Source organism: Puntigrus tetrazona, chromosome 4 (assembly GCF_018831695.1).
Source record: "Puntigrus tetrazona isolate hp1 chromosome 4, ASM1883169v1, whole genome shotgun sequence".
Lineage (NCBI taxonomy): Eukaryota > Metazoa > Chordata > Actinopteri > Cypriniformes > Cyprinidae > Puntigrus > Puntigrus tetrazona.
In genome coordinates, this window is record NC_056702.1 from 18,499,606 (window position 1) to 18,611,573 (window position 111,968).

At 40.0% G+C, this 111,968-nt stretch overlaps 8 protein-coding genes, 1 long non-coding RNA gene and 1 pseudogene across 15 annotated transcripts; 4 read left to right on the forward strand and 6 right to left on the reverse strand.

The window, feature by feature from the left end:
- Positions 1-26,400: 26,400 nt before the first annotated feature.
- ptprr (protein tyrosine phosphatase receptor type R) lies at positions 26,401-45,048 on the reverse strand. 2 transcript variants are annotated; one of them, XM_043237251.1, is made up of 13 exons: positions 44,822-45,048; positions 43,547-43,827; positions 40,221-40,364; positions 38,630-38,740; positions 35,101-35,450; positions 32,492-32,681; positions 32,238-32,322; positions 31,999-32,078; positions 31,651-31,788; positions 31,464-31,574; positions 30,688-30,845; positions 30,401-30,514; positions 26,401-28,532 (listed from the first exon to the last, which is right to left on the reverse strand). In XM_043237251.1, exons 1-13 carry the CDS (start codon positions 44,871-44,873, stop codon positions 28,439-28,441), a joined length of 1,908 nt encoding a protein of 635 aa, XP_043093186.1. In that variant the 5' UTR covers positions 44,874-45,048; the 3' UTR covers positions 26,401-28,438. The 2 variants fall into 2 exon arrangements, with proteins under 2 accessions (XP_043093186.1, XP_043093187.1); XM_043237252.1 differs by lacking the exons at positions 38,630-38,740; positions 40,221-40,364.
- Positions 45,049-47,925: 2,877 nt separating this feature from the next.
- On the forward strand, positions 47,926-54,784 carry rab21 (RAB21, member RAS oncogene family). The gene is made up of 7 exons (XM_043237471.1): positions 47,926-48,276; positions 49,559-49,618; positions 50,238-50,345; positions 50,909-50,972; positions 51,235-51,289; positions 52,642-52,730; positions 53,578-54,784. The coding sequence occupies exons 1-7, from the start codon at positions 48,145-48,147 to the stop codon at positions 53,718-53,720; spliced, it is 651 nt and encodes a 216-aa protein (XP_043093406.1). The 5' UTR covers positions 47,926-48,144; the 3' UTR covers positions 53,721-54,784.
- Positions 54,785-56,963: 2,179 nt separating this feature from the next.
- Positions 56,964-65,761, forward strand: trim24 (tripartite motif containing 24). Of its 3 annotated transcripts, none has more exons than XM_043237231.1 (18): positions 56,964-57,486; positions 58,552-58,670; positions 58,751-58,898; positions 59,029-59,161; positions 59,564-59,680; positions 60,091-60,205; positions 60,407-60,553; positions 60,649-60,763; positions 61,590-61,981; positions 62,319-62,450; positions 62,713-62,824; positions 62,976-63,021; positions 63,318-63,453; positions 63,547-63,767; positions 64,529-64,661; positions 64,787-64,861; positions 64,990-65,136; positions 65,227-65,761. In XM_043237231.1, exons 1-18 carry the CDS (start codon positions 57,225-57,227, stop codon positions 65,557-65,559), a joined length of 2,883 nt encoding a protein of 960 aa, XP_043093166.1. In that variant the 5' UTR covers positions 56,964-57,224; the 3' UTR covers positions 65,560-65,761. The 3 variants fall into 3 exon arrangements, with proteins under 3 accessions (XP_043093166.1, XP_043093168.1, XP_043093167.1); XM_043237233.1 differs by having other exon boundaries at positions 56,964-57,477; XM_043237232.1 differs by having other exon boundaries at positions 56,966-57,486; positions 61,590-61,975.
- Positions 65,762-68,557: 2,796 nt separating this feature from the next.
- LOC122343050 (gastrula zinc finger protein XlCGF57.1-like) lies at positions 68,558-72,070 on the reverse strand. Its single transcript, XM_043237356.1, has 3 exons — positions 72,006-72,070; positions 71,375-71,489; positions 68,558-70,873 (listed from the first exon to the last, which is right to left on the reverse strand). Exons 2-3 carry the CDS (start codon positions 71,457-71,459, stop codon positions 69,768-69,770), a joined length of 1,191 nt encoding a protein of 396 aa, XP_043093291.1. The 5' UTR covers positions 71,460-71,489; positions 72,006-72,070; the 3' UTR covers positions 68,558-69,767.
- Positions 72,071-72,099: 29 nt separating this feature from the next.
- Positions 72,100-79,398, reverse strand: LOC122342233 (oocyte zinc finger protein XlCOF6-like). The gene is made up of 6 exons (XM_043236043.1): positions 79,011-79,398; positions 77,569-78,927; positions 76,888-77,022; positions 74,899-76,333; positions 73,663-73,816; positions 72,100-73,255 (listed from the first exon to the last, which is right to left on the reverse strand). The coding sequence occupies exons 1-4, from the start codon at positions 79,093-79,095 to the stop codon at positions 75,432-75,434; spliced, it is 2,481 nt and encodes an 826-aa protein (XP_043091978.1). The 5' UTR covers positions 79,096-79,398; the 3' UTR covers positions 72,100-73,255; positions 73,663-73,816; positions 74,899-75,431.
- A 647-nt stretch (positions 79,399-80,045) lies between these two features.
- On the reverse strand, positions 80,046-83,837 carry LOC122343042 (gastrula zinc finger protein XlCGF8.2DB-like). 2 transcript variants are annotated; one of them, XM_043237345.1, is made up of 3 exons: positions 83,786-83,837; positions 83,211-83,358; positions 80,046-81,671 (listed from the first exon to the last, which is right to left on the reverse strand). In XM_043237345.1, the coding sequence occupies exons 2-3, from the start codon at positions 83,293-83,295 to the stop codon at positions 80,506-80,508; spliced, it is 1,251 nt and encodes a 416-aa protein (XP_043093280.1). In that variant the 5' UTR covers positions 83,296-83,358; positions 83,786-83,837; the 3' UTR covers positions 80,046-80,505. The 2 variants fall into 2 exon arrangements, with proteins under 2 accessions (XP_043093280.1, XP_043093281.1); XM_043237346.1 differs by lacking the exon at positions 83,786-83,837 and adding an exon at positions 81,739-81,846 and having other exon boundaries at positions 83,211-83,346.
- Positions 83,838-83,913: 76 nt separating this feature from the next.
- LOC122343070 lies at positions 83,914-86,058 on the forward strand (annotated as a pseudogene).
- Positions 86,059-88,057: 1,999 nt separating this feature from the next.
- On the reverse strand, positions 88,058-91,782 carry LOC122343043 (gastrula zinc finger protein XlCGF52.1). 2 transcript variants are annotated; one of them, XM_043237348.1, is made up of 3 exons: positions 90,895-91,591; positions 90,482-90,602; positions 88,058-89,644 (listed from the first exon to the last, which is right to left on the reverse strand). In XM_043237348.1, exons 2-3 carry the CDS (start codon positions 90,564-90,566, stop codon positions 88,491-88,493), a joined length of 1,239 nt encoding a protein of 412 aa, XP_043093283.1. In that variant the 5' UTR covers positions 90,567-90,602; positions 90,895-91,591; the 3' UTR covers positions 88,058-88,490. The 2 variants fall into 2 exon arrangements, with proteins under 2 accessions (XP_043093283.1, XP_043093282.1); XM_043237347.1 differs by lacking the exon at positions 90,895-91,591 and adding an exon at positions 91,600-91,782 and having other exon boundaries at positions 88,059-89,644.
- A 59-nt stretch (positions 91,783-91,841) lies between these two features.
- Positions 91,842-94,511, forward strand: LOC122343196. The gene is made up of 3 exons (XR_006250718.1): positions 91,842-91,884; positions 92,252-92,386; positions 92,536-94,511. It is a non-coding gene; the product is annotated as an uncharacterized LOC122343196 (long non-coding RNA).
- Positions 94,512-94,713: 202 nt separating this feature from the next.
- Positions 94,714-104,705, reverse strand: LOC122342949 (alpha-tectorin-like). Of its 2 annotated transcripts, XM_043237172.1 has the most exons (23): positions 104,259-104,705; positions 103,821-103,948; positions 103,445-103,711; positions 103,253-103,348; positions 103,004-103,133; positions 102,761-102,888; positions 101,971-102,237; positions 101,776-101,871; positions 101,533-101,662; positions 101,287-101,414; positions 100,822-101,088; positions 100,630-100,725; positions 100,062-100,191; positions 99,819-99,946; positions 99,468-99,734; positions 99,292-99,387; positions 99,011-99,140; positions 97,435-97,533; positions 96,928-97,112; positions 96,677-96,840; positions 96,113-96,355; positions 95,859-96,021; positions 94,714-95,395 (listed from the first exon to the last, which is right to left on the reverse strand). In XM_043237172.1, exons 1-23 carry the CDS (start codon positions 104,305-104,307, stop codon positions 95,315-95,317), a joined length of 3,468 nt encoding a protein of 1,155 aa, XP_043093107.1. In that variant the 5' UTR covers positions 104,308-104,705; the 3' UTR covers positions 94,714-95,314. The 2 variants fall into 2 exon arrangements, with proteins under 2 accessions (XP_043093107.1, XP_043093108.1); XM_043237173.1 differs by lacking the exons at positions 101,971-102,237; positions 102,761-102,888; positions 103,004-103,133; positions 103,253-103,348 and having other exon boundaries at positions 94,724-95,395.
- Positions 104,706-111,968: the final 7,263 nt, after the last annotated feature.

Consider the following 111,968-nt stretch of genomic DNA (forward strand, 5'->3'; position numbering starts at 1 on the left):
AGCAGTATCTACAGCCCTCGCATTCTTACTGTCCTCAATTAAAGTTTGATACGTGTCTCTAATTCTAAAACCTTCTCTGTCAGCCTAGCAATTTCCTGCATTTATCACACGTGAATCCCTGATCGCTAACAGAGAAGGATAAACTATACATGTGACAGACGGCGCAAGTGACGATGCAGGAGAAGCCATTTACTCACCGTAAGGAGTCACTTACCACTCTTGTTTTGTCGAGCTTGTGAAAGCGGAGCGAACAAGCGTGAGGAACAAATGAACAGGAGCGGAAAAAAGCCCACAATAGCGCGAAACGCGAGTGGGAGCGAAAGTGAATCGGCTAACGCAGTACTAACTCACCGCCGAGTTTTAGATTAAAGCGAACAAACTAACAGCAGTCTAATTAGTTAGATTTTTAATAGTATCAACGATATGTACACAGTTAAATTATATTTGATCGCTAGAGAAGAGGTGATAAATTGAAAAGCGAAGCGAAGCTACACGCAGCTACAAACAAACCAACCTCTCAGCAGACAGGACTAACCAGAAACAAACTAACCAGCCTCTGTCCACAAAGCAAGGTCTATGGTTTTAAACATTTTATCCAAAATGTAGTGAAAACATCTTGGGTGCTCACAGTTGTAGTCGCTGATGGTTCTTCTTTATCAGCAATGATCTGATGTTGGAAGTGATAATGTTAACGTGTTGGTCTCCCGGTCAGCTAGCTAAGTTAAGGTTAAAAATCTCTGCCTATCTTAGCCTATTCATACAGCTCCAGATCACATCTGTGTAAAATAGCTCGGATGGTCATATCGAGATCATTGTCCACAGCCTGGTGAATAGACTTGCTTGTGTTACCTGCTTTTAGTTTATCCATCTGTCTCTGTGAAACCAGGTACATTTTTTCAGCATGTTCCAAACCAGACATTATTTATTAGATGTAATTAAACTGCTTATAAAGGGCACTGCAACACTTAAACGAGGTAGGAGAAATCCTAATTTCTGATGAATTAACCGTCTCTTTCTTTTGACTGCGACTTTTTGTTAGCAAACAACTTTGAATTCAGTTTTCCTTCTTTTCAGTTTCAGATGTTGCTAATGTGTCAGTGGGATATTACCGTGGAGAACATTAAGAGCCAATTCACACAAGCATAAAACTTGTCTATGGCAGTCTTTGTTTGGGTGTTGCTTTAAATAACAGTTTTAAAAGACAACGGTTTTGTAAGGAGGGCACTGAGGCGGTGTTCGAATCCATATGCAGGGCTTTTATTCACAACCTAGAGACAAGAATCCAAAGAGCAGAGAGAGCAAACAGGCAGAGATCATACACAAAACAGCAACCAGAATAATCAGTGAGAATGCTCAGTATGGCAGGGAAAGCTAGCAATACTTCAAATCAATAAGTTTGTGAGCTCTGGCTTTATACTGGCCAAACAGGAAGGGGTTGCAGAGGAAGTGGAGCAGAGTCAGTACTCCAGTGATGGCTCCCTCTGCTGGCATGGCGTTACTTTATATGTATATATAAATTAAAAAATAAAAAACCTTCTGGAGGTATACAACAGAATGTTGTGAGAGTAAATCAGTTCTAAGACGATACTGTTTAGGGGTCACTGCTTTATAATCAATCAATCATAAGGTATCCATAAGGGGTACCGGTAGCATCTTCATAACGGTCCATAAAAATTGTTGAATTATTTGGAAACATCTATTTAGCTAAAACACCTGTTTGGGCTGCATCTCTAAAATTCTTGAAAAGAATAAGATAGCTTGTGTTCAAGCTGATTGTTCTGCTGGATTTACCTTGAAAAAATTTATTCTGTAAGATGTAGATAACATTTAAATGTTTATGGTGTACATAGACTGTCTTATTAACAGGAAAAAACATCATCATCCAGAGTTTGTGGAATTCCTTCAATGAATTTAATATCATTATTATACATCTTTAACAAATCATCATACAGTGGTTGCCATAAATAATAAATTAAAACAATATTATCAGTTCTTTCTCTCTCTCTGCGTAAGACAACTGAACAATTACAGCAGTGTCTGATACAAATGAGAAATATCTGATGTTAGGCTTAGTGCCAATAATGTATTGGGCAAACTCTTTTGGATTTGTGAGTATTTCTGTTGTGGGCAACTGTTCACAAAGGCAAAAGTGCCCCAAAGCGAATTCAAGATCATTTTCATGATAGACCTCTGTGCGGTGTTAGGTTCAATCTTATCCTCATTCAACTTAATCCCTTCTTTCTCAAAGTAATCTCTGATGTAAGCTTCTTTGTCCGCGTCAGTTACCTCATCTTTCGGGTTCCCAAACTCTACTGTTTGAATTGTAAAAATGTTTTAAACATTTAGAACAGTGTTTGTGATTGTTGGGGAAAATGCCAGACCTCATCCAATTTAACAACAGTGTAGCCTTTTTTCAATTGTTAACATCTCCACACTTACCCAGGTACACGCAATCGCTCTTTCTGCATCTGCATCTGTGTGCATACAAGTCTGACTCTGTTGTTCAGCATACAACCTGCATAGAGTGAATGTTAGTTAGAACTGGTAGAACTGGGAAAAGTAATTTTCGAGGCAGAAGCAAAGGGCCCTTGATAAGCCCAAAATAATTTTCAATATCAAAATATTTGGAAATTATTTGTGGGTGTCCAATCGGGTAATTGCAGCCTGGCAAAAAGGATATAGAGAGGTATAATCATTGTACCGTATAACCTCACCTTCCATAACTTTATGAAACAACTTGAAACTATTAACTCTTACAACAAACAAAGCATCTCTAGGCCTCAGTCTCTCTGGGTGTTTGTATGTGGACATAAATGCTATCACTTCGGCATCAGACTGTTTAGCACGGTTCCACCGACATTCCCAAAGACATTCCACGTATCCAAAATTTCAATCTTTTTATCAAATTGTCTTCTGAGAAGACCATAAGGCACTTTTAATAACGGATTTAAATCATTTGGGTTATAACAAAGCTCACAACTGTGAAAAAAGCTGCCTGCATATTCGAATGTTGTTTTAATAGGGCCGTCTATAAAAAAAACATCCACATAAAACCTACCAAACGACACCTCGCCATGATTCAGCGCATGCTGGACATCTACGCCATGTGACTTTGTGATCTATCAAAGTCATTTAATTGATGTGTTTGAGTATATTTTATTCTGTTTAATATATGCTTCATTGCATGTTAGAGCTATTGTGTCTTTTGGGAGGTAATGTGTTTTATAGATAGTCATACAGTGGTGTAATTAAATTGATCCAGACCTGTACACAGAATGAATTCTTCGCGGTACTTCATACAAACTTCCCTCAGCAAAACATAATTTTTTCTATAATTTGCTAGCTCTTTTTTTAAATTAAATAGTTTGTCTGAGACGGTACTGTACCACTCATCAAACTCAGCTCTATCTTTGTTTGTAAGATTCATTTTCAATGCGGTTGAATTGATGTGTGAGAATCTCTTCTCAGAATTGACCAGATTAAATGCAGCAAGATTAGACGCATGGGTATAAAACTGTAGCTGTCAATAAATCTGTTTGAAAGTGTGGTCCTACATTAAGATTAGTCAACAGCCTTGCATTAGAATTTTAGGGGCAATTCCCTTGTTTTGTAAGGTATTCCAAAATAATTAAATTGTCGAATCCTGCTGCATTATGCGCAAGTAAAATTATGTCTGAACTTCTTAATAAGGCGCTCCACACAATCAGAGCCTTCAGCAACAAATTCTTCACTGTCATAAGTGAGAGCACAAACAAAATTGGGTTTGTGCCTTCTATTTCCATAACAAGATAAAAATCAAATAAAAAAAACAAATATTTGTGACAAGGTTCCTCGACCTTATTTGGCGGAATAATACATTGATGTACGCCACTGGCAACCAAACCCTCACCACAGTGGACACACCGATCTGCAGGGCATTTGTGTGGTTTGGGGTTGGTACCGCTGAGATGGTAACACCTATTACATTTACACCAATATTTGGATACCTGGAGCTGTTTTTTTATTCATCTCAAAATAATAATCAGACCTGCAGTAACATAAACAATCAGCACAGTGTTTAGTTTTTTTCTCAAAATCATTACAAACATCACATGTGTATTGGCATTTGTGATCTCTCCGGCAGATTAGATCATGATTTTAAAAAATAAAAATAAAAAAAACCTTACAGAGTGACCCATTGTTTTTACTCTGGTTTACACACGCATGTGTGGTTCGTCCACGATTCCAAACCAGTTTCTATAAATAACAAGAAAAGAAACCTGTAACTGGAACCTGGAACTGTAAAACACTACAGATACACAACACTGTAATGTATGGTTTATAGAACCTTAAGAATGCTGACAGACACACAAAACTAACACCTAATACCTAAGGGAATTGATTCGCCACTGAATTCACTATAGAATTTAAAACGCTGGCCGCTCAAAGCACATGGAATGATTTTATGAACTATGAATTACAGAATGGACTGACCTGCAGAGGGGAGGCGCCTAGACCCAAGACACTCAAAGGCATGAATTTTAAACCTGGTCCACCAATGCCAAGTAATCAAGCTCCCGAAACCATGCAACTCGGCCTCTCTCGACTTTCCGTAGATGCTGATTTTACAACAAGCTATGTTTTTACTGCCGAAAAAGCAGGTAATCAAAGTCATGGATGCCCACTCAAATTACCAGCCCCAAGGGTCAATATGGAGCACTTTACATTGCTTTGTAATAAAAACCTCACATTACCTGTAACAATCAAGTTTAATTCACGCTCAATTGATCTCACAGCATTGACCCAGTCAGAAGCTGCCTTAACTGTTTCAAAGTTCAACATTCCTATTCAGTCCTGTCACCCCCCAATCCAGATAAAGGCTACCAACAAAGCACTGATATTGTGAATCAAACCCAAACCTCACTATGTAAGTCGGACTCCTCCATCAGGAATCCATCTCCCTCTACGTCATTGATTCACTGAAGCATGAGGTAATTCTCGGTTTCCCATGGCTATCTGCACACGATCCTAACATTTCATGGCACAATGGAGAATTACTTAACTGGTCCCCTTTTTGTCATGATCACTGCATTCCCAAGCAACCCGTGTTCTGTTACATCACCAGCATCGAAAGCCCAGATAGCCATCAGAAAATAACCATCCCCTCTTGCTATCATGAGCTTCAAGAAGTATTCAGCAAAACTCAAGCAGTCAAGCTACCACCTCACCAACCAGGTAACTTTCTATTGACTTCCTACCCAATGCCATGCCCCCAAAAAGTAAAGTATATCCGCTATCCAGAACAGAGAGTCAGGCTGTGAAAGAATACATTTCTGAAGCTCGTTTAAATTCTGCAAAGAATAAATGATGTGAAATAAAAGCTTGAGCTTCCTGTGAAGAAGTTTTTGTTAATCAAAATATAAAGTAAATCTTATATAATTTAGTTACCATTATAACTGCAGTCAGACATAAGCTAAGAACCCCACTATTTAGAACCCATCTGTTTTTGGCATTTTACATCTGTTGTCTTACACCTGTGATCCTCATTAACAAGGGTAATTCAGGAGGCCACCATTTATTACTGTGACGTGGTAGTGTGATGACCATATAAAAACCCTGAATAGTGGTAAGCGGGAGGGCTGTCTATAGAGTGGTTCTGTGTGGACCTTAGACAGTCTCGGCTTATATTGATCAATAAAAGTCTGAATTTTTGCTATCAAAACCTAATGCTCGAGTCTTCTTTAATCCGGGAATACACAACAATTGGCGTCACGAACAGGATAGAAAAGGACAACAGGGTGGACAACTGCGATGCGAGTTTTGGACGGACAACACAACAACTTGGCCAAAGGTAAGCAGTTTTTGCTTCATAGTTAGGTTGTGTTGTTCGCCAGAACCTACTCGTGGTGAGACACCTTATGTTCTTCTAAAAATAATCGAACCAAGTGAAGAAAAGATTCTGATAATTGAAAGAAAATTGGGTTTTGATTTCAAAAACACTAAATGCATGCAGTAATCTGTATTTTCTGTTGGTTTGGACTTGAGGAGAACAGGGAATGCAGATAGAATATATGTTAGTTTGTAGATAAAAGGTAAAATCCTGCAGGTGGATTAAAGCGCTGCTGTGGGTGAGTCCAAGAGAGGTGTCAAATTCCTGAATTCAGTGTAAATTCCTCCTTGGCAATTAAAATTCCCAATTTTTGTGGGTATTGGACCAATTAATTACATTTCAAACTCAAGTAAAACGCAGAAAGTAATACAAAAAAGACAATAGAAAAATTCAAAAAGGATAAAGGACCCGTAATTACATAAAGTGACAATAAAGTAAGGTATAACGAGCCGAAAAGAAGGTTAAAACTGTTTAAAGCTGGATCATGCCAATACCAGACATTAATTGAGGTGGAAAATTCCCACAGGGGTTTGTTATTTTGGGCTAGCTCTGTTTGTCTTATGTGTTTATTATTAATTCGAAAGATAGATTGTGGAAGGGGTATGTTGAAAAATTGAGATAGGAAGTGGAAGAAAAAGAATTGAGGTCTACGTGTGGGCTAGAATGAGTGTTAGTTGAATGACTGTCTGAAGGACCACGTGTGAAGTAGAAATTTGGGAAAAAGATTGTCTTCGCTTGGGTAGCGGAAGTGTAACAAGTGAGGCGGAGTACATGGTTGTTAGATAATTTCATTGGATTGAGGAGGAGTATTTATGAAATATTTGTTTTGTGTTTTAGTGTTCAGAAATTGTTCTATGTAAAGTAGGTACTATTTGTGTGAGCTCAACTGAATGTGTACGGTGTGACTGAAGCATGAATGTATGAACCTTTCGTAGTTTTGTCCTGTTTGGATGATATAAATGAGCCCTATATATAAAGGGACTTATGATAAGTGATTAAACGAATGAGCCCTGTACATAAAGCGACATAGCAGGTAAGTGTTAAAATAAATGAGCCCTATAGAATAAAGGGACACAGTTGGAATGAATGTATGAGCCCTGTAAATAAAGGGAGTGTGTGTTCATGAATGTATAAATGTATACTGCATAATTAAAGTTATTGACTAAAGTTAAATATCGCTTGAATAGATTCTGGTGACTATATAGTACGGTGATAAAACATATCTGGTATAGAAAGTTGTGAACTTATTGAGGATACTTACGATCTATTGCTGATAAAAGTGGTGAATATTGTTGTTTGGTTTACGGGTACAGTAGACGGTTATCGTAAAAATACTTAAGAGTCCTCACTTTAAGAGCTATTGAAGGAAAAACTATTCTTACAGGTTATACAGGTTGACTTATAGCGAAGTTATGACAACTCCTGCAGAAACATTGGGAGCAAAGCATCCTCTCCTTAAGGAACTGATACATAAGCTCTGCAGAAAGTGGCAAAAGAGAACAACAAATTTGAGTACTAAATGGCCTGAAGAGGAACATTTGAGGTGACATTGTGTGAGGAAATGGAAACATTGGTAAAAATTACAAAACTAAAGGCATATTCCTGAACCGGAAAAAGAGAGAAGGAAAAAACAAAAAGAGCAAGAAGTTTTAAAATTATTTAAAAAGAAGGCGAAGATTTACTAAAAACCCTAAAACAGGCTAGAAAAATTCTGAAAGAAGCAAACCAAGAAATAAAGAAAAAAGAAAAGAGGTTAGCAGATCCCCCTCCGTATGGAAACGCTGAAGGACAATTTCCATTACTCAAGGGAAAAGTTCAAGTGTTAGGCGAGCTTGGGATGGAAGGGGAAATTGATTTAGAACAAGAGAAGCCGACAGGACAGGATGTAAGACCCAAAACAAAACCAGTTAAAAAGCCACAAGAAAGCGATTATTTAGACTGTTACGGAGAAATACAGACAGCCTTAGACAAAATGAAAATACCATATGAACAAAAATCTCAGTCAGAAAGGGAAAATGAGGATCTCAGTGAGGGATGCGGGCTAGAAGAAGAAATAACACAAAAATTCAAAGATACAGAAATGAGGTTAAGAGAGTTTGCATCTGATGAGAACAGGGGGACACTCCATAAAGGACGATTAAGACCGCAGAACAAACAGCTTCCAATCTTAATTAAGGGTACAAGGGCACAATATATTCCATGGGCCACACAAGATGTAGAGTGTCTGATCACCCGGTTACCTGACATGCACGAGGGAGCTGGAAAATGGATTAGGTGTTTGAGGAAGAGACAGCAGGCAAACTTTTGGCCGTGGGGATGTCAAAGCACTCCTAGCAAAAACTATAGGAGGAATAAAGACGGAAGAAATCTTACAGGCAGCGGGCCTCGAGGAGCAGTGGACACTCATAACATGGACGGCATTGAGTTTAATGCACACCGTCCCGACATGTGGTAGGCACTATGAGCTGAGTACCCCACTAGGGTCGACCCGAAAGCATTGAGGGGAGACCAGTTGGGGGAAACTGAAAATCCCATCACCTATGTACAGAGACAGTTGAAAAGATGGAGACAAGAAACTGAAGGGAATCCAGAAGGTGACCCTCTTATGTCTACATTGTTCAGAAACTCTGTAATAGAGGCCATGCCACCAACTGTAAAAAGCAAGCTGGAGGATGTAGTCGGTTTGACCTCCAAATCACACAAAGAGTTTTGTGATCATGTGACTCATGCGGTTGAACTCTATAGGAAAAATGAGTTGAGGCTCAAAGAGCAAGAAAAAGACCTTCAACGAAAACTGACCCAGTTGCAACTTGAGGAACTAACAGCTAAAAACAAGAAGAAGACTCAAGCAGTGGTGAAAACTGAGGAGTCCAACCAAATGAGTTTAATGGCTCCCATTAACGTTTCACACCCAGCTGTGCCCACATTGACCCCTCCAAATACAACCCCGACACCTACACCCATTGTTAATGTCTATGCCCAGCCAGGACCCCCTGAGTGGAAAAGAAAACAACTGCAACCTCCAAAAGGAGGAAACAGAGCTGTTAATCTTCCTCCAGGACTGTGCTGGAAATGTGGACAGCCAGGACATATAAGAAGAGATTGTCCCAACCCATGGACAGCAGACCCCGAGTTTAGAAGGTGGGCAGGGAACCAGACACGCTATCAAAATTTTGCAGGCCCATGGAGAAATCCATATCCAAATTATTAGGGGTGCCCAGAGAATCTTATAGGGAGAGTCTACTTCCAGTTTTAACAACCAATGCAAATCAAGAACCCATATTGCAAATAGAAGTAGAAGGCAAAACAATTCCAATGATGATAGACACAGGAGCAGTCTATACATGTGTAAAATCAAATTATGCCTCACACCTCCCTATGTCTGGAAAATTTGTAAAGACAGTAGGATTCTCGGGACAAATACAGTTAATCCCTATGACAGCTCCAATTTGCCTACAAACAAAAGACAAAAGTGTAACCATGCCTATTCTGATATCAGATCAAACGCCTATTAACCTATTAGGAAGAGATGCATTGTGTAAGTTAGGATTGCAAATTTGGTGCTCTACTGATGGAGTGTATGTAGATATGCAGGGAGCTCAAATGATGATTTCCGAAGCTGAAGCAAATGTATATTGGATAGGGCAGATAGAAGAGGATGTAAAGCAGATCATTAACGAATGGGGTAAATTCATTGAAGCACAGACCCCGAGTTACGAATACCTAAAGACAGGATTTCATTGCATAATGAAATATGACCCAACAAGAAACAAAATTTTAGAAGAAAAATGGCAGGAAGAAACAAAAGAACAACAAATCGAAATGATCTCACAATACATAATAATAGGTGAACAAGGAGCAGCCTTAAAAATAACAGAAAACGAATTTATAAACAAATGGTTTGATGTGAATGATTCAGTACCGCATATACCTTTATATGTAGGGAAAAAATGGGAAACCAAGCATTTAGGACAGATGATGAAACAAGCCACGCAAAGTAAATGGGAACCGACAATAAATCCGTTAAATTTTCATTCCACTGACCAAAACTACATAAAAATTCTATGTGGGACTTCATTATTAGGCATTCCACAGGAGGTGATTATCAGACAAAAGCAATCCGAGCAAGTAATGGCAACACCAGACTCAGAAAGAACTACGGCTGAACTTTTGCAGGGAGCAATAAACCAGGTGCCGGCTGAGCTATGGTCCCAGCATGAGACAGACGTAGGGTTAGTAAGGTCAGCCAGTCCAGTACAAGTGAGGCTAAAACCAAATGCACGCCTTCCTCGGAAAAGACAATACCCATTGAGTCAAGAGGCGGAATTAGGCATAAAAACCACAATTGAGGGACTTGTTAAAGCAAAAGTGTTAGTAGAAACAAACAGTTACTGCAACACACCCATCTATCCGATACTCAAAGCAAACAAAGTCAAATGGCGTCTTGTACATGATCTGAGAGCAATCAATGCTATAACAGAAGATTGGCCAACAGATGTTCCCAACCCTCACACATTGCTAACAAACATCCCCATAAGCCAAGTACTTTACAGTAATTGACCTTTGCTCTGCCTTTTCAGTATTCCTGTAGCCGAGGAAAGTAGGTATCTGTTTGCATTTACGTATGCAGGTAAACAATACACCTATGCGAGACTCCCAATGGGATATAAATTGTCACCACACATATTTAATCAGGTTCTCAAGACCGACCTAGAAGACCTTATGCTAGAGAGCACCTGTTTACAGTACATGGATGATGTGATCATCTGCTCAACATCTCTAGAACAAAGTCATAGAGATTCCATCAAAGTACTGACGAAATTAGCTCAAGGAGGTCACAAAGTATCCAAAACCAAACTGCAATATTGCTTACCAAAAGTAGTATATCTAGGACGTTTGATTTCCTTTGGTACAAAAAAATTATTGCACCCACATCAGTTCTAAATATTCTTATCTTAGATGCACATGGTTTTGACCATGGTGCAAAGGGGGAAGTCATAAGGAAAATCATAAGAAAAATTGAAAATCATAAGGAAAATTAAAAGACTAGGCTGTGTTTACCATCCTCAGTCCCAGGGACAAGTTGAAAAAGTAAATGGTCTTCTCAAATCCAAAATTAACAAAATAGTCTTGCACTGATGAGTTACCGCATGCAAACTAATCAAAACACACATCTAACACCTCACCAAATGCTTACTGGACGCATGATGCCTGCACCATGTAACAGAGGTCCATACAAGGACCCCCACTAGAACAACTACAAATGGAGTTAAAATCATACATGAAAGAGCTAACGGCTATCCATAAAGCTATTTGTGCGCAGGAAAAAAGAAAGGAGCTGTCGGAGCAGACGGAAACCAGCTGTCCCATCACCCCAGGAGATCAGGTCTATCTGAGAGTATTCAGAAGGAAATGGAACGAGCCAAGAAGGGAAGGGCCGTATAACGTCACAGCAGCAACACCAACTGCTGTTCAAGTAGAGGGAAGCAGCACTTGGTACCATCTGAATCACTGCACAAGAGTTCCCAAAGAAAGACTAGCCACGATACGGAATAATGAAGAACATGCAACAGAGAGAGCTCAGCAAGACAATGGCGATAATATTGTTGACCAAATGCCTGATCAGCACATGTCTGTCACAAGTTCAAGCCACAGACAACATCACAACTCCAGCCCCCGCAAGTCAAGCACAGAACAACTCTCTGCCACACAACCTCACTTTCCTACCATCAACTTTTCAGCCCTCCACCAAAACCAGCAGCGACTCAGTTGAAGCAGGACAACATGGAAAGCGACGCAGGAACAGCGAGGACAAGGACAACATGTACGAGGATGACACCAAGCTAGATGTTTTGTGGGAACTTGCACAAAGCAATCAGTGGTATGAATGGGCCACCTTCACAACAGCAGAGTTAAATAAGGAAGACTGCCTAGTATGTACCAAAACACCTGGAAGCCAATTAATAGCCATTCCAAATCCATACAACTACGAACATTGTGGGAAAAAACTATTATGCATGTTTTATATTTTGGTTTATGATGTTTTTGTTTTATGATGTTTCTGATCAGCAGTTAGGAGGTACCCTTCTTACTTACATATTCATATTTGTTTGTTTACTCATGCTTTGTTTGATCTATTTTATCAACCTAGATGTGTTCCATAATTAGGATAACCATAGACATAATAAAACCAAGTATACAACCCCTGTACATTGACCATAAAGTAAAATCAAGGTGTTATGGTCTTTTACTTCCTTCTAGCCAAAGAGACCGAGGGAAGAGGTTTGGCCCTAACACCTTCTTGAGTGAAGTGGCATGATTTAGACTTGTTGTAATGTAATATAGGGACTATTTTTGGTTACTAGATAGCGTTAACAGAACAGACTGAATCATGAAACGTCACTCAAGAGTAAAATGAGACGTAAACGTCTCAAAGGGGGAAATATGAAGAAGTTTTTGTTAATCAAAATATAAAGTAAATCTTATATAATTTAGTTACCATTATAACTGCAGTCAGACATAAGCTAAGAACCCCACTATTTAGAACCCATCTGTTTTTGGCATTTTACATCTGTTGTCTTACACCTGTGATCCTCATTAACAAGGGTAATTCAGGAGGCCACCATTTATTACTGTGACATGGTAGTGTGATGACCATATAAAAACCCCTGAATAGTGGTAAGCGGGAGGGCTGTCTATAGAGTGGTTCTGTGTGGACCTTAGACAGTCTCGGCTTATATTGATCAATAAAAGTCTGAATTTTTGCTATCAAAACCTAATGCTCGGAGTCTTCTTTAATCCGGGGAATCCACAACAACTGCTAACTATAGAATCTCTCCGTTCTTCCATGTTTCCCTCCTGAAACCATTCCACCCGGATGCTGACCCCAGAACCACCACCTCCTCTTGACATAGATGGAGGTCCAGCCTATAAAGTTAAGGAACTTGTGTCTAATAAACTTCTGCACATGGATTCTACGTCTGCCTCTGCCTCCTCATTACAACCATACACAAACATGATTATGTAAGTCACTACACTCAGCATCTTTTAAGATAATTTAAGGATTTAACTAATTTAAACAATGCTACTGGGATGTTCATTAATGAATCAAGATGGCGCCGTTGAGTTTGGCTGCCGTCACGACCGCTCCTGCAAAACTTTTTGTTTTTCTGTTAATTGTTAGTATTTTGGATAGTCTGCGTGGTTTTCTTTATATAAGATGGCTATTACCACATACGACCGAGCCACTCTTATATCTATTGGTGTACAATGCACCCAACCTTCGCCGCTTTTAAACCCGGACCCATGTTGGCGAGCGAGATTCTGTCGAAGACAAAAGGACGCGACCCGCACCGGCGCCCACGAGGAAACGAGCCGGCGCCAGGAACAGGTTGAGGGCACGCTCACACAGCGCTCCCCTACCTAGTGTCCTGTTAGCCAATGTCCAGTCTCTGGAAAACAAGCTTGATGACCTCAGGGCAAGGATCAAGTTCCAAAGAGACATTCAGGACTGCAACCTCCTCTGCTTCACCGAGACATGGCTGAACCCAACGGTACTGGACCACGCCATACAACTGGCCGAGTTTTTTCTCCGTTTACCGCATGGACAAAACAATGGAGTCGGGAAGACAAGAGGAGGTGGAGTGTGTCTGATGGTGAACAACCGCTGGTGCGACAGCGCAAGCATTGTTCCTCTCTCACGCTCCTGCATACCAAACCTGGAACTTCTGACCATCAAATGTTGCCCTTTCTATCTTCCACGGGAATTCAGCTCGGTCATAGTCAGTGCCGTTTACATTCCACCTCAAGCGGACACAGACACTGCAATATGGGACTTACACGACCACCTCACAACACACCAGTTACAGCACCGGGATGCCGCACTCATTGTGCTCAAGCGCCGCACTGCCGAACTTTCACCAGCACATCACCTGCCCCACCAGGGGTGAAAGGACACTGGATCACTGCTACACACCCTTCAGAGAGAGCTACAAGGCAAAATCATGCCCACCGTTTGGGAAATCGGACCATGCCGCCATTTTCCTCGTACCTGTTTACAAACAGAGGCTGAAACAGGAAGCCCCGGTACAGAGGGAGGTGTCACGCTTGTCTGACCATTCGGTGGCCGCTCTGCAGGACGCATTGGATGACGCAGACTGGGCCATGTTCAGGTGTAGCTCCGAGGACGTCAACGTGTTCACGGAAGCGGTGGTGGGATTCATCGGGAAACTAGCGGATGACACGGTAGAGAAAAACGTCATCAGGACGTTTCCCAACCAGAAGCCGTGGGTAGACAAAACTATCCGCGACTCTCTGAGATCCCGCTCCGCAGCCTATAACACGGAGATTGTCACCGGGGATATGACCGAATACAAGGCTGCGTCGTACAGAGTGTGCAGAGCGGTAAAGGAGGCAAAGAGGCGCTTCGGGAGGAAACTAGAGTCACAGTTTCAACACAGTGACTCTAGGAGCCTTTGGCAGGGACTGAGAAACATCACGGACTATAAAACGCCAACCTCCAGAGTGGAGAGCGCGGATGCTTCTCTGGCAGACGAGCTAAATAACTTTTATGCTCGTTTCGAGGCTGCAGCTAATCACGCTAGTGCCGCTAGCGGTATGATGAACAGCATGCATGCCAAGAGAGCCGGAGAGGAAATCGCGTTCACCATTTCGGAGCACGACGTAAGGAGGGCATTCAGGAGAGTGAACACCAGGAAGGCAGCAGGACCTGAGTGGACAGTTTCCGGTACCTGGGTGTTCACATCACGCAGGACCTGTCTTGGTCCTGTCACATCAACACCCTGGTGAAGAAGGCCCGGCAGCGTCTATACCATCTGAGGCGCTTAAGGGACTTCAGACTCCCATCTCAGGTGCTCAGGAACTTTTACACCTGCACCATTGAGAGTGTTCTGACGGGAAACATCACCTCCTGGTTCGGGAACAGCACCATGCAGGACAGGCGAGCCCTTCAGAGGGTGGTGCGGTCAGCTGAGCACTCCATCCGCACTGAGCTCCCTGTGCTGCAGCACATCTACAACAAGCGGTGCTGTACCAGGGCCAGGAAGATCGTGGAAGACCTCAGCCATCCCAACAATGGACTCTTTTCTCTGCTGTGTTCAGGAAAGCGCTGTTCCCTAAAGGCAAACACAGAGAGAATGAGGAGGAGCTTCTTCCCGCAGGCCATTCGGAGTCTGAACCAGAGAACACCCAGTACCTAATCACCGGGATTCCCATGTTCACCCCTCTTTCCCCAGATACTCGCCACTTACATTTGGACAATTGCACTAGTCACTTTGCACTGGACATTCGTACAGCCACTTTACACTTATACTTCTTATACTTTATATTTTATATTCTATACTTTTTTTATACTTTGCACACTTCTTTTTATACATATTTTTTATATTTTATATTTATATATATATATTTAAATTTTTTTCTATTTTGATGCTGGACGGTTGTAAAGAACATTTCACTGCATGTCGTACCATGTATGTATGTGTTACTTAACAGCACCTCTGTGGCTCTCTCCGACCACCACCGGAGGGAGCCTCACCTGAGTACTGATCGCTCTAGGACTCTATTTCCCATAATCCCGTGCCTTGGACTGATTAGCGCTGCCAGGTGTTCCTCATTCCCTTCACCCTTTAAAAGATCTGCCCTACCATCACTCTGTGTGAAGTCTTGTTTGTTTGTACAACAATTCCGGCGCGCTTATCCCAGTATCTGTATACCTGTTGCCGACCTTGTTCCTGTTTGTTTCTACGATTGATATCTGCCTGCCTACCGACCTTCTGCCTGTCATTGTTTACGTCTCTTGGATTCCCTTGTACACTGTCGTTCGCTCCTGTTTAACTCTGCCTGTCTGACCACGATTAAAGTCTGTCGCAAATGGATCCTACTGTCTTCGACCAGTCATTACAGTATGTGTATGTGACAAATAAAATTTGAATTTGAATTTGAATTTGATTTCACAAGTTAGATTTCACAGTGGTTGCTAAACAAATGATTCTTAATCCTATCAGTAGTGTTGATGTGTAAGTTGATGAGTACATTGTGGCTTCTCCTAGTTGTCCTTGACCAAACTCAGTAGATACATAAGTGCAAGTTTTGCACTTTCATTCTTTGGTTTTACAACTAGTAATAGCACCAACTAGGGTAGGAATTGAGAAGAAAACTGGAGAAGCACATCCACAAATACTCTCTGCACTTTGACAATTACATACACCTGGTTTCATGTGACATTGTGTGCAGTTTCCTTGCTCCTTGTATGTGCTCACAACTAAGTAAAATTCAATTTATCTGATAGATTTGTGTCTTTATTGACACAGTGATCAATCAATCAATCAATCATTTTTATTTATATAGCGCTTTTAACAACACAGGTTGCATCAAAGCATTGTACAGTATAATGTAGAAGAGTACAAGGGATGTATAATGACGAGAGTGACCAATTTCTTATTAAATGCAGAGACGGTCTCTGTAGTCAATTCAACGTTAAATCACTAGAAGTTAAGTGTCCCCAACCAAGCAAGCCAGAGGTGAAAGCGGCAAGGAAACAAAACCCCTTGCATACAGAATGGAGAAAAAAAACCTTGGGAGAAACCAGACTCAGTTGGGGTCAGTTCTCCACTGACCGGACGCCCAGCTCTTAACTTCCAGTTCAATTTTAAACACAACTGTGTCAGATAGTGTAAATGACTTAGTGTGTGTGTGTATGTGTGTGTGCATCAGGATCTGGTGATCTGTCGACGGGCGCATCTAGGTTTTCTGGTCTCTGATGAACATAATCTCTGTGTGCTGATCCACCATCTAGTCTGGATACAAACTGTGAAAACAGATTGAGAAAGAGACAGGACTAATATTAGCGTAGATGCCATTCTTTTACGATGTCAAAAGTACATCGTATTTTAGGAGTAGTGTTCCCGGTTCCAGCAAATCTAAGTAACGCAAAAAAAATCCTTTAACGGATTTGAATAATAAAAAGTGTGTTGGTGTGTTTGTGTAGGCTAAGTTAAAAGATGTGTCTTTAATCTAGATTTAAACTGGCAGAGTGTGTCTGCTTCCCGAACAGAGTTAGGAGATTGTTCCAGAGTTTAGGTGCTAGATAGGAAAAGGATCTGCCGCCCGCAGTTGATTTTGATATTGTAGGTATTATCAAATGGCCAGAGTTTTGAGAACGCAGCGGACGTGCAGGACTATAATGTGATAAGAGCTCGCTCAAGTATTGAGGAGCTAAACCATTCAGGGCTTTATAGGTAATTAATAAGATTTTAAAATCTATCCGATGTTTGATAGGAGCCAGTGCAGTGTTGACAGAACCGGGCTAATGTGATCATACTTCCTAGTTCTAGTAAGGACTCTGGCTGCTGCGTTTTGGACTAGCTGAAGTTTTGTTTATTAAGCGTGCAGAACAACCACCCAATAAAGCATTACAATAATCTAACCTCGAGGTCATAAACGCATGAATTCATATTTCTGCATTAGAGGTTGAAAGCATAGGTCGTAATTTAGATATATTTTTAAGATGGAAAAACACAGTTTTACAGATGCTAGAAACATGATTTTCGAAGGAAAGATTGCTGTCAAACAGCACACCTAGGTTCCTAACTGATAATGAAGAATTAACAGAGCAGCCATAAAGTGATAGGCTGTGTTCTAGATTATTATATGTGGGGTTTTTAGGTCCAATTATTAGCACATCTGTTTTTTCAGAATTTAGCATTAGGAAGTTACTCATCATCCAGCTTTTTATATCGACTATGCATTCTGCTGCGCTGAAATATAGAGCTGAGTATCATCAGCATAGCAGTGAAAGCTAACACCATGACTCCTGAAAATATCTCCCAGAGGTAACATGTACAGGTTGAAAAGTAACGGTCCTAGCACTGAGCCTTGAGGAACTCCATATTTCACTTGTGATTGATATTATACCTCCTCATTTATTGCTACAAACTGATAGCGGTCAGATAGATATGATTTAAACCATGCTAAGGTGCTTCCTCTAATGCCAACATAGTTTTCTAGTCTATCCAAGAGAATGTTGTGATCGATTGAATCGAATGCTGCGCTAAGATCTAATAGCACTAATAACGAGATAAAACCACGATCCGATGATAAAAGCAGGTCATTCGTGACTCTAATGAGAGCAGTCTCAGTACTATAGTATGGTCTAAAACCTGATTGGAAATCCTCACAGACACCATTTTTTCTAAAAGGAATACAGTTGTGAGGATACTACCTTTGTAGTATCTTTGACAGAAAAGGGAGATTAGAGATTGGTCTGTAATTTACTAAGTCTTTGGGATCAAGATGTGGTTTCTTAATAAGAGGCTTAACTACAGCCAGTTTGAAGGTTTTGGGAACATATCCTAATGACAATGATGCAAATCTTTTAATAGTATAGATAGAATAGGGTCTAACATACATGTTGCTGGTTTAGATGATTTAACAAGTTTGTACAAGTCTTTTTCTCCTATTATAGAGAAAGAGTGTAATTTTTCAATCAGGGGACTAAATCTCACTATCTGATGTGAAACTGTAGTTGACGTTTTATTTTTGTTAATTTAGGTACTGTACTGAATAAATACCGGGGTTGTGTTTGTTTTCTTCTAAAAGGGATGAAAAATAATCAGATCTTGCAGTTTTTAATGCTTTTCTGTATGACAGGATACTCTCCGCCAGGCAATACGGAATACTTCTAATTTAGTTTTTCTCCACCTGCTATATATATATATACTAGATTAGATTAGATTCAACACAATGTACAAGTACAAGGTAACGAAATGCAGTTTAGGTCTAACCAGGAGTGCAATAAGCAGCAAGTGCAAATATAAATTATAAAGATAAATATGTGATAAATATGTACAAATTAAATTACAGATGAGAAGGGAAATTACAGTTAGTATGTGTAAACAAGATGGTTATGTACAAAAAAGCAGGATATACAGGATATGTGTAGACAAATTTACAAGAGTATGTACAATGGATATGTACATATATTTACAATATATATATATATATATATATATATATATATATATATATATATATATATATATATATATATATATATTAATGTACATGTACAGTGGAGTGCAATGAATGTTAAACAGTGCATTTTTGTATTTCTTTTATTTTTAATGGGATGGGGGTGGGTGAGGCAGAAATCAGTGGGGGTAGAATTCAGTAGTGAGACAGCTCTGGTAAAAAGCTGTTCCTCAGCCTACTTGTTCTAGTCCAGGGAATCTGAATTGCCTGTCGGATGGCAGGAGGGAAAACAGTTTGTGGGCAGGGTGAGAGGAGTCCTTAAGAATACTGCGTGCTCGACACAAACAGTGTTTCTTCTGTATGTCCTCAATGGATGGAAGTGGAGTTCCTGTGATGCGCTGGGCAGCTTTCACCACCCGCTGCAGTGCCTTACGCTCAGCAACAGAGCAGCTCCCATACCAGACTGTGACACAGTTTGTTAGGATGCTCTCTATTGTACAGCGATAGAAGTTCACCAGGATGGCTGAGGAAAGCTGATTCTTTCTAAGTTTCCTCAGGAAGAAAAGGCGCTGGTGAGCCTTCTTGACCAGACTGGAGGTGTTGGTGGTCCAGGACAGATCTTCCGAGATGTGGGTTCCCAGGAACTTGAGGCATGAGACTGGCTCCACAGCAATCCCATTAATGTGGATGGGATCATGTGTGTCTCTTCTCACCTTCCTGAAGTCCACAATGAGCTCCTTGGTTTTGGTGGTGTTAAGGAGCAGATTATTGTCTTTGCACCACGTGGCCAGATGCTGGACCTCCTCCCTGTAGGCAGTCTCATCATTGTTGCTGATGAGACCGATCACCGTAGTATCGTCTGCAAACTTGATGATGGAGTTAGATCCAAACTCAGGTCTGCAGTCGTGGGTGAAGAGGGAGTAGAGGCTCAGCCTTGTGGTACACCAGTGTTGAGGGTGACAGTAGTGGAACAGATGTGGCCTGACCTAACATGCTGAGGTCTGTTGGTCAGGAAGTCCATAACCCAGTTGCACAGTGAGGTGTTAATGTCAAGATCTCTGAGTTTGGTGATTAACTTAGAGGGTATGACCGTGTTGAATGCTGAGCTGAAGTCAACAAACAACATCCGTGCATAAGTATTTTTATTGTCCAAGTGTGTGAGTACGGAGTGCAGTGCGATGGAGACTGCATCCTCAGTGCTCCTATTGCCTTGATAGGCAAACTGGTGGGGGTCCAGTGTGGAAGGCAGAGAGTCCTTCAGATGTGACAAGACTAGTCGCTCAAAGCACTTCATAACGATGGGTAGTCGTTTAGGCACACTGGGCTTGAGATTTTTGGCACTGGCACAGTGGATTTAAGGCATGTTGGCACAGCTGCTTGGGCAAGGAACGTGTTGAAAATGTCCGAGAATACCCCAGTGAACTGCTCTGCACATGCCCGTTGTACACGTCCAGGGATACCGTCTGGTCCAGCAGCCTTGCGCGCGTTGATCCGGCTCAGTGCAGTGTAAACCTCTGAGGAGGTGAGTGTGATGGGTGGGTCGGTTGAGGGGGTGATCTTGGTGACCGTTTCATTATTATCCCTCTCAAAGCGAGCGTAAAAGTCATTAAGCTCGTTCAGAAAGAAGACATTAGGTGCTGTGGGGGTGGAGTGGTTTGGTTTGTAGTCACTGATGGCCTGGATGCCCTGCCACATGCGTCGAGGGTCAGAGTTGGAAAGTGCTCCTCTAGCTTCAGCTTGTAGCAGTACTTGGCCTTTTTGATGCCCCTCTTCAGATTTGCCCTGGAAGTGCTGTAGGCCTGTGCGTCACCTGATCTGAAGGCAGTGTTGCGTGCTTTCAACAGAAGCAGCTATATATATATATATATATATATATATATATATATATATATATATATATATATATATATAAAAAATTTCTTGCATTTGTGTTTTTATAATTGGTTCTATATGCTACCAAAGACGCAATTAGACCTTTATTTTTTTCTAAACTTTAATCGTATAAGTCTATTATTAAATATTATTAAAAAAGTGTACTATGTGTGTCACATGTGTGTCCTATTTGCTGTAGTTGTGTCTCCGTGCCTCTAGAGGTCCCCTGTGTTCCCTTTTGCCTTATTTCCTCCTTGTGTGACCTTGTTAAGCTTCACTCAGGCCACCTGTGCCTTGTTTCCCCTCAGTGTATTTAAGCGTTGCATTTTGCCTGGGTTCCTCACTTGGTTTTTGAGCCTTCACCCTGTGTTTCCTGCCTGCTCTCTAATTCTTCCCGAGCAACCTGAAGTAAGGTATCCTGAGTTCATCTCTCTGTTTGTTAGAATTCTTTGCTTTTGTTTTTTCCCCTCTTGGAGCTTTCATTTTCTCCTGTTTTTTCCTTTTGTTAAATGCCTCGATCTGAGAAGAACTTTTGTTAGTTGTTTTGTTTAATAAATCTACCTTTTTTGAGATTCTGCCTGAAGTGTTTCGTTTGGGTCCTACTCAATCTCTCCTGGGGCTCAGCGGTAGTGTTCCCTACTGCCGCACTAGAGACCCGAGTTCACGCCGCATTGTGACAGAAAAACCAAGTCAGCCATGGACCCAGAGACACTTGCCTCTAAGGACCTCCTTGCAGTGATTGTGCAACACGAGTCGTCTTTCCAATGTCATGAAGCTGTCCTCAGGAGGAGCTAATGGCTAAACACTCTCAACTTCTTGCTGATGTTGAGTTCAATTCACGAACTCTTTGACCGACTCCCAGCCATAGTATCTCCTGCTGCTTCGCCCCAAGTTGCAACGGGTCCACTTTAGCTGCAGAACCCAGATTGCCACCTCCCAAGCCCTTTGCTGGGGATCCTAGCTCATGCCAGGGTTTTCTCACTCAGTGCTCTCTGATCTTCGAGCTCCAACTAGAGACCTGCAATCCCGCGGGAGTACCGCGGGTCTCATGAGACCAGCGCAACCCAGTGCGGCGCGGGACAAAATTTGATATGTGAACGCGTGCGGGCGGTAATGTCCTCATGTGTGCGGGTTGCGGGAGAATAAAATTATTTGCGGGACTCCATAAAATGGAAATATCTTAAAATTAAACTGTTAAAAAGAAATAAAATATTATTTATCTGCTGCAGAAAAGCAACAAGAACAACTCAAAATAACGTAAATTCTCACATGGTTCTTGCGAGGAACAAAGACCATAGACCCACACCGAGGCAAAATGTCTGAAGAGAGCATGACACAGGTGGAGCGCTTAGTGCTACAGATATTAGTTCATTATTAAAGAAAGGACAGAACTACAAAGCCAAACAAAGGGAAATCTGATATTTGGAAATGTTTTTCTATAGTATGTGACGGTATGGAAAGCACCTTCCTTTGCGAGCTGCGACAAATGCAGCAAAATACTCGCATACAGCAGCCACAAGTCTGGAACTTCAGGTCTGAAGCATCATGTGTGCAGTTTTAATGTCTACATGCGGGCGGGTGCTGGACAAAACTTGAATATTGCGGGCGGGAGCGGAAAAAAATAATCTATATTGTTGCAGGAGGCGGGCGGGAGCGGGACAGAACCTTGCGGGAGCGGGACTGAAAAATCTGTCCCGCGCAGGTCTCTAGCTCCAACCCTCAAGTTTCCCAACAGATCGTGCCAAGATCGCTTATATAATTACCCTTCTCTCAGACAGGGCACTCTCCTGGGCCATTGCGGTGTGGCAATCACAGGATGCCTGTTGTGAATCCTACACAGCCTTCAAAGAAGAATTTAAGCGTTTGATCACCCAGTCAGTGGTCGAGAAGCTTCCAAGTGCCTGCTTACTCTTAATCAAGGTTCTCGCAGCACTGCGGATTTCGCCATTGAGTTTCGGACCATTGCAGCAGGGAGTGGGTGGAACGACGAGGCACTGATGGGCTGCTTTCTAGGAGGTTTGTCTGAGCCCCTTCAAGATGAGTTAGCCACCCGAGAACCTGCTACTGATCTCGAGTCCCTAATTGCGATGGCCATCCGTCTGGACAATCGGCTAAGAGAGCAAAAGATGGCCCGCCGCAAGGTGTCACACTCCCAAGTACCTGTGAACAGATCCTTTTCCCTAGGTTGTAATCCAGAGTCCAAGGCTTCCCCAGTCCCTGAAGTAGACCATAATTCCATTGAGGACATGCAGTTGGGACGTTCCAGACTCTCTCTCAATGAGCGGGAACGTCGCATGCGGGAGCGACATTGCCTGTACTGCGGTGTTTTCGGCCACTTCCGCTCCAGTTGTCCCGAGCTCTCGGAAACGGTGGTCCCGTCCAGCTTCAGGAGGGCTGTGATGGGGAAAATAAGAGATCCTCCTGCTAACACCGTGCTAGCGGTACCTGTCACTCTGTCCTGGGAGGGCCACCAACATCAGGTCCAGGCCATGATCGATTCTGGTGCGGCGGGTGACTTCCTGGATCTAACCTTGGCTAAGGAACTCGGGGGTCCTACTCAACTTCTTCCTCATCCCCAGGCAGTCACAGCATTGGATGGCAGACCATTGAAACTGGGCAAAGTAACAGAGGCCACTCAGTCCCTACGACTTGCCATCTATCAACACCAGCAGAAGGAGACCTTTTATCTTATTGACTCACCAGAGTTTCCTGTTATCCTGGGATACCCCTGGCTGCACAGACATAACACCCAAATAGACTGGTCCGCTGGCACCATTCTGAGCTGGGGCCCTACTTGCCTTCTCACCTGTCTACCTCAGAATCCCTCAGTCCATAGTTCTAAATTTCAAGAGTCTGTTGATCTGTCCAAAGTCCCAAGTTCTTATCATCAGTTTAAAGCAGTGTTTAGCAAGTCTCGAGCCACCTCTTTACCACCTCACCGCCCTATGACTGTGCCATTGAGCTCCTACCGGGCTCCTGTCCTCCCAGAGGTCGGATCTTCTCCTTGTCTTCCCCTGAGCGCAAAGCTATGGATACCTACATTAAGGAGTCCTTGGCAGCCGGCCTCATTCGTACTTCTACTTCCCCAGCTGGAGCGGGATTTTTTTGTAGGGAAGAAAGATGGGGTCTTAGGCCGCATTGATTACCGGGGACTCAACAAGATCACAGTCCGAATCGATATCCTCTTCCTCTCATGGCCACTGCCTTCGAGCTACTACAAGAGGCTTCCGTTTTTACTAAACTGGATCTTCGTAATGCTTACCATCTTGTGAGGATCCGGCAGGGGATGAATGGAAGACGGCCTTTAACACTCCCACAGGACATTATGAGTATCTGGTAATGCCCTTCGGCCTCACCAATGCACCAGCCATTTTCCAAGCACTGATAAATGATGTTGTTCGGGACATGCTTGATAAATTTGTCTTTGTATATCTTGATGATAGATTAATTTTTTTCTAGCTTGTTGGAAGAGCATGAGGGGCATGTCAGTATTGTTCTCCAGAGACTTCTTGATAACCATCTCTATGTAAGACCCGAAAAATGTTTCATGTCACCCAGGCTCAATTTCTCGGGTTCATCATCACCCCTAGCCATGTGGAAATGGACCCCAAGAGGGTTAAAGCTGTCCTCAACTGGCCTATTCCCACCACAGTCAAGGAGGTACAACGTTTTATTGGCTTTGCAAATTTTTATAGGAAGTTTATTAAAAACTTTAGTTCTGCAGTGGCCCCCCTGACGGCACTGACCAAGGGAGGAGGAGTCAAGTTTTACTGGGGTCCAGAGGCAGGAGAGGCTTTCAAGAATCTCAAGCACTGCTTTACTTTTGCTCCCATCCTCTCTATCCCTGATCCGGAGATATCTTTTGTGGTGGAGGTGGATGCATCTGAGGTGGGCGTAGGGGCCATTCTATCACAAAGGGGTAAGGATGGGAAGTTACACCCTGGTGCATTCATGTCCCATCGCTTGTCCGCTGCTGAGAGCAACTACCACGTGGGGGATAGAGAATTGCTCGCAGTTAAACTCACCCTGGAGGAATGGCGCCACTGGCTTGAGGGTACTCAGCATCCTTTTCAGGTTCTGTCTGACCACAAGAACCTGGAGTATCTCCAGCAGGCTAAGTGGCTGAACCCTCGGCAAGCCCGATGGTCTGTTTTTTAATCGTTTTCAGTTTTTTCTGTCTTACAGACCTGGCACCAAGAACATCAAGCCAGATGCCCTGTCCCGAGTCTACTCTCCCGAGACACAGGAGAAGCCTCTGACATCGATTATTCCGAGGTCTAGGATTGTTGCTCCCCTTCAGTGGGACCTGGTAAGAGTGGTGCGAGAGGCTCATGCCCAAGAACCAGATCCAGGAGGAGGTCCCGTGCGACGCCTGTATGTTCCTCATTCTGTCCGAGGCCGGGTCTTGCAGTGGGGTCATGAGTCTCCCTTAACATGCCATCCAGGGACAGCTCGCACTCTTGACTTCCTCCAACGGCGGTTTTGGTGGCCATCCATCAAGAGGGATGTAAGGATCTATGTAGAGGCCTGCCCTGTGTGCAGCCAGGGAAAGTCTATGCATCAACGACCTCAGGGGCTGCTCCATCCCTTACCCATTCCCCGTAGACCATGGTCACATCTTTCTCTGGATTTTGTCACAAGACTCCCTCCATCCCAGGGAAACACGGTCATCCTGGTGGTTGTGGACCGGTTCTCTAAGGCTGCACGGTTCATTCCCCTGCCCAAATTGCCATTGGCCAAAGAGATGGCCGAACTCCTCATGGTCCATGTCTTCCGAGTGTTTGGAATTCCCCTGGATGTTGTTTCAGATCGAGGGACCCAGTTCTCGTCCAGGTTTTGGGGAGCCTTCTGCAAGCTGATTGGGGCCACCATCAGTCTATCGTCTGGATTCCATCCAGAATCTAATGGCCAAACGAATAAATAAATAAATCAGGATCTGGAGATTTCCTGTGCTGTATGTCAGCCAATAACCCCACCTCTTGGGCCACCTACATCATATGGGCTGAGTATGCCTTTGAATGCCAGTTCGGTATACCCCTCCATTGTTCCCAGAGGAGGAATCTCAGGTCGGTGTTCCCTCGGCCCAGCGCTTTGTCCAACGCTGTCGGCAGACCTGGAGGAAAGTTAGGAATTCCCTTCTTCAGACCTCCCAGAGATACCAGCATCAAGCTAATCTCCACCGTAGGACAGCATCACATGTATTTCAAACGGTCTGTTGGCATTCACCTTTTGAGCTGGTCTTCTCAGAGACTGCCACACTGATCATTAACATTCATCTGCGCTTCTCTCTTTTGTGTGGACATGATGTCTGATGTATTGTATGTAGTACTGTATAATATCGCTGTCAAACTGACATTTATCAGATGTCCAGTTATCAATCTCTGACTATACAGATTGAGTCCATAAACTGTAAGAGCATCAGTCTGAACTTCAGCGATTCTGGACATGGAATATATTTATAACATAATGTTGTTACGTTCTACCTTCTTGCTCTAAACTTTTACTTAAGCCTAGGTTGTTCAGTCAACCTCACAAATTGTCTCGGCCAAACAAACTGTTCACAACTGCGATATCACACTTAATTTCACATACACACACACACACAACTGTACTATACGAAAAGTACATCAAAATAAAAGTGTTAGAACAGAAATAATTAAACTCAGACATGACAACTCATGTTGATTTATTGGCAGTAATGACCATAAAGTCAGAATCATAATTCCTGTACTTTGCTTTCCGACTAGGCAAAGTTACACTTTACAAAAACACATTTTCACACGACAGAGGTTAATAACAGAATAAGCATATTGGATGAACTTGCGGTGGCAAAAATGTAAACATGAGATATTATGGCTTTAGGTGATGGTTTAACATTGTTATAGGACCATACACACAATGTAAATACAAAGAACTGTATAGCATTAATCAATAACTTTTAAAGTTTTTATTGGGACCATGTTACGCATTTCTAATATACGTACTGTACCAATACACATAACTAATCGGTTCTACCACAACCAAAGTATCATATAAAAACAGCTCAGATCATCAGTTTGGGTTGCTTATGCTGCTACCCTCACTGTCTGAGGCATCCGTATGTGCAGTTGATAATATTACTATTGTGGATATGATAGATTGTTATTATTTACAGAATTCAACTCACATCACTCATCATTAAGCATAAATAGGAAAGTCACTGACTGCCTAACATTGAGCCCACACAGTGGAAAATATATAGCGTAACAGTGCACATTAACAATAACCATAGTATATAAAAGTATCATGTAATAATAACAATAGATTTTATAATAATAAATACGATAGAAAACAAATGCATTAGAAATATTCACTTTCATACAACATATTTAATTCCTAAAGCCATAAACAATTGGAGTATTAGCAGCAAAACCCTTGTGGTCCCAGAATACATGAACCTTCACACTAAAACTGTATTATTATTAATATTTTGGAATTATTTTATTTCTATACACTCTATAAAATTTTTGTTATTTTAAATAATTACATATTTCTTTCCCAAATATGTTGTGATGGTATTTCTTTAGGTTGGATATTTATACTCTGATCTGTTTAGTAATTCACGAACCATTGACCGATTTATTGAGTCTCTAGAACAATTCAAATGATCATAAATTCCATATGTATCAGTTGGAATCCACTCATAAAAGTCATTTGTTCTGGGTTTGCTGTTGGTTTGTCGTTATGTGCATTCAGCAACTCCAACGCAATAGAAATTCTGAGGCATCCAGTCCTTCTCTCTCATAACATTCAATTTGCGAACCTCAGAGCAAACAAAACATTTAATTTGCGGTACTGTAGATTCAGTAGCAGCAACACGGGAGACACAGTCTGAATATTTTCAAAATTCTAAAATATGCCTAGAAATCATTAACCAATAAGTACAAAAGTGAAAAAAAACAAATATGTGTTCTAACGAAACATCCGATGATCATACTATGATACACAGAATTTTAACGCCTCATTTATACTGCATCATGGAGACAATTCAGAATTTTCAAAATGCCCAGTTCGTGTTTTCAAGGCTATATTCAGATAAAATAAAGAGAAAGCTAAATGAAAGGCTTTAAGCTGTGTGTACTGTTAAAAAAGCGCTATTTAGTGGAACTAGACCTTGTACAATGACACTTAAATGAATACTATTTCTCCAGCTCCATTTGAAAAGTTGAGTTTTTTTAATCCATTCAGCCAATCTCCGGGTCCGGCGATAACACTTTTAGCATAGCTTAGCATAGATCATTGAATCTGATTAGACCAGACGCATCTTGTTTAAACAGATTCAGTGATCTATGCTAAACACTGTTGAAAGTGCTTTCGCCAGATTCGGAAATCGAGTGGATTCAAAAACAGTAAGTCTCGACTTTTTAACTCCGGGGGAGTTGGAGATTGAGCCTATTTTCAAAAAAGTGGCATGTTCTTTTAACACTAGTGGCCTTAAAAAGCATGGCAGAGGCTATTGAAAAGTCATGACGAAATGCATTTCCCGGCAATAACGGCTTCCGGCAAACATTGAGTCATGATGTGTGCAACCCTTGCCTTGACACTCACATAACAAAATTCCACAAAGATCCATCTTCGCAAACATTATCCACTGCCTTCTCTCCTGAATCTGAAAACGCATGGCAATAGCAGATCTCTTGGTACGAAAATTGAAGCTCCTCTAACTGTTTATTGTCCAGGCTCTGTAGGGAGGCGGCTTTCGTAGAGACTCAAGGCATGGTGCACAAATTCATATTGTTCCTCCGTTTGGATCATACCGCCCCTGTGGAAAAATATACCACATGATTACGGTCAAGCCTTGCAACAACAATCACAGTTAAAATGGGAATTTTGAAGAAAATCTTGTTATATATTTATCTGTTGAAAAAAAGGATGTTTTTATGGGATTTTTGGACACTTTATTTGGAGAGTCCACTTTAGACATTCTACTAACAGTAACTATCTTAACAACTGCATGTTAACTAGTATTCATTAGAGTATTAGTAGACTGCCTGCTTAATATCTGAAAACTCTTTATTTTGATGGGCCCAAAACATACAACATATTTACTATAAGAAACTTTGCGAGTATATTTCAACTTATTCTATTGACCTCAACCTACACTTACAGTCTACTCTGAGAGTTAGTAGATATGTAGTTGCAAATGAATGAGAATTAGCTGACATATAGTAGACATGTAGTTGCAAAGTTACTATTAAAATAAAGTGTAACCAGATTTTCTTCCAAACATGAATCAACAGATTAAATTGCATGACTGAGCTGCAAAGCTTAAGCCCTGCTTGTGTAACCAGGACTAAATGTATGTGTTTAGCCTAGTTAGGGACTAACTATTAAACCTCCATAAGATTGGCTACCCCCTGGAATGATATATGAAAGATATCTTTTTTACTTATTCCATCAAGTATTTAGGGGTAGACACATTCACAGGAATTCAACAACTACATGTACGCTTCCCTCTCACTGGGACGGGACATAATCACAGTAGCCCAGTACAATAAACCAACTATGATCTATTTTGTCATGGAGAATATAGAAACTAACCATGTCTGAGACTATCCAACAACTTTCCAAGTCCAACTGTCTACTCCAATCCTTCCAAGGGCAGAGCCTACGCCACCTACGGACCCAGAGTCAAAGTCTATGCCCACCACAAACCAAGAACCCACAGCAAAAGGCTGCCGGCAAGTGCATCCTGGGGCTGAATTTTATAGAGCTGGATTGTCTGTAGTGTTTTCCTGTCCATGTTTCAATCTCCAAGGTTTGGCCCTGGCTCCCTTGTTCCTTTGTCTTCGCCGGTTCCACTTCTTGGCTCCTTTTCGCCAGTGTTTCTCTCCATCTCAACTTCTCATTATTATCTGGCTCCATCTAGCACACCCACTCCACCCTGAGCTTCCTGGTTCTTAGCACTCAGTGCTGGTCCACCTCCAGCTCCTGGAGCCCATGACTTTGTTGAATCTGTCAACACGCAAGCTCATCGCTCCCTCTGCTCTACTTTGGTCTGTTATCCCTCAGGCTCCCTTGTTCCTTTAGCTTTTCCTTGGTCCACTGTCACTTTGATTTTACCAGTCTTCCAGACCTCCTCCTGCTCTCCCTTCTCCCTAACCCTTCACTCTCTTTAGCTCCACCAGACTCATTCTTCATCCTTACAATAGCTTGTATTTGGTCAGCCAATCCTCCAATCAGGGTGTTACGTCAGGTGTGAGGTGTAATATCAGGTTTCATATTAGACACCTGTTTTCTGTTACTAGATATTTTAAATGTGGGTAACCAAACAGTTGCTGGGCCCGGGTGACTTCCATAGGACAATACACAACGGAAATCAGTGAGGACCAGAACATGTTTGGTTACTCACATATTCTTCTTGTTCAGCAGAAGAAAGAACTTCATACAGGTTTGGAACAACATTATAGGCAGAGTAAATGATGAAAGTATGTTTGCTTTTGGATGAACTATCCTAGTACTTTCAAATCAAAATTTTATATTTTATATATTTTATTATTAAGTACAATAAAAACAACCGTAACTGACCACTGTGCTGTACAAACCTTGCCAAATAGACAACATTTTTTAACTAAAGAGGAGAAAAATCAAGATGAAAAAATGCATTTTCATCTCAAGCATTTGTTGTACCTGTCTGTCCGAAGTTGGCACACAATTCCCAACACATCCACAACTCCCTCCAGCTCCAACTGACGACAGCCGATTGTTGTGGCTATGAAACACCCCGTCCGACCAATTCCAGCACTACAAAAGTTCAAAGAAAAGTTAATTTCAATGGTTAATGATTGCTTTTATATTTTTATTTTAACTGAATCATGACTATTATTTACTATATTATATGGACAATACTATGCATGTCGCGTAATGGTAGAAAAGTGTTAACTGGTAGATAATATTTTGCTGGTAAGCTCCTTTACCTGCAATGCACAATAACCGGTCCACAGGATGTAAAGCCTCTCCGGTCCTCCTCAACATCATTCACTAACTGCAGCAGGGGTCCAGCGCTCTCTGGGGTCTTATGGTCCGGCCATGAAGTATACCAGTAGTGCTGCACTTTACGACTCTGGCCTCCTTGCTGGAGAGACAAAAACATTTACTCCAATATAGTACCTGACAATTGTATTTTTATTAAGATTAACCAATTCTACTTGTTTTAGTCCCTTTGGATAGAAGTGTCTGCCAAAGTGAATAAATAACCTTTTTGGTAACACTTTATTTTAAGGTGTCATAATACAGATTAATTAAATAATTAGGTATTTAGTATTAGACATTGTACTTGCATGAAATAAAATGTCCTTGTCATGTAACTAAGTTATTACGTCCTCATGTTAATTCAACAAAGTTTTGATATTGCGCCACAAATAAATGAATGTATGGGAAACACATCCTACAGCACAATAACTTGAGACCAACTTTACTAAATCATCATTAGCTACGTTTGTAGTTGGCGGCACTAACTAGACCGATAAACAAACATAGACCGGACGTTAACTTAGGGCCAGGCGTGTGCCTGATAAAACATCTATTACATCTACATAATTAAAAGTGTAAGTTTCATAACTTAGTTACTTAATATGTACATTTTGTTTTATGTAAGTACAACCGCTACTATTAAGTACTTACTAGGTAATTACTCTGTATTATGGACACCTTAAAATAAAGTGTTACCACATTTTTATAAAAATGCAAATACCTTTAGTATTAGGGAGCGGATTATATAGTGGTCACATTCCTTCACATTATTAACAAAGACCTCCACCCTTCCATAGATCCCCCTCTTCTCAGGCCAGTACAGAACACATTTCTGAAAAAAGTAAAACAATGTTTGTCACATCCACAGTCTATTTAATAACATTATAGATATTTGTATTGAAAATTACTTCATTTTTCTCTTTCAGTTTTGTAATCATGACGATGACAGGGCAGTCCTCTTGCCAGGCCATTTGCCAGAAGTCGTTCACCGTGTTGATCATTGGACCCTGAGTGGCAATGAATGCTCTCTCATCTCTAAGATAGCCCTGGATAGAACACGTGTTCAATTTAAACATATTTCATGGCATAACAGAGCCAAACTTGGTTAGACCAGCAAGACTCTTTTGTATACTCAGGTAATTTTGAGATGAAACTAAACTCTTCTTATAGATGGTCATAGATTTAAGTTAGGTTTCCTCATAAAGGTCATGGGCTATTGAGGAATTTGTGAGTGTGTCACTGAAAGCTTAACTTACTCTTATGTAGTTGGCATTAATGTAACTGCTGAAGAGGTCGTTTGAGTTCTTAGTCTTCAGAATAACTCTGGAATGTGGATCTGAAATTAAATGTGAATTTTATGATCATTTCTGTATATATATATATATATATATATATATATATATATATATATATATATATATATGTATATATATATATATATATATATATATATATATGTATTTAAATGCTATTCATTGGAAATTCTGATACTAACTTGGCAAAATGGTCTTGTATCTATTTTTTGATCCATGATTTGGGATATCCAGTTCTTTCTGATCCACGAAGTTCATTGGAATTTCCTGTGGATAAAAAATGATTAATGGAAGTACAATGGAAATTGTCAAACTGTCATGATAAGCACTAAAACGTGTCTAACTGAACCCCAACTAATATCTGTGATTAAGTAAAGGCAACCTCAAACACATTAATGCTGAACTTAACTTAGGGGTGCACTGGCGTGTTACTTACGGCAAACTCTGCATGTAACATCTGTGTGTTCAGTGTGACGTCACGAAGCTGTTGCCGTGAGAGGACCCGACCAGCTGACTGCAGGTATTCCTGAGTTACACGCTCACGTGGGGTCACGACCCCACTACTCAAAGGCTCCACTGAACCCAAAGCACTCATGTCCAGAACCAGCGACACATTAGATCCACGTCTGCGTGAGAACACAGACATGAATATGTGAAAAAAATGTACAAAACACAGTCGGGTAAGTGTGGAAGAATGAATCTTTGAAGGTTTACTTTCACTGCCATTTCAATTTGACACAGTGTATTAGACAGCTAAACATTTGAACTATACCGCCTTTAAGCAAGACAGCCAAGGCTTCATCCCTGTACTTTCTGAAGGTGCAAGGTGGTAAGGCCAGGTTAAAAGAAAGAAGTTTTGAACTCTCTAACTGGCTAAAAACATTTATGAGAAAAGAGGCATCCGGTCTCCTACTCTTTTCCCACAGAAACTGAGAAAAAGAGAAACACTGAAACACAGAAAAGAGTCTTCTTGAAGACTAAGAGTCTGAGAAAACAATGATGCAGTTGCCTATTTGTGGTCTCCTCATCTGCACAAAGGTTAGCGTGATTGCACACGTCACGTCATAGCCTCAGCTCCTGATGCAGCATTGTGTTACCATAAAAAAAATAACCTATAAATACAACCATTTGTAATGTGATCTAATTTCTTATTACTTTTAGCGGCGCTGCTGATGTTTCAGTGTGGGTCACCAGTAGATGTCAATAGTGTCAATGTAGGGAGACAATTACTTAAACAAAGTTTTGTGTTAACACGCATTGCAGAGATATAGTTTTTCCAACATGTCAGCCAACTCATTAGTTTGTTAAATAATGAAAATTTGGTCTGGCGAAATAAAACCCGTAACTTGCAAACTCATAAATTAGGACCAATGGTCTAAGTGGAGTTTGAGAAAGTAGGTTTTCAACAATGTTCCGCCAACAATGGCATAATTGGTAACATGGCTCTCAGAATAACGGGGAATATCGTAACAACAGCTATAATTTTACGTTTAATTCTAATTTTCACCTCAATCTTCTATGCACAAAGTTATACCCCGTGGTGCCAAAAACGCATACCAGGTTTTGTACTGGTGTGTCTGTAAAACACAGTATTTTGTGGTAAAATAGCCAAAGAGCAAAATAACTCCCTGCTAAAATAAAAATAGAAACTATCACAGAGATTCGAAATTCTTGAATGGTACAAATACTATTACAAACATAAACCGTCAACCTTTTGCCATGAAAAAGGGGCTTTGGGGAATATTCCTTTAGGATTTAGTTGTTTTAACAAGTGGTGAACAGAAGGTGACAAAAAAAACAAAGGCATAGACATATTTTAAGATTTTTTTTAGTTAAAACAGTTTTGACATTGACTTTGAAACTGGGGCTAAATCAAACAAGATAAACTTCTAAGCATAAGAAGTCATTTTCATATTTCCTCTAGGTGGCAGTGTCCACTAACTGTGCAAGTACCCTCAGCTTGTTTATCAAGACATAAACCAGGATTTGTTTAATACAGCTAAGCACTGTTGAGATTTTTCCATTTTCAAATCCTGCATTATTTAAGAATGATTTGACTAATCAAATTGAGTTTTTACTTTTTTGGCAGTATGGTTTGAAGATAAATTGGCTGAACAGAAACATTTTATGATGATAAATAAAGCTGGGGTTCTCAAATCTGGCCATAGAGAGACTTTAGCTCCAACCCTGAACTCAACACACCTGAACAAGTTAATCAAGGTCTCCAGGATTAATTGGCCACACCTGAAAGTCTAGGCTGTTTACTTGTTACGTCGCTGCCTTATGAGGAAATGATCTGCGCATAAAGACGCCTCACAAAACTGATTATGGGATTGCTTCTGCAGCATCAGTGAGATTTGGTGATAGCTAAGTGAATATTTAATTCCTACAGTACTAATTTCTTGCTCAAGTAAAGTGGAAAATAGATGGTCGGAAGCATACATTTGCACACAAACACAAAATTCAGATGCTATCTTTAGGATTTTGGGATATCAAAGGTAGCAAATGTCTATGAAGGCAACTCAGCAAAAAGGAAGTGAAGCTGACATTGGATTCAGACGTGACTCGATGCCTTCCAACTATGGAATGCATCTTCCGAAGGCAGCGATTTTTCACTTCCGGGAGCAGGTGAGTTTGATAGGCTGGAGCTAAACTCTACAGGAAAATGGATCTAGATAAAGCCAGAGCGAGAAGCCCTGTCATAAGGTGTACCTGGCTTGGTTATGTCATTAAAATCTTGACAAGCTAAGATGCCTGAAGTCTTATTTTCCATCCTGGGAGATTTCATTTAGTTACAGCACACAAGAGTCAGTAACAGAATCAATCCTCTCACAGCGCGCCTTAAAAAAGCAGATTCTTCTAAATATCTTTTAGCTTTTTTCTTCTTTTTACACTCTCGACTTCCTTTGATGCACAACATATCTGTTTGAGAATGAAACCCATCTGAAAAGTTCTAAACCACAAAGTCCACTCCCAAGTGACTTATTCTCCGTATCAGTCAGCATTGTTTTCGAACGCCCTCGAGCGCATAATAGAAAGGCTTACCGTTCCTGCAGGCCTGCAACCGGCTTCATCCTGAAGGGTGAATGCGTGGAGGACACAGTGGGTTTGAGCTCAGCCACAGAGTGGCCAGGTGGGCACTGAGGCTCTGACGTTGTCACGATGGAATGGGTCTGATGGATGTTGATGTTACAGGACGGGGCGCTAGTGCTGCTGGTAGAATGGGCGGCACTGGGTTTGGACGTCTGGTTGGCCTGGACCATACTGTTCTTGAGGGTCAGAGGGGGCTGAGCACCATGAACAGGGATGGGTGCCAGCTGCACGTCCCGGATAGGCTGGGACGGGTCTTTTAGCTGATGATCCAAGAATTCCTTCTCCTTTATTCGGTAAAGCACCTGAGGAAAGGAAGGAAATTACATTGTACAAATTATTAAAACTTTTTTATAACTCTCATAAATGACGATTGTCCTTTATTTATTTATTTGTTGTTGTTTTGCAACAAGATGTTATGAAAATGTCTTTATTTTGTATTTATTATTATTATTACTGGTGGGGTGGGCTTAATTTAATATTTTTTAAATAAATTCATTTTAAACATTAGATTCAAACACACACAGCGAGATAAACTGCTAATTCTATTTATTTATTTTATTCAAATGCACTTAATACATTATAAATTAATGAATTACATTGCTTAATTCATTAAATTCACACATAATTGACTTTTATTCAATTATTAATTTCAATAATTTATTAATCCAGTCTTCAGTGTCACATCATCTTTAATAAAGCATACTAATATTGTATGCTGGTTTGCTGCTCAAGAAACATTTACTTTTTATTATAAATGTTAAGAATAATAGTGCTGCATAATAATTTGTTGGAAACCCTGATATATCACTATTCTAGTAGCTAAGATTTAGGCATGGGGGTAAAATAAACTTTTATCTAAGGAAATATTAAATAAATATTAAAATAAGGAAAAAATTTATCAAATTTATCAAAAGTGACAGTAAATATATTTATAATGTTGCAAAAGATCAGTTTCGAATAAGTGAATTATTTATTTAAAATTAAGTTTTTATTATATCATCAAAGAAAACGTTGTTTTTGATATTTAACAAATGTTTTCTTTGATTATATTAATAAAAACGTAATTTTTAATAATTCACCAAATAAGCGTACTGAATGACTTCTGAAGAATCCTGTGACACTGATGACTTCAGCTTTGATGAGCTGCTTTCAAATAAATTAAAAATATTAACTTGTGCTCCAAACTATGTATACATATTTTAAATCATTACCATATAATATGATTCATCTTCTAGCAGATTCACGTCAGTATAGGTAAAGTTTCCTGTAATCCACAGTTGACTGTTAAGACCTCGTAGGACATTTCATCATGCTATCTGAACTACACAACACTTCCTCATCGCTACTTGCCTCAAAATGTTTTTTTGCTTAACCTCAACCGCCTTACTGCTGTTACTAACATTTCTGCTCTTAACCATATTCTACAGCTTAGCTCTCAATTTTATACCCGTGTAAATCATTTATTATGTGCACAAATAATGTAATAATGTAACACTTCTATGTATTGTTTGTTCATTAGCATACATGTTACTAGCTTATATATCTTAAAAGCTCAAATGAGTAAATATTACGACACATTAAAACTTATTCATATTCATGAGATTATATTATTAGTTATTTATAAGGCATTATTCATTCATTATAAAGCCTTAAGAATACCCTTATAATTCCTTATACATAAAGGCTTTATAGAAAGTGTTACCGAAAATTTTGTCATTAATTACGTAAGACCATCATTTATTTTTGTATAGTTTTTGCAGAATCTAAGAGCCCTCCATAAGCAGCAATGCAACTGAATTTTTCCCGGGTTAAGAAAAGGAGATCGGTAAAGTAGTCCAAGTGACATTAGAGGCTCAAACTTCAATTTTGCGAAGCTACGAGAAAACGTTTCGTGAGCTAAGAAAACAAAAATTACAAACAAGTATCCTCCGACTTACGTTTTTCACCATTTAGGAAAGTATCCAACGCAATCGGCATCATTGGTGGGAGCAATGGACTGGGGGTAATGTTTACAGTTAGGGTAAAGAGTGCATATGCATTGTAATACTGGAAGATGGTGGAAGATGGTGGAAGATGTTTTTTTTTGCGCACAAAAATATTTTCATAGCTTCACAAAATTGAAATTGAGCCATTGATGTAATATGGACTGTTTTACCGATGTTTCTGGACTTCGGAAGGTTCAGAAAGCTCTCAGCTTCCACCAAAAATATCTTAATTTATGTTCTGAAAATAAAGGAAGGTCTTGACATGAGTGTGAGTAATTAATGACAGCATTTTCATTTTAGGGTGAACCAACATTTTTATATAAAATAAAATAAAAGTAAAATTTAAAAAACCAAATACAATAAAAATACATGAGCTTAAATTTTATTTTCTGTTTGAAGTATGTTTCTAATCAGTTTTATAAATGAAATACTACTCTGCTGGGTAGGGAAAAACATGAGTAAGCATCTGAAGCCTGATATTTTAGTTAGTGTATACAGTATATTTATATATACTGTATCGCAATGCTAATGATGCTTCAACGGTCCTGTCGTTGTGAGCGGCTCAACGTGGTAATTACTCCTTAAGCCCTTCAGTCCATCAGCGCCCGAGACCATGGGTGCTCTAAGGACGCTCGATGATGTCATTACCGGACTTAAGCCAGACTTAAACGTTAAGAGCAAAAGTCGACCAATAGGAGGTCAGAGTCAGGTACTGTCAAGATGGCAGCGCTGATCCCTTTAAAATGCTGAACCACTAGAGGAAACCATGCGACTTCCTCTGCCACAATACATCCGTTTTGCAATGACTCTTTCTGTATCATATCCTGTGTCTCTGCATCTGTTCGGGTCTTTCTCACAATTACTCACAGTATAATACAACCCAAGCGTCTTCAGTGCGTACAGACTTTTTGCCGTTTACTTCACAAGGGTTTCTGCTGAGAAAAGCATTAAACAGGAAGTACTATCGAATATTTCAACCGTCTCTTTAATATCTCAGTGTCTTCTATAAGACAGCACCGAGATAAAAGAGGAGAGCAAACCGGGAACCAAACACTGAAGTGGCTTGAGTTGAATAATGACAATATAGAAAAAGCAAAGGAAGTTGATTTAAAGCAAAATTTTAAATCATCTTATGAAGTTTCAATAATTAATTATTTTATTTTATTAGTGTAAAGCATATTTTTGTATTGTCAGAAGTTTATTTTTTTAAATATATAATAATAGTAATAATATTCCAGTATTCCCACATCAGAAGTCAAGCATCTCAATACGAACTAAAATATGTCTCCTTAGAATCTTAGAATCAATTAGTGTTTCTCTGAAGGAATTTTAGAAGAAGCTTCTGAAGCAAAGTTGATAAATCAACGAAACAAGCGACAACTTCATTTCACTAACTCAAACTGCTCAAATATTCTTTTCGAGGGTTGCATCTTCCCACGTAGCATCACATACCGCAAAAATCAAGCGTATGGTAAAAGACTGTGAGAGATACATACCATTAAACAGGTGAAAACGATGATGAATATTGTGAGGCAGATAACCAGCACATAGAAGCCGTCTTTACCCCAAATGCCGTTCTTCTCATGGTGATCTTTGAAAACAGTCTTCTGCTCAAAGCCAGAAAGAAGACAAGCACATTAACGGTCTTGGAATCCAACAGTGTCAAGCAGATCTGCGGCGCTACATCAGGCATATACATTTATAGCGTGCTTAAGTAAAAGTGATACAAGGATCAACAAGTGCGATCTTAAGGAAGACATTGACATTGGACTAGACAGAAGCTGACTCCACCCCTCAATCTGCCCACACGCGCACACACTGGATGAAACGTCCTGTAACACAAACGCACCTGTACTTGAGTCCTGTGAGATAATGTGCTATATTCAGTTAACTTTAGTTGTGTGATATTAATGCAGAGACTACGTTAATAATCGTACTGTTCGTTACTGCAAAAAAGTACAATTTTAAAAATGGATAAACACTACAATAATTGTGTAATTAATAATATTAAAAACATCAAAACATCAGCAGTATGCTATATAGTGCATTACGATGTGCTAAAAAGCATTATACCCTTTAGATTAAATACGTAATCTTTCATTTTATTCAACATTCATTATATTTTTATAACCTCTCACTATAACCTTCTGTAACGTTATCGATTTTTCTTTTAATGCCAAAAATCCTTACTATATTAAGTGAAGGTCACAGTCCATGAAGAGATTTTGTAAATTTCGTACCGTGAATGTATGTTTATGTAAGTAAGTTGGGGCCATGTTATGCAATGCGTGAAATACAACAATTAGTCATTTAAAGTCAATTCTGGCAACTACTGAAGTGAGGCTAAAATCGGTTATACATGCAGTTTTTTTTAGGAATACCTGTTAAAACCCCAGCAGCCGCATGTTGAACCAATTGAAGATGATATAACAACGCTTGACCAACACCCACATGCAGTGAATTACAATAATCAGTCTTACAAAGATAAAAGCCTTTCGAAATCACTGGAGGACAGAAATGGTTTAACCTTAGCGATTGATTTTAGACGAAAGAAATGAGATTTGACCACAGTGTTGATCCGTTTGTCGAATTTCAAAGAGCTATCGATTAATAACTTAATTTTTTATTAGTAATGTGCATTGAACTTAATTTGGCCAATTTCGAAGGGGATCTTCTCTAGATTTGGGTTTATGTTATATTGTAAAGAAAACAAGACATCAGCAGCACAAATTAAAATGCGATAAATAAAAACACTTTAACCTCTTAAAAGTCTTAAGGTCTTTTTGATTTATTATTAATCTTCAAAAGGGGTTCAGACGATACAAATGATAGAGTGAATCAATTCAGATGATGGAAAATCCTAGACTCTGGACATACAGCACGAATAGATCAAGCTTATGATGGCTCTCATTGCGGCCCACTGATGCAAATCGGACCGCTTTGCCAGAAAAGGTCAATACGTAGGAGGCGGGACTGTTACTCTGCTACCATTTTTAGTCACCTAATGCTATCCTGCGCGACGAGAGTGTGTTATGCCATTTTTACAGCTGACTGTAACTTTACCATAAGGCCGTAAGAGACACAAACCTCAGTGGACGCTTCAGTGGTGGCAGGCAGCCCAGGGCTGTGGTGAAGCGTGTTGATGTTGAGCAACCGGATCATTTCCTCGTGAGCCACAGGTTCTGATGCTCCAACAGACGACACATACAGCTCGATGTCATCATTCTCCTCCTAAAACCACGAAGAATGGCGCGTGAAGTATATCTTTTACAACCGAACCCAAATAAGCAGTTTGATTTCTAATCTATCTATCCATCCATCCGTCAATCTATTGATCTTTTTATGACTACAGTTTGGATTACAGCTACAGTACTAAAACGCACAAGGCTTCACTTCTTATGTATGCCATACGTCTTTTCAAAAGTACAAATTTATTTATTTCTACGCTGTAATTTTTGTAGGTTACCTCAGCGTATGTGGGAGTTTGATTGCAAGAGGGTCAGGTAGTTTTGAGAACTTCGATTCTGACCTGAGAAATGTACCAAAACTTAAAATCCATTGAAATGGATGTACTTGAGTACAGCTAGACTGACAAGACTTCGCAGTAAGTATGCTACTGACTGCTTCATGTCTACACAAGACTACATATGGGACAAAACCGGGGAGAGTGCACTCTGGTGGTGCGAGCAGAAGCTACACCATCAGAAGTTAGAGGAACACTGACATCAAAGATCACAAGAAACCTTTTGAAACAAATCTTTCATTGACTGCGTCTCCCAAACCACAAAGGGAACCGAGAGAGGCAGAAGAACAGGGACAACCCCGTGTGACGCAACTGAGGATTAAACATTTGCACGACTTTAAAGGCCTCATTTCATAAATCTTTCGAGATAAAGATCACCGAACGTTGAAAACAATGAAATACTGTTACTTTCAGAAGTCAGAACTGCCTCCTCTGTCGAAAAGAGGTCTTATTGAAACTAAGGGGCGACACCGATTCGTTCACATCGTCTGTGACTTAGACAGATTAAACATAAACACATGACCACATTTAAACGTCAATAACATCCACTTGATTGTGAGAAACTTCACAGTGTCTGTCACATTGAGGTAATGAGGTCTGAAGCAGATACCATTTTTTTGATAATATATACCACTAACAAAGTAACATTGGTATGAAATGTTGCAATGACAAGTTGCAACAATGATTTTCAACAAAAAAAACTGCAAACTAATGATAGGCTACTTACATGAAAAAAGAGATTCATTCAAAGGTAATAAATTCTCAATTATTAAATAATCATTGTGTCAGGGATATAAATATAACAACAAAAATCTATGATTAATGACAAAAAAATGTTAAATATATGACAAAGCACGTATAGTTGCATCTAAAATTATTACGTGGTTTTTAATTGTTATTTCTCTGTGCTGTTTTCACTCTGATTAAAAGTGGTTCATAAATGCATTTTTTTTTTACCATAAATATATAAAAACATAATTTTTTATTAGTAATGTGCATTGCTAAGCACTTCATTTGGACAAGTTTAAAGGTGATTTTCTCGATATTTCGTTTTTTATTTAAAGCCTTCTATGTCTTTGATCGTAGGTGGCACTTCCAATTAAAAATCATAATCTAATTTTCTTTGTTTTCACAGGTAAATACAATTTAGCCTATTATCAGTCAAAAGACGGAAATTCCTTCGAAATAGTATCACGTAAGTTAATGAAAATTTCAGGCAAAAATTAACTATAGTAAAATTAATAAATTTTACTGTACTTACGGCAAACTGTGAATTAACCATCATTTTGTTACCCTATCGTAATTTAACCGCGGTATTTGGAGTAAAACTGTTGGTAAACAAATGGTATAGTGATCAATACATCAAAAAAAAAAAACATGGTTACTATACTTTTACTATAGTCACAGAAATAAAGCTGTCACTTTTCAAAGGTACAATTTTGCACCTATTAGGTTCAAATATGTACACTTTACTTTAAGGTACCAAAATGGACCGTTTAGGTACAAACTATGTCGTTACAGCTTAACGAAAGTTAAACCCATAATTCGAGCAAACGGTCATGAGGTGTAGGAATACGTTCAATGGCTATAAAAAACCCAGGTGCAAACCATGATGACCGAATGAGGGAAAGCAATAACACAAAGTATCTACAAAGTAAAAGTCAACAAGAGCAGGACATACAAGACATATACAGGGCTGATGTTGATTCGGTGTTGACTTTAATTACCACCCACACTGAAGTAGCTCTCAAACCTGCATTCATTTTGACAGGCAAATTGCAATGACCTTTTGTGCACCGAGCACATCCCGTATTAAGCTTCGCCGGCATTAAAGCAAATAAATAAATAAATGCGCGACTCTCATGCGCTGAAGTGGTGATATATGCGAGCCGTGATTGATTTTTTTGGACACCTCGTGGGAGTGCGGAAGCTTCCAGAGGTCTCGCATCAGGTGCATTAGTGTAATTGCCTTTGAGGGTGAGAGAGTTCATCTCCCTCCACCATAAAACACATTCCCATCATTCAATCTGGTATGTATAGACAGTTGCCAAATATTCAGTGCCAGGCGCAACATCGAAGATAAAGCAAGCATATAAACTGTTATTAATGCCTTAACCACCATACAAAAACCATGCATTGTTACTCTATCATAACGTTTCATCAAAATATCTAAACTATCTATATCTAAAATATAAAAATGTTCCAGTAAAAATCCTCTCTGGTGACTCTCAAGGTCCGATTAACAAACAACGCGTCAAAAACGATTCTTAATCATTTCAGTAATCCAATACACCTGCCGCATTTCATTGCGACTTTAGGTGGTCGCACTTATTACTTTTTACTTGGTGCGCAATAAAGCAGCTGAAAAAACTTGCGAAGACTTACGAAAGAGGGACAGCAAATCAAGGTAGTCTCCTTTCATGCCAAGATAGCTAAGATAGCTAGCGGAGTTGACCCGGGATAAAAGAGTTGACCTGAGATAAAAGAGTAGTTTCTTGTAAGTATGACATGCGAGCTAACTTGGATTTTTATCGTTGATAAAACAAAGTGTGGGAGTGGTTAATTTCTCCTATGTTACGGTAGTTAAGCAGCAAGTTACGTTGTTGTAAATGCACCCCTGAACAACTACCCTAACAACAACCGAACATTCTCGAACAGCCTAGCAACCACTTAGTATCGATGCCAGCATTGACATCTCGTCTAACTAGCCGTTTTTGATGGTAGCATTCTTAGTCCTAGTAGTCACATTAAGCTACTTAGTAAAAAATATTTCAAATAAGAAAACATTTGCGCTGGCAAAAATGCCATCCAACCCGTTTCATTTCGTAATTAATTCATCCTACGTTTTTTTCAAAGCAACCAAAAAAACACAAGTCGTGCAGGCGCTCACCATTTCGACCGTATGGTGGGCAGATGCAGGCTTGCTCTCCGCCTGGTCGACGCTTTGCAGGAAGCCGGCATCTGATTTCCTCTGCGGAGTTCTCTGGAAATGGGATTCTAGAAACAGCTTAGCCACCCGTCCACGGGACTGGACCTGAAGCAGCTCCCCGTTGAATCCCAAAGGCTTTTCCTGACTGAGAACACCCATGTGTTGGTAGGCAGAGCCAGTCAATCCATTAGCCAAGCGCCGATGCGGTATCCGATAAACTTCATCGTCCGCAAAGACGCCCCCTGAAATACAGACAAACCGACTAGATATTACTTTATAATATCTCGAACAGTCTGTTGACTGTCTGTTTTACATTATGTTGTTTTGGCACGTTGCTAGCATTGCTGGTTTCAGTCGGCTTACTTTGAAAATCTGTATTAAAATCAGAAATTGTAATGAAACCAGTCTTGCCGCTTGCTGAAGAGTATCAGCGCAAAGCACCTATTGATCACGCATACAGGAAACAGATATCGATGTTCAATAAAACACGACACTTGGAGCCAACAAAATAAGAAACCTGAGAAACCAAATGAAATAAATGCCCTTGGAATAAAGATTCTTTACTGGCATCTACGGTTCCGAGAAGAACCTTTAACATCCATAGAAACATTTTGTACATTAAAAAACGTATATATTTTTCAATTTATTAAAACGTTGGACCCCAAAGATGATGGAATAGCCTCCAATATAACATCAGTCAACGACAAATAAAACCTGTATAACGTATAAACAAAACATTGACTCTGAAAAAATATTGACTCTGACTCATTGAATAATTACTGCAAATAATTAATATGTTAAGTGCTAGATAAGTAAGATATGTAAGCATAACCATAATTACGCGGTGTAACCGAATGCGATATCATATCAATTACAGTAATGCTGTACACAGTATACACAGGCATAAGACGATATAATAATACTATAATAGAATAATAGAAATAATATGTGCAATAACTGTTTCTACAGTACAGCTTCAGGAATCGTTGCCCTTGGGTGCGTTATTAATTTATAAATATAAACATTTCCCTGTCGAAAAGAGGTGAGGATATTTCACTGTTCTGTTCATTAAGTTATAATAAACAGATTTCATTCACCCCGCGTTATTAAAAGCACGCCGCGTACTCGCCAGATAAACGCCCGGTTCACCAAGTGCAATATCAAAAAAGGAAATTATTAAGGAATTATGCACAAATTTATGCAAACAGACGATGTCGATATTGTTTTTAGCCTCACCTGTGACGCGCAACCCCATCAATGAAGAAACGAGGACTAACGCCGCGAACATGATTCTTCTTGCACTACAAACGCATTGTGGCTTTATGGAAACCAGTCGGGGCCGCGGCGTCTCTGTGGTTAAGAAGCCGAAACGATGGCTGTTTAATACAATAAATCTGCATCTGCTAAGGATCACACACCCCGACGCGTCTCTCCAAGCGCCGAGAGGATCCGTTTGGGGAATCGATTCGTTTGGTCGATTCGATTCAAAGAACCGATTCGGACGCCGGTCCGTACCAGAACGTAAATAAAGCATGCTTTTGTGTATTTTTTTTCTTCTCTGTTTAGTTGTAGGTTGCGCAACATTCAAACCTCACGAGCAGAGTTCTCTGCTTGGTCCGGTGATTCCCGCTCGACGCTCTGCGATTCGGTTCTAGTGAATCTTAAGAACCGGTTCGAATAAACCGGTTCGTGAATCGCTAGTTCTCCGAAGAGAAAATGAGTAGGAGGAGAAAAACATAAGCTGGAAAATTTATAGGCTTTATTTGCCAACGTGAGCAGTGTTTTTAAAGGTAGCTATAAAAAGAATCACTCAATAAATGAATGGATCTGCACATCCTAAATAATCGATTATTAGCAGACAGTATTAGAAGTACACTAAGTTTTGTAGTGCCCATGTTTATTGCCTGTGTCGTCCCACATCTCTGCTCCATAAAGCCGCAATACTATCAATCGAGTGACATTTTTACGTAACTTAATACGCAGCTTAGCAGTTCTCACAGTGCTACGTTAATATTCCCATTTTTAAATGAGTTGATTCATGAATTTTTGTCAAAAGACTCGATCCCATCAGATGTCTAATCCCAAGGCGCCAACGAAACTTAAAAGGCTAGAAACGTGGCCCTTTGATCGTCAGCATCACTTGGTTCTTTGTTCGAAAGCCTTTCTAGATCAGATTTGATCAAGAAAAGAAAAAGGAAAGGTCGCACGGGCTCTTTGTTGAGAATTAAAGAGCTCCCGCTTTGACATGTTGGTCTCCTGAACCAGACGAAGTAACACAATATTAAATGAATTAAAATCAGGAAAATGACTCCAACGTTCAGGTTTTAGTTTTAGTCGACAGTTAGAGTTGTTCTACTACGCCGACCCAAGCACCACCATCCTCGAAACCTTCTGAAGGCTCAAGGCGAGATCCTCTCGTTTCACTCGTGCACTATTAAGAAGACGTACGGGATGCTGTTTATTCTGGTCAAATCTGCCAAGTCAGTATCACTGCTGTGTCGTCTCGTGGCGAACGCGCGGCTCTCTGCTGTTGCCATGGTGATCTGATATCTGACATTTACCATGCAGCAACAAGCATCCCCGCCAAAATGCATGGCCCAAAATAGATCTGATGTTTTTTACGTGATTACGTCCTGCAGCCGAATCCATCTTGGATCTGAAATGGTTTGACCGCTCTTCGTTTCTGGACGGCGATCGTGACAATAACGGGCAAAAGTCTTATTTTAGCAGGTCGGATTATTAAAGGGAGTTAACATTTGTATACAATTGAAACAAAAATGCTACGTATTAGATTAGCAGTTATTACTTTTCCAAAACGTGTTCATTTCGATTAAACCTATATCGCTTCAACCTTCCCTTACCTTGGACTGTGTGTATATATCATTTCAGCTTTATCTTAAACAGCAGTCAAGACACGTTTAGCATTTCAAAACACATTCACGTTAGCGAACAGATAATTCCACAACAAACACGAAACATCTTAACGAATATATTCTGCTGACGGAGTCGACGAAAACACGAATTTGCAGTCGTTTTAAAAATCAAATACATTGGATCAATGAGTTACCGTATTAAAACAAACACAACAAACTGTACGTTATTCTATACGAAGCTCTTATTCGAGAGTCATGGTTAAGTATTTCATTGAAATCTCACGGCGTTGACAAATCTGACCTTTCTTTGACAGAACAGAGTTCACACGGTAGCCATTTTGTTGTTTTCCGTTGACGCTAGATGCTAACCCTTGTCTGCTGACACACTGTTTAAAATGTAGCGGATAGACAATTGCTGTCATAGATTTGGTATAACATTGAGGAAAATAGTATGTTACAGTTGCGTTAAATACATTCTATTATCGACCTCTCGTGAACATGATAGTATAGCAAGCTCAAAAAGTCTCAAAAATGACTCATTTCTATATTTTAGCACTGGCGAGTTATATGGTGTCTTTCTAACAACTACTATCACTTCAGAATCAGAATCAGAATCACTTTATTGCCAGGTATTTTTGCACATACGAGGAATTTGTTTTAGTGACAAAAACTCTACAGTGCAACACGATAACAAGACAATAACGATAACAAGAGAATTATCTACAACATAAAAAAAAATAATAATAAAAAAAAAATAATAATAATAATAATAAAATAAAATGTGCTACTAGCAAATATAAAAATATAGAAGAAAATAAAAATATATACTATAAACATTCAAGTGTTTATAGTATATAATCGAATGTACAAAAATAGTTGATAGAATTGAAGTAAACGTCTTAACGGGAGAGGCTCAGGATGGCCTGGGTGTTATCTCTGATTGTGTTAAATAACAAAAGAAATCGTTATTTTTACATTGTAATTCCCTTATGAAAATTAACCAGCTGCAAATTAAAACAGTAGTTAAACCAGTAGTCAAGCCACAAAGCATGGTTTTGCCACACTAGCCATGGTTTAACCGTGGTATTTGTGGTAAAACTGTGGTTATGCAAACTGTAATCGATAAGCCACGCTCGAAATAAAATTAAAGTTAATTTAAACGCCTATTTAAATCATAATAGCGATTATCGCTGCGCGCTGATCACGTGGCTCCCGTTCGTTTTCTCTGCGCGGACCAGGATAGACCAATCACGGTGAGTTTTGATTACCCCGTGGGCTTTCGGCGAAACATTTTATGGCGAACGTTGATTTAGGTGTGGCTTTATTTAGAGCAGATGAACAACGAGACGATACGTTTTAGCACGCGCGTCTACAATAAGAAATAAAACCGTCCCGAGGAACGGACGGATAAACGGTCGTCTCCCGAGCCCCCCCTGCCGGAGCACGCGCGCGTGTTCGTCGTCGGATCACCTGACCCCTCTCCGGAACGTCACGGAACGGAACGCCATTAGATTGATGGCGGAGCTCCGTCGGGAGCCAGGCAGCGTTTAACAGGGGACTCGGCGCGAGGACTTCACGCGAAGGCGGCCGTTTGCGTTCGTCTGCGGATCTCTATGGCCGCTGTGATCGGCTAAGGGCCAGGCTTTGTTTGTTTGTTTGTTTTTGCGTCGGGCCGAGAGTTTGAGCATGGCGGCGGCCGGAGGGAAGACGTACTCGTTCAAGGTGGTGCTGCTCGGGGAGGGCTGCGTCGGCAAAACGTCGCTGGTGTTGCGATACTGCGAGAACAAATTCAACGACAAACACATCACCACTCTTCAGGTGAGGGAGTCGGGTACGACGCGCGCGCACGCGACGCGACGCGCTCTTCGCGCGCTCGTTTGTGTAAATAAACAGGCCACATCTTGAGAGTCGTTTAGCGATTCATCGGCTTGTTTTGCTCTCAAAATCGTCCAGTTGTTCGCGAATCCGTTTTGTTTTGGTTACAGCGATAGACCCCGGGCCTATACGGCGATATATAGCTAAACAACAACTCCAGCGTTAATAATATACTGCGTAGGGTAACATTAATTACGCAATTTTTGACAGGCTAATATGTCGTGCTTTCATTTTTTTTTACAAACAACATTATTTTGCCTAATCGTTCACGATCAAGATATTATGTTTCTGGTTTAAAATTATTGTGTTTAAAATCATTGTCTGCGGTCACTAAATGCATCCAAAGTTGTCTGACTTCAAGCGAACTTTAGTTTGTGGATCATTCGTTTCAACGTTTTGTAATTTTGCCATAACACAATAAACAAGATCCAGGTCACACACCGTTAAATGATTATAGCTTTCGTGACATCTTTATTAAAAGAGGTGATAAATATCGTAAAGTACGCCGATGTTTAAAGGTTTAAGGTTTCTTAGTAAAGCTGACTTTACTAATAAGACAGGGAAAGAGTGCTTGTGTGTGATGTTTTTATTTATTTTTTAATTTTTTTTAGCAGCATTACTCCAGTCTCGAGTGTCACGTGATCCTTCAGGAATCATTCTTTTAAAAACTATTACCGGTGAAGATTGGTCTGTTATCTTTAATTATATATTTACAGCACCCTCGTATCTCTCTTTTTTTCAGTGCGTACTAAAACTTTTTGCTTCGAAATCCTCCAATGTCTTTATTTTTGTTCTTTAAGGAGGAAAGGAATACGTATAAAGGTTTAGCATCACTTGGGGGTCAATTAATTCTTACATAATTTCCACTTTTTTGCGCGAACTGTCCCCTTAAATAAGCAAAATGGCTTATTAGCATTTTTTTTGTTGTTTTGACGTGTCTGTAATATAAACCTAACGTTTTAATGCAAAGTTTGGTTATGTTTAGAATAGGGACGGACTCGTAATAGTTAATTAGTTACAGAAACTTAACTAAGTTAAGAGCGAAACTTAAATATAGTATTTCGAGGAATGTAACGTATTTTAAGATTCGCAGAACGAGCGGGTACGTTGATGAACTGAATATTACTCACGCTTGTATCCTACGTTACGGTAGGATTTTAGAAAGAGAAATGTAAACGGAATCGATTTTTACAAATGTGTACCGATTTGTGTTTTTTCTTCGCAGGCGTCGTTTCTCACGAAAAAGCTCAACATCACGGGAAAGCGAGTGAATCTGGCTATATGGGTAAGTCTGAGACTGAACAGTAGTTGGTCAGCTTTCTTACTATATCGAGAAATCCGGGGCCTTTCGCTTCCTGTTTCGCTTGTTTAATGACGAAGTAGGACCGGACTTGCGTTTTTAAACGTGTTAGATGGAGCCGATTGTTACAATTACCTGAAAATAGAGCCCAGCGACCGTCATTTGAACTATATATCATGTTCAAATGACATAGTAGCTGTATTATTTGTTACGTGCAAGTCGGTTGCTCGCGCTCAAACGCGTTAAAATTTGTCGGCAGTTGTTGTTTATCGGGTCAAACGCAAGAATGCTCCAAGATCGTCAGATTTACGCTTCACTACCACGATTTTATCCGGTCAGTTGTCTATAGAATGCAAGATACTTGTATAGTGGTAGGTTCCAAGTCGGCTAAACAGCCAATCGAAATAAAAAAAAATTGCGCGACTAACTAAGACTAGTCTAAAGCCTCTTTTTAGCCTCCCTCCACCCCAGCACCACATGTCTAGGTCTGCTATAAAGGCTTGCTTCCTGCTTTATCCAGCAGTGGCGTGTGTTTTAATCCCCGTCTCCCATTTCCCGTCTCAGTCGAAGGTTTATATATTGAGTGTGTGTTTGTTCATCGCAGGACACCGCCGGTCAGGAGCGTTTCCATGCCCTTGGACCCATCTACTACAGAGATTCCAACGGCGCGATACTGGTGTACGACGTCACAGACGAGGACTCGTTTCAGAAGGTGAATGTTTTCAAAACCGAGCACTGATTATACGAGAACCAACGTTAAATCGAGCGTTGCGTTCTCCGTCGTTCTGAGGGGATGGTTTGCCCGTAGCTTGCCTCGAGATAACCTTCGTTCATCTTCGAACGAAAATTAAGGATCCTTACATAAACAAGTAAGGACATTGGTAAAATAATGCATGGAGTATGTCTTCATTTGCGTTCGGAAGACGATAAACAAAGGTCTTGCCGGTTTGGAATGATTCGAGAGTAAGAAATCTGGTTCAGTTTTGGGCGAACTTTCGCTTTTACGAAAAATGCTCTTTATCGGCAACGATAAACGGTTTAACAAAGAACGTTTTTTTTTTGGTGGACGAACAAACGTTTTTTAGATTTCTTTTTAAGAACTGTTCACTCAAAGGTTCTTCGGGGAACCAAAATCGCTTTTCATGGCATCGCTGGGAAAACCCGTTTTTCGTAGGCTTTGTTTTTAAGAGCGTGTCGACCCCTCGGTATCGTAGCTCGCAGATGATTGCGGTAAATGTGATTCGTAACCGTTTGTTCTCGCTTCGAACCTTACAGGTGAAGAACTGGGTAAAAGAGTTAAGGAAAATGTTGGGGAATGAGATCTGTTTATGTATAGTAGGTGAGTAACGTTCATCATTTATTAACGTGTTTGGTCTCATTTATTTGAAAACAACGAACGACTTTAGCATTTAGCATTAATTAGCTATACAGCAGAGTTTGGGTTTGTCTTGTATTCGATAAAGTTCGATTATTTAATTTTACTTTGTAGCAGCTTTGAAACTAATTTGTATTTCTTAAAGAAACCTAACTTGACTTCATATCCGTTTAACTATTTCGGTCGAACTAAAATGTACGGTTTTGCAAATATTTCTTTTTTTTAGGCAATAAAATTGACCTGGAAAAAGAGCGACATGTTTCGGTGGAGGAAGCAGAGGGGTATGTACTTGTTTTTAAAATGTTTATATGCATTGTAGATAACAAGAAACCTTGTCTTTCTGTTCAACGTGTGGTTTTCGTACGTGGAGATCAATCTCACGGCATGCGAATCCCAGGACAAAGTTCTGTTTTTATAACTCGAAGCTCGTGCTTTTCTCCTGGTCTTTAAAAATTTCGAAAAAATGGACGGGGACAAAACTTCTTCATCCTCACCTGACCATCCCATATTTAAAAGAATTCTAGCTAAAGGAATGAGAAATTCTACGATTTATGAACTCTTGAGTGAATAACGTTGCTGGTGGAATGCGTCGAACGATATGGAAGTAAGTTAAATAAAATAAATCCCAAGATAAGAGGAACATTTTTTTTTTCTAGATATGATAGAGTCGTTTTTACTAGGTGCTGTTTGAGACTCGCGTAGTTATTTATTAAAAGGTGAGCTTCCTTGTCAAACTACAATGACCGTTAAACCGTTTTTAAAGAGAACGGACGACCGTTTTATTCAGGCAAGTTTACAGTTTGGATTAAAAATCCTTCACCTAGATGTTTGGGTGGTAGTAGTAGTAATCCGAAATGTCTTATAGCTTCTTTTACAGTACGACGTTTATTATTTATTCTATTTCCGCCATGTAGATAGCTTTGCTGATGCCACGTTGTTAAATAAATGAATAAATAAGGCTCCAATTATAAACTATCAGCTGTGTTGGTTAATTAGTAATCAGGTTTGGCTTGTAAAATCTGGTCCAAGCGACACGGATATCATACTCGGCTAAATGTTTATATGACTGCAGTATATTTATTCCTTTTAGTTTAGCATACATTCTAAAGGGAACCGGTTTTATATAGTCACAATCTATAATGTTGGACTAGACATGGTTCGTTACGCATTTTCACTGAGGGTATTTGAAGATCACGCGCGCTAAAAGAGTGGTCACGTGATTTTAAACAATCGCAAGATCGAGTTGGTATGAAAAGTCTAAGGTTTAGTTTTTATTTTAGATGTTACTTTTTAAAAAGGTGAAAAAATCAAGATCAAATCAAGCCGATTTGACTCTTGTTCAAAAGAAACTATTAAAAGCATGCATATATATATATATATATATATATATATATATATATATATACACACACACACACACACACACACACAAACGCATTAATATTAACCTACTCTTTTCGTCTTGTCTTTGTTTTTCTGAAATGATACGTTTCGGCGAAGCAAAATTGTAATATTTGAAAAACATCTCCTCTTTCAGTTTATTCATAATGCTAGAAAGAAATTCTTGCAGCGACTGTGAAATCTGTATTGTTTTTACGTCTTAAAAATGATTCTTTTTTTGTTTTTTTTTCAGATATGCCGAGTCGGTGGGTGCAAAACACTATCACACGTCAGCCAAATTAAACAAAGGCATCGAGGAGCTGTTTCTGGACCTGTGTAAACGTACGTTACTTTTAGATGCTGTTTTGTTTACACGATATGAGTGTGTTTTCCGCACTACAAACACGCAGTGTTTACTTGAAAAATATTTTCTTTGTATTTACATAATTTTCATCCTATGTAAATGTACACAAAGCATATTTTTCTTAAATATTTACATGTGTGTGTGTGTTCATAAATGCGTATTTATAAATAAATATACACAACACACACACATATCTAAACAGAAGTGTATTTATTTATTATTATTATTTATTTAATTTATTTATTTTTAAATATCACGGTGCATTTATATGTACATATTTGTACTGTTTGTTTTTACACCAAAAATGTAAAGGTTGTGATTATTCGTGATTTGTTAGCATTTGACAGCACAAATTATTTTAATTCATTATATTATACTATATTATTTTATTTAGCAATAAATGATTATTATTTATAATTATATAGATAATATTGATATTTGCCCAAAAAGACATACAAAAAAACAAAAAAAACCTGGAGCTTTTTTGTTTTTATTCAATAATATTTTTTTTAAATTAAAAGGACTTTACTGGTGATAAATCTTTTGTCGACTTTAATCTCCAGAACTTCAGGATTTAATTTATCAATTCACCAGTAAAATTTCACAGCAAAAATTAAAAAGCTTTTGCCAAAATATAAACTTTTTTCTTTTTCAAAAAAATTTTTTTTTTTAATCAAAACTATATTGATAGCAGCCCTACGTTTGACAGAACAAAGGAGGTTTTTAACACACACGTTCACAAAACATTTTTATTTTATTTTTTCAAATCAGTTTTGTAGTCCGTCACTTCCGTCTTTAATTTGTGCTTTTAGCCGGCACCTGTAGGCATGATGGAGACGGCTCAGGCGGAGGAGAGGTCGAGGGGGAACGGCGCGAGTCACACGAGCACAGCCCGGAGAGGCGTACAGATAGTCGACGACGAGCCCCAGACTGCCATGCCCGCCGGAGGCTGCTGTACATCCGGCTAAACACACTTACCCCCCTTTTTACCCCCCTCCCGGGACTGATAACGGCCTCTCTCGCCCTCCTCTGTGTAAAAACTGCCACTTCCCACAGCTACACTCACCTGCGACCGCTCTACAGCTCTGTTAAGTCATTTCTTTAACGGTTTGTCCCTTATTGGAAGGGTTGATTTGTAACTCCACCCTTCGACCGGCGGACTCTAGGGGCCAAAAGATGCCAGATCGACCTGTGTTGAGAACATTCGCAAATTCCTACAAATAGGTACCAAACAATAACGCCCGGTCTTCTAAAACACACACATGCACTGATTAATTTCCCTAACAATCTGATACCTTAGCACTTTTTCTTTTTTTTTTTTTTGTTGTTTCTTTCGGCAAGGCGTTGTGCATGTAGAATCTTTAAAATCCTAGTTTTATTTTACGTCTGAAAAAAAAAAAGAGAAATTCTTTATTATTTAATAACTTATTTACAATTTCATCAAGCGTCTACGTGTCCAAAGACCTTCGTAATTCTTGTAATCAACAGGCTTGTCGTTCTTCTACGGTCTCGTTCTTCTGTCGTTCATATCTTCTGTATCTTTCTTAAAAATGCAACATTAAAATCCATCTAGAACATTTAAACTCTTTGTAGGTTTTGTCTTTTCTCTTCAGCTTGCCAATTTAACGCTATCCGGATTTCGAAATGGTAAAATAAATAAATTGTGTTGTTCGCATGCTACATTTTTGTTTTTTTTATATATAGGGAAAACATGCGATACTGTGTGCTTTACTTTTCAAGCTATCGATTGCAACGGCGAGTCGGAAAAGTGTACAATATTCAATATTAATGTTGTATGAATGTATAACGAATAATAATGGCTGTGGTAAATGCTTTTTTGGGATTTGTGTGGTTTTTTTTAACTGTAACTTTTACGATGTTAATTGTCCCCCCACCGCACCTCCCCGAGACCCGAACGATGGGACAATTTTTGAAAATACTAATAATTTCGACAACCGCATCACCTGTAAACACTGAGGTGCAGCTGTGAGCCTTCTGTGCCTTTAAATAAAAGTGTCTAGATTGACCCACCTATTGTCTCCTAGCGTATATTATTAGAAAAACCTGTGTTTGCTTAATTTTCTGAGAGGGTGCAGAGTGGGATAGTTCACTGTAAACTTAATGAAATGCAGATCAATAAATGTCTGTCTGAAAGTCTTGTGTCAGTCGTAGAACCGTGGTTATGTGTGTAACAGATATTGTGTTTCCTTGGCTTCAGTTTGCCAGAGGGTTGAACTGAGTGAACAAAAAAAAGTTCTTATTAATATTCATCTCCTATATATTTATATTTAATCATTTAGCAGATGCTTTGCGAATGAGGACAGTAGAAGCAGTTGGACCAGTGAGAAAGAAACCTTACGCCAGCAAGTTTCGGCACAGTACGCATTTTTGATCTGAAATGGGGAAAAAAAAAATTTATAGTAGGTTGGTCAGATACTGACAAATCATCTGGTTGGAATGAGAAGTGGAGTTTAGTGTCGTTGGCACGGTAGTGATAGAAAAAGCCGTGTTATATCATAAGACGGAGAAGAGAAATGGTCTGAGCCTTGAGGAACCCCAGCAGCAAGTTGTGAAACCTCGCCTCTCCAAGACACCCTAAAAGACCTCCCTGAGAGGTGAGACAGGGACAGAAGGATCCGGTGAAAGACCTCCCTGAGAGGTGAGACCGGGACAGAAGGATCTGGGAAAAGATCTACCTGAGAGGTGAGACCGGGACAGAAGGATCCAGTGAAAGATCTACCTGAGAGGTGAGACCGGGACAGAAGGATCCGGTAAAGACCTCCCTGAGAGGTGAGACCGGGACAGAAGGATCTGGGAAAAGATCTACCTGAGAGGTGAGACCGGGACAGAAGGATCTGGGAAAAGATCTACCTGAGAGGTAAGACTGGGACAAGGATCTGGTGGAAGACCTACCTGAGAGGTGAGACTGAGACAGAAGGATCTGGTGAAAGACCTTCCTGAGAGGTAAGATCGGGACAGAAGGATCTGGTGAAAGACGTACCTGAGACGTAAGACTGGGACAAGGATCTGGTGGAAGACCTACCTGAGAGGTAAGACTGGGACAAGGATCTGGTGGAAGACCTACCTGAGAGGTAAGACTGGGACAAGGATCTGGTGGAAGACCTACCTGAGAGGTAAGACTGGGACAGAAAGATCTGGTGAAAGACCTACCTGAGAAGACTGGGACAGAAGGATCTGGGAAAAGATCTACCTGAGAGGTGAGACCGGGACAGAAGGATCTGGTGAAAGAAAGACCTACCTGAGAGGTGAGACCGGGACAGAAGGATCTGGTGAAAGAAAGACCTACCTGAGAGGTGAGACCGGGACAGAATGATCTGGTGAAAGAAAGACCTACCTGAGAGGTGAGACCGGGACAGAAGGATCTGATCTCGTGCTTTGATGCAACTGGTGTTGTTATAAGCGCTATATAAATAAAAATGATTGATTTGATTGTTAAAAGACCTACCTGAGAGGTAAGACCAGGACAGAAGGATTTTTGTAAAAGAAAGACCTACCTGAGAGGTGCAACTGGGAGAGAAGGATCTGGTGGTTACCTGCTGTCAGCAAGACACTAAAGCTTCGGAAGTCACGAGTCACATGTTATGAACTTGATCTCAAGTTACTCAACTTTCATTTGGAAAGCAGTCCAAAGCACTTGGATGCTATCTGCTCACTACTCTCCCGGTTGTCCAGCAATGGACAGCCAGCACTGTTTTGGTGGAGTTTGGTATTTGTGGGAACCTTGCTTTCAAAAAGTTGAAACTATCATTAATACACAAACATGAAAATCAGTTTTTCAGGTGGAAACATTTTTGTCCAGACAAATTAAGGCCAGTATGTGAATTACGAGTAATCATGCAATCCAAAAGTAATTGCAATATGATCGTGAGCATTATAAATTGTAATATGAATCTAATATCTTTCGTTTATTACTAAAATATATGTGAATGGTCCACACCTACTTGTGTGGGAGTGACTACTTGTTCACATAAATGCGGAAAATTATTATTACTTTATATAATTATTTATTTTTCGTAAAATTAGCTATTGTTTCGTTACGATATCGTTACGTGTCGCTAAAACGATGTATTTTCACAGTTATGATTAAAAAAAACACCATACAAATTTTATACAACAAGCATCCAGCTGTTTATTTGTATCGAATGCAATCGTTTATTTTACTTTCGCTTTTTTTCCCCCCTCAAGCGAGACGTTTGTCCCAACTCGGCCGCCGTCGCACCGCGTCACAACGGAGGCCGCGCGACGTCACGTTCCCGGCCCCCGTCGTCACACGCTTCTGGCAACAACAAACACGGCGGTCCGTTTCGCTTTTGAACTTCATCGGCGGTCGACTCTCCGCGCCTCGCTTGCCGCGACGCCTCACTCGGACGTCCGCCGGGCCCCGCGGCACGGCAAGCGAATCGACGTCCCCGCCGCGATGCCTCCGCTGACGCTCTCCTCGCGCTAAAGTGATGGAGGGGGGCGAGAAGATGGAGTCCGACGATGTGGTGATCGTCGTGGAGAACGAGGCGGAAAGCAAGCGCGCCGACGAGGCCCGGGGCGGCGCGAGGATGATGGCGGCGGCTCTGATGGACGTGTGCCCCGTGTGCAAGCTCAGCTTCAGCAGCAGAGAGCCCAAGCTGCTGCCCTGCCTGCACTCCTTCTGCAAGCGGTGCTTACCCGCTCACAACGCGCCCGCCGGCGCCGCCAGCAACGCGCAGCAGCAGCAGCAGCGTAAGAGTTCGCTTCAGCTCGCTCGGGAGAAGCCCGTCGGTGAAAGGGGTCCCGAAAAGACGAGCTCGAACAAAAGAGCGCGTCCGGCGGAAAAACGGGCTGCGCTCGAATAAACGTGCCCCACGCGAGCCTGTGTTCGGCTGAACGCGTAATTAATTAGCTTTCCGTCGATATATAGGACTGTGTTTGGCTAAATAGGAAAATATATCCCATTCCCACAAATATATGAATATGTCACGCGTGGTGATTAAATAAATATTTTTTTATGAATGACATTTTTTTTTTAAATATCGCGTCCCTCTTCGATTCATTTTTTCCCCCAAGCGTTTCCATGTAACGTATCGGCTAATAAGTCTTCATTGTGCACACGCTAAGCTAGCTTATGAATATATTACGTCGTGATATAGATATGTTTACATTTGTTTTGGTGACAAAAGCCTCAAACTGAATGAGAGGGACCGAGCTAGCAAAAAAGATAAAATAAAAAAAAAGAATACAGTAAATATTTCAATAACAAACGCACAATGTGCGAAATAGACAACAGGTGGGGTTTTGTGTACAAAAATACTAATATTACCACGCCATGGGTTTTGATAGTTATGATTATTGTAACCTAGCATTACATATCGTTCATATTTTTTCGTATTAGTGCTATGTATGTGTGTGTATATATAAATATATATATATATATATATATGCATATGATACAAAATTTATATAAAATATATTTATTAAATATAAGAGCCTAAGTGTGTGTGTGGTTGTGTATATGCATTTTTTTATCAAAATATGTACTGTATGTGTGTATATTTATATATACATAATAAATATACACAGTACACACACATTATGTAAACAAATTGTTTTTATCCGTCAATTCGCAATGTATCGTCTGCCAGCGCCGTTTCAAATTAAATCTGTATATAATAACCATGTAGCCTGTAGTTTAAAGGCCAGAGTCATGATAATGATGTCTCAATTAAATTAAATTAAATTTTTTTTGGTAATAAAATATAATAACACGTCCTCTTGTGAATATGTTTTCCCGCTCTTCTGTCTCGTCAGTGAACATGATCCGCTGTCCAGTCTGTCAGCAGGAGTGCATGGACGTCGAGGTCTTGGATAATTTCTTCGTCAAGGATTCCGTGGAAGTGCCGAGCAGCACGATGGAGAAAAGCTGTCAGGTGTGCCTTAACGTCTCTCAGCCACAGGAATCGGAATCGGACTCGTGTCGGAAAATAACGTCTCTGCGTCTTTCCCCCAGCTCTGCATGAGTTGCGACGATAACACCGAGGCCAGCGGCTTCTGCGTGGAGTGCGCAGAGTTCCTGTGCGTCACCTGCATCGACGCCCACCAGCGCGTGAAGTTCACCCGAGATCACGCAGTCCGGCAGATAACCGAAATGTCCTCAGGTTTGACGTCGCAATTGATTATTTTACTTTCTAGACTCTTACTCTTTCACGGCAGCTTTCGTGGACTTCGGAGAACCGCAGGAGCTCCTCCCTGAGGTTGCTTAACGTGAGCTTGCTTTCCTGTCCCCAGAGGCGATGGGCGCTTCCACGCAGAAGCCCGTCTTCTGCGACGTCCACAGGCAGGAGCCGCTGAAGCTGTTTTGCGAAACCTGCGATCGCCTCACCTGCCGAGACTGTCAGCTGCTCAAGCACAAGGACCACAAGTACGGCTGGCAATGACCGCAGAGTTAGAGGCGTGAATGAGGAGCGCTAGTCTCTTGTGTGTCGCGTTGAAAGGTGCAGTTCATCCAAAAATAAAAATGTTATCGTTCATGCGTTTTGACGTTTTCTTCTGTGGAACGTGAAGGAAGGTCGAAACTGCTGGATCTTCAACGGTGTTCCACAAAAAACTAATTTGGGACGATTATGAGTAAATAATTGAATTTTAGTTTTTGGGTGAACTGAATGTCTACTGTGTAGTCCATTAATTCTTCTGAACTGTGCTTTTTCTCGTAGATGCTCATGACCCTGTAGTTGCGTGTCGCTGTAACTCGTGTGCAAATATCAATAGCATCGTCCGTATTGGCGACTGAACATTATAGCTAACAGAGATCTCTCCCATGCAGTTACCAGTTTCTAGAAGACGCCTACAAAAACCACAAGGAGCATCTGGAAAACATGACCTGCCAACTTCAAGAAAAGAAGAAAGTTATAGAGGACATATCTAATACCATAAGCAATGGGTATGTTGTATTTTAATGTGTTATTAATACTAAAGCAACCTATAAGCCAGAGTTCGCAACCTGCATGGCATACCTAGATGTACAGCAACTTAGTTATTTCCTCAATGGGATACTAGAAATTAATCTTAAAATATCGTGGACTTTCGTATGGTACAGTGCTTTCGGGTTCGTGAGTTAACCATAAGCTAGTAATTAATTAGAACAGATGTTATATGAAATACTAACTTTTTACATATTTTACATCTAATGGATTGAAGAAACCCTTTCTAGAAGCACTCTGAAAGTATTTGTTTTCAATATTAAAACGACTAGCCCAGAAATGACAAGTTCAGCGGGAACCCCGTTGAGTTGTGTAGTGTGTAAAAAACACGTTTCATTTATGTTTATGGTGTGTTTGTCCTGTTCGTCAGTCTTCAACAGGTGGATGAAAACCGCAAGACTGTAGCTAATGAAATCAAAAAATCCATCTGCAATCTCATAATGGAGATCAACAGGAAGGGGAAGTTATTGGTCAATCAACTCGAGGTACTGTTCGGTGTTTCATCATCGAAAGCATTAACTAGTTGGTTATGTCAGCTGGACTAGTCGTAAAACCCAAATAACAAAATGCCTAATAAAAAAAATCAAATGCAAAATCTTTGTGCTGAATCTAAACCAGTTGAGAAGCGCCGCGGTCCGATTTGTTTGTTGTGAACAGTTTGAGGTTACATGAGCACGTTTCTTTAGGCGATCACAAAGGACCACGAAACGTTCCTGAAAAAGCAACAGCAGGATGTGACATCACTCTCCACGCATCTTGATCACGTGATCAACTTCACAAAATGGGCCACAGCCAGTAATAGCGGAACAGCCCTCCTGTACTGCAAGCGCTTGGTAAGTGCCTTTCTACCATCAATGAAACGTAAAAATCTGTGTCATTGTTACTATTTATTCCATAAAAAGGTCTCGCCTTTCTTTTCTCCTCTCAGATAACTTGTCAAATTCAGTACCTCATGCGAGCAAAGTGCAACATCTCATACGTTCCCCTGAGTTTGGTCCGGTTCCAAAGTCGATCTGCTTTTTGGGCCTCCAATGTGGATCTTGGTAAGATATTTAATACATTTTTTTGGAATTTTAGTGTTTTGGAAAAAATAAAAAATAAACGAAGGGCTCAAAAATGCCAACCTTAATTAACTGTCAGATTTATAGATTTACAAAAATAATAATGATTTGGTATTTATGTTATTGACAGACTTTTTTAAATAAAAAAATGCTAAACTGACAGAGGGTTTATATTTATACCATTTTGTTGAATAATGAAAAAGGAGCATTATAGTCTTTATTTTTGTCAATAAAAATTGTTGTTGTTTAAAGTTACTTTGTGTTACATTTAAACCATTTTTTTAAATCGTCACAATACTGGTAGCGCTTGCAAAGTAATGATCTACTTGAGCTCTTTCAGACTGGTTTCAGATCCAATCGTGGTGCGGAATGAAAGTTAGAAATATTCTCCTTGCAGCTGACACTGGCCTTTGTTCTTATTCTTCTAGATATTTGTGGTGCCCTTTGATGCTATGTTTGGCTTGTATAGGAGCAGCTGATGATGCCTGTCTTTGATTTTCATCTCATTTAAGCAATAGGCAGCAGTTTGTTCAGATCAAGAATGCTCAGTCAGAGCCTGTTACTCGAGGTGTTCAACAGGGCTCAGTATTCGGTCTGCTTTACTTCATAATCGGGCTCGTGTTAATCTTTCAAATCTTCAGTTGTACGTTCCTTCACGTTCTTTGAGGTCAGCCTCTAAAGAGTTATCCCGAGGTACAAATTTCAAGTTGAGTTGAGCCCCGTGGATAAAGGCACGCGCACGTACCGTCAATGGAGTGCACTCTCAGTGGTGGAAATCAGCTTGAAATATTCTTTCATCCTTTCTCAGGTTCTTTAGTCGTAGAGAAAACTCCAGTGCGTCATCCCAGCGGACCGCAGCCATTCCCTTTCCAGCAAATGAACCCAGGCTCTAGACCTGACGGTCTACAGACCGGATTCCCGAGCTCACAGTCCCAGCAGCAGCAGCAGCAGCGGCAAAGCACACTGGCCCAGCTGCAGATGCAGGTGGAGAAACTCTCTCAGCACTCCAGCCGCCACCAAGCGCCCAACCAGTGGTCGTGGTACCACGGCATGCGCTTACCGGGGCCGACTCCACACAGACCCATGCAGGGTGGATCACCGTCTCAGGCGTTACCCAACATGCCTCAGCATGGGCGTCGGTATGGTGCGCGGAGCCCGCCGCCTATGCTTCAGCCCACTAACTTACCTCCACAGGTGAAGGTGACTTGATGTTACAGAATAATTTCTGAAGGATCTTGTGATCCTGAAGACCGAAGTAAAGGCTGCATAAAATAACTGCAAGAATAAATTACATTTTAAAATATTTTAATCTTAAATGATGATAACTTTTCACAATTATTTAATTTTTACTGCATTTTTTTTACGAAATAAACCAGACTTGGTGAGGCTTGGTGGATAATTCCATCGTACGTCCTAATTTTGCTGAGTTTGACGCGTTCCTTATGGTTTTCTGGTCCAAGGCCACGTATGTAAAATGCTCATTAATGAATGGAAGATAAATTGTGGAATTCGAAACTTTCTGTTCTCGTTCTTAAAGACTTTGAGGGGTCTTATCAGCAATCCCACCTACCCTCCTAAACCGATGGAGGTAGTCCCGAGAACCCGCTATCCGCACGGTGCTGCTTTCTCTGGTGGAGCTTCACTTCCCACTCCACAGACGCTCAGTCAGGTGAGTGTATTGAAATGCGCCCGCTTGACAGGTTTTTTGTAAAATGTTCAGTTTCGAGTAAATTTTGTGTGATCGTGAGTCTTAAGCAAGTGTGCAGATTTGTAGCGGGGTGTGGATAGCTTAGATGATGAAAGCCGACACTTAAACTTACCGATACTTGTGACACAGTTGTTACGATCTCATATGAAACGAGAGGCTATATGTAATTATTCTTTTGTAACATTCTATTTCTATCAAAATTCTATTTGCACTTTTTAAGCAGAACATGCAGGCGACGTCGTATCTGAACAGGAGGTTTGAACCCAGCATGCAGATGTCTTCTCAAAGGCCCAGCTATCAACCCAGTCACCTCTCCATACCTACAGAGCGAACCGGTACGCTCCTTTGGCGAGAAATAGTGTCTGGCATCGGTTACCGTTTTGTCTTGATGATTGGAGACATAAAAACTTGCTTCCTAGTTCACTTTTCGTGTTATTGTTTTACAGCATCGATTGATTATTGTCTTGATTTTTATCCAATTTGTAGTACAAGGAAGACAAATGTCCGTCACATCATCAGAACCAAAGACCAGGTGAATATTGTTAAATATAATGTATTCTTATATTATTTATAAATTTTTAATATATATACATAACATTTTTCATAAATGCACGTGTTTGTATTTCTATAATAATTATACACAGTACACACACATACATATATAATGCGAACATAAACTTTTATTTTGCATGTGATTAATTGCAATGAATCGTTGGACAGCACTGCTTTGTGTTTAGATGTCGTGTTTTAAAGTTTTTAGAATGTGAAAATGTGTAATAATGGAAACACGGGAAAATTCCATTTTCTTTCACGAAATGCACATCTAAGTCCTGGCACTTGGAAGCGTGTAGAAGCCCCCCAGAGTGGCCCATCAAACCCCTCCACCAAGAGGAGACGCAGGTCGTCTCCAGGACCGGTCATTGTCATCAAAGATGAACCAGAGGACGATGACGAAGTTCATTTTGTAAGATTTCGCTCACTCTGCACCAGACGGAACGGATTCGAACATCGGATTTTACATCTGATTGAACGTCTGATTTGACTTCTTTAACTGTAGGTCAACACTAGTGCTAAAGCTAGTCTTCCAGACAGCACAGGCGTTCAGTCTCAAACGCCACAAGGTGAGCAGCAGTCCGAGAAGACCCCAGAGGCAGACGAAGACCCCAATGAAGACTGGTGTGCGGTGTGCCAGAACGGAGGAGAACTGCTCTGCTGTGACAAATGTCCCAAAGTCTTCCATCTTAGCTGCCATATCCCCACACTGACCGCCTCTCCAAGGTATCAGATCAATCAGAATCATCATTACTCCATTCTTCAATGTCAGGCTGTTTTTGCACTCGAGAAATGGGTCTTATTTTGAACGTTGAAAACCTTTTTTGCTTCTTAATATTTGCATGAAAACCGTGATACATCACCACTCAAACGTTTGAGGTAATTAGGAATCCTTTGTAACGTTATAAACGTTACCTATTTTTAATAAATGTTGTTGTTTGCTACTTCTATTGACCAATCAATCCATAAAACGATTATGATTTCCACCAAAATATTAAGCAGCAATGTTGACACGACAATATCATAGAAATATAGCAATGTCAAAATCTTGCGATGCTATAATATCGTATTATATATAGTATATACAATATTGCGATAAATCCCCTGAACAATATGTGTGCTTCATTTCGAAACATATAGCGAAAACAGACTTGCTAAAGGGATTAAGCCACATTTGCTATATATATATATATATATATATTGGTTTTATTTAGTTTGACAGATACTGCGACAAAGCAAAATAGCCCAAAACACTACTTATTTTTAACGAAAAAAGTTTTTATAGTCGTTGAAATTTTTTTTAACTTGTTTCATATCATTATGCGGTCATGACATTATCAAGAGTAGATTATTTAAGTTTATTTCGCTATTGCGTAACGTTACATTTTCACCAAAGACCTTGCTAATACGCAAAAATATGATTGTAGTTACATTCTATTAATTCTACTGTAGTTCTTTATGTGTGTTGTGTTTGTGTGTATCTGTAGTGGTGAGTGGTATTGTACGTTCTGCCGTGACCTTACCTCACCTGAAATGGAGTATAACATCGGCGTTAGCGGAGAATCGAACAACGTGAAGCAGGATCCGGATTCTGACGCTTTCACTCCTGTGGATAAAAGAGTATAAACTGATTTCAATTAACTAACTAATTTAACTTTAATAAGTTCTAGAACTATTGCATTAAAAAAAAGCTTTACATTCCGAATATCTTTTAAAAACGCTGCAATTATTTGTTGTTTGTGCAGAAATGTGAGCGACTGCTGCTTCGTCTTTACTGCAATGAGCTCAGCACGGATTTTCAGGAGCCTGTAACGCCATCGGTAAGATCATCCATCACACGTGAAATACATTTATTTTCACTGAAGAAGTAACAAAAATATTTGAACCGCATGTATGGGTAAATTTTCAATCCAAAGTTCCATCCCTTGTCAATTCTTTAAATTTGCAGTCGATGCCAGAGTACAGTGAGATAATAAAGATGCCAATGGACCTGTCTGTGATCAGAAGTAAACTGGAGGACAGCAGATACAAGAGCACTGAGGACTTTGTTGAGGACGTCAGACTAATTTTCAAAAACTGTGCAACCTTCCACAAGGTATGCTTCCTCACATGGATTCACAGTATTATTTAAACATTTTTAAATTCACTACTTTTTATTTTAAAAAAAATGTCATGCTGTTTGTAGGAAGACACTGAGATGGCCAATGTGGGTGCTAACCTGGAGAGTTACTTTGAGGAACAGCTGAAACTTTTGTATTTGGAACGGACATTTGCAGGCGTGAAGATGGAGAGCGTTGCCTCTTTGTGTCCTGATGATACAAGCCCCTTATCAAAGACTCCTCCACAAGACACTTCCCCTGCTGAGGAAACCGTAAAACCCTCCGGTGAAGATCCCTCTCCGGCGGAACCACACGCTAAAGAAATTGAGAAGAAACCGGAGAACCTGGGCTCTCCTGCAGGACCCAGTCCAGCAGATGCTGAAACGGACAGTAAACCAACTAAAGATCCAACTTCCTGAACGAATCTTCCTTGTTCATCCTCTAAAGACTGGATGGTGACATGCACTTTCCTAGAGTGTGAAACCTCTGGTTCAATTGCAATAATTATAATGTACGTTTTAATTGTTTTAAGCATTTGGGAAATAGACAGTTTGTCCACTAAAGATGTAATATAACAATGCAATGTGGAATATAGGCATAATAAATACCTATATAATTATATCTCTGTTTTCTGTCAAACACAAAAGTAGATATTTTTCAGTCACTGCTCTTATGTAGAAGAGTGTATTATGTCCGTCTGAGAAATTAATTTAAAATCATGACACTGCTTAAGTATTTATGGTTCGAGGCATCAAAATGGACAACAAATAGAAGTATAGGAAATATGTAATGACCAGTATAAGTAACATGCATAGAGTTTGGTGTGACTGACCTACTACCAACATAAGAATACTACAGTCTAGTGATACTCAACCTCAGTTTTTGACATTTAAGGTCTCTGTTCATCTCATTCATCTAATTGTGGATCTTTGGAGAACATTGTGTGGTGGCAAGCTGGGCCTATATGCCCATTTTCATAATCTGGACACCGCTTCGTTCTGTGTTTCTAACTCCGTAGCGATGGAGACCTTAACGGATACACCTTGCTTCAAGTTTCTGACTTGGCCCAGATGCCTGATCAATACAATAAGAACCTTCTTAGCACAATGAAAGTTGAGCACCGCTCAGGTGTGCGTATCGGTGGTTACTGGAATGCAACTCTTCCCTTCCTACATCAACAGTGGAGGATATCTCTACCGTGGGAACGATTACAGATCTGTGTGATTTCACTTATCAAATGATTATGCTCATCAAAAATGTTTTAAGATGTCACCACAAATTATGGTTTTTCTAATTTGTTTAGATTACTGTCCAGTAAGGTGTTGATGAGCATGCACAAACATGAAGACGTACCGAATGAGGACAGTAAACAAGACACACCTGAACTAAATGACATATTTAGACGCTGGTGGGAAACTAGGTCAATGGAGCACATGAGGAATGAAAACAAACTACAAGTGCGTGAAGACCGAAACAAACAGACTTGAAGAAATGGAAGGAGAGGGTTTGGAAAGAGGATGAGGTGGTTGCGAAGGGGAGGAAGAGAGGGCAGATGGCTAGTGCTGTGATGACAGAGGTGGTAGCCACCGAGGAGTCGGGAGGAACCACAGTGGATCAGACAGCGAGGAAGGTGCCAGGATGTAGACAGCAGGAGCCAGGCAAAGAGCAGGAGGAGGAGGAACCAGGCGAAACACAGATTGTAGTAGGGCTATGTCTTTCAGTGAAGCAGTGTTCTGTGATAAGTAGTAAATCTCCAGCGTTGGAGGAGAAAGGGTCCAGGTAAGGGGTGTAGTGTGGCAGCTGCAAGCGCCCCCCTTTCAGATCTGGGGCTCAAGGGGCAGTGGCTTCTTCCTGCAGCTTCACCCTGGCCTGTAGGTTGCAATATGGGTGGGGATCTCATGGACTCTGGCAGAGAGTCCACGCACCCTTCCTGGACCCACAAGTACACCACAGTATATCTTTCAGATGCAAACTGTATGGGAGGAGTAATAAAACTAATACAGATCTGAATCTGAACATATCCTTATACCAATTTGAGCTGCGCTTGGTAGATTATGGTCTCGTTTTTGAAATGAGATGTTGCATCTGTGTTCTAACTCTGTTGTCAGTATGGATTTTGCACTTTCATTCTAATTTGCCTTCTCTCATGTGACTTTCCCCATTCATCATATTGAGCCTTCAGAAAACACACAGCACGCTTTGGGGTCCCTGTTGTAGGTCTATGGACAGAAGAGGAACCTACTTTAGGAACATGTGGTGCAAGCATCCCCCAATCAAGATAATGCCCCGGTCACATTGCAAAATAGGTAAAACAGTTCCTTGAAGCTAAGAACACTGAAAACACAGACACAGACACAGGGTTATGCCTATCTAAACCTTAACTGAAAAAAGTTACTATAGTTACTATGAAGAAGAGTCCATTTAAAAAACGAATGTTCAAACGATCAACATCTGGTCTTAGCTCATGTATGCAAGTTTCTGAGTTAACCTGAACTTGCGCGCAACATTTAAATCTGCATTTCAGTTTTAGTTATTTTAATATATTTAAATTATTTTCTTCATATCTTCATTTGATTTAATCCTGTTTAAGATAAGATTAACAGAAATAAATAAACATCCAAACTTAATGGGTGCATCTCAGTTAGTTCATTGGCAAGGATATCAATCAAAGTGATAGTGGTCTTAGTGTGATTTAAAAAATAGCTCTAGAAATTATCAAAGAACGCATTAAGTAAAGACTTAAAAGTAGGGTAGGCTATTACAGAAAAGGTATCTCAAATGTATCGTGTTTTTTATAGTCGTAATGTAAGCATTACCATAGACATACTGTCCTGCTCATATGGTATTATTTTTTATTTTCAATTAGCATTTTTGCAAGTCTTAATTCACTATTAATTCACTATTAATTCATACGCTGTTGCCTAATATCACAAAAGGTCATTTACCCTTGCATCCAAATTTAAATACAGCTTGTTATGTGCTAAAAATGTTTAAAAAAATAATGGGGGAATATATTGTCTGGGTTATTCCTAGTATCCAGTTACATTTTGGCTTCGTAATAAAGAAAAGTTATTCATGTTTCTAGCATTCCACCATGTTTAACAATTAAGAATACGTATTGGTCAATCTTAGGGGCCTATACAGTAACATCTGAAGTGAAACAAAACCTTTCATCAATTTTTATAAACTTTTTTTGATCCACTTTCAATGTTGCCTACAGTACAGTTACCAATATAAAACAAAATTAAAATAGCAGTTTAGTAACTCAGTAGTGTTTTTTCTAGTCCTCTAGTTAGTATAACTACATAACTTAAAGGGACCATATCATGTTGCTAAGAACATAATTTGGTGTAATGCAATGTGCTTATGTGGTTTAAAGTTAAAAAACACATGTAAATAAACCCACACAGAGACATGTTCAAAATCTAAATCTTTTTAAAAGTGTCTGAGGTTCGGTGAATCTTACAAGCATGAAACGTGTTAAGAGTCATGTCGATCGGACAATCGCGTTTTCACGATTCTCCCGATTTCAAGAGTAGAAAAGAATTATTCATGTGTTATTGCATTTGCATAGCCCTCAAGAACATCTTGAGTATCCATTTCATGATGCCTTAATATAACAGACAGCACGATTATTTTCATACATAAATGACATGGTTGTTGAATTATATAGATTTGGTTTAGTTTAAAGAAATTATCAATGCAGGTAATTATTGGAGCTATTTAAAACAGATTTCTCACTGATGGCAACTGCATCCCTAAATGCAAGCATGTAATTAAAAAACAAAATCATTTCATATATCACTCCTACTGCGTTCCTCAAACCTTCACCAGTGTTGTTCTGAAGGTTTGTCACCGAGCCGCATCATTCTTCTTGGCAAATGATCAAAACATGATTGCTGGATTAGACTCCCAGAAGGAGGAATTCTCTAATGTAGGGTTTGCACTGGAGGACCAGTGCGGTGCTAGTCTAAAGTTCAGGTCATAGAATCTTTAAAAAAATATCAGAGAGTTTTCTGGCAACAGTGATTGGTTGTCACGGTCAGGCCTCGGCCAGCTAACTCCACCATGGAATCCATGTCTGGCTAAACAAGACGAATATGTTGTAGAGTTTCTCTCCAATCCAGATTGGACTCAACGAACCGTGATTTTCTTACGATCCTGAAGACATTTATTAACATGCTCAGGTAGACTGCAGACTGGGCCAGATTTGAGGAGCCCTGCTCTAATGTAACCTACAGAAATCAGACACTGGAACTGGAATAGTTGGGTTTTCATTGAAAATCGCCAACTTAACTTTGGTGCAAAATTGGAGTATCGCATAAAACATGTGACTAAGCACCGTTTCCATCTAACAAGTAACAAAATTGTCACTTTCTGATAAAAAGTGGGAGAAGCCACTTAAACATTTTCATAGAAAAGATATTACTACCTCAGAGCAAGGAAACAAAAAAACAATGTCATTGCTTTCAGAAATACTTTGGCGACCAGTGGTTGGGGAGGCCCCGATTCCTGATGAGGGGAGCAAAACCAAGTAAACACTTTAATCTAAGTCAAAGTATAAAGACATGAAGGATGAACATGGAATAATTACGTTTTATGCGTGTCTACAAGTATCTACTTTTTGTTACTCTTTTCGTGCTGCAGCGTTTTTCCCAGAATGAGTTTGGGAATGACCTTTCAGGTCTCTGTTATTTGTGAAACTCTTTTCACAGCGAAGACATTTGTAAGGCCTCTCCCCCGTGTGAAGCCTCGCGTGAACCTCGAGGTTCCCTTTGAGCGCGAAACCTTTCCCGCACTGAAGGCAAGCGAACGGCTTCTCTCCGGTGTGAAGCCTCAGGTGAATGTTAAGGTTTCCTTTTAGCGTGAAGCACTTTCCGCACTGAAGGCAGCTGAAAGGCCTCTCTCCGGTGTGCGCTCTCCCATGAGCCTCAAGGTTCCCTTTGTTTTCGCAGTTCTTTCCGCACTCGTGGCACATAAACGGTTGTTCTCCGATGTGATTTTTTACATGATCCTTCAAACGTTTCTCGTCCGCGAAAACCCTTCCGCAGCGATGACACATCGAATCTCTCTCTCTTGAGTGAATCCTCGTGTGTTTATCAAGGGCTTCTGTAAATCTGAAGGTCTTTCCACACTGACCGCAAGCGAACGGTTTCTCTCTGGAGTGAGTTTTCATGTGGTCGTTGAGGGCTCCTTTGTGTTTAAAACTCTTTCCGCACTGCTGGCACGGAAAGGGCGTCTCTCCGGTGTGAATTCTCGTGTGGACTTTGAGGCTTCCTTTTTGAGTGAAACATTTTCCACACTGTTCACAGGCAAACGGGCTTTCTCTGGTGTGTATTCGCATGTGGACTTTCAGGTTTCCCTTTCTAGCGAAACTTTTTCCACACTGCCGGCAGGTGAAGGGACACTCTCCGGTGTGAACTCTAATGTGGACTTTAAGACTTCCTTTTTGAGTGAAACTCATCCCGCAGTGCTGGCAGGTATAAGGCTTCTCTCCGGTGTGAATTCTCGTGTGGACTGTAAGGTTTCGGTGATGATTAAAACCTTTCCCACACTGCTGGCAGGTGAAATTATAACTAACCGTAGTCAACCGAGCTCTTTTCCGAGTCGTCTTTTCAGCCTGTGAGCAACATAAAGATTTTTCTCCAGTCGTTAAATCACAATATTTCTCATACTGCTTTTTAACTTCCTTTCGATCCAGTTCTTGACTCTCTTCTTTGAGTACCACCAGATCTATAAAAAAAGATCAATAACCTCAGTTTAAAAGCACAAAGCAAAATACATCCAAACATTTACACACGTGAAGTACTAGACCCAACAACAGGTTTATTAGATGCTTCGTAAGATGCCTCATCATACACAAGTATGGAGTACCACAGGGCTCAGTATTAGGTCCTATGCATTTCCCCTTGAGGGACAGTATCATTTAATTTTACCGCTATGCCAAAGATACTAGGTAGGGATGCATCGACCCGGTCATACAAGACCATTCGAAATCCGATCTAGTGCATGTACTATTCCTCATTATAAAGTTTTTGTGCACTACATTTCTAGGTTCTGAAGGTGTTTCGTAGTTCACAGATGAATATTTAAGTCATTAAACTCAAGTGCACATAAACTCTTCTCCTCTATGGAGGCCTGTCATCCTCCAGCATTAAAAAAAAAATCCAAAATATTGATTTTAAAGAATTTATTTGAATAAGGATCATTCATCTTTGAAAATAAAAAACGAACCTGTTCGTTCCTCGGCATCTTCTTGTTGCACTCTGAACGTTTCTTCAATCTTCACGTCTTGACTCTCCTCTTTAATAAACGCCATCTTTATAAAAGCGTGTCATTTGGATCTCAGCTGCTTCAACAGGAGTTTAATATGAGAATAATTAATAAAAATAAAAACAAACTAGATCTCTGGATTTGTCTGTTATTAATTCAGCATTCAGAGCACTGATAGTCTTAAAGGCTCACTCACACACACTTATATTTTTATCAATATGACTTTAATTTGTTATTTTGTAGATTACACTTTAATAAAAACATTTGCTGTTGGTTTAGTTGTTTCTGTTTTAAGCGTGAAGCGAATCGAGCGCTTCGAATCAGTGAACCATTTTGCGAATCAATCGGTTCAATTGACTCGCAATTTCAATCTGACTGTCGTCTCGAAGAACTGAATCGCGATATAAGAGCGAGGGAACGAGATTAACCTTTTTCTTTTACTCACGTTTTACTCGCAAAACAACTGATATTAAATGTTAGATAAAATATTTACTTAAAATAATTGCTTTCCTGCGCTCACAATTGGTTCATTTTGCATCGTAAAAATATACTCAAAAGTTACGCAAACGCTTAAAGGGTCGCGAAAACAAACCTTTCTTCTTTGAATCGCAACAGACGCAGGAGAACGGCGCGGCCTTGTGACGTCACAACGCTAAACCAAAATAAAAGTCGCGTTCGCACGTTGATTCGAATCACAAAAATGTTTAAGCTACAGATAATACAAATAAAAAAAAACATCATCATTATAAAAGCGATAGACTAAAAACACAAAACAAATGTGAAACAAACAGTACTTCAAGGATGGAAATCTTACTTGAACAAGCTGTTAGTTTTGTCTTTCGAGTGAATAAAGTTTGAATGAGTATTGAATATAGGCCTGGAAAAAAGAGGCGATCTTTTTGTGTTCATATCGCTTTTCATAGAAGTGATTAAAAGAAGGTAAACTTTCCTTACAGCTTACTAATTATAGATCAATATAGATGAATCAACATTGTTCGTTTCTGAACGAGAAATCCGAAAAGATTGAATAACAACGACATTTAAAACGTCCGTTTCCTATTTGTTTCCTGCAAAAAACCATACTCAAATTAAAAAAAAAAAAATACTGTGGTGGATCGGGCTAAAGTAAGGCGATCGTTTTAAACTTTGGCTTCCTTCTTTCTTAAACGATTGGGCCTATTAACAGCATGTGGTCATCGCAAATGTAACTTTATTTAATACTCTTCGCATCAATGCTCAATTAATGCTCGCATTAATTTGTGCGCGGTCTGCATCGCAAACAGCCCTGACGAAAAAAACGACCCACTCCGCCGGCGACCGCCGAGCGTCCCGGAGACGTTTGGGAACCGATGCGGTCAGAACCGACGTTCGCAAGGATGGCGAACTCTCGAGCGCATTCCGATCGGTCGCCCAGCCAAACCGCGTTGAGGCACGAGCATGGAGTCGGCTAGCCACCGCTCTCACGCCATTGAAACCCAACTCGAAGCTCTGGCTTTTCCACAACGTGGATTTTCGCTTGGACCCTGAAGTTTCCCTTTTGGCTTAAGCTCTTTCCGCACCGCCGGCAGGTGAAGGGGCTTCTCTCCGGTGTGGATCCTCATGTGACTCTCGAGCATCTCTCTTTGAATAAAACCCATCCCACGTTGAGGACACGTGAAGGGCTTCTCTCCCGTGTGAATTAAGGTTTCCTTTTCCGTTGGAAGCTTTTCCCACATCGCTGGCAGGCGAAACTTTCGGTTCCTGTATTTTGAGCCCTTTTTCGTGAAGAAGTCTTGATTTTTCCCCGGTCTTCCTCTTCGGTTTTACACAGCACTTTCGTCTTTTCCATCCACACCATCAGATCTTAAAGATCAATCAAAAAAGACGATTACTAGTTTAACTTTGCTAATAAATACACTTTCGAGTGTATCATCCGTTTAATTAATATTTGGGGAATCGAATCCTAAGGATTCGAGCTGATTTGATTCTGAATTTATAGAACGCGCTTTTAGGGATAATTAGGAGCATCTTACTAATTCTGTTTATTTCACGATAAGCAGAATTACACACAATTGGTATTTATTTATTGTTTAATGACCTATTTGCCGATTCCGAGCAGGGTTGCGTTGTTCAGGCCAAAGGTTTGACTTACACAACACACAAGCGATTCTTCACGATGAAACACGGGTTTATTCGGCGATTCTATACTAAACGTGAATAGCACTCAACGGCTAAATTGGACTCTTGTGTCAGAAAGAGAAAAAAAAAACCTTCATAGGACACTCCTTTGAGAATGGAAAGCAGTTCTCGGCATCTTCTTGTCTGACTTCTTCAATGCTCGTGTCTTCTCTCTCCTCTTTAACAAACGCCGTCTTTACACCAGCAGGTCACCTGGATCTCGCTCGCTTCACATCGAGGTGTTTTCTGTGCATTGATAAAAGAACAAGAAGTATGCATACGCTATTCAACTGCGATTTGTGTTGGTATATTATATTTAACGTTAATTTTGTGGTGTTTTGCACCGTTCTGACCGACAGGCGTCGTTTCGAGCGTTTTGTTTTCACGCGGTATCATAAGAACAACTCAGAGTTATTAAAAGCCCAGTTTCTCCCATCACTCCTTTCCAGAGAGATTTGACGATGTTGGTAACGAAAACCTAAAAGGTTTCCAATTTGTGTTTGTATTCACTATATTATTAGTTTATCGTTGCTTTCTGTTGTATTTTAATCAATTGAATGCATGTAGTTTTGATAATGTTTTCTACTGCTTTTAAATGTCTGCAGTTAATGTATTTTTTATTTGTTGAATTGAAAAAGGGGAGGGAAGAGATTTATCAATTACAACAAAATTTACAATGTGTAGGTAACGAAATAAGATGCCGTTACTCACGCGCCGAGGCATTTTATTCAGCAAAAAATGCATTTTATTAATTTAAGAAAGGCTTGTGATGTCATACAGTGCGTCAAAATAAAAGTCCTGTACATACATTTTTAAGAAAAAAAACATTCACGTATCAGTGGTTTTGAGAGAATGCTTGGTGAAATGTTTCATCTGCTGTCAGTTTAAACTGCTGTTCAATTGTGTGCAAAAAATAAGGTTTGTCTGCATAACTACCTTTTTTAAAGCCACCTCCAAATAGATGCCATGTGATGTGTTATTACTGTGTGCAAAATTGTGTAATATTTTTTTGCAATAACTTTGTAAATGCAATAGCCTTTTGGTGATAACATAGAACTCGGCAAAATCAGGTTCTGAGAAAACATAACGGCATTGACACTAAAATGCGATTTAACTCGAAAAAACCAAAGCGTACTTGTTCGAGCGTATAGAATAGAACAAGGAGAGGTAGGGTATTAATAAACGTGAGAAATATTGCACATCGTTTTTATTGCACGATTGGAGACAGGGACTTCATGTCCAAAGAGATGGAGCAAAGCAACCCGGGGTGAAATAAACCCATCACAAATCTCTCTGGAATCGATTCTGAGCTTAGTTTCAGATGGTACCTCAGAAAGAGTTACGCCTTTGGTTCCTTACGCAGACGTCGATTAAAATAACGGTTCGAAGAGAACTACATCCATCTGCTGTTGGAAAACTAAGTTTAGAGCAGATTCAAGAGAGGAAAGTCCAGGACGAGCTTCGAAGGACAGAACGACCCAAGATCGAGAAAATCGCAGATCAAATCCAGCCTGGTTAGCGAAGTACGAAGAACGGACCCCCGCTGGACTGCAGCCATAGCTAAAGCATTAAAGCATAAAAGGGCAACATCATCTCGTTTAGCTTCTACATTCACACTGCAGACTTTTTAAAGCCAGACGAATCTTATCCAATGCGTTAATTTCAATGTACTAAACTGAATCAAACGCACAAGTTAAGGAAAGTGTGAAAAGTCCAGTTCCTTAACGTACTTCAAGTGCTCCATGTTTACCAATTTCGTACTCGATAAAAAAACCCCATCCTTCTGTCCTTTTTAAGATAAGTGTGCTCAACTGCGCTATTTTGAGACGAACCCATCCGTCGTTGGCGACGCCGAGGCGCGCTACGGTTTCTTTTCCGAATGGGTTTGCAAGTGGCGTTTCAGGTCTGTGTGATACGTGAAACACTTTCCGCACTGGAGACACGTGACGGGCTTCTCTCCGGTGTGAAGCCTCGTGTGAATGTTAAGGTTCCCTTTATTTGTGAAACTCTTCCCGCACTGAGGGCAGCTGAAAGGCCTCTCTCCGGTGTGGACCCTCAAGTGAATCTCAAGGATCGCTTTGTTCGTGCACGTTTTTCCGCAGTGATGGCACATGAAAGGCTTCTCCCCGACGTGAGCCGCCACGTGGCTCCGAAGGTGGCTCCTGTCGGGGAAGCTCTTTCCACACCGCTGACACACGCAGCGGTTCTCTCTCGAGTGGATCTTCACGTGGCAATTAAGGTTTTCTTTGCACCTGAAACTCTTTCCGCACTGACCGCACACGAACGGCTTCTCCCCGGTGTGGATTCTCGTGTGAGTCTTGAGGCTCTCTTTTCGCGAGAAGTTCTTCTCGCAGAGCCTGCAGGTGTACGGGCTCTCTCCCGTGTGGCCTCTCACGTGGGCGTTGAGGTTTCCTTTGTGCGTGAAGCTCTGTCCACACTGAGCGCAGGTAAAAGGCTTCTCTCCCGTGTGGACTCTCATGTGGACTTTGAGGTTTTGCTTCTGAGTGAAGCTCTTTCCGCACTGCTGGCAGCTGAAAGGCTTTTCTCCGTTGTGGATCCTCATGTGGACATCAAGGTTTTGCTTCTGATTGAACGTCTTTCCACACTGACGACAAGTGAAAAAACCGACCGATTCTGTCTTTTGACCCTTTTTTTGAGAGTAAGTGACCGATTGTTCTCCGGTCACAAAGTCCTGATCCTCGTCAGGCTGATTCGCTTCCGTTTTATTCAGTTCTTGGGTTTCCTTTTTTAAAAACGTTAGGCCTAAAGTGAAAAAAGACAAATAAAATACCAGTTGACCAAAATCGACATCCAAATAACAATCGAAACCAAATGCATGTAATCCCAAAAACACTTCCCAATGGTAACCGTTCAATTTTGTTAGGACAAAAAGCCATATAAAAGAAACAAAGCTGTTTGATAGGAAACTTGACCTATCAAACAGTCAGAAATGAAGACCCACTGTAACAGAAATACCGTTCTGGCCAACATAGGAGGGTCCTGCAAAAAGCTTGGACTCATTTTAGACAGAAAACACAAATATACCAATAATATTAAGGTGTTCTGAAGACCTTACAGGTTTTTGAATGACACATGGGTGAGTAATTAATGAAGGAATTTTCATTTATTGGGAAAACATTCTTTAAAGAGGACACGGATACGAATTTGACCAATTTCTAATGGTCGAAGAAAACGGTCACTTTGTATAAAGCTTACATTTGATGTATTTTACAAAGATTTGTGTTAATAAACTAATCGTTGAAACTGCAATCGACATTCAAAAATGTACATTTACGCATTTATTAGGTCAAACTAACCCGTTTGTGTTTCGGTTTCTTCTCGTTTCACCCCGAACGCTTCTTCAATCTTCACGTCTTCGTTCTCCTCTTTAATAAACGACATCTTTATAACGTTACGCGAGCTCGGTGGCGTCTCGGGGTTTTTTTCTGTTTAAAAAAATTGAGAACAATTTAACTGAAAAAAAATCCGGTCAAACCGATTAACGCTGAAAACTAAAATATAGAAATAATAAAAATTTTACTTCAGACAAACCGGTTCGCAATAAAAGGAGCGAAACGAGACGCGCCTTTACTTTTACGTCTAGCCGCGTTGTACTCATAAAAATAACGTGTATTAAATGTTAACTAAGCGTTATGGTGCACGAATTAATCCGGAATGAACGCTTTAAATCGTTAAAAAACGTACCTTTTGCTCAGCCGAATGGCGGCGCGGCGTTATGACGTCACGCGTCGACGCCAAAATAAAAGCCCCATCTGCGCTATTAAAGCCTTAAAAAGAAGAAACTGAAGAAAATAACTATAGTTTCTGGTTAAAAAAAGTCACTTTGGCGCGTGACCATTTGAAACCGTTTAAATCAGAAAATACCATGTTTATTAAGTCATTCCGTTCATTTACAAAACATCGACATTTCACGCAAGTATATTCATATACTGTACATTTATACAGGTTCTGAGCTCAAACGAACTACTCAAATTAATTTCTCACAATACACATTTTCTGGTGCCACCTTAAATTTCCGAGCCATTTAAAGCCCTTCCCGCACGCGGAACACACATATGACGTCACGCGCGCGCGACTTTTAACTTGCGGCGGGACCGTTTTGCGGCGGCGCTCGACGGAACCGAGTCTCTTTCCTCCGGGGCGATTCGCGAAACCCCTCCTTCCGGTCCTCCCGTCCCGCTCGGGAGCCCGCGGGCTCTTCCCGGAGTGAGTTCGCAGATGAGCGTCCAGGTCTCTCTGGTACGTGAAGCTCTCCCCGCACCGGAGGCACCCGTACGGCTTCTCCCCGGTGTGCAGCCTCAGGTGCGTCTGGAGGTTCCCTTTCCGCGAGAAGCTCTTTCCGCACCGCAGACAGACGTAGGGCTTCTCTCCGGTGTGCACCCGCACGTGAATCTCGAGGTTCGCCGCGTTCACGCAAGCCTTCCCGCAGTAGCGGCACATGACGTCGCCGCGCGCTCCGGTGTCGCCGCGGTGCGTGGCCACGTGACCCTCAAGCTCCGCGCCGTCGGCGAAGCTCCTTCCGCACCGGTGGCACGGGAACCCGTCCGGCCTCGCGTGGACACGCGCGTGGTAGTCGAGCGTCACCTTGTGCCTGAACGCCTTCCCGCAGCGCTCGCACGCGTACGGCTTCTCCCCGGTGTGGATCCTCATGTGAACCTTGAAGTTTCCGTTGAGCGCGAAGCTCCTCCCGCAGTGACGGCACGCGAAGGGCTTCGCGCGCTCCCCGGCGCGGCCTCGCGAGAGGAGGGGCCGGGCGTGACCCCTCGCGTGCGCGTCGAGCGTGCCCTTGCGCGTGAAGCCCTTGCCGCACAGCGCGCACGCGTACGGCTTCTCTCTGGTGTGGACCCTCGCGTGCGTCTTCAGGCTCTCCTTGCGCGTGAAGCCCTTCCCGCAGAGCTCGCACGCGTACGGCTTCTCCCCGGTGTGGATCCTCATGTGGGTGTTGAGCGTCCCCCTGCGCGTGAAGCGGCTCCCGCACTGCGGGCACGTGTAGGGCTTCTCCCCGGTGTGGAGCCGCATGTGGGTCTTCAGGCTCCCCCTGCGGGAGAAGCTGTTCCCGCACTGCCTGCACGTGTGAGGGCTCCCTCCAGCGTGGGTCTTCACGTGCGCGGTCAGGTTCCCTTTGAGGGTAAAGCGCTTCCCGCACTGCGCGCACGCGTGCGGCTTCTCGTCGGCGTGCGTCTTCGCGTGCACGTTGAGGTTTCCCTTTTGAGAGAAACTCTTCCCGCACCGGAAGCAGGCGAACTTCTCTTTGATAACCGCTCGCGAAGACGTCGGAGGGCCACTCGTGAAATCTCGAGCCTCTTCTGGACTCTCCTCTTTCAAAGCCGGCGAGACTAAATGGAAAAAATAAATAAAAGATGAACGCGTCAACCCGAGGATCAAACGATCGACTTCGGCGTCGAGAATGAAATCTGACCTGTTTGTTCCTCGGCATCTTCTTGTTTGACTCGAAACGCTTCTTCGATCTTCACGTCTTCGCGCTCTTCTTTAATAAACGCCATCTTTGAGGTGACAACGCAAAAATTAATTAATATAAACTCGTGTGAAAGTGTGTTGGAGCCGCAGGAACAGATTTTGATAAAGAAATCTGTATAATTTTTTTTTGCAGCCTTCAACTGTTTACACTAAACTGCTTTCACGCGACGTTGCACGCATTTCTTTACTCGCCCAAGATATTAAAATGCGCATTCAGTGAATATTAAGCGATCATACGTCGTTTTTAGAAAAAGAAACGAATCAAAATCCCTTTAAATGCTTAAACTCGCAAACCTTTCTGCAGCCGAATCACAACAGACGCAGCGGCGCAGCCTTGTGTCGTCACACCGACGTATCAAAATAAAAGCCATATGCGGTTCAAGAATATAGCGTAGAAAATGAAGTGAAAAGTGATACATTTAAAGGAAACGCATACAAATTATATATCAGAGGTCGTCGGAACTTTTTCTAAACCTAATGGTATATATACATAAAAAAAACTGTACAGTAGTAAAACAATCCAAATAAAATGTTTTTTTAAACCTTCTGTTTTTTCTTTGTAAGCACTATATATGCCTTGAATGACAAACTTGTTTTCTTTTATTTATCTTTCCTGTTGAGATTCCCATTCTGAATTTATTACTAAGTTTCTGCATCCAATCATAAACCAGTGCTGATAAAACCCTTTCAGAAAATGATGCAATAGGAAAGAAAGGTTTCTCCAGAACAAGAAGGTACTTTCCCAATGGGAAGGGGCTTTTATCAGGCACTTTACCCAACCGGATAAGTCCAGACCTATCCCCATTCCTAAAACTAGCCCCTAGGGTAAATATAGTGGATTAGGGCTAATCGGGTAAAATATCCACAAATTGGGAGATCCCTAAAGTGATTGGACAATACCTCCTAGTGTCCTGCGGAGACCTACGTTGAGACTCAAGGGAATGCCCAGTCAAAAGATGTAAGGTCACAAAAGTTCAAATCTCAAGTGGAAATTGTAATTTTGATATCTCTACAAAAATGGATTAAAACAATGGATTTTTAAAGACATTTCCACCCAGTGTTTTAGCATTATTCTTCATGTACTTTGCTAATCAAATAAAAACAAAACTAAGCATTTCACAACACGTTTAATTCATATTTTGATTCTAAAGTATCAACATGAGAAATGGATTGATGCTTCTGTACAAAAGGAGCTAGAGTTCATCCACCACAGCCGCCCGGGCTCTGAAAGTTTACCAAAGGCGATGGTGACCACATGAGTTCAAGTGTACACGAGAAAACAGGACGCCTCGAAGTTTAAAATGGCGACGCAAAAAGTGGTTCGATGAAAATAAATACTGGAGATGGAAAACGGGGTGATGGTTGTAGAGGCGTCGCTCGTTTAAAAGTCGAAAATTAGATTTGGCCCACGCTCAACTGTGTTGTGAGCGTACCCTTCATTTTACGCAGACACGTATTTTCCGGTGCCACAGTAAACCGCTAGGCCATTTAAAACGCTTCCCACACAAGGAACACAGATAGAGTCTCACATCCGTGTGGCTTTTTAAGCGTATCTGTAAGTGAGACCGTTTGCAATTAAAACGTTTTCCTCCAGGGTGAATCTGTGAATGATGTTTCAGGCCTCTTCGATATATTTTAAGGCCCGCGAAAGACCTCTTCCTAGTGTGGATCCTCACGTGCGCCCGAAGGCTTCTTTTATTTATATAACTCTTTCCGCAACGATGGCACATGAAAGGAGTCTTTGCACCGCGAGTCGTTAAGCGGTTCTTAAGGCAGTTCTCCCTCGAGTGAACCCTCGCGTGCTGGTTAAGATTTTCTTTACATCGAAACTTCTTTCCGCACTGACCGCACACGAAGGGCGTCTCTCCGGTGTGGATTCTGATGTGGGTATCTAGGTTCACTTTACGCGTGAAACTCTTCCCACACTGACCACACATGAACGGTTTATCTCCAGTGTGGCTGTTCATGTGGTAACTAAGGCCTAGCTCACGCGTGAAGCCCTTCTCACATATTTTGCAGGTGTAGGGCTTCTCTCCGGTGTGAATCCTCACGTGCTTTTTAAGGTTTCCTTTTTGAGCGAAACTCTTTCCGCACTGTTGGCAGGCGAAAGAACTCTCTCCGGTGTGCGTCCTCGTGTGGACCTTGAGGTTTCCTTTTTCAGTGAAACACTTCCCGCACTGCTGGCAGGTAAAAGATCTCTCACCGGTGTGAATTTTCATGTGGACTTTAAGGTTTCCTCTTTGAGAGAAGCTTTTTCCACACTGTTGGCAGGTGAAAGGTCTTTCTCCGGTGTGGACTCTTGTGTGGACATTAAGGTTTCCCTTTTCATTGAAGCTCTTTCCGCACTGTCGGCAGGTGAACGGTTTCTCTCCGGTGTGAATCCTCATGTGGACTTTAAGATTTGCAAATTGATCAAAACTCTTTTCACACTCCTGGCAGGAGAAACACCTTTTGGTTACTTTCTTCTGACCTCTTTTTTGTGAGGAGGTGTTTTCAGTCTTTTGGGTTATTCCTTCAGTCGTAGGGTCATGATGTCTCTCATACCGATATTTCTGCTCCATTTCATTAAGCTTGTGATTCTCCTGTTTCAGCGTCATCAGGTCTAAAGTTAAAAAAGGCGAATACATGTTAACTCTAGTTTAAAGCTTAAAAGACATTCAAATATTTACCGTTCTTTCCTGTACACAATAAGGTAGTGGTTTTCACCACTCTGCACAGTTTCTTTTGTCTCCAATATTTCCGATCCGATCCACGGCATCAGCTTGTTAAGCAGAGTGCTGCATAAAAAGAAATGAGGGTCTCAGATAAGAGACAAAATGTTTGGAGGGTCCACAAGACTAGGATTAAAAACCAAAAAGATCCAATCCCTGTCTTATTCCCTGGAGAAACACCCGTTTCCACCAAATCTCCAGAGGAAACACCTGTGCATACTTCATCTCAAGAGGGGAAGCACCTGTGCACACCTTGAGCCAAGAGGAAGCACCGGTGCCCGCCTTATCAAAAGTAAGCATCTGGGCCCAACTCGTCCCCTGAGAAAGCACTGGCGGTAGAAGGGTTCCCACAGGAAGCACCTAACAAGAAGCTATGCCAGGCTTGCCAGCAAGATGGCACCTAAATGCATGGCTGGCCGTCAGCTGCTCTTAGTATTGCTCGTGTTTGTTTAAAACAGTCCATAAAAACGATACAATGCAATGACTCTCTACTGGTATACAAATGCAAAACACTTTTGGATAGAAGATCTCTCATGGAAAATGCAGTGAAATCAAATTCAAGTGGGCAAAAAGTACCCCCTGCGTACTTCTGCCGGGAAAGTACAGGGCAAAGTCCCTATTGTTTTTTTATTGTCAGCGGTTGTTAGCGTATTACTCCAGCTTTGTGTGCTGTTGCCTATTGCCCACCTTAATATAGCAAAGACTTCATTAATTACTTCTCTGACTTTTTAGCCTAAATATGATCAGATTTTAATTGTTGGAGATCAACATTCATGTTCGCTGCCCTAATAAGCCATTGGGTTAAGATTTTTAGATCTTCTTGAGTCATTAAATTAATTTTGTTTGTGGATAGATTTGGTATTACCATGTGGTCCACCTGTTTCTAACATTGAAGTATTTGCTGGCTCTTTTTTGTATTCTTTAATTTATTTGAAATATGTCTCTCTCGAAATGCAAAACCGATCGACCAAACGCATCAGTGTCAGACAATTCAGTTCGGTCATCACGTTTATGTTGTGGAGCTTAACGTGAAGAACATTCCTCAAGTGTGCAACCACAATGAAGAAACAATCGTCCTAAATAAACTTCTGATCATACATTTACAAATTTATTAGGGGTTTGTTAGAAGATGTACAGAAGAAAGTGCAGTGTTACGTGCTGCTGACAAAGTAGGCAGCTTATAAATAATGTTTCCATCGTTATATTTGTGATATGATTATCAATCAAAAGTATTATTAATTAGGCCGTCTACGTAAGATGTATCATTTCTAATTAGCAATAGCAGAAACATATTACAGCATGCCTTATTTATGCCTCACAAACGTAACCCGCAGTATATGTGTATATATACAAAATAATATTTTAAACGTGATGCATTTCTTTATTTTACCCAGTTGATGATTATGATAATGTAGTGATGGAAACCTCACCTGTTTTTTTCTCCGTATCTTCACGTTTGACTCTAAACGCTTCTTCGATCCTCACGTCCTCACACTCCTCTTTAATGAAAGCCATCTTTTAACATGCCGTGGATCTCTCCTCTGCTTCAACAGGGGTTTCTCCGTGTGTTTAAACAATCTGTTAAAATTGAAATGATGGATCCAGTATTTCAGTAAGTTAACACAGTTTTCGGTTTCATGTCTGTATATACGCTTACATGGACCTGAGAGGCAGACAGTTTCTTTGTAAGTCTCAATATAAGCTTACATGAAATTTTGCTGTAAAGTTTTCAAACAGCTTCAGCATAAGGAAAGCCCTGCTGGTTCAGGTGCGTTCATTTAAAGCTAAACATTCTGCCAGACAAAATACTAACAGTAAAATTAAATGAATAAATGTTGAATAAGTCTTGAACACTTTGTAAATCAGGTGTTCTTGGACCTGAAGGTGGGTGAGGTACATTATATAAAGAGAAACGAAATATTGTGCATGGGCTTCACTCAAAAGATTATAATAGCAAATGCTATGGTATAACGGTTGTGAAAACTTTAAAGGCTTAAAGACAAACCTTCCTCCAGCAGAATCGCATCACAACAGCGAGCGCAGGCTTATGGCGTCATGCGTCGTCAAACCAAAATAAAAGTATCTAAACGCGCGTTTAAACGAGACTTTTATTTTGCTCCGGCGAAGCGAAGGGCTGCTGCGTCTGTTTTGATTCTGCTGCAGAAAGGTTCACGTTTTAAATCGTCCGAGCGTCTTTCAGTTTAAGATGATCGAATCGAGATAAACTGTTGAATTGATCATTTTGAAGACGTGATGTCTTCGAAGAAAGCTCATCCGCGCTTGAGAAGCAAAAAAAGTGCCTAATTTCTCCAACTCTGTATATAGTCAGAGTTTACCTTAATACGAACCAGTTACTTCTCAGAATGAACTACTGCACGCTATAGAGAAAGTATAACATACACGCGTTATTATTAAGTCTTATTAAAATGTTTCTGGTCTCGTGTCAGATATATATGCTTATGTACCAAGAACAACACGTGCTGAGCAGAGCACTGTAGTGAGAAGATAACAAATATTTAATGGCAACTTTTATGAAATCAATTGCAATAGTTTCTTTGATAAATGATAAATCAGAAACGGCTTTATTCGCGCATTTGTTGTAGTTTTTGATGTGCTATTGGTACCTATGCACTGCATTTCTCACATGAGAACAAAAAAAAACCATTTAAATAGTAAGATTTAGTAATAAATAATAGTAATGTATGAGCTGAGTGACGTGCATCCGTAGTTTTAGATGTATTTGTTTTATTTGTGTACATTATTCTGGTGTTAAACATAACAATGTGTTCACACGCACAGAAAAGCTCCTGAAGTAACTGAGATCCATGTGGCACTGTTATAAAGATGGCGTTTATTAAAGAGGAGAGTGAAGACGTGAAGATTGAAGAAGCGTTCGGAGTCGAACATGAAGGTAATGAGGAACAAACAGGTTTGTTTACGTTTTTGAAAGCCAGCTTTGATTCTTATTAAAAGCGACATGTTTTAGATCACAGCAACCACTAATGCCGCCTTTAAGTGCGCCTGAGAAGTTTGTGATTAATATGCATAATTATTTTTAGGGAAACGCATGGGGAACATAACATAGTTCCAGGCAGATCTCAGATTTTGGGTAAATTCGTTCAGTAGCTTAGTAAGTATAGGGTCTAGCAAACATGATTTCATTGCTTTTATTGGTTTTATGTCGGTTTTTAATGTTTGTTGCTTTGTACTTCTAAACTGGGATTAACTTGTGTTTGTCTTTTTTGCTTTAGACCTGGCGTTGCTCAAAGAGGAGAATCAAGAACTGAGTGAAACGGAGGAGAAAGATCCGAAACATCATGACTTTTGACCAGAGGAAAATGCGCGCAAGCTAAAAAGACCTCGCGAAAAAGAACTCGGAAGACCACGTCTAAGCCTAACTACGCCTGCCGTCAGTGTGGAAAGAGCTTCAATCAAAAACATAACCTCGAGGTCCACACGAGAGTCCACACCGGAGAGAAACCCTTCACCTGCCAGCAGTGCGGAAAGAGCTTCACCCAGAAACAAAACCTCAAAGTCCACACAAGGATTCACACGGGAGAGACGTCTTTCACGTGCAAAGAGTGCGGAAGCAGTTTCACTCAAAAAATAAACCTCAAAGTCCACATGAGAATTCACACCGGAGAAAAGCCTTACGCTTGCGAACTGTGCGGGCAGAATTTCACGCACAAAAATAACCTCAATTCTCACATGATAAGTCACACCGGAGAAAAGCTGTTCGCGTGTGATCAGTGCGGAAAGAGTTTCACGCGCAAGGTAACCCTCAATTACCACTTGAAGATCCACTCACGAGAGGACTGTTTCACCTGCCACCAATGCGAGAAAAATTTCTGCCACAAGTTAAGCCTCAGGAATCACATGAGAATTCACACCGGAGAAAAGCCTTATTCGTGCCCCCAGTGCGGAAGGAGCTTCACGTATAAACCGTCCCTCGATTCCCACATGAGAACTCACACCGGAGAGACCCCCTACGCCTGCAAGTACTGCGGAAAGAAGTTCTCGCAAAAAGGAAACCTTCAGACTCACATAAGGCTTCACACCGGAGAGAAGCCTTTCTCGTGTCTTCGGTGTGAAAAGAGTTTCACGTATCAAAGGGACCTTAAACAGCATTTGCAGACTCATTCTGGCAAGACGCTGCAGTGTTCCGCAGCGGTTTAAAAGAATGCATTTGACAAAAAAGACGTGCTTTTGACCCGAAGAAGGATAATTGAATTGTAGCGTTTGTTAAAAAAGTAAATAAATAAAAACAATTCACACAAAGTTGATGTGAGACCCTGTGTTTGCATGTATATGTGTGAAAGGAGGTTTTAATATGAAAATACATATCTGTGTAAAACGTCCCAACAATGTCGCCAGCAGTTTAGACAATTATAACAAAATTGTAATGGACCCCCAAGATCAGCTTTGTTGTGTGAATATCTGGATATGCAAAGCCTCTAGAATGTATGGAAAAGGAGCCATTTGGCTGACAGGTAAAGCAAGCAGTCACTTCGGTTTGGGCTGTGTCGTGTTTGGGGCCGCAGAAATGTCCCTACAGTAACGGACGTATTTTGACATAAGATTGTGTGCTGTGAACTTTAATTGTTTCACACACTTTTGAAAATCTCAGCTCATCGCCAGAGTTGAAAACATAACTGCTTCTACCGTGAGGGGGTTTGGCGTCAAGGCATCATCTTAGTTTCCAGGCAGAACATTAAAAAAACGTGACACACGTTTCCTGGAAATTGATGACTTTGAAACTCCAGTTTTGTGCAAAATATGTTTCAGACGTTCAGCCAGCGCTCCATGGGGGTGAGACAAGCACAGTCCTACACTACTTCCTGGGTTGACAATTAATTTCGTAATGTTGGGCGGTTTTGATTTATATGCTGTTGGATATGTTTGATGATCACACTATTTCACATATGCATCTGCTTATCTGATACTTGTAAATTATATGGAGTGCTAAATATCTGTACTTGTCAGTGATTACAAAAAAAATACATCGGTGATGATCTGCAGCCAATGAGAGAGCAAGATACAGAGCAGCAGGAAGATCAGGGAGGAGTTATAGACCACGATTGACCATATTACAATAACCACTTGCTCCTTCACAATCGTCTGTTTTTCTTTTTCACCCTTTTGCTGTAAATCAGTGAACAGACCATTCGTAAACCTCTTGGTAACTTCTGTTCCTGGAGCTCTACCTACCTGCAGGGTTCAGATCAGTTAACAAGCTTTGTACAAACAGGCCAAAAACACACTTAAGAAGATAAAAGTGACGAACGCCACTTTTCCACTGTATGGTACGACGCGGTATGGTTTGGTACGGTTCACTTTTGGGGGGTTTTCCAATGGGAAGAGTACCTAGTACTTTTTTAGCACCACCTCGCCGTACCATACATTAAGCGCACCGTACCGTTTCCAAAACGTGACATGTACACTCTGCTAAACACTGATTTGCCAGAGAATACCTGCATCACATACGGGACACACACTGGCCTGTGAGATTTAAATCAGCAAAAGAAGGAACGAACGCAAACCATTTTGGTCTGTCAGGAAGTACTGATGTTCCTCTCGCTGAGAGCCGAGGAGCGAATCAACGTCCCTCAACACTGTGACAAACCAAATACAGGCTGAAAACTAGAATGATTTTATTTCAGGTTTGAGAACCTGGTCTCACAGCCCATAATCACTTCGGGTTGCTTCCCAAAAACAATTAGGGTTGCATGTTTCCTCATTAGTTTTATTAAACAAATGATCATAATTAGCTAATGATGGTTTTGGGAAACGCACCCAGGACCATTAAAGGGTTAATTGGATGATATGATTCTTCAGGATATTAATGAAAAGTCTATAATAGTGGTTAAAATTTCTCAGAGGTAGCGTAAAACACCACTCTTTTTTTACCTTGTCAAAAACTGCTCTGTTCATAGTAAACTGTTTGAGTGCATGCCTGAGTGCAGAAAGATAAGAAACAGTTAATTGATCTTAATATATATTCCAATATTTTGATATACCGGATTTTTGACTTTCACAAGCTGTAATCTCTAATCAAAAGTTTCACTTTTTGAAAGAAGTGACAATCATTCCGATTCTTTCATTCTTTTTCAATTCTCAGTTTCTTGAGATGCACCTGTAGAAGTGAAGTTGACTTGCTTTTAGTCTTTACAGTAGTGGTTCTTTTGATTAAATATAATTAATATAATTGATATAAATGGATCCCCAAGGAATTTGTTAAGCTGACCTAGTTAGTAGTCTTTAGTTTGGGAAGGGAGACATTCTCTGATTAGGATCTCCTAAGGAAGCTCATATATGTCTGAGAAACAAATGCAGGATAATGCTGCCAGTAGAACACATTTGTGTCACAAAAATATTAAATTGTATTTATTGAAGAGGATAGACAGTTCCTCAATGCAACTTTTACTGTACCTTACACCTTTATACTGCATTTAATGTGCTGTTTGGTATGCATATTATTTTTATAATTTACTTTCCAATTGTCCTTTTTGTCATTCCTCTATATAACATATATCCACCATATTTGTAAAAGCAGACAAGGCAATTTGTGAATTGAACATGCAGCGAACTTTCAAGCGTCTCATCTTTTATTTAAAAAGTGTAATTCACACTGTGGCGTCTCGCTGCAAAACGGGAGTCCGTCTAGTATTTTGCCACTGAGGTATATAAGCAAAAAATTGTAAACAATATCTCTATACAATCAAAATTAATTTTGCACAGATGCATATCTTGTGGTGCCATTTCAAACTGCGGAGCCATTTAAAACCCTTTCCGCACAAAGAGCAAAAATAGGGTCTCGCAAATGCGTGAGTTTTCATGTGTATCTTTAAGTGCGACGGCAAAAGAAAGTTCTTGTTGCACAGATCGCACTTAAATTGCCTCGCCTCGGAGCGAATATTCAGGTGGTTTGTAGAACACTCAGAACTCTGCGGCTTCTTTCCAGAATGAGTTTGAACGTGACGTTTCAGGTCCTTTTGATACGTGAATCTCTTTCCACACTGACGACACTGGAAAGGCTTCTCTCCGGTGTGAACCCTTATGTGAGTCTGAAGGTTTCCTTTGACCGTGAAGCCCTTTCCGCACTGCGGGCAGGTGAAAGGCCTCTCTCCAGTGTGGACCCTTACGTGAACCTCAAGGGTCGTTTTGTTCGAGCAATTCTTTCCGCAGTAAAGGCACATGAAAGGCTTCTCTCCGACGTGAGTCGTCACGTGACTCTTGAGGTGGTTCTTCTCTGTGAAGCTCGTTCCGCACTGAAGACATTTAAAACTGCTCTCTCTCGAGTGGATCCTCGTGTGGTAATTAAGGCTTATTTTGCATCTGAAACTCTTTCCGCACTGACCGCACACGAACGGCCTCTCTCCGGTGTGGATTCTCGTGTGAGTCTTGAGACTCTCTTTTCGCGAAAAGCTCTTCCCACAGACTGTACAGCTGAAAGGGTTTTTTCCAGGATGGGTTCTCATATGAGCATTACGGGTTCCTCTGTGAGTGAAGCTCTTTCCACACTGCTGGCAGGTGTAAGGTTTCTCTCCCGTGTGAATTCTCATGTGGACTTTAAGGCTTCCTTTTTGAGTAAATCTTTTCCCGCACAGTTGGCAGCTGAACGGTTTCTCTCCGGTGTGAAGTCTCATGTGGACTTCAAGGTTTCTATGTTGATTGAAACTCCTTCCGCACTCCTTGCAGGTGAAATAACTTCTAGTTCCTGTCTTTTCAGCATTTTTTGGGGTCGAAGTCTTTTCGGTCTGTGAGCAACTAAAATATTTTTCTTCAGCTTTGAGATCACAATGTTTCTCGTCTTTCTCTTCTATTCCGTTGAGTTCTGAAGCTTCCTCTTTTATTGAAACAAAACCTTATGTTTTAAAAAAAAGACAAATACGGTGATTAAATATTTTTATTTGAGAGCTGGTCAAATATAAACTGATCTATATAGACTATAGACATCTTTAATGATATCTTTAATATTATAAAAGTAGAAGATTTATGCCTCGTCATAGCACAGAAACTTGCTTTTGGCAATCTCTCACAGCTACATTTCATTTCTACTAGCCTTTTCTGTTCTAACATGACAATGTCTCTGTGTATAAGGCAAGGTTTAAAAAGAAATGACTGATTGAATCAGTATGGAAAAACTTGACTGGTCTGCATAAAGCCGACTCCTAATCCCAACTGGACGCCTCTGGTGTGACTTTAAATGTAGTCCTTGAACCAAAAACTCATCACCAAACACCAACGGCTTGGGTGGAGCCATTTTAGACACTTCCAAAAATGTTGCGACAGAGATAGAAATACAATTAGTAAACGACTGAATTATGTTTCCATCACTTTGGGAGTGCCAATACTTTTGACCATGTAGTGAATGCACAAGGCATTGGTGTTTGGTGATGAGTTTTAGGCTGCATTTAAAGTCACACTAAAGGCGTTCAGCTGGGATCACAACATTTTGCTCGCGGAAAAAGTCAAGTTCTTCAGCACTCAATCAATCAATCATTTCTTATTAATTGTGATGTTCGAATAAAAAAGGGTCCTGTCCAAACTGTTGCTATAAAATTAGAAGCACTAAAAATATCTAAAATAGTCAGATCTGTTCATCGGAAGGGGGTGACCCAATACTTTTGACAATATAATATTTGCCATGTTATGTAATAGCAAGTATAAAAAGCCTTAATGTTTAAGAATAGAAACCAACCTATTTGTTCTTCGTTGTCTTCTTGTTTTACTTTGAGTGCCTCTTCAATTGTAATGTCTTCATTCTCCTCCTTAATGAACGCCATCTTTAGTACGTCAAGTGGAATTCACTGGGTTTCATTCTGTGAAAGCCAAGAAGTAATCAAGTTTAACTTTTCAGATTCAAACACTACCAATCTACCAATTTAGTTACGACCGGTCATGAAAAAAAAAAGGACAAAACACTTTTTAAGACGTTCATAAAACTGAGCCAGAAGAAAAATAAGAAACAAAAAGCCATCGTCATCATATAGAAGTAAAAAATAAAATAAATACAACAAATCACACTTTATTTCACAAACAGTTTTACTCGTTGATACACATTGTTATTCTTCTATTTCCGCGTAGCAGCTAACAGACTTATCTTAGGCTTACTTTCGTGTTGAAGAAAAAGGTGGATACTCCAGAATATTTGCGTAGATGTCTCTAAATTCATTTCAGGATGTTTGGAACATCGATTCAAATAGAAATGTATGCGGTCATATTTGTTTTGTACAAGATAACATTGCTAATCATGCTAATTCTGTGCATTATAAAAAAATAAATGAAATAATATAGTATTACTTTGCACAATATTATAAACAGAAAAGGCTAAATGCCCTTTTAATTTGGTTAATTAAATGTTTTACTCGTTTCCATGTATGACATGTATCTATGTATTTAGATTTTGCATTTTTTCCCTTTTCTAAATACTGTTCTTTTATTATTACTGTTACTGTTGTGAGATGAATATGTTTGTATCGATATGTCCAGGTTTGGTTTACTACGTGAATCATTTTGGGGACGCACTGATTCAATTGACTCGGACTTTCGAAAAGCTTCGTTTCTCCCATCAGCCAGCATTAGAGAATAAACTGATTCACGATATCGAGAGAGAAGCGGGACGCACCGTTTCTGTGACTCGAAGCGTTCGTTAATGTTATATAAAGAAATTAATTTACACATTTAGCAAATCATAAATTCGCTGCAAACTTATTTTAAAATAAAACATTTTAAACACCAAATTGCCTTATCGGTTTACGCTTATTTAAATGCACAAATACTTAAAAACGAACGCATTAAATACTTAAAAATCCAAACCTGTGTGCAGCCGAATCACATTTTCAAGTGTTTTGCTCACACAGGTAGGAGTGCGGCGCATGCTGATGACGTCACGTCACCAGACAGCGTTGACACCGTTTATATATACGTGCATATATAATCAATGATTTGTAAATGAAAGAGGTGTGAGGAGAAATTGTTACATCGTAAAAAAACGTCGGCCATAACTGAGGTTCAGATGTGTTTAAGGACTTTTATTTTAATCTGAGAGAGTGACGTCATATGGCTGCGCCGCACTGCTGCATCTGATTCTCCTGAAGAAAAGTTTGTGTTTTTAAAATGTTTAAAAAGATTTTAAAAAATTCAGACAAACACATGGCATCTAAAAGAATCGTACAATTAACGATTTATTGTTAAATTCGGCATTGTAGTGTAGCAAATGTGAAATATATCCACATTTGAATAAGAGAAATAGTATTTCTCACTTAGTTTTCTTAACAAATCTTGGCAAATAGTGGCTTTTTTTTTTACTTCGCATCAGTTGAATCGAATATTTCCCAGAATGGTAGAGATATATTAATTAAAGTGGAATCTATTCATTGCAGTCTGCAACTTACTATTTTTTGGTATAACGTGTGTGTTTATTAATGGCCTAAATATTAACAGTCTACATGATTGTCCAAATGTGCAGAAAAACCGATGTAAAGCGACCGATGTCCACGGCGACACGCTATTGTAAAGATGACGTTTATTAAAGAGGAGAGTGAAGATGTGAAGATCAAAGAAACGTTTGGAATAAAACACGAAGAGATTACGGAACCAGCAGGTTGGTTTTCATTCCCGAAGCTTAATTAATCTGTTCCTTATTTTAATTTTGACATCTAAATAAGTAAAAGCCTTTTGCTTCAACCGTAATCAAACGCACCTCAACAAATACTGAAGTGTTACCAAAACCATCACTAGTTATTTTTATAGAATTTTGCTGCACTGCTTGATGTGGCCGTGGGACAGGCAGCGACAAACTGTTTGAGGACCTTAGGGGCCTAGAACATTTGCAGTGGACAAGAAGATCAGAGAAGTACTGTGGAGCCTGGCTATTTAGCCCCATATACACTTGCAATGAAACCAAGTCAAACACAGTATTCAACCGGCAGCCAATGAAGAGAAGCTGGAACGGGTGTATATCGCCGCGTTCTTGCGAGGCACATCAGATCTCGCTTGTGCCACAAAATCTTGTCACAACGAATTTGATGAAGTTTGTGCAAAAATGGATTTGAGGTTTCAATGCGAGGCTGGGCAACTCTGGGTCACTGTCTGCAGAGACCAAACTTGGTATATTATGAAAAGCATGAAAGCATGAGGGTACAGCACCACCTACTGGTCAAAAGATATATAAAATGTACATTTCCGTTCATAACCTCTGACCAGTCTGGCTAAAAATCATAAGATCGGCCATGTAGATATGAAATGGTATACTGAATTGAACGATACCTAATTTTCCAAATTGTGAGTTTATAGTAAAATATCCGTCAACAAATGTTTCTCGGGGGGCCTCCTGCTCATGGAGAGCTGTAGAGTTCAGCTTCAGACACAATCCAGTATATCTGAGCCAGATAATCAAGATATTCAGGGCTGCTTAATTACTAACAGGTGTGTTGAAGCAGGGTTGAAACGTAAAGGTGCTGTATGTATGATTGACACCCAGTGGTTGAACTAGATATTGCAGTCCAAACCTAAAATATTATTTTTTTTACCCAGCCCCTGCTATTTAGTCTTGACGCACCCGCATGTTGCCAGATTCCCGCTCAGACCCATTTCGTTTGCCAGCTTCCATGACTGAAATGAAATTTCAGGTCTGTTATCTGCCAACTGCCAACCCGTGGTTACGAAACAACTTAGCATACACCTGCAAACTGTGTGGGAAGACCTTCTCGCAAAGAGGAAATCTGAAGACTTCACACCGGAGAGAGGCCATTCATTTGTTCATTTGTGGCCAGTGTGGAAAAAGGTTCAGAGGTAAAGTTAACCTCAATTACCACATAAGGATTCACTCAAGACAGAACCGTTTTCAGTGTGGGAGAAGTTTCGCAGACAGGAAACACTTTAAGAAACACGCGATGACTTGCACTGTAGACAAGTTCTCATGTCCTCAGTGTAAAAAGAGTTTTGCGTATCAATAAGACCTGAGACATGGAAAGAAAGTGCAGTATTCAGGCATTTTTTTTTAAAAAATTAGTGATTTCAAAAACGTAAAAATACACATAAAAAGTCACGCAGATGTGAGACGTTATTTGTGTTCTTTGTGTGGGAAGAGTTTTAAATGGCTCAGCAATTTGAAATGGCACCAGAAAACGCGTATCTGTGCGAAATTAAGACTTCGGTAAGACTGCAGCTGATTGACCACCTTCACGATCATTTGCATCATTCACCTCCGTATACTAAAAGAGACTTTTTATTTTTATGTTGTATATACATATAAGGTACAAATTGTATGGTGGCGATGGTTCATTACATCTATCGAAACCTTAAAATCAAAGTTAAAAGGCTTATCGGATGCCCATTTTCCACAAATTGATATGATTCTTTGTGGTCTTAATGAAAAGTCTATAACATTGGTAACTTGGTTAAAATTTGGATTTACTGACAAGATGCGCATGAATATATCGATCGCTATATCTCGCCCAGCCTTTAAGATGGAAATAAAGAACGAATGCTGTAATTCTTGACCTCGAGATCCACTTTCCTGCAGAATTTAACTCCAATCCTAATCGAATGCACATGAACAAACTAATCAAGATCTTCAGGATTACTACAGTTGCAGGTAGGTTTGTTTAATCCAGGTTGGAGATAATCTCTGAAGTAAAGTGGATTGGTTCTTGTGGAAGTGGAAGACCCCTGCTGTAACTTTAAGGGCTACTGTACAAACGTGACAACAACTTCCATGTAAGGGGTCCCCTGGTGTATGTAGATAGAAATAGCTCATTCTAAGTCAATAAAAACATAAAGGTTAATTGTGTAAGGTCTTTTAAAGGTACTCCTTTAAAAACGTAGCTACATATATTGCATTTCTATCAACAGATACTCCTAAATATCACACACTGCACCTTTAAGTGGAGAAAAAAAAACAGTTATTATCAGGAAACTATAATAGTTAAAACTGAAATATGCTGTTAATGGCAGGACTTGCAACCATGGTTAGGCTAATTGTAGTTTTGGAGAACTAGAACAAGGTTCTTGTACTCTTGTAATGTTGTACTTTGTCTTGCTACACTATGCTTTGTCCCTCAGAAAAACCAAGCAAGCACCAAAAAAGATCACAAAGTATTTTTTTCATTGCTATGCAGATTTATTCAAAGATCATCTGCTATATTATTTTCCAATATAACTCCTTGAACAAAGAGAAAGAGGGACAGTTTAGGTATTTATCTTATCATATTGATCTTATCTTATCGATCCTAGAACGCAGAAGAATTTAGTCTCGTATGTAATGTTTTGAAAACACTTCCTCTATCACACTGAAACAACAGAATTTTACTGATAATTCTATTTTACTTTGTAGTGCCTTGGTTAGATTTAGTAGTTTTTCCCAAAGTTCTCTTTAATGCGTGATGTTTTATTAAATTATCATGGTTTCACATGTAGATCTTTAAAGACAAGGAGGTGCTTTCAAAACATTCACATTTGTTTTAACATTCACAAAAAGTATTTTAACAGAAAAGTAGGATCTTTCCCTCATCAGAGCTGCAGAACTTTTTTAAAGACCCATGGTGATCGCCGCAGAGTGTTGGAAGTCCAAAGATCTGCGTCTTCTACGTCTATTTCCAACCTCACAGGACTGTAGACGACAGACGAGAAAATACATTTACCATTAAATAAATGCTTTCAACAATGCAAAGGCTGATAATGTGTTGTCTTTTAGAAAGATCTGTCATAAAACGTTCAGTTATAGTCATTGGCCTTAACTACTATGGTACAATATACTTGCTGTGTCCATATTGTACTAAAACACTTTTGCTGCTATAGAGGTGGAAGATGGGTAAGGTTAGGGACGGGTTGGGTGGAATGGCTAGGTTTAGGGGTAGGTTAAGTTGTAAGAAATGGGTTAACAGTATAATCATAAATGTAAAGTTAATTGTACCAAATTCTCTTGGCGTTGGCTCCCTCAGAGCATGGACCAGTTGCACCACTCAAAGGACAACCCTAATTGTACTTAAAGCTTCTTTTTATAAACTTGGAGCTGTTACTTGGAACAGTTCAAATCAACAAGTGTTTCAATCAAATTCACTTTCCAAACATACCTGTGCACATCTGCCATTCATTACAAGGCAGAGGTGGATCTGACAGTGCAGGAAAATGCGGTCAGAGCTTCCTGAGAAGGTGAACATCCTGAAGGAGAAATGGCTTGCTATACCATTACCATTCTGAAGAACCTCCACCGTGCCATCATCAGGGTTGGGGCATCTAGAAAGCGAGGAGATGTTTAGAAAGGAAGTTGCTGTATTCGGCCAACAAATTTAGTCAGTTACCCATGAAAAATATCAAACCCGCTCACTCTCTAATGATTAGGCTCCAACGAATATCGTTGTTGGCATCGTTAACAGGAGTTGCCCAGCAGTTGTCAAGAACTGTCGCGATTTGATTTGGATCCACTCCCTCCACCTCAACAGCCACATAAATCTGCTGGTTCACTTGTATTTCCACTTCCCCTTCGTATGGGCTAGTAAACTCTGCATCGTGGTAGGGAATCATGCGGATCTGGTATGTGCCCTGGCCAGGAATCTCCTGACTTATGACACTGTGGGCAAAAATATAAAATATCGTCAATCGTGACATGCATTAAAGGTGATGTGGTAGTTGATAGCTTTCATTAAAAGCTCATGGCTTGTGACTCAACTTTTCACTTTGAGTCCTAATAGTAGCCGCCTTACTTATAACCATTGTATCTGTCACGTTCTAAAGGATGTTAAAGGGTTGAAATCGAATGCCACTACAAACTGTCAAAACATGAGGATTTACCAAAATCACAGTATTGCTTTGCCTCATTCAATTCAATAAGAAAATTATTAATTGTCTAAATGCTACACACTTGTATTCAGAAGGTACTGAGTGGCCTCACCTGCTCTCAGCTATGATACCCATGGGCATAGATAGGGTCTGGATCAGAGGGTATGCACAAGAAAATGTGATATTCATCCATCTTTCTCTTGAAATGATGCTGTGATCATGGTTTCTCAAATTAGACTGAATGGCATTTTGGTAGATGAAGTGAGTCCTGTTGTTCTACGAGGACACGAACAAATCACAAGCTACAGGTCATCTTACATCAACGCAGTACCAGCGGTGAAACAAAAATGAAAAGAAGCCTACTGTCAGAGTGGTGCCGCATATGTGGTCTTCATTGTCGAAATTAAACAGAAGTCTTCCATTGTCAATGGTGCCTTTACAGCTCGGGTTATTTAGGTGAAGGTTCTCAGGAATAAAACCAGAGTCGAAGAGCTGACAGCGAGATAGAGACATGGTGCCAGTGCTGCTGGCACAGGACTCCACGGCATCTGAGCAAATATAATAAAAAATAATATTTTTAATTTTAATTTGCTTTTATTTTCTTCATATCCTTCATATCATATTAGAATGTCTTCTGAAGGATCATGTAACAAGACTGGAGTAATAATGCTAAAAATTCAGCTTTTCTTCACAGGAATAAGTTATATTTTAAAGTATATTAACCCCGTCCTTCCTCAGTTTCTCTGTCTATGCTAAAGTGTAGTGTACTTTCCTTATAAAGCATGTTAAAACAACTTAATTTTACCAAGGTGCTATACACAGTTACACTGACCAGGGATAAGTTAGTCCATCGACAGAGAAGGAACTTACCAAACTGTTCAGGATTTGATGTTTGTTCATTTAAGCAAGTACAGCCATAGACACCACTTCTTTCCTGACATGCCTCATTTGCTGTGCAAGAACCACAAACTAAAACAGAAAAAAAACATGCATTGATTTGGTCCTTGACCTATCCATGTGTTGAAGTGCCCCTATGCCCCTATACGGATTTACAACTTTGCAGATCGTTTACATTTGCATACAGCTGCAGTCATGGCCAAAAATATTGGCACCCTTGGCAAATACGTTGAAAATTATTGGATGAAATTATTAGAATTATTAGAAGACGGTGAAAATTATCAATTTATAAATTTATCCTTTCATTGGATAATAAGAATTTAAAATGGGGGGAAATATCATTATGAAATACAGGCCAAAATAATGTGGCCATAATAACAGCACCCTTTAATTCAATACTTTGTGAAACCTCCATTTTCCAGTTTAACAGTTCTACATTTTTTCTCATAATGCCTGATGAGGTTAGAAAACACAGGTCAAGACAACAGAGACCATTCCCTCAACCAGAATCACTCCAGCTCCAGTTTCTAGCTCCATGTTGATGCTTCTTTTCTTCAGATCACCCCACTCGTTTTCTGCAGCGTTCAAGTCAGAGTACTGGAATGGCCATAGCAGAAGATTGGGTTTGTCCTTAGTGACCCATTTTTGTGTTATTTTTGAGGTTTGTGTTTGGATTATTGTATTATTCTGGAAGATCCAAACATGGCCAGTTATAAGATTTCTAACAGAGACCTCCAGAAGAAATATAGGCCACAACATCAAAAATACTGCAGTATACTTAATTGTACAGATGGGGTACTTTTTATCCATGTGTTCACCAAACCCATCTTGAGGTAATTTTTTTTTGTTTCATCTGACCAGAGAAGCCAGTCCCAATTGAAGTTCCAGTCTTGTCTGATAACTGAATATGTTGGAGTTTTGGATGAGCTAGGAGAACGTTTCTCGAAACCCTCCTAAACAACATGTGATGTAGGTGCTGTTTTCTGACTCTGAGTCTTTCTGAAATTCTCTAGTTGTGGTCCTTGGAGAGTCTTTAGCACCTCAAACTCTTCTTCTCACCATGCGTTAGGAAGATATAGACACGCATCCTCTTCCAGACACTTTACTAATTTGTGAAGCTCAATTATCTTTTGCTGCACATCAGGAATATGTTTGGTTTTACTCATTGTGATGGATGATTAAGATAATTTGGGCATTGTTTTCAAAAAGCCATGGCTGGTTAATTTCATGTTCATAATCAACCTGGAGATTTACCTCATAACGATATTTTTCCCCATTTAAAATTCTTACTATCAAATGAAAGGTTAGATTTTTGTGATTTTTTTAAATAAAAGATCAAAAGGATTAACAATGCAGATTAATTTTTACAGCCTTCTTTGATCACATTTACCAAGGATGCCGATATTTTTGGCTGTACATTGCACACTGCATGAAGCAATATTGGAAATGGCATAATATGGACACGTATACCAGTACATTAGAATGACTGAAGACTATAACCATTGCATTTAAACAATGAAAACAAGTTAAAACGGAGACAACTGCTTACAGTATTCCGAACCATCAACATGTAACAGCCAGCGACCGTTCACATTGATATTACTGCTGGAGGAAAGTTCTGGGGGACTGGCTGCTGGAATTCTGAAAGAATTATCAGAGTCCACTGTGTCATAACCAGCCTGTAACGGTAAAAATAAGCATTTGAATAAATAAATTCTGTTCCAAATAAAACCATCTCTTGCATATGAATAAGTTGTGAATTTGGCGTAAGTAATTCCTTGTCATACATTTCTGCTATATGTAAACTGTAAGGAACTTTAATCCACTCACCTTCCAAATTTGACCCGTTTGCGCAATGTCGACATAGTTGAAGAGGATGAAAGAGAGGCGACCACTGAAGACTAAAACTACTTGGAAAGTAACCTCCTTCAGAAATATCAACAAGGAAAGTTTTCAGCAAAAAAACACAATTTGGCATTGATCAAAAATAAAAGATTAGTTCTTACCCCTTCGTGGCTGAAATACGGCACACTGTCCCAGGTGGCCACAAAGGCTGATGTAGCAGTAAAACGCATGTTAGGATAATTTTGGTTAACCGCTTGAGTGACTTGTGTCAGTACAGCACTGCTTGTGTCCTCTCTGTAGGAGATAGTTCCGCCGTTGACATTGTAAAGGTCTGTCCACAGAGGAGCAATGATGTCTAATCCAGCGTTCAGATAAGGAATGTAGGCTGACAGGGCTCGAGTAAAGGTCAGGTGACCGTTGTTGTTCACCTAAAATGTAAAAAAGATATGCAATTAGCTGATGTAATAAAAAGAAAAATATATCCAACCAAAGGGAAATAGTCCGGAGCTTACATAGATCTGATTGTATGTGCGTCCAAAGTATTTGAAAGGGTGCTGCAAGTCAATGGCTTGAGAGCTTCCATCGTCTGAAATGGGATTGACTATGTCTCCATGACCAAACGGCAGGAAATTAGCCGGCACTAGGAAATGTAAAAGCAATAAAGAATTGTTTAGGTCTTTCAAATAAACATAAGCTTTAAAAGGCAATGATTAAGCATTTCAGTATAATGTTGCTCTGGCTAAACTCTGGCTTACAGCGTGCGGATCTGTCGACGCGGAATGACCAGCGACCGTTCACATTGATATTACTGCTGGATGAGAGTTCTGGGGGACTGGCTGCCGAAATTGAGAAAGAATCGATGGAGTCCACTGTGTCGTAACCAGCCTGTAAAAGGGTATATAAAAAAGGGTAACGATTTAGAATAGGTAACACTTGTTAACTATTAACTTTTCCCTCAATAAATTCTTAATTTAATTAGTAATAGTTAGAAAGATTAAGTTAAGTTTAAATATTGGGTCGGATTAGAGATGTAGAATAAGGTCATGTAGAACAAGGCATTAATACGTGCCTAATTAACACTATTAAATGGCTAATATTCTAATAATAGTTATCATAATAAGCAACTAATAGGTTTAACTGTATAATAAGCATTTCCCAAAAAAAAAAAAATGTAACATGTAAAACCTCAATGAATTCCAATTTAAGATCAAACAGTCTTTCAAATAAATGTATTGCTTCTAAATAAGGTATTAATTAGGGAATAAGTCCTCATTATTCATTTCTTCCAATTGTAAATTGTATATGTATCTTCAATCCACCCACCAGCCATGTTTGTGATGTTTCTGCAATATCTCCATAGTTCATGAGGACGAAAGAGCGAACTCCATTGGAGACTAAAACCACTTGGAAAGTGACATCCTTCAAAAAAATCAACAGTAACAAAAAACGATTGGCAATATTTCAACCAAAAAACATACAGAGAGCATTCATCAAAAAGCAGAGATGAGCTCTTACCCCTCCGCCAGTGATGTATGGCACTTGGTCCCAGGTGGCCACAAAGGCTGATGTAGCCGTAAAAGGCACCCTTGGAAAATATTGGTTAACCGTTTGAGTGACTTGTGTCAGTACAGCACTGCTTGTGTCCTCTCTGTAGGAGATAGTTCCGCCGTTGACATTGAAAAGGTCTGTCCACAGAGGAGCAATGATGTCTAATCCAGCGTTCCGATAAGGAACGAAAGCTGACAGGGCTCGAGTAAAGGTCAGGTGACCGTTGTTGTTCACCTAAAAGTCAGATCAAATTGCTGTCGAATAATGCTCTACCGCTCAAAAGTATCATTCTTTGTACCAAGATGTTTCAAGTTATATGCTTACAAATGAGAATTTGTAAATTAATGATGTAATAAGAGCAAACATGTCTTAGTCAAAAAAACTGACTAATCGTAAAAATCGACTATTTTAAAGAAATAGTCTAGTGCTTACGTAAATCTGATTGTATGTGCGTCCAAAGTATTTGAAAGGTTGCTGCAAGTTAATGGCTTGAGAGCTTCCATCGTCTGAAATAGGATTGACTGTGTCTCCATGACCAAACGGCAGAAAATTATCCGGCACTAGGAAAAGTAGAAGAGTAAATCAATTGGTTACATCTTCCAAATAAAAAAGCTCTTAAAAGGCACTGGGTAAATGTTTCATTGTTATTTTGCAGACAAAGAGGCAACTCTGGCTTACAGCGTGCAGATCTGTCGACATGGAAAGACCAGCGACCGTTCACATTGATATTACTGCTGGATGAGAGTTCTGGGGGACTGGCTGCCGGAATTGTGAAAGAATCGATAGAGTCCACTGTGTCATAACGAGCCTGCAAAAAATAACATGTAAATCATCAATCAAATTGTATTCCAAATAAAACTATATCTTGCTTATAAATCATGCAATCTATTGCACAGCCCTATGGATCACCACTCCACCTACCAGCCATGATTGTGATGTTTGTGCAATATCTCCATAGTTGATGAGGACAAAAGAACGGACACCATTGGAGACTAAAACCACTTGGAAAGTAACATCCTTCAAAAAAAAACAAAAGTAGCAAGAAAAAGATTGACAATATTTATAACAAAAACTCGTACAGAGAGCATTCATCAAAAAGCAGAGATGAGCTCTTACCCCTCCGCCAGTGATGTATGGCACTTGGTTCCAGGTGGCCACAAAGGCTGACGTAGCCGTAAAAAGCACACTAGGAAAATATTGGTTAATCGCTTGAGTGACTTGTGTCAGTACAGCACTGCTTGTGTCCTCTCTGTAGGAGATAGTTCCGCCGTTGACATTGAAAAGGTCTGTCCACAGAGGAGCAATGATGTCTAATCCAGCGTTCAGATAAGGAACGTAAGCTGACAGGGCTCGAGTAAAGGTCAGGTGACCGTTGTTGTTCACCTAAAAGTCAGATCAAATTGCTGTCACATAATACTTTACCACTCAAAAGTATCATTCATTGTACCAAGATCTTTCAAAGTATTAAGTTCCATGCTTACAAAAATCTCTTTACTGAAACAAAATACGGATTCATAGGTAAGGGATTAGTTCACTTTCAAATCAATATTTCTTAATAATTTACACTTATAATTAATTAATAATTTGACCAATCATTTTACTACATAAGACCCTTATTCATCATCTGGTAAAGTATGTAGCCCCTTGAAGCTGCACTGAAACTGTAGTTTTGACCTTTAACCACTTGGAGTCCAATGAAGTGCACTCAATTCTGGAATGTTTTCATCAAAAACCTTAATTTCGACTGAAGAAAGAAAAAAATAAACATCTTGGATGACATGGGGGTGAATACATTTTCAGTACATTTAATTTGAACGTGAACTAATCCTTTAATTAATGATGTAATAAAAATCAAAATATCCCAGACCAAAAAGAAACTCTCTTAAAGACACAGTCCGGTGCTTACATAGATCTGATTATATGTTCGTCCAAAGTATTTGAAAGGGTGCTGCAAGTTAATAGCTTGGGAGCTTCCATCGTCCGAAATGGGATTGACTATGTCTCCACTACCAAACGGCAGGAAATTAGCCGGCACTAGGAAAAGTAGAAGGGTTTATTGGTTACATCTTCCAAATAAAAAAAGCTCTTAAAAGGCACTGGGTAAATGTTTCAGTGTTATTTTGCAGACAATGAGGCAACTCTGGCTTACAGCGTGCAGATTTGTCGACACGGAAAAACCAGCGACCGTTCACATTGATATTACTGCTGGATGAGAGTTGTGGGGGACTGGCTGCCGGAATTGAGAAAGAATCGATGGAGTCCACTGTGTCATAACGAGCCTGCAAAAGTAAAAAAAAGTTTTTAAAGCCTATTCCAAATAAAACAATATCTTGCTTAGAAATATGGAGTGATATGGAGTGCTATTTGTTAACTGTGTAAGGATTTTCACTCCACTCACCATCCAGGCTTGACCCGTTTGCGCAATATTTCCATAGTTGATAAGGATGAAAGAGCGAACACTATTGGACACTAAAACCACTTGGAAAGTAACACCCTTCAAAAAAATCAACAGTAACAAAAAACGATGGGCAAGATTTCAAACGAAAATCATACAGAAAGCATTCATCAAAAAGCAGAGATGAGCTCTTACCCCTCCGCCAGTGATGTATGGCACTTGGTTCCAGGTGGCCACAAAGGCTGACGAAGCCGTAAAAGGCACCCTAGGAAAATATTGGTTAACCGCTTGAGTGACTTGTGTCAGTACAGCACTGCTTGTGTCCTCTCTGTAGGAGATAGTTCCGCCGTTGACATTGTAAAGGTCTGTCCACAGAGGAGCAATGATGTCTAATCCAGCGTTCAGATAAGGAACGTAGGCTGACAGGGCTCGAGTAAAGGTCAGGTGACCATTGTTGTTCACCTAAAAGTCAGATCAAATTGCTGTAAAATTACACTCTACAATCATTAATTTGGTTTAATCCATCTAGTTGTATATATCTTGAACCAAACTGAAATTGTCCAATGCTTACATAGATCTGATTGTATGTGCGTCCAAAGTATTTGAAAGGGTGCTGCAACTGAATGGCTTGAGAGCTTCCATCATCTGAAATAGGATTGACTGTGTCTCCTTGACCAAACGGCAGGAAATTAGCCGGCACTAGGAAAAGCATAAGTATAAATTGTTTTATTTGGTATTGTTTCATATGGCAGTTAAAAGGGTCCTAAAAGATCAAGACCTATAATAGCTGCAGCTACACATCTGTGTATGTTTTATATTTATTTATTTAATAAGACCAATAACTGCTTTGAATCAACCCCCTAAGTACACACTTACTATTTGAGCATTTTAACACAGACTTAACAGGTACATTCATACTGTAATAAATTGTACGGTAGATAAATAATAACCATTCCTTCATGAAGGGAGGTACAATTTGATGTAATTGAGTTGTGTCTTCAGTACTTACATTTTTTAAATACAAATTTTTCCTTCTTGTAGCCACTGTCTCTTGTCATGTACTGAAGTTGTAACCTGCTGTTGGTGAGTCTAGTTTGTCCATGTTAAGTGTAAGCAGCTAAGTCCACTACTTTAAGCTGCTGAGGGATGCTGGTCGGTGCTTGTAAATGGACGCACACTCTTACATTTATATTAACTAGAATGTCCACACAAGATATTAAAATGCTCACGGTTGTCGATTTATTTTACCCGTTCCTGGTCTTCATTTCCATATGGCAAGAATCCAAACAAACAGTCAATAAATCCACCTGTCCATCACCTTACAACTTGTATCGTGGTACAAACTACTTAGAGTAGCGGTCAAAAAACTGTGTGCACCTTCCCTCCAGCAACACCTGTCACCTGAGGGAAGGTTCCCACCTATATTCTGTGCACAACCCACCAAGAGTGACCCCTACTGGACACACATGCACACAATCCAAAGCAAACCGCCAAAATGGCTCTTACATTAAGTATGTTTCAAGCCAACTCTGTGCACTCAAGTCAAGTGTGCTTCAAGTGAAGTCTGTTTATTTATGTTTGGATTTTACGTATTTAAATTTTGGCACTTGGGTTCCACTACGCTTGCCTTCAATGGATTCCACTACAACATGAACCCAGCAGATCATCTAGTTTGACTCTTTCAAGATGGCCAATTAAAGATTATGTGGCAGACTTTTGTAAGTAGTGTCATTCGGTTAAACTTCAACGATACTTTCCTTAATGACAATTTCCACTTTGTTTTTTTCTGGAGTGTTGGAATTTTGTCCCATTTTTGACAGATATAGGTTTTCTGATGCTGAAGAGTTGTGGTCTGTTACGCCAAGCCAGCAAAGGGAGCCCTTACCTCGGGATGAACAGTGATTGCTTCCTCTGCTGCTACTTCCTGTTTAAGGACTGTAAATCCTGAAGCAGGCCTTTTATCGACATGTAGCATTGTAGTTAGCATAAGCCTTGTTTGTTTGTTCTTGTTTTGTTTTTCCCCATTCTCTAGTTTTGATCCTGCCTGCCTTTGTTTTGCTTTTTTTTATAGTTTCCTGCCTGACCCGACCTCTGCCTGTTTTTGGATTTTGTTGTTGCCTTCCGTGTTTGCTGTGTTGTTGATGTCTGCCTTCTTTGACCATGCCTTCCTCAAATAAAAGCCTGCAAATGGACCTGCATGCCTCAGACCCGTCAGTCGCGACATGGTCATCAATGAAACATTTTTAGTTTAATGATGTGCCAAATGTTTACTAAAGATGTTCTGGACTGCAAGTAGGCTAATTCAGCAAACGGACTCTTCTACTACGAAGCCAAGCTGTTGTAATTGCTGCAGTAATTGGTTTTGCATCATTCTGCTGAAATATAAGTCGAAAGACCACAGGGCATCAAACAAAGGTCTCCGGACCCTTTTTGACATAATTTTCAAGTTTCTCTGAATGGTTTGATGATGTTATGTACTGTAGATGATGGAATTTGCAAAGCCTTTGCAATTTGAGGTTGAGGAACATTATTCCACAAACCTGACACACTTTTAAAGTTTGGAGAGCCTCTGCCCATCTTTACTTCTGAGAGCCTCTCTAATACTATCTCTTTTATAGCTAGCAGACCTGATGTTAATTAACTTAATTAGTTGCTAAATGTTCTCCAAACAGAATCTTTTTGTCGTTATCGCCTGACACCTGAGATTTTTTTTATTAATTTATATTTTTTATATTATTATTTAGAATTTGTGGTATCCCTGCTAAACAGCTAAAGCCAGCCTAAGCTACCTGGCTTGTTTTAGCTGGTCACCCTGGTCTTATCTGGTCAGTAGGCTTGTTTCAGAGTTTTGGCCACTTTCTTAGCTGGTCAGGCTGGGAGAACAGCTGGAACAACCGGTTATAAACAGCTAAAATATGGTAGATATCAAGTTTTGTGAAGGACGACTGTAGAAAGCATTTTAGCGGCGTTAAAAATCGAACTGCATAACAGTGACTGCAAAAGATGTATTTTATGAATGAAAATTGCAAATTGAGTTTTGTGCTACTTTTGGGGCTACTGTAACCCCCGTCAAACTCAACGACAACCCCCGCTACCCACATATAATTTATAGTACAATTAATTCTAGATTAACCGATAAATAGTTTTCTGTATTTTATATCGTTGTTCGCCAATGTTTTTGCCTTTGCTTTGTTTTGCCCTCAAATGCAACAAGTTTTCAGATGGAAGATGCTTGTTTATCAATTTCCAGCTGATTCTGAGCATCTGGATTCGTACCATATGGTAAACTCACATTACAATTAATCCATGTACAACCACACCACATTTACTCCTTATTTATGGTGAATGCAAAGCTTTAAGGATGCATAGTTCTTAAAGCCACCAAAAAATGACATGTTTAAAGATTGAGGATAAACTAACATTTTGTGTACCCTCTCTAACTTGGCTCACTAAAATAAGTTTCATTTTTTACTTATTATTTATTATTACCGATTATTTATTATGATTATTTAATTTATTCAAAATACAACTTATTACTAATGTCTCATTTCACTTACAGTTTAAGTGTTAAAATATGATATATGTTTTTTATATCTTAAAACTCAACTAATGAATTTAATTTAAATTCCCGTTTCTATTTGTGAATCTCCCTGGCCATTAAGTCGATAGAATATATGTTGTGGTCAATTTTTATATTGGACCAGGCTGATTAAACTTCAATTACAGAACAGTGTATTTAAGAAGAATCTTATTTGCCAAAAACCTCGGATGCTACATCCAAGAAAGAAATGCTCCTCTACTAATCTATACAATCAGTTTGTTTAAATTCTTTAAGTTCTTTCACAACATTTCATCTTGACAGGTGTTATGCGGAAGGAGATATTTTGTCCTAGTTGTGAAACACATGTAAGCTCTGCATACCGAAGACATTTGAACAGATTTGGTGCCTACGCTCTTATATAAATCGTTATTGTTTCGTACACTCATGGGTTTGCTTGCATACGGATGATTTCACACACAAGATAATTGCAAATTTGATTGGCAACTATTTGATTACGAAAAGTCACATTGTGAAAAAATAACGTGATTTAAAAAATATATATATATATATCTATGCTTTCTCAAGCAAATCGCAATCTGGAAAACATCTCCATTGAAATTCCGTTGATCTCTAAGCGTTACTAGGTCGACATTTTTGTTGACCCTGGAACAACATTGTGATTAGCCAATCAGATTTGATGAACCTGTATAGTTTTTAGACTTACAGTCAGTGTTTGGTGCTTGTACATCAGTGTCATTCATCCATCATTTCTTCTAATTTTAGGCGTTACCAGATATGGAGAAGACTACGTTTTTGGCTTAAAATACAGGAAATGCTTTTAATAGTTACATTAGTTTTCCAACTGCTTGACAAACTATGGGTCTCTATATGTGTGTGTGCTTGTAACAAAGCAGTAAGGCACCTACTAGCTATTCATTGCGACCTGCTTTTATATTGACACCTGTCATGGTGGTATTTGTTTTCTCTGCTTAATTACTATTCACTAAAAGAGAACTCACTAACTCATGGCTATTAACACTCATTCACATACAGACTTTCCAACGCAAAAAGTTTCAGGAAAATGTTAAATCAGTAGACCACATCACATGAATGATTGGGCAGGAAGGTTTTACATTATTTTGTGGCTAAATTAAAAAAAATATATATATAAATGATATTGTCATTACCTTGTGCATCAGTCACTGTACCTGGAGGAGAACAGAATATTTAGTTTCAGAAAATTTGTATTAAAGGTCATTCTTTATTAATCAAATACAATTTTAAATGTATAATTTTGTATATCATATTCAATTGAGAATATTTAGTTCTAAACCACATATTTATTCAGAATTGATTTAAACATTTACAATGTATATATTTTAACATTTTATTTATATAATTTATTAAGTTCAAACTTACTGGCGAGAAGAGACAGCAGTACCACAATATATAATGAGGAAGGTTTCCCCATTTTTTCTGTGCGTTGTCGCGAGGCGTTCTTTTAAGGGGAAAAAGAATCTCTGTAAACAACTATGGCACCGATAACAGCATCTTTGTTTAGCAGTAACTGTTTTCATCAAGCATAGCTAAAAAAAGTCATTGATTGGCTCTGATTTGTTATTAGGAATTGAGTCTTACCAAAATATCCAATGGTAATTGAGGCGCTTCCAAAGACCTAAATTTCCTCTTGGAGTTTTGAAACAAAGGACAGATAATGTCTGTATTTATACAGATTTTTAGGGGGTGGGGTTTTCACATAACGTTCGTTTAGCATACAGCAATATCAATAGAGCGAACATTATTGTAGGCATTTCTGAAATTTTGGTATTTTTACAGATGACAGAAACCTGACTTACTTGCTGCTCTGCTTTTACCTCGGTAACACAGTACTGATTTAGTTCATACTCGGCTGATAGTTAATAATTTGGCACATAAAGCTAGTTAGAAACACTTGTAACGCTACGACAGAGGGACAACGACGCATACGCATGCTTTCCCGAAAATTTTTAACATAATTGGCACTGTTAACGTTTAGCATGCTCGCATTTTCTCCAAATGTCAACAGTGCTGATTATTTGTTTCTTTCTGGGGAAAACGCACACATGCATCTGGCGGGAGATGTTAATTTGGGCAGAACACTTTTCTTCTAGCTTCGCAAGATGGGAGTTGAGCTAGCGATTTCCTTACTATGTCATTACTACGTTTCTGAACATTTCAGTTGTATCGCCGTCTATGGAAGGGTCAAAGAGCTCAAAGAGTTTATCGGGCCGAAACTAATAGTTAAAGGTTTGTTAATAGCGGGAATTGGACTAAACCAAAAAAACTTTGTAAAACCTTTAGCAAAACAGTCCCAACTTTTGTGATCTTTCTACATTTCTACATATGTTTTTGTCAACCAATCAATCACTTTTAGCAACAATCGCTTTTAGCAACACAGTTTTACCAAACATTTCGCATTTTTAGTGTAACGTTAAGGCGGGAAATCTTAAATCAGATTTTGAATGAAACTTCAAGATGGGAAAACATGAATTTAACCTTTCATTATGAATACATGCGATATGTTTGTCTTTCTGAGCTAAATGTAAAATCGTGTTCCTGTAGATTTCTAACCAACAAAACAAGCATGTAGCATTTGTCATTCTTTATTCATTTTCGCTAGTTGCTAGTCAGTCGGCCCAAAGCAAAGTGATTAAGTATGACTTCAGTCGTTTTTAGATTCTTGGACGTTCAACATTGCAAATGTGTAAGCTATACATATTAATGTACAACACACTGTATGCAAAAATTAAGGTTAAAATACTTTCTATATGATTTATACAGGTTTTGCGAGTTTAAAGTATGTACTTTGCTTAAGGGGATTAGTTGACCTTTTTATGCATGTTTTTCTCAGCATTGTGAAATGGTTTCCAACACTGTATAAAAAGTTTTAAAAAAGTAATTTCAGAAATGAGAACCTTTTTGCTTAGAACTGCATTTTATAATTTGCAACATAGATTAGCTGACAGTATATGTGCGTGTATAATAGTTTTAGCACAGCTATTGCAGTTATTAATAAAAATTGTAGTACAATCGGCAAACGAAAAGTAAAAACAGGAGCGGCAAAGAGCGAAACAAAAAAGTATCTAATTTGCATAATTTAGAGTTCATAGCATTGGTATATGACATACTGTAATATTGTTTGCATATTTCAAACCTTCCACGAACATGCCCAAGTTGTCAAACGCGAACGCAAAATAAATCTGAAATAATTACTGTGAATATTTGAGATCTTTTCTGTATCATGTTCGGATTGCAGTACAGGCACTTCTGTTGCCAAAAGATTGTCATGATTACAAAGACTGTCAATGTAAAGGAGCAAAAATTTGGACAATTCATCTGTACCTTAACTAAAATAACCGGCTCGGCTATAGATCAGCTTCCTTCGAGGTACACGTATAAAGTGTTTAAGGCAAGTGCACTTTCCAAACACCTGAACATCATTAATTACTTACCCCATTCCGGCCCCATAAAAGCTTTGCTCATCTTCAAAAAAACAATTTAAGACATTTTGGTTGAAAAGATGTTTAGTAAATATCTTAAATTACACTGTTAAGGTCCAGAAAGGTTCGAAAGACATCATCAGAATGGTCTACCATCAGTGGTGACGAAAATACTTTTCGTATGGAAACAGAACAAATTCAACGACTTTATTCAACAAATTCTCACCATAGTGCCATTTTCAGTTTGGGGTGGAGTATCCCTTTAACTAATTTAATTGTTTATTCTCATATCAATTCTACTTCTATTTGTTATTTCACAGATTTCGTGGAGTGACCCACCCGATAACTGCTGTGTACCATGCATAACTGGATAATACCATTCAGCAGACATCTAAGACCTGAAAGCGCTAGAATAGCATGGAGTGAAACTCAAACCAACCAAATACGAGATCTCTAAAAGAGAAATCCACTTCGTGGGATGTTTTTGTGCTGAAAGTAGTTGCAGGACAAGTTACCAAGCACCTTTGGGGACATATGATGTTTGATGAGATTCTTAAGTTATGACAGGGCATGCATTCAGAATTCTACAGGTTTGCAAAACTGGTCTACGATCTTCTTCTGCAAGTTAAAGGCACTAACCAGACCATTCTGAAACCAGAGACTATGGCTGAGAAAGAAAATTCGAGCACAGCGAGTGCTCTTTTCTTCTAAAAGGTGACCAATGTGAGAATATTTTTTGGTGGAAGATGACAGCGTTATTTTTGGACTTGCTTGTCTAGTTGAGAAGGTTCGGAACAGGATTACCAGACTAAAGGGTTAAATAATTTCAGCAAATGTATGCAACGTAACTAAACTTAGATTAACTTGAACTGAATTTAAAGCATTAACCCCCAGTTCATTATTTCATTCGATTTTTATCAAAATGTAACAGTTTGATTGAAAGGTAATGGAATCTGAACTAAAGGTGGTCATGGGCGTTCAAAAGTTTACATAAACAGAAAATAAGAAGCTTCAACTTCAACTCAGATAACCTTCTGATAAGGGCCACGTTTAAAATATTAAGCAAACAGCCTCAAGCAAAGAAATTTCACAATTTTACATTTTATTTTCACAACGAGAACGTAATCTTGATTTCACGCAGACATGCATTTTCTGGTGACATTTGAATCCGCCAAGCCATTTAAATCTTTTCTCACACACGGGACTTACTTCCGCTACCGTCTTACTGAGAGCGAATTTTTATTACGATGGTCACAATTAAACCTTCCGTTTAAATCAAACCGATTCCCTCGCTGCGGTCTCTCTCCAGACTGCGTTTGAAAATCACGGTTCAGGTCTTTTCGGTACGTGTAACTCCTCTTGCGCTGAAGACGTTTAAAAGGCCTCTCTCCGGTGTGTGCTCTTGTGAAGGTTCCCTTTAAATGCAAATGCTTTTCCACACCGAGGACTAGATAAAAGGTCTCTCTCCTGAGTGAGTTTTAAGGTTTCCTTTAAACCCCCAACTCTTTCCACAGCGTTGGCAGATGAAAGCCTTCTCTCCGTTGCAAATTAAAGCAGGTTTTTCTTATCTGGGAAACCCTTTCCACACTCATGACGTTTCAACCCTTCTTCTCTCCGGCGTGAACTCTCATGGGAGTCTTAAGGTTACCTTTTTGCGGAATGCTATTCCCGCACAGTTCGCACGCTTAAGGGCACTCTC

Bases quoted from the DNA above. Each gene is read 5' to 3' on its own strand.
- ptprr (XM_043237251.1), bottom strand. From the start codon at position 44,873: ATGTTCGCGGCGTTAGTCCTCGTTTCTTCATTGATGGGGTTGCGCGTC. The intron at 43,828-44,821 runs GTGAGGCTAAAA...TCTGTATTTCAG, and splicing joins GATGGGGTTGCGCGTCACAG to GGGGCGTCTTTGCGGACGAT. The intron at 31,789-31,998 runs GTAAGTTAAGCT...TGTTCTATCCAG, and splicing joins TTAATGCCAACTACATAAGA to GGCTATCTTAGAGATGAGAG.
- rab21 (XM_043237471.1), top strand. From the start codon at position 48,145: ATGGCGGCGGCCGGAGGGAAGACGTACTCGTTCAAGGTGGTGCTGCTC. The intron at 50,346-50,908 runs GTGAATGTTTTC...CGAACCTTACAG, and splicing joins ACGAGGACTCGTTTCAGAAG to GTGAAGAACTGGGTAAAAGA. The intron at 51,290-52,641 runs GTATGTACTTGT...TTTTTTTTTCAG, and splicing joins TCGGTGGAGGAAGCAGAGGG to ATATGCCGAGTCGGTGGGTG.
- trim24 (XM_043237231.1), top strand. From the start codon at position 57,225: ATGGAGGGGGGCGAGAAGATGGAGTCCGACGATGTGGTGATCGTCGTG. The intron at 57,487-58,551 runs GTAAGAGTTCGC...CTGTCTCGTCAG, and splicing joins CGCGCAGCAGCAGCAGCAGC to TGAACATGATCCGCTGTCCA. The intron at 58,899-59,028 runs GTTTGACGTCGC...TCCTGTCCCCAG, and splicing joins GATAACCGAAATGTCCTCAG to AGGCGATGGGCGCTTCCACG.
- LOC122343050 (XM_043237356.1), bottom strand. From the start codon at position 71,459: ATGGCGTTTATTAAAGAGGAGAGTCAAGACGTGAAGATTGAAGAAACG. The intron at 70,874-71,374 runs GTTCGTTTTTTA...CTTTTTTTATAG, and splicing joins AGATGCCGAGGAACGAACAG to ATCTGGTGGTACTCAAAGAA.
- LOC122342233 (XM_043236043.1), bottom strand. From the start codon at position 79,095: ATGGCGTTTATTAAAGAAGAGCGCGAAGACGTGAAGATCGAAGAAGCG. The intron at 77,023-77,568 runs ATTAATTTGAGT...CTCAATTTTTTT, and splicing joins GAAAATGTGTATTGTGAGAA to AAACAGAAAAAAACCCCGAG. The intron at 76,334-76,887 runs GTTAGTTTGACC...TTTTCACTTTAG, and splicing joins AGAAACCGAAACACAAACGG to GCCTAACGTTTTTAAAAAAG.
- LOC122343042 (XM_043237345.1), bottom strand. From the start codon at position 83,295: ATGGCTTTCATTAAAGAGGAGTGTGAGGACGTGAGGATCGAAGAAGCG. The intron at 81,672-83,210 runs GTGAGGTTTCCA...TTTTAACTTTAG, and splicing joins AGATACGGAGAAAAAAACAG to ACCTGATGACGCTGAAACAG.
- LOC122343043 (XM_043237348.1), bottom strand. From the start codon at position 90,566: ATGGCGTTCATTAAGGAGGAGAATGAAGACATTACAATTGAAGAGGCA. The intron at 89,645-90,481 runs GTTGGTTTCTAT...TTAAAACATAAG, and splicing joins AGACAACGAAGAACAAATAG to GTTTTGTTTCAATAAAAGAG.
- LOC122342949 (XM_043237172.1), bottom strand. From the start codon at position 104,307: ATGACAAGAGACAGTGGCTACAAGAAGGAAAAATTTGTATTTAAAAAA. The intron at 101,872-101,970 runs GTAAGAGCTCAT...TTTTTTTTGAAG, and splicing joins CATACATCACTGGCGGAGGG to GATGTTACTTTCCAAGTGGT. The intron at 95,396-95,858 runs GTATGTTTGGAA...TGTCGTCTACAG, and splicing joins TGAATGGCAGATGTGCACAG to TCCTGTGAGGTTGGAAATAG.